We start from the raw sequence: 140719 nt of genomic DNA on the forward strand, positions 1-140719 counted from the left end.
CATCAGGTTGAGGTCAGTGGGTCAGTTTCTGTGTGTTTCTTCAGGTTGTGGTCAATGGGTTAGATTTGCCATGTTCGGTCAGGTTTTGTTCAGTTTGTCAGTTTCTGTGTGTTCGGCCAGGATGTGGTCAATGGGTCAGTTTCTGTGTGTTCGTTCGGGTTGTGTGCAATGGGTGAGTTTCTGTGCGTTCGTTCAGGTTGTTTTCATTTTGTCAGTTTCTGTGTGCTCGGTCAGGTTGTGATCAGTGGTTCAGTTTCTGTCTGTTCTGACAGGATTGTGTCAGTGGGTCAGTTTCTGTTTCATTCGTCATACTGTTGTCAGTGGGTCAGTTTCTATGTGTTCACTCAGGTTTTGTTCAGTGGTTCAGTTTCTGTGTGTTCGGTCAGGTTGTGGTCATTGGGTCAGTTTCTGTGTGTTCCTTCAGGTTGTTGTCAGTGGATCAGTTTCTGTGTGTTCTGTCAGATTATGGTCAGTGGGTCAGTTTGCATGTGTTCGGTCAGGTTGTGTTCAGTGTATCAGTTGCTGTGTGTTCAGCCAGTTTGTGGTCAGTGGGTCATTTTCTGTGTGTTTGGACAGGTGATGGTCTGAGGGTCATTTTTTGTGCGTTCATTCGGGTTGTGATCATTGTGTCAGTTTCTGTGTTTTTGGTCAGTTTTGAGTCAGTGGGTCATTTTCTGTGTGTTCATACATGTTATGGTTATTGTGTCAGTTTTGGTGTTTTTGTTCAGGTTGTGGTCAGTTGAACAGTTTCTGTGTAATCGGTCAGGATTTGATCAGTGTGTCAGATTCTGTGTGGTGAGTCAGGTTGTGGTCAATAGCTCAGTTTCTGTGTGTTCAGGCAGGTTGTGGTCAGTGGGTCAGTTTCTGTGAATTAGTTCCATTTGTTGTCATTGTGTCTGTTTCTGTGTGTTCGGTCAGGTTGTGGTCAATCGCTCAGTTTCTGTGAGTTCCTTCATTTTGTGGTCATTGTGGCGGTCGTTATGTGCACGGTCTGGTTGTGGTCAGTGTGTCAGTTTCTGTGTGTTCATTCAGGATATGTTCAGTGTGTCAGTTCCTGTTTGATCAGTAAGGTTTTGTTTAGTGGATCAGTTACTGTCGGTTCGATCAGTGTTTGGTCAGTGGGACGGAATCTGTGTGTTCGATCATGTTGTTGCCAGTGGTTCAGTTTCTGTGCGTTCGGTCAGGACTTGTTCAGTGTGTCACTTACTGTGTGTTTCATCAGAGTGTTGGCATTGGGTCAGTTTCTGTGTGTTCGTTCAGGATTTGGTCAGTGGGTCAGATTCTATGTGTCCTGTCAGGTTCTGGTCACTGGCTCAGTTTCTGTGTGCTCGGTCAGTTGGTGGTCAGTTGGTTAGTTTCTGTGTGTTCATTCAGGTTATGGTTATTGTGTCAGTTTCGGTGTGCTCGGTCAGATTGGTGTCAGTGTGTCAGTTTCAGTGTATGTTCTGTGAGGTTGTTGACAATGGGTCACTTTCTTTGTGCTCGGGCAGGTTGTGTTCTGTAGGTCCGTTTCTGTGTGTTTGGTCATGATTTGTTCCCTGGGTCAGTTTCTGTGTGCTCACAAGGTTTGTGGACAGTGAGTCAGTTTCTGTGTGCTCAGACAGTTGGTGGTCTGTGGGTCAGTTTCTGTGTGTTTGGTCAAGCTGTAGTCAGTGGGTCAGCTTATATGTGTTCGATCAGGATTTGGTCAGTGTGTCAGTTTCTGTGTTTTCGTACATGTTGTTGTCAGTGGGTCAGTTTCTGTGTGTTTGGTCAGGATGTGGTCAGTGGGTCAGTTTCTGTGTGCTAGGTCAGGTTGTTGTCACTGGGTCCCTTTCTGTGTGATTGCTAAGGTTGAGGACACTGTGTCAGTGTCTGTGTGTTTTGTCAGGATGTGGTCAGTGGGTCATTTTCTGTGTTTTCAGTCAGGACTAGGTCACTGTGTCAGTTTTTGTGTTCATTCAGGTTGAGTCAGTGTGACAGTTTCTGTGTGTTCGGTCAGGTTGTGGGCAGTGTGTCAGTTTCTGTGTGTTTGGTCAGTTTGTGGTCAGTAGGTCAGTTTCTGTATGTTTGGTCAGGTTGTGGTCAGTGGGTAAGTTTGTGTGTGTTTGATCAGGTTGTGTTCAGTGGGTCAGTTACTGTGTGCTCGGTCAGGTTTTGTTCATTGGATCAGATTCTGTGAGTTCATTCAGGATGTGTTCAGTGGGTCAGTTTATGTGTGTTCATTCAGGTTGTGTTCACTGGATCAATTTCTGTCGATTCCTTCAGTTTGTGGTCAGTGGGATTGTTTCTGTGTATTCAGTCATATTTTTGTCAGTGTTCCAGTTTCTGTGTGTTTGGTCAGGATTTCTTCAGTTGGTCACTTTCTGTGTTTTTGCCAGGTTGTGGTCAATGGTTCAGTTTCGGTGTTCTCGGTCAGATATTGGTTAGTGTGTCACTTTCAGTGTTTGTTCGGTCAGGTTGTGGCCAATGGATCAGTTTCTGTGTGCTCGGGTATTTTGTGTTCTGTGGGTTAGTTTCTGTGTGTTTGGTCAGGATTTAGTCCGTGGGTCAGTTTCTGTGTGCTCAGTAAGAATGTGGACCGTGGGTCATTTTCTGTGTGCTCGGACAGGTGGTTGTCATTGGGACAGTTTATGTGTGTTCGGGCAGGAGGTCATCATTGGGTTAGTTTCTGTCTGTTCAGTCAGGTTGAAGTCAGTGGATCAGTTTCTGTGGGTTCCGTCAGTGTGTGGTCAGTGTTTCAGTTTCTGTGTGTTCGGTCAAGTTATTGTCATTGGGTGAGTTTCTGTGTTTTTGGTCCATATTTGTTCAGTTGGCCACTTTCTCTGTGCGTTTGGCCAGGTTGTGGTCAATGGGTCAGTTTTGTTGTTCTCGGTCAGGTTGTGGCCAGGGGGCCAGTTTCTGTGTGTTCCATCAGGTTGTGGTCAGTGGGTCAGTTTCTGTGTGTTTCTTCAGGTTGGGGTCAATGGGTCAGTTTTGTTGTGTTCAGTCAGGTTTTGTTCACTGCGTCAGTTTCTGTGTGTTGAATAATTTTATGGTCACTTTGTCAGTTACTGTGTGTTCGGTCAGCATGTGGCCAATTGCTCAGTTTCTGTGTGTTCAGGCATTTTATGGTCAGTCGGTCAGTTTCTGTGTGTTCGGACAGGTTGTGGTCAATCGGTCAGTTTCTGTTTGTTTGGTCAGTTTGTGTTCAGTTTGTCAGTTTCTGTGTGCTTGGTCAGGTTGTGATCAGTGTGTCAGTTTCTGTCTGTTCTGACAGGTTCTGGTCAGTGGGTCAGTTTCTGTTTGTTTCGTCATACTGTTGTCAGTGGGTCAGTTTCTTTGTGTTTGGTAAGGTTATGATCAGTGGGTCAGTTTATGTGTGTTCGGTCAGGTTGAGGTCATTGAGTCATTTTTTTTGTGTTCGTTCAGGTTGTGATCAGTGGATCAGTTTTTGTCTGTTCGGAAAGGATCTGGTCAGTGGGTCAGTTTCTGTTTGTTTCGTCATACTGTTGTCAGTGGGTCAGTTTCTGTGTGTTTGGTCAGGATTTGGTCAGTGGTTCAGTATCTGTGTGCTCGGTCAGGTTTTGGTCAGTGGGTCAGTTTCTGTATGCTCGGTCAGGTTGTGTTCGGTGGGCCAGTTTCTGTGTGTTCCATGAGGTTGTTGTCACTGGGTCAGTTCCTGTGTGTTTGGTCAGTTTGTGGTCAGCGGGTCAGTGTGTGTGTATTCGGTCAGGTGTGTTTTCATTGTGTCAGTTTCCGTGTGCTCAATTCAATTCAATTCAATTCAATTTTATTTGTCATATATGCAGCAGACTTGTGTACTGCACAATGAAATGTTGATTTTTACGAGTTCTCTCAACATTGGAATAAATGTGGCATACAATGATAAAAATACTAATAGAAATACAAATAGAAAGACAGTAATAATAAATAAAACAACAGTAATAAATAATAATAAATTAATCGTTCATGTATCTTATGGCCTGTGGGTAGAAGCTGTTTCGAAACCTGTTGGTACGAGACCGTATGCTTCAGTATCTCTTACCAGACGGGAGCAGGATGAAGAGGTTGTGGCTGGGGTGACTCACGTTTTTAATGATTCTCAGGGCCTTCCCCCGGCACCTCTCAGGTCGATATCCTGCACAGCGGGTAGTTTAATTCCTATAGTGTGTTGTGCAGCTTTCACTACCATCTGTAGAGCCTCGCGGTCTGTGGCGGTGCAGTTGCCATATCAGGTAGTGATGCAAACCGGACAGGATACTCTCGATGGTGCACCGGCAGAAGTTGGTGAGAATCTGGGGGGCCATTCCAAATTTCTTCCGTCTCCTGAGGAAGAACAGGCGTTGGCATGCCTTCTTGGTTACAACGTCGATGTGATGGGACCACCTTAAGTCCTCCATAATGAATACACCCAGGAATTTGAAGCTGCTGACCCTCTCCACCTCAGCCCCTTCGATGTAGATTGGGGTGTGTCCCTCCCCCTGCTGCTTGTTACAATCCACGATAATCTCCTTTGTTTTGCTGATGTTGAGGGAGAGTTTGCTGTACATGCACCATTCCCCTAGGGCTCTTACCTCCTCCCTGTAGCCTGTCTCGTCTCCATCTGTGATCAGGTCTACAAAGGTGTGGAGATGCCGGAGTTGGACTGGGGGTTGGACAAATGTAAGAAGTCACACAACACCAGGTTATAGTCCAACAACTTTATTTGAAATCACAAGCTTTCGGAGCGCTGCTCCTTCTTCAGGTGAAGTGGAGAAATGCATAAAGACACAACTTATATAGTCAGAGAATTATGTCAGATGTTTACAGGTAACCTTTCCAACTGCCATTTATCGCACCTCGGCAGAGAGATAATCACAGCAGTCAAAGGTGTGAATGGTGTCCAAACAGGTCAGTCAGGGAAACATTACATCAAAGAACAATGAGGTGGGGTCACAAGGGGTCAAATATTGCAGATGCTGGGGTCTGTATGAAAAACAATAAAACAGACAAAAAACATTTTTTTTTTTTGGCTGGAAATCACAGCAGGTTCGGCCGCATCTGTGTCGAGAGAACAAGCCAATGTCGACTCGAGTCTGGATGACCCTGCATCAGGTGGGGTTACATGTAGCGTGACATGAACCCAAGATCTCGGTTGAGGCCGTCCTCATGAGTGCGGAACTTGGCTATCAGTTTCTGCTCGACGATTTTGCGTTGTTGTGTGTCTCGAAGGCTACCTTGGAGAATGCTTACCCGAAGATCGGAGGCTGAATGTCCTTGACTGCTGAAGTGTTCCCCGACTGGGAGGGAACACTCCTGCCTGGTGATTGTTGCGCGGTGTCCGTTCATCCGTTGTCGCAGTGTCTGCATCGTCTCGCCGATGTACCATGCTCCGGGGCATCCTTTCCTGCAACGTATGAGGTAGACAACGTTGGCCGAGTCACATGAGTATGTACCATGTACCTGGTGGGTGGTGTCCTCACGTGTGATGATGGTATCTGTGCTGATGATCTGGCACGTCTTGCAGAGGTTGCTGTGGCAGGGTTGTGTGTTGTCGTGGTCGCTGTTCTCCTGAAAGCTGGGTAATTTGCTGCGAACGATGATCTGTTTGAGGTTAGGTGGCTGTTTGAAAGCGAGTAGTGGAGGCGTGGGGATGGCCTTAGCGAGGTGTTCGTCGTCATCGATGACATGTTGAAGGCTGCGAAGAACATGGCGTAGTTTCTCCGCTCCGGGAAAGTACTGGACGACGAAGGGTACTCTGTTGGTTGTGTCCCGTGTTTGTCTTCTGAGGAGGTCTATGCGATTTTTCGCTGTGGCCCGTCGGAACTGTCGATCGACGAGTCGAGCATCATATCCCGTTCTTACAAGGGCGTCTTTCAGTGTCTGTAGGTGTCCATCGCGTTCCTCCTCGTCTGAGCAGATCCTGTGTATTCGCAGGGCTTGTCCACAGGGGATGGCTTCTTTAACGTGGTTAGGGTGGAAGCTGGAGAAGTGAAGCATCGTGAGGTTCTCCGTGGGCTTGCGGTAGGGTGAAGTGCTGAGGTGTCCGTCTTTGATGGAGATTCGTGTGTCCAGGAATGAGACTAATTCTGAGGAGTAGTCCATAGTGAGTTTGATGGTGGGATGGAACTTGTTGATGTTATCGTGTAGTCTTTTCAGTGATTCTTCGCCGTGGGTCCATAGGAAGAAATTGTCGTCGATGTATCTGGTGTATAGAGTTGGTTGGAGATCCTGTGCAGCGAAGAAGTCTTGCTCGAACTTGTGCATGAAGATGTTTGCGTATTGGGGTGCGAATTTGGTCCCCATGGCTGTTCCGTGTGTTTTGGTAAAGAACTGGTTGTCGAAGGTGAAGACATTGTGGTCAAGGATGAAGCGGATGAGTTGTAGGATGGCGTCTGGAGATTGGCTGTTGTTGGTGTTGAGTACTGAGGCTGTCGCAGCGATGCCGTCATCGTGGGGGATACTGGTGTAGAGTGCCGAGACGTCCATCGTGGCGAGGAGTGTTCCTGGTTCAACTGGACCACAATGTCTTCACCTTCGACAACCAGTTTTTACCCAAACACACGGAACAGCCATGGGGACCAAATTCGCACCCCAATACGCAAACATCTTCATGCACAAGTTCGAGCAAGACTTCTTCGCTGCACAGGATCTCCAACCAACGCTATACATCAGATACATCGACGACATTTTCTTCCTATGGACCCACGGCGAAGAATCACTGAAAAGACTACACGATAATATCAACAAGTTCCATCCCACCATCAAACTCACTCTGGACTACTCCTCAGAATTAGTCTCGTTCCTGGACACACGAATCTCCATCCAAGACGGACACCTGAGCACTTCACTCTACCGCAAGCCCACGGACAACCTCACGATGCTTCACTTCTCCAGCTTCCACCCTAACCACGTTAAAGAAGCCATCCCCTATGGACAAGCCCTGCGAATACACAGGATCTGCTCAGACGAGGAGGAACGCGATGGACACCTACAGACACTGAAAGACGCCCTTGTAAGAACGGGACATGACGCTCGACTCGTCGATCGACAGTTCCGACGGGCCACAGCGAAAAATCGCATAGACCTCCTCAGAAGACAAACACGGGACACAACCAACAGAGTACCCTTCGTCGTCCAGTACTTCCCCGGAGCGGAGAAACTACGCCATGTTCTTCGCAGCCTTCAACATGTCATCGATGACGACGAACACCTCGCTAAGGCCATCCCCACGCCTCCACTACTCGCTTTCAAACAGCCGCCTAACCTCAAACAGACCATCGTTCGCAGCAAATTACCCAGCTTTCAGGAGAACAGCGACCACGACACCACACAACCCTGCCACAGCAACCTCTGCAAGACATGCCAGATCATCAACACAGATACCATCATCACACGTGAGGACACCACCCACCAGGAATATGGTACATACTCATGTGACTCGGCCAATGTTGTCTACCTCATACGTTGCAGGAAAGGATGCCCCGGAGCATGGTACATCGGCGAGACCATGCAGACACTGCGACAACGGATGAACGGACACCGCGCAACAATCACCAGGCAGGAGTGTTCCCTCCCAGTCGGGGAACACTTCAGCAGTCAAGGACATTCAGCCTCCGATCTTCGGGTAAGCATTCTCCAAGGTGGCCTTCGAGACACACGACAACGCAAAATCGTCGAGCAGAAACTGATAGCCAAGTTCCGCACTCATGAGGACGGCCTCAACCGAGATCTTGGGTTCATGTCACGCTACATGTAACCCCACCTGATGCAGGGTCATCCAGACTCGAGTCGACATTGGCTTGTTCTCTCTACACAGATGCGGCCGGACCTGCTGTGATTTCCAGCCAAAAAAAAAATGTTTTTTGTCTGTTTTTTTTGTTTTTCATACAGACCCCAGCATCTGCAATATTTGACCCCTTGTGACCCCACCTCATTGTTCTTTGATGTAATGTTTCCCTGACTGACCTGTTTGGACACCATTCACACCTTTGACTGCTGTGATTATCTCTCTGCCGAGGTGCGATAAATGGCAGTTGGAAAGGTTACCTGTAAACATCTGACATGATTCTCTGACTATATAAGCTGTGTCTTTATGCATTTCTCCACTTCACCTGAAGAAGGAGCAGCGCTCTAAAAGCTTGTGATTTCAAATGAAGCTGTTGGACTATAACCTGGTGTTGTGTGACTTCTTACGCAGGTCTACAACGGTAGTGGCATCAGCAAACTTAATGATGGAGTTGAAGTTGTGTGTGGCCACGCCATCGTGAGTAAACAGGGAGTACAGAAGGGGACTGAGCACACAACCCTGGGGAGTTCCGTGTTCAGGATCATTGTGGGGGAGTTGTTTCTGCCAATTTTCACCACCTGGTGCCTTCCTGTCAGGAAGTCCAGGATCCAGTTGCATAGGGAGGTGTTAAGTTCTAGCTCACTGAGCTTATTGACAAGATTGGAGTGGATAAAGGTATTGAATGCTGAACTATAATCAATGAACAACATTCACACTTAGGTGTTCCTCTTATCCAGCGGTGATAAGGCAGTGTGCAGTACAGTGGCGATGGCATCATCGCTAGATCTGTTTGGGCGGTAGGCAAATTGGAGTGGGTCCAGTGTGTCAGGTAGTAACGAGTTGATGTGGGTTTTGACCAGCCTCTCAAAGCAGTTCATGATGACAGAAGTGAGTGCTATGGGGCGGTAGTCGTTTAAACAGGTTACTTTTGATTTTATGGGGACTGGAATAACCGATGTCATCTTGAAGTTGTGGGGACTACAGACTGGTACAGTGAATGGTTCAATACATCCTTAAACACGGCTGCCAGCTGGTCAGCGCCTGCTCTAAGGACACGCCCAGGGATTCCATCTGGACCGGGTGCTTTATGGGTGTTCACTCTCTCAAAGGTCTTGCTCACGTCAGCCACGGAGTTCGACAAGACCCGGTCGTCCTGAGCCGCGGGCGCCCTTGTAACAGGCCAGTTGTTGTTGGCCTGCAACCGGGCGTAAAAAGTGTTAAGCTCATCTGGGAGAGAGGCATTGCTGGGCATGACACAGTTGGGTTTCCCTTTGTAGTCTGTAATAGATTGTAGTCCACTCCACATCCTACGCGAATCTGTGCTGTGATAGTGGGACTCCACTTTGTCCGTGTATTGTCTTTTTGCATGGTTTTTCTGAGGTCGTACCTTGATTTCTTGTACTCGTCCATGTCCCCAGAGTTGAATGCAATGGACCGTGCTTTTAGCATAGCACGGATATTGCCATTTACCCATGGTTTCTGGTAGGGAAATGTTCGTACAACAATCCTCGGAACAACATCGTCTATGCACTTGTTTATGAAACTAATGACTGAATCTGTATATGTGTTGATGTCATTGTCCAAGGCATTCCGGAACATATCCCAGTCAGTGGAATCAAAGCAGTCTTGTAACATAGCGTCTGATTGATACGACCAGCGTTGTAGAGATCTCATCACAGGCTTTTCCTGTTTCAGTTTCTGCCTATAGGTGGGTAGCAGCAGGATGGAGTTGTGATTTGATTTGCCGAAGGGAGGGCGGGGGAGGGCCTTGTATCTATCTCGGATTGGAGTGTAAATGTGATCTAGTGTGTTCTTGGCTCGAGTTGGGCAGGTGATATGCTGATGGTATTTCGGCAGTACTTTCCTCAGCTTGGCTTTGTTGAAATCGCCAGCCACGATGAATGCAGACTCTGGATGGGAACTTTCAAGCCTGCTAATGATCCCATACAGCTCGTTTAGTACCCTATTTGCGTTGGCCTAGTGGTGGAATATACACCACTGTAATTATCACGGATGAGAACTCTCTCGGGAGGTAGAATGGTCGGCATTTGATCATCAGGCGTTCAAGATCGGGTGAACAAGAAGATGTAAGTAGTTCCACGTTGGAACACCAAGAATTGTTGATCATAAAGCATACTCCACCCCCTCTATTCCTCCCTGAGTCTTTTGTTTGGTCTAGCCGGTGAATGTTGAATCCCTCTGGTTGAATGGCCGAAGCTGGTGTCGATGGATCAAGCCAAGTCTCAGTAAAAATCAGGACATTGCAGTTCTTAATGTCTCGCTGTAAGGTGAGCCTCCCTCCTTCGTCCAGCTTATTGTCCAGTGACTGCACATCCGCCAGGAGAATAATCGGAGGGGGTTGGTGTTCACGTCACATCAGCTTCACTAATGCACCTGCTCGTCTGCCCCGCTTGCACCGTCGTCGCGTCCTGATCACAGGAATGAAGTCAGGTAAGCAGGTGGGAGGGTTGATGGTAGTAGCAGCAGAATCACAGTTCGAAAAATCGGGGGTAAGTCCTATATCTCCGGACGATCTTATATCCAGAAGTGATTGATTGTCGTAGCAGATAAGTGAAGAAACAATACTGACAGAATTGTTTAATAATAACAATAAAATTATTAATAAAGTGGAAAATTGTGGATGAGTTCGTAAAACAGCGGCTACCCTCATGAACCATACAGGTCGTTTAAACAGTAGAATATTTTTTTTTAAAACAACTAAACTATTAATAATAAAACTAGAATGCTAAATACTAAGCAGTAGAATACAAAAAACAGCCTGGTTGTGGTCAATGGGTCAGTTTCTGTGTGTTAGGACAGGTGTTGGTCTCTGTGTCAGTTTCTGTGTGTTCGGTCAGGTTTTCGCCAGAGGGTCAATTTTTGGTTGCTCTGTCAGGTGGTGATCAGTAAGTCAGATTCAGTGTTTTCAGTAAGTTTATGGTCAGTGTTCAAGTTTCTGTGGGTTCCATCAGTGTGTAGTCAGTGGGTCAGTTTTTGTTCGTTCGGTCAAGTTGCTTCAGTGGTTCAGTGTTTGTGTGTTCGGTCAGAATTTGTTCAGTTCGTCAGTTTATCTGTGTTTGGCCAGGTTGTGGTCAATGGGTCAGTTTCGGTGTGTTGGGTCAGGTTTTGGTATGAAGTCCCTTTTCTGTGAGCTCGGACAGGTTCTGGTCAGTGAGTCAGTTTCAGTTTTTTTCACTCAGGTTGTGGTCAGTGGGTCAGTTTCAGTGTTTGTTCAGTCAGGTTGTGGTCCAGGGTCAGTTTATTTGTGTTCGGTCAGATTGTGCTCAGTGGGATATTATCAGTGCTTTCGGTCAGGTTATGTCAGTGGGTCAGCTTCTGTGTGATCGGTCAGCTTGTGTTCAGTGGGTCCGATTCTGTTTGCTCGGACTGGTTGTGGTCAGTGGTTAAGTTTATGTGTGTTCGGTAAGGATTTGGTCAGTGGGTCAATTTCTGAGTCTTCGGTCAGGTTGTGGTCAGTGGGTCAGTTTCTGTGTGTTCGTTCAGGTTGTGGTCAGTGTGCCAATTTCTGTGTGATCGGTCAGTTGTGGTCAGTGGATCAGTTATTTTGTGGTTGGTCAGGATCTGTTCAGTGGGTCCGTTTCTGTGTGCTAGATCAGGTTGTGGTCAGTGGGTTTCTTTCTGTGTGTTTGTTCAGGTTGTGGTCATTGTGTCAGTGTCTGTGTGTTTTGCCAGGCTGTGGTCAGTCGTCATTTTCTATGTGTTCACTCAGGTCTCGGTCACTGAGTCAATTTTTGTGTGTTCAGTCAGGTTAAGATCAGTGTGACAGTTTCTGCATGTTCGGTCAGGTTGTTGGCAGTGTGTCATTTTCTGTGTGTTTCATCAGGTTGTGGTCAGTGGGTGAGTTTGTGTGTGTTTGGTCAGGTTGTGGTCAGTGGGTCAGTTACTGTGTGCTCAGTCAGGTTTTGGTCAGTGTGTCAGATTCTATGAGTTCGTTCAGGAGGTGTTCAGTGGGTCAGTTTCTGTGTGTTTAGTCAGGTTGTGGTCAGTGGATCAATTTCTGTCGATTCCTTCCGTTTGTGGTCAGTGGGACAGATTCTGTGTGTTCAGTCATGTAATTGTCATTGTTCCAGGTCATGTGTGTTCGGTCAGGATTTGTTCAGTTGATCACTTTCTGTGTGTTTGGCCAGGTTGTGGCCAATGGGTCAGTTTCAGTGTGCTCGGTGAGATAGTGGTCAGTGTGTGAGATTCAGTGTTTGTTCAGTCAGGTTGTGGTCAACGGGTCAGTGTCTGTGTGCTTGGGCATTTTGAGTTATGTGGGTCAGTTTCTGTGTGTTTGGTCAGGATTTGGTCCGTGGGTCAATTTCTGGTTCTCAGTAAGTATGTGGACCGTGGGTCAGTTTATGTGTGCTCGGAAAGGTGGTGATCAGTGGGTCAGTTTCTGTGTTTTCGGGCAGTAGGTGAACAGTGGGTCAGTTTCTGTCTGTTCAGTCATGATGTTGTCAGTGGATCAGTTTCTGTGGGTTCATGTCAGTGTGTGGTCAGTCGGACAGTTTCTGTATGCTCGTTCAAGTTATTGTCATTGGGTCAGTTTCTGTGTGTTCGGTCCGTATTTGTTCAGCTGGCCACTTTCTGAGTGTTTGGCCAGGTTGTGGTCAATGGTTCAGTTTTGTTGTGTACAGTCAGGTTGTGTTCAGTGGGTCAGTTCCTGTGTGTGCATTAATGTTAATTTCAGTGGGTTAGTTTCTGTGTGTTCGTTCATGTTGTGGTCAATGGGGAAGTTTCTGTGTGTTCGGTCAGGTTGTCGCCAGTGGGTCAATTTTTGTTTGCTCGGTCAGGTTGTGGTCAGTTAGTCAGTTTCAGTGTGTTCAGGCAGTTTATGGTCAGTGGATACGTTTCTGTGGGTTCCATCAGTGTGTGGTCAGTGGGTCAGTTTCTGTTTGTTTGGTAAAGTTGTTTCTGTGGTTCAGTTTCTGTGTGTTCGGTCAGGATGTGTTCAGTTGGTCAGTTTCTGTGTTTTCGGCCAGGTTGTCGTCAATGGGTAAGTTTCGTTGTGTTGGGTCAGGTTTTGGTAGGAAGGACCTTTTCTGTGAGCTCGGTCAGGTTGTGGTCAGTGGGTTATTTACAGTTTTTGTTCATTCAGTTTGTGGTCAGTGGGTCAGTTTCAGTGTTTGTTCAGTCACGTTGTGTTCCATGGGTCAGTTTCTGTGTGTTCGGTCAGTTTGTGCTCAGTGTGACATTATCAGTGCATTCGGTCAGTTTGTGGTCAGTGGGTCATTTCCTGCGTGATCGATCAGGTTGTGTTCAGTGCGTCAGCTTCTGTGTGTTCGGTCAGTTTGTGGTCTGTGGGTCCGGTTATGTATGCTCGGTCCGGTTGTGGTCAGTGGATCAGCTTCTGTGTGTTCGGTCAGGATTTGGTCAGTGGGTCTGTTTCTGTGTGTTTGGCCAAGATGTAGTCAGTGGGTCAGTTTATGTGTGTTCAGTCAGGATTTGTTCACTGCGTCAGTTTCTGTGTGTTCGTTAAGGTAGTGGTCAGCGTGGCAGTTTCTGTGTGATCGGTCAGTTGTGGTCAGTGGGTCAGTTTCTATGTGTTAGGTCAGGATGTGTTCAGTGGGTCAGTTTTGGCGTGCTTGATAAGATTGTCGTCAGTGGGTCCCTTTCTGTGTGTTTGTTCAGGTTGTGGTCATTGTGTCAGTTTATGTGTCTTTTGTCAGGATGTGGTCAGTGTGTCATTTTCTGTATGTTCAGTCAGGACTTGGTCACTGTGTCAGTTTTTGCGTGTTCAGTCAGGGTGAGGTCAGGTTGACAGTTTCTGTGTTTTCGGTCAGGTTGTGGGCAGTGTGTCAGTTTCTGTGTGTTCGGTCAGGTTGTGGTCAGTGGGTCCGTTTCTGTGTGTATCTTCAGAATGTTGTCAGTGGGTCAGTTTCTGTGTGTTCGGCCAGGATTTGTTCAGTGGGTCAGATTCTATGTGTTCTGCCAGGTTCTGGTCAGTGGGACAGTTTCTGTGTGCTCAGTCTGGCTGTGGTATGTGGGCCAGTTTCTCTGTGTTCCATCAGGTTGGGGTTAGTGGATCAGTTTCTGTGTGTTCGGTCAGTTTGTGGTCATTGGTCAGTTTGTGTGTGTTCGGCCAGGTTGTGTTCATGAGTCAGTTTCTGTGTCTTCAGCCAGGTTTTTGTCAGTGGGTCAGTTTCTGTGTGTATTGACAGGTGCTGGTCTACGGGTCACTTTTTGCATGTTTGGTCAGGTTGTCGTCAGTGGGTCAATTCCTGTGTGTTCATTCAAGTTGTGGTCAGTGTGTCAGTTTCTGTGTGTTCGGTCAGTTTGTGGTCAGTTGCTCAGTTTCTGTGTGGTCGATCAGGTTGTGGTCAGTGGGTCCGTTTCTGTGTGTTTGGTCAGGTTGTGGTCAGTGAGTCAGGATCTGTGTGTTCGGTAAGGTTGTGGTCAGTGGGTGAGTTTGTGTGTGTTTGGTCAGGTTGTGGTCACTGGGTCAGTTACTGTGTGCTCGGTCAGATTTTTGTCAGTTGGTCATATTCTGTGAGTTCGTTCAGAATGTGTTAAGTGGGTCAGTTTCTGTGTGTTCAGTCAGGTTGTGGTCAGTGGAACAATTTCTGTCGATTCCTTCAGTTTGTGGTCAGTGGGCCAGTTTCTGTGTGTTCAGTCAAGTTTTTGTTAGTGTCCCAGTTTCTGTGTGTTCGGTCAGGATTTGCTCAGTGTGTCAGTTCCTATGTAGTCGGTCAGGTTGTGTTCAATGAGTCAATTTCTGTCTGTTCGGAGAGGATCTGGTCAGTGGGTCAGTTTCTGTGTGTATCGTCAAAACGTTGTCAGTGGGTCAGTTTCTGTGTGTTCGGCCAGGATTTGTTCAGTGGGTCAGATTCTATGTGTTCTGTCAGGTTCTGGTCAGTGGGACAGTTTCTGTGTGCTCAGTCTGGCTGTGGTATGTGGGCCAGTTTATCTGTGTTCCTTCAGGTTGTGGTTAGTGGGTCAGTTTCTGTTTGTTCGGTCAGTTTGTGGTCATTGGTCAGTTTGTGTGTGTTCGGCCAGGTTGTGTTCATGAGTGAGTTTCTGTGTCTTCAGCCAGGTTGTTGTCAGTGGGTCAGTATCTGTGTGTTTTGACAGGTGCTGGTCTATGGGTCACTTTCTGCGTGTTCGGTCAGGTTGTCGCCAGTGTGTCAGTTTCTGTGTGCTCAGTCAGGAGTTGGTCATTGTATCAGTTTCTGTGTTTTCGGTCAGGTTGTGGTCAATGGGTCAGTTTCTGTTTGTTCACTCAGGTTGTGGTTATTTTGTCAGTTTTGGTGTGTTCAGTCAGGTTGTTGTCAGTGGGTTAGTTTCTCTGTGTTGGGACTAGCTGTGGTCAATGGGTCAGTTTCTGTATTGTGAGTCAGGATTTGGTCAGTGTTTCAGTTTCTGTCTGATCGGTCAGGATGTGTTCCATGCGTAAGTTTCTGCGTGTGTGGTCAAACTGTTATCAGTGGGTCACTTACTGTGTGCTTGGACAGGTGGTGGTCAGTGGGTCAGGTTCTGTGTGTTCGGAGAGGCGGTGATCAGTAAGTCAGTTTCTGTGTGTTCTGTCAGGTTGTGGTCAGTGAATCATTATCTGTGTGTTTGCTCAGGTTGTGGTCATTTGGTCACTTTCTGTGTGTTCGGTCAGGGTCTGGTCAGTGCGTCAGTTTCTCTGTGCACCGTCAGGTTGTTGTCAGTGGTTCAGTTTTGGCGTACTCGGTGAGGTTTTGGTCACTTGGTCACTTTGAGTGTATTGGGTCAGATTGTGGTCAATGGGCCAGTGTTTGTCTGTTCGGACAAGTTGTTTTTAGTGTGTCAATTTCCATGTGTTTGGTCCGAATATGGTCAGTTGGTCAGTTTCTGTGTGTTCAGTCAATTTGTGGTCAGCGGATCAGTTTCTGTGGGTTCCGTCATTGTGTGGTCAGTAGGTCAGTTTCTGTCTGTTCCATCAAGTTGCTGTCAGATGTTCAGTTTCTGTGTGTTCTGTCAGGATTTGTTCATTTGGTCAGTTGCTGTGTGTTTGGCCAGGTTGCGGACAATGGGTCGGTTTTTGTGTTCGGTCAGTTTGTGCTAGGAAGGTCAGTTTTTGTGTGCTTGGTCATGTTATGGTCAGTGGTTCAGTTTCAGTGTTTTTTCGGTCAGGTTGTGGTCAATGTGTCAGTTTCTGTTTGTTCGGTCAGGTTGTCGTCAGTTTGTCACATTCTGTGTGTTTGGTCAGGTTGTGGTCAGTGGGTCTGTTTCTGTGTTCTCGGTCAGGTTGTGCCCAGTGGGTTTGTTTATGTGTGTTCGGTCAGGTTGTGGTCAGTGGATATATTTCTGTCAGTTTCGTCAGTGTGTGGTCCGTGGATCAGTTTCTGTGTGTTCAGTCAAGTTGTCAGGATTTTATCAGTTGGTCAGTTACTGTGTGTTTGTAAAGGTTGTGGTCAATGGGTCGGTTACTCTGTGTTCGCTCAGGTTGTGGTTTGAAGGTCAGTTTTTGTGTGCTCTATCATGTTTTGATCAGTGGGTCAGTTTCAGTGTTTGTTCGGTCAGGTTGTGGTCAATGGGTCAGTTTCTGTGTGTTCGGTCATGTTCTGGTCAGTGAGTCAGTTTCTCTGTGCACCGTCAGGTTGTATCAGTGGTTCAGTTTTGGTGTACTCGGTCAGGTTATGGTCATTTGGTCACTGTGAGTGTATTGGGTCAGATTGTGGTCAATGGGTCAGTGTTTCTCTGTTCGGACAAATTGTGGTCAGTGTGTCAATTTCTGTGTGTTTGGTCCAAATATGGTCAGTTAGTCAGTTTCTGTGTGTTCAGTCAGTTTGTGGTCAGCGGATCAGTTTCTGCGGGATCCGTCATTGTGTGGTCAGTGGGTCAGTTTCTGTCTGTTCCGTCAAGTTGTTGTCCAATGTTCATTTTCTGTGTGTTCTGTCAGGATTTGTTCATTTGGTCAGTTGCTGTGTGTTTGGCCAGGTTTCGGTGAATGGGTCGGTTTCTGTGTGTTCGGTCAGCTTGTGGTAGGTAGGTCAGTTTCTGTGTGCTTGGTCATGTTATGGTCAGTGGGTCAGTTTCAGTGTTTTTTCGGTCAGGTTGTGGTCAATGTGTCAGTTTCTGTTTGTTCGGTCAGGTTGTCATCAGTTTGTCAGATTCTGTGTGTTTGGTCAGGTTGTGGTCAGTGGGTCAGTTTCTGTGTGCTCGGTCAGTTTGTGCCCAGTGGGTTTGTTTATGGGTGTTCGGTCAGGTTGTGGTCAGTGGATAATTTTCTGTCAGTTCTGTCAGTGTGTGGTCCATGGATCAATTTCTGTGTGTTCAGCCAAGTTGTCAGGATTTGTTCAGTTGGTCAGGTTGTGGTCAATGGGTCGGTTGCTTTGTGTTCACTCAGGTTGTGGTTGGAAGGTCAGTTTCTGTGTGCTTTCTCATGTTTTGGTCAGTGGGTCAGTTTCAGTGATTGTTCGGTCAGGTTGTGGTCAATGGGTCAGTTTCTGTCTGTTCGGTCAGGTTGTGGTCAGTGGATCATATCCTGTGTTTTCGGTCTGGATATGTCAGTGTGTGATACTCTGCATGTTCGGTCAGGTTGTGGTCAGTTGCTCAGTCTGGTTGAGTTCGGTCAGTATGTGGTCAGTGGGCCAGTTTCTGTTTGTTCGATCAGGTTGTGGTCAGTGGGTCAGTTTGTGTGTGATTGGTCAGCTTGTGGCCAGTTGCTCAGTTACTGCGTGCTCTCTCAGGTTGTGCTCAGTGGGTCAGTTTCACTGTGTTCGTTCAGTATTTGTTCAGTGTGTCAGTTTCTGTGTGCTCGTTCAGGTTGTGGTCATTGTGTCAGGTTCCGTGTTTTCTGTCAGGTTGTGGTCAGTGGGTCAGTTTCTGTGTGTTCAGCCAGGTTGTTTGACAGTGGGTCAGGTACTTTGTGTTTGGTCATGTTGTGGTCAGTCGGTCAGTTTCTGTGTCTTCGCTCAGGTCATGGCCAGAAGGTCAGTTTCTGCATGTTTTGTCAAGTTGTGGTCAGTGGCTCAGTCTGGTTCAGTTCGGTCAGGTTGTGGTCAATGGGCCAGTTTCTATTTGTTCTGTCATGTGTTGTCAGTGGGTCAGTTTCTGTGTGTTCAGTCAGGTTCTGCTCAGTGGGTCAGTTTCTGTGTGTTCAGTCAGATTGTGGTGAGTGGGTCAGTTTCTATGTGATTGGTCAGGATGTGGTCAGTTGCTCAATTTCTGTGTGCTCGTTCAATTTGTGGTCAGTGTGTCAGTTTCAGTGTCTTTGGTCAGGTTGTGGTCAGTGGGACAGTTTTTGTGTGTTCAGCCAGGTTGTGGTCAGTGGATCAGTTTCTTTGTGTTTGGTAAGGCTGTGGTCAGAGTGTCAGTTTCTGTGTTTTTGATCAGGTTCTGGTCCGTTGGTCAGTTTCTGTGTGTTCGGTCAGGTTGTGTTCAGTTGGCCAGTTTCTGCAAGTCCGGCCAGGTTATCATCAGAAGGTCAGTTTCTGAGTTTTGGGCAGGCTGTGATCAGTGGTTCAGTTTGGTTGACTTTGGTCAGTATGTGGTCAGTGGATCAGTTTCTGTTTGTTTGGAAAGGTGGTGGTTAATGGGTCAGTTTCCGTGTGATCGTACAGGTTGCCGTCAGTGTGTCAGTTGCTGTGTGGTCTGTCAGGTTGTGGTCAGTGGGTCAGTTTCTGTGTGTTCGGTCAATTTGTGGTCAGTGGGTCAGTTTATGTGTGATCGGACATGTTGTGGTCAGTGGTTTTGTTTCTGTGTGTTTGGTCATGTTGTGGTTAGTGGGCCAGTTTCTGTGTGTTTTGTCAGGTTGTGGTCAGTGGGTCAGTTTCTGTGTGTTCAGTCAGGACTTGGTCACTGTGTCAGTTTATGTTTGATCAGCCAGGTTGTGGTCAGTGGGTCAGTTTCTGTGCTTTCGGTCTGGTTGTGGTCAGTGGGTTCGTTTCTGTGTGTTCGGTCACTTTTTGGTCAGTATGTCAGTTTATGTGCGTTCAGTCACGTTGTGGTTAGTGTATCAGAATCAGTATGTTCGATCAGGTTGTGGACAGTGTGTCAGTTACTTTGTGTTCGGTCAGGTTGTGGTAAGTGAGCCAATTTATGTGTGTTACGTCTGGTTGTCTTCAGTGGTTCAGTTTCTTTGTGTTTGTTCAAGTTTTGGTCAGTGGGTCAGTTCTGTGTGCTCAGTAAGGTTGTTGTCATTTTGTCAGATTCTGTGAGTTCGGTCATGTTGTGTCCGGTGGGTCAGTTTCTGTGAGTTTGTTCAGGTTGAGCTCATTGTGCCAGTCTTTGTGTGCTCGGTCAGTTTGTGGTCAGTGGGTTTGTTTCTTTGTTTTCGGTCAGTTTGTGGTCAGTGGATCATTTTCTGTCAGTTCCATCAGTGTTTGATCAGTGGTACAGTTTCTCTGTGTTCGGTTAAGTTGTTGTCAGTGGGTCAGTTTCTGTTTCTTCAGTCATGATTTGTTCAGTTGGTCACTTTCTGTGTGTTTGTCCAGGTTGTGGTCAATGGGTCACTTTCGGTGTCTTAGGTCAGTTTGTGGTCAGTGTGAGAGTTTCAGTGTTTGTTCCATCAGGTTTTAGTCAATGGGTCAGTTTCTGTGTGTTCTTTCAGATTGTGATCATTTGGTCACTTTCTTTGTGATCGGTCAGCTTGTGGTCAGTGGGTCAGAAGCAAATAGATTTCAGGTGGATGCCTACCCGCACTTGATGCTGTGGGTTCCTGAACATGTCCTTTGTGATCCCGCCTAAAAAATGTCATCTTGTACGAAAAGATGCCTCGCGTGGAAGTGACCTGAATTTTAAAGAAGCATGGAGGAAAGACTGCATTGTTCTGCTTGCTGGCAGGACGCTTTTCGCAGTTTCCCTGGTGGTATAGTGGTTCGGATTCGGCGCTTTCAACACCGCGACCCGAATTCGATTACGCGGTCAGGAAAATAGTGCGTTTTCTGGCAGTTTAAAATGCCAGCAATCAAAGCCAAAACAATGCATCAACTTTTCAACTTTCCACACCGCTGCTGTTGCCTCAACAGTCAGCAGTGCATCATTCGGTATCGAGGTGCAACATTCACTTGCCTTGCCTTCTGCAAAATGCCTGCTGTTTCAAAGTCAGCAGGAAATGACATTGGGAACAAGGCACTTGAATTGCCCACATTTATGTGTACCTCACAGTGTCAGAACAGTCACGGTTATTATCCGCCTTCCATGTATTATTTTGCCGAATTCATCTCCCTAACAAACTTAGCTGATCACAGCACGGCTATCAGTCAACTCATTGCCAGTGTGAAAAATGCCACATTAGCAACGTGTGCAAGACTCGAATGACAGAGTACCTGGGCCGTGATAACTTATCCTGATATTCATGAGGCCTTAACATTCGCTGCATAAGACAATTCTACCTCTGGTTACCATCCCTTCTGCCATTGGAAAGCGTTTGTCTTTATTTCCTCTATCAAAACCCACTGTAATATTGCAAGCCTCTATTAAATTTCCTCTTAGCCTCCAGGGGAAAGCAATCCCAGCTTCTCCACACAATCAACATAACTGAAGTCGCTTGTCCATCGGGCCACACTCTAAGCCGTCAAACGGGTTCTGTATGTCTGATAGACATATATTTCAGCTACAGGGGAGTCAAGGGTTATGGGGAGTGGGCGGCAAAGTTGCGTTGTGTCGAAGATCTCATCAGCCACGAAATTATTAAATGGCGGGGCTCGAGGGGCCGAATGGCCCAATCCTGCTCCTATTTATTCTTTTGGGGAAGGTTAGTTTCTTAATTATGTAATTTTCAAAGCAAACACATCACTTGAGCATAAATAATATATTAGCTGTATCTGTGCAACTGGATTAAGGGTATGAATGTTTTGCTCCTGTTCCTGTGCAACAGCTTTCAGGGGCTGAATGGCATCCTGTTCCTGTGTAACAGGCACGATTCTTACTCTGACAGACATTACATTGCTCACTTCCTCGTTAGTATAGCTGTGAGTATCCCCACCTGTCACGTGGGAGACTGGGGTGAAATTCCTCGACGGGGCGGAAATTTAACATCCCCAATTTTAAACCTTTGGGCAGCAATTTAACGTGCTCCTTGGAAAAGATCAACAGCGATAAATTGAACCTAAAATAATTTTAAACGGTGAGGAACTGTATAAAAGCCTCCTGCATCAATTCCTCGTTAGCATAGTGTTCTCCTTCTGGTTGTCTTTTGTGCGGGGCACTGCGGAACGAGAGAGGACAGGGAAATGCAGATAACAGCGGGAGAAAGCAAGTCTGATCTTTCAAGGGGACAGCACTGGCACGGTTGGCCGAATGGCCTCACACTGAACTGCAAGCTTCCATGAATCATATGGATATCTGAGACATACCCACACAAAGTGAGCACACATCTGTGTTCGTGTATGTGTTTGAGCCTTTGTCTCAAGCAGTGCATTACTATTTCCTCTGTGTTGTCCTTGATATTTTGGTGCTGATTATTAAATATCCCGGCGGCTTTTCTCTGACTGTGTATCACTGAGAAAAGCACAGAAGCAAATAGATTTCAGGTGGACGCCTACCCGCAATTGATGCTGTGGTTTCTTGAACATGTCGTTTGTGATCTCGCCTAAAAAATGACATCTTGTACGAAAAGTTTGCCTGGCGCGAAAGTGACCTTAATTTCAAAGCAGCAAGGAGGAAAGACTGCATTGTTCTGCTTGCTGGCAGGATGTTTTCCATAGTTTCCTTGGTGGTCAAGTGGTTAGGATTCGGTGCTTTCAACGCCGCGGCCCGGGTTCGATTCCCGGTCAGTGAAATCAGTGCTTTTTCTGGCTGTTTGAAATGCCAGCAATCAAAGCACCCGCGCGAAACAATGCTTGCACCTCATCAACCTTTTCACTTTCCACGCTGCTGTTGCCTCAACAGTCAGCAGCGCAACATTCACTTCCTTGCCTTCTGTGAAATGCCTGCTGTTTCAAAGTCAGCAGGAAATGACATTGGGAACAAGACACCTTAAATGCACACATTTATGTGTACCTCACAGTGTCAGAACAGTCACGGTTATTATCCGCCTTCCATGTATTATTTTGCCGACTGCATCTCCCTAACAAACTTAGCTGATCACAGCACGGCTATCAGTCAACTCATTGCCAGTGTGAAGAATGCCACATTAGCTACGTGTGCAAGACTCGAATGACAGAGTACCTGGGCCGTGATAATTTATCCTGATATTCATGAGGCCTTAACAGTCGCTGCATAAGACAATTCTACCTCTGGTTACCATCCCTCCTGCCATTGGAAAGCGGTTGTCTTTATTTCCTCTATCAAAACCCATTGTAATTTTGCAAGCCTCTATTAAATTTCCTCTTAGCCTCCAGAGGAAAGCAATCCCAGCTTCTCCACACTATCCCTCGGGCCACACTGTAAGACGTCAAACGGGTTCTGTATCTCTGATAGACATATATTTCAGCTACAGGGGAGTCAAAGGTTATGGGGAACGGGCGGCAAAGTTGCGTTGTGTCGAAGATCTCATCAGCCACGAACTTTTTAAATGGCGGGCTCGAGGGGCCGAATGGCCCAATCCTGCTCCTATTTTTTCTTTTGGGGAAGGTTAGTTTCTTAATTATGTAATTTTTGAGCAGCTAAACAACGTTGGAAGGAAACTCCCACGGGACGTAGAAAAGTGCAAAATCTTAGCTCTACCGAGAGCTCATGCACCTGAGAGGTTAACCCTGTGTTTCTCTGTCCACAGATCTTCCAGGACCTTCGAAGTGTTTCCAGCATTTAATCAACAATTCCAGATGCAGTATCTGCTGCATATTGCTTTTTATGTTAACCCAGTGTCCCCGCTTGTATTAACAAAAGTCAAAAATAAATTGTAGCTACCAGAAAATAGAATCGATTAAGTCGGCGTGCATTGGTGGTTCAGGGGTAGAATTCTCGCCTGCCACGCGGGAGACCCGGGTTCGATTCCCGGCCAATGCAGGCTAAATTTTTTAACAATGCATTTCATAGCAAACACATCACATGAGCATAAATAATTTATTAGCTGTTCCTGTGCAAGCGGATCACGGGTATGAATGTTCTGCTCCTGTTCCTGTGCAACAGCTTTGAGGGGCTGAATGGCATCCTGTTCCTGTGTAACAGGCTCGATTCTTACTCTGACAGACATTGCATTGCTCACTTCCTCGTTAGTCTCGTTGTGAGTATCCCCGCCTGTCACGCGGGAGACCGGGGTGAAATTCCCCGACGGGAAGGAATTTTAACATCCCCAATTTTAAACGTTTTGGCAGCACCTTAAAGCGCTCCTTGGAAAAGATCAACAGCGAAAGATTGAACCTAAAACAATTTTAAACGGTGAGGAACTGCATAAAAACCTCCTGCATCAATTCCTCGTTAGCATAGTGTTCTCCTTCTGTTTGTCTTTTGTGCGGGGCACTGCGGAACGAGAGAGGACAGGGAAATGCAGATAACAGCGGGAGAAAGCACGTCTGATCTTTCAAGTGGACAGCACTGGCACGATTGGCCGAATGGCCTCACACTGTACTGCACGCCTCCATGAATCATATGGATATCTGAGACATACTCACACAAAGTGAGCACACATCTGTGTTCGTGCATATGTTTGAGTCTTCGTCTCAAGCAGTGCATTATTGTTTCCTCTGTATTGTCCTTGATATTTTGGTGCTGATTATTCAATATCCCGACGGCTTTTCTCTGACTGTGTATCTCTGAGAAAAGCACAGAAGCAAATAGATTTCAGGTGGACGCCTACACGCTCTTGATGCTGTGGTTTCCTGAACATGTCCTTTGTGATCTCGCCTAAAAAATGTCATCTTGTACGAAAAGTTTGCCTGGCGTGAAAGTGACCTGAATTTCAAAGCAGCAAGGAGGAAAGACTGCCTTGTTCTGCTTGCTGGCAGGCCGCTTCTCACAGCTTCCTTGGTGGTCCAGTGGATAGGATTCGGCACTTTCACCGCCGCGGCCCGGGTTCGATTCCCGGTTAGGGAACCAGTGCGTTTTCTGGCTGTTTGAAATGCCAGCAATCAAAGCACCCGCGCGAAACAATGCTTGCACCTCATCAACCTTTCAATTTTCCACACCGCTGCTGTTGCCTCAACAGTCAGCAGCGCATCATTCGGTACCGAGGTGCAGCATTCGCTTCCTTGCCTCAGAACAGTCACGGTTATTATCCGTCTTCCATGTATTATTTTGCCGACTGCATCTCCCTAACAAACTTAGCTGTTCACAGCACGGCTATCAGTCAACTCATTGCAAGTGTGAAAAATGCCACATTAGCAACGTGTGCAAGACTCGAATGACAGAGTTACTGGGCCTTGATAACTTATCCTGATATTCATGAGGCCTTAACATTCGCTGCATAAGACAATTCTACCTCTGGTTACCATCCCTCCTGCCATTGGAAAGCGGTTGTCTTTATTTCCTCTATCAAAACCCATTGTAATTTTGCAAGCCTCAATTAAATTTCCTCTTAGCCTCCAGAGGAAAGCAATCCCAGCTTCTCCACACTATCCCTCGGGCCACACTGTAAGACGTCAAACGGGTTCTGTATGTCTGATAGACATATATTTCAGCTACAGGGGAGTCAAAGGTTATGGGGAACGGGCGGCAAAGTTGCGTTGTGTCGAAGATCTCATCAGCCACGAACTTTTTAAATGGCGGCTTCGAGGGGCCGAATGGCCCAATCCTGCTCCTATTTTTTCTTTTGGGGAAGGTTAGTTTCTTAATTATGTAATTTTTGAGCAGCTAAACAACGTTGGAAGGAAACTCCCACGGGACGTAGAAAAGTGCAAAATCTTAGATCTACCGAGAGCTCATGCACCTGAGAGGTTAACCCTGTGTTTCTCTGTCCACAGATCTTCCAGGACCTTCGAAGTGTTTCCAGCACTTAATCAACAATTCCAGATGCAGTATCTGCTGCATATTGCTTTTTATGTTAACGCAGTGTCCCCGCTTGTATTAACAAAAGTCAAAAATAAATTGTAGCTACCAGAAAGTAGAATCGATTAAGTCGGCGTGCATTGGTGGTTCAGGGGTAGAATTTTCGCCTGCTACGCGGGAGACCCGGGTTCGATTCCCGACCAAAGCAGGCTAATTTTTTTAACAATTCATTTCATAGCAAACACATCACATGAGCATAAATAATTTATTAGCTGTACCTGTGCAAGCGGATCAAGGGTATGAATGTTCTGCTCCTGTTCCTGTGCAACAGCTTTGAGGGGCTGAATGGCATCCTGTTCCTGTGTAACAGGCTCGATTCTTACTCTGACAGACATTACATTGCTCACTTCCTCGTTAGTCTCGTTGTGAGTATCCGCGCCTGTCACGCGGGAGACCGGGGTGAAATTCCCCGACGGGAAGGAATTTTAACATCCCCAATTTTAAACGTTTTGGCAGCACCTTAAAGCGCTCCTTGGAAAAGATCAACAGCGAAAGATTGAACCTAAAACAATTTTAAACGGTGAGGAACTGCATAAAAACCTCCTGCATCAATTCCTCGTTAGCATAGTGTTCTCCTTCTGTTTGTCTTTTGTGCGGGGCACTGCAGAACGAGAGAGGACAGGGAAATGCAGATAACAGCGGGAGAAAGCACGTCTGATCTTTCAAGTGGACAGCACTGGCACGATTGGCCGAATGGCCTCACACTGTACTGCACGCCTCCATGAATCATATGGATATCTGAGACATACTCACACAAAGTGAGCACACATCTGTGTTATACATAGATACATAGAAGATAGGAGCAGGAGTAGGCCATTCGGCCCTTCGTGCCTGCTCCGCCATTCGATGAGATCATGGCTGATCCTTTAATTCAGTATCCCGTCCCCGCCTTCTCTCCGTAACCCTTAACCCCTTTTGCCCGTAGAAATATATCTAATTCCCTCTTAAATATATTTAATGAGCTGGCGTACACTGCCCTCTGTGGCAATGAGTTCCACAGGTTCACCACTCTCTGAGTGAAGAAATTCCCCCTCATCTCTGTCCTAAATGGTTTAGCCCTTATCCTTAAATTATGTCCTCTAGTTCTGTTCTCACCCGCCAAGGGAAACATTCCTTCTGCATCCAGTCTGTCTAGACCTGTCAGAATTTTATACACTTCTATGAGGTCCCCTCTCAATCTTCTAAACTCCAGTGTGTACATCCCTAAACTACATAGTCTCTCCTCATAGGTCATTCCCGCCATTCCTGGTATCAGCCTGGTGAATCGCCGCTGCACCCCCTCCATGGCAAGAACATCCTTCCTCAGATGAGGCGACCAAAACTGTACACAGTACTCGAGGTGTGGTCTCACCAGTGCCCTGTACAGCTGCAGCAAGGTATCCCTGTTCCTGTATTCTAACCCTTTTGCTATGAAGGCCAGCATACCGTTTGCCTTCTTGACCGCCTGTTGCACCTGCATGCTCGCCTTCAGTGACTGGTGTACAAGAACACCCAGGTCTCTCTGTACTTCCCCCTCTCCCAATCTATTGCCATTTAAATAATAATTTGCCCTCCCGTTCCTGCACCCAAGGTGGATAACTTCGCACTTGTCCACATTATAGTGCATCTGCCATTTATCCGCCCAATCGCCCAGTCTGTCCAAATCGCTCTGGAGCTTCCTGGTCTCTTCCTCTGAGCCCACCCCCCCTCCTAGTTTAGTGTCGTCTGCAAATTTGGAAATGCTGCATCCGACTCCCTGATCCAGGTCATTAATGTAAATTGTGAACAGCTGGGGGCCCTGGACAGATCCCTGTGGTACCCCACTTGTTACTGCCTGCCATTCAGAAAATGAGCCGTTTATTCCAACTCTCTGTTTTCTATCTGACAGCCAGTTCCCTATCCACGCCAAAACTTTCCCCTTTATCCCATGAGCCTCAATTTTCCATGCTAATCTTTTATGTGGGACCTTATCGAAGGCCTTTTGGAAGTCCAGGTACACCACATCTACTGGCTCTCCGCCATCTATTCTACCAGTTACTCCCTCAAAAAATTCCAATAGATTAGTCAAGCACGATTTACCCTTTGTAAATCCATGTTGACTCTGTCCTATCCTGTCCCCATTTGCTAAGTGCTCCGCTATTTCATCCTTAATGATGGACTCCAGCATTTTGCCCACAACTGATGTAAGGCTTACAGGTCTGTAATTACCTGCTTTTTCCCTACCCCCCTTTTTGAATAGTGGGGTAACGTTAGCTACCCTCCAATCCATCGGCACTGTTCCCGAGTCTAATGAATTCTGAAAAATCATCCTTAGTGCATCCGCTATCTCTAGGGCCACCTCCTTCAGTACCCTAGGATGCATGTTATCAGGCCCTGGGGATTTGTCCACCTTCAATCCCTTTAGCTTCCTTAACACCATATCCTTAGAGATATTGATTTGCGTCAGTTCCTCCTTTGCCAATGTCCCTATTTTTCCCGACATCCCAGGGAGGCTTTTTGTGTCCTCCTTCGTAAAGACCGACCCAAAGTATGCATTTAGTTGATCTGCCATTTCCTTATTTCCCATTATATATTCCCCCGTATCTGACTGCAATGGACCAACTTTGGTTTTCACCAGTCTTTTCCTTTTGATATATTTATAAAAGCTTTTGGAGTTAGTTTTTATATTTTCCGCCAGCTTGTTTTCGTAAGCTATTTTGCCCCTCTTGTTCGTGCATATGTTTGAGTCTTTGTCTCAAGCAGTGCATTACTGTTTCCTCTGTATTGTCCTTGATATTTTGGTGCTGATTATTCAATATCCCGACGGCTTTTCTCTGACTGTGTATCTCTGAGAAAAGCACAGAAGCAAATAGATTTCAGGTGGTCGCCTACACGCACTTGATGCTGTGGTTTCCTGAACATGTCCTTTGTGATCTCGCCTAAAAAATGTCATCTTGTACGAAAAGTTTGCCTGGCGTGAAAGTGACCTGAATTTCAAAGCAGCAAGGAGGAAAGACTGCCTTGTTCTGCTTGCTGGCAGGTCGCTTCTCACAGCTTCCCTGGTGGTCTAGTGGATAGGATTCGGCGCTTTCACCACCGCGGCCCGGGTTCGATTCCCGGTCAGGGAACCCGTGCGTTTTCTGGCTGTTTGAAATGCCAGCAATCAAAGCACTCGCGCGAAACAATGCTTAACCTCATCAACCTTTCAATTTTCCACACCGCTGCTGTTGCCTCAACAGTCAGCAGCGCATCATTCGGTACCGAGGTGCAGCATTCGCTTCCTTGCCTCACAGTGTCAGAACAGTCACGGTTATTATCCGTCTTCCATGTATTATTTTGCCGACTGCATCTCCCTCACAAACTTAGCTGATCACAGCACGGCTATCAGTCAACTCATTGCCAGTGTGAAAAATGCCACATTAGCAACGTGTGCAAGACTCGAATGACAGAGTAACTGGGCCGTGATAACTTATCCTGATATTCATGAGGCCTTAACATTCGCTGCATAAGACAATTCTACCTCTGGTTACCATCCCTCATGCCATTGGAAAGCGTTTGTCTTTATTTCCTCTATCAAAACCCATTGTAATTTTGCAAGCCTCTATTAAATTTCCTCTTAGCCTCCAGAGGAAAGCAATCCCAGCTTCTCCACACTATCCCTCGGGCCACACTGTAAGACGTCAAACGGGTTCTGTATGTCTGATAGACATATATTTCAGCTACAGGGGAGTCAAAGGTTATGGGGAACGGGCGGCAAAGTTGCGTTGTGTCGAAGATCTCATCAGCCACGAACTTTTTAAATGGCGGGCTCGAGGGGCCGAATGGCCCAATCCTGCTCCTATTTTTTCTTTTGGGGAAGGTTAGTTTCTTAATTATGTAATTTTTGAGCAGCGAAACAACGTTGGAAGTTAACTCCCACGGGACGTAGAAAAGTGCAAAATCTTAGCTCTACCGAGAGCTCATGCACCTGAGAGGTTAATCCTGTGTTTCTCTGTCCACAGATCTTCCAGGACCTTCGAAGTGTTTCCAGCATTTAATCAACAATTCCAGATGCAGTATCTGCTGCATATTGCTTTTTATGTAAACGCAGTGTCCCCGCTTGTATTAACAAAAGTCAAAAATATATTGTAGCTACCAGAAAATAGAATCGATTAAGTCGGCGTGCATTGGTGGTTCAGGGGTAGAATTCTCGCCTGCCACGCGGGAGACCCGGGTTCGATTCCCGGCCAATGCAGGCTAATTTTTTTAACAATTCATTTCATAGCAAACACATCACATGAGCATAAATAATTTATTAGCTGTACCTGTGCAAGTGGATCAAGGGTATGAATGTTCTGCTCCTGTTCCTGTGCAACAGCTTTGAGGGGCTGAATGGCATCCTGTTCCTGTGTAACAGGCTCGATTCTTACTCTGACAGACATTGCATTGCTCACTTCCTCGTTAGTCTCGTTGTGAGTATCCCCGCCTGTCACGCGGGAGACCGGGGTGAAATTCCCCGACGGGAAGGAATTTTAACATCCCCAATTTTAAACGTTTTGGCAGCACCTTAAAGCGCTCCTTGGAAAAGATCAACAGCGAAAGATTGAACCTAAAACAATTTTAAACGGTGAGGAACTGCATAAAAACCTCCTGCATCAATTCCTCGTTAGCATAGTGTTCTCCTTCTGTTTGTCTTTTGTGCGGGGCACTGCGGAACGAGAGAGGACAGGGAAATGCAGATAACAGCGGGAGAAAGCACGTCTGATCTTTCAAGTGGACAGCACTGGCACGATTGGCCGAATGGCCTCACACTGTACTGCACGCCTCCATGAATTGTATGGATATCTGAGACATACTCACACAAGGTGAGCACACATCTGTGTTCGTGCATATGTTTGAGTCTTTGTCTCAAGCAGTGCATTACTGTTTCCTCTGTATTGTCTTTGATATTTTGGTGCTGATTATTCAATATCCCGACGGCTTTTCTCTGACTGTGTATCTCTGAGAAAAGCACAGAAGCAAATAGATTTCAGGTGGACGCCTACACGCACTTGATGCTGTGGTTTCCTGAACATGTCCTTTGTGATCTCGCCTAAAAAATGTCATCTTGTACGAAAAGTTTGCCTGGCGTGAAAGTGACCTGAATTTCAAAGCAGCAAGGAGGAAAGACTGGCTTGTTCTGCTTGCTGGCAGGCCGCTTCTCACAGCTTCCCTGGTGGTCTAGTGGATAGGATTCGGCGCTTTCACCGCCGCGGCCCGGGTTCGATTCCCGGTCAGGGAACCAGTGCGTTTTCTGGCTGTTTGAAATGCCAGCAATCAAAGCACCCGCGCTAAACAATGCTTGCACCTCATCAACCTTTCAATTTTCCACACCGCTGCTGTTGCCTCAACAGTCAGCAGCGCATCATTCGGGACCGAGGTGCAGCATTCGCTTCCTTGCCTCACAGTGTCAGAACAGTCACGGTTATTATCCGTCTTCCATGTATTATTTTGCCGACTGCATCTCCCTAACAAACTTAGCTGATTACAGCACGGCTATCAGTCAACTCATTGCCAGTGTGAAAAATGCCACATTAGCAACGTGTGCAAGACTCGAATGACAGAGTAACTGGGCCGTGATAACTTATCCTGATATTCATGAGGCCTTAACATTCGCTGCATAAGACAATTCTACCTCTGGTTACCATCCCTCCTGCCATTGGAAAGCGTTTGTCTTTATTTCCTCTATCAAAACCCATTGTAATTTTGCAAGCCTCTATTAAATTTCCTCTTAGCCTCCAGAGGAAAGCAATCCCAGCTTCTCCACACTATCCCTCGGGCCACACTGTAAGACGTCAAACGGGTTCTGTATGTCTGATAGACATATATTTCAGCTACAGGGGAGTCAAAGGTTATGGGGAACGGGCGGCAAAGTTGCGTTGTGTCGAAGATCTCATCAGCCACGAACTTTTTAAATGGCGGGCTCGAGGGGCCGAATGGCCCAATCCGAACCTATTTTTTCTTTTGGGGAAGGTTAGTTTCTTAATTATGTAATTTTTGAGCAGCTAAACAACGTTGGAAGGAAACTCCCACGGGACGTAGAAAAGTGCAAAATCTTAGCTCTACCGAGAGCTCATGCACCTGAGAGGTTAACCCTGTGTTTCTCTGTCCACAGATCTTCCAGGACCTTCGAAGTGTTTCCAGCATTTAATCAACAATTCCAGATGAAGTATCTGCTGCATATTGCTTTTAATGTAAACGCAGTGTCCCCGCTTGTATTAACAAAAGTCAAAAATAAATTGTAGCTACCAGAAAATAGAATCGATTAAGTCGGCGTGCATTGGTGGTTCAGGGGTAGAATTCTCGCCTGCCACGCGGGAGACCCGGGTTCGATTCCCGGCCAATGCAGGCTAATTTTTTTAACAATTCATTTCATAGCAAACACATCACATGAGCATAAATAATTTATTAGCTGTACCTGTGCAAGTGGATCAAGGGTATGAATGTTCTGCTCCTGTGCCTGTGCAACAGCTTTGAGGGGCTGAATGGCATCCTGTTCCTGTGTAACAGGCTCGATTCTTACTCTGACAGACATTGCATTGCTCACTTCCTCGTTAGTCTCGTTGTGAGTATCCCCGCCTGTCACGCGGGAGACCGGGGTGAAATTCCCCGACGGGAAGGAATTTTAACATCCCCAATTTTAAACGTTTTGGCAGCACCTTAAAGCGCTCCTTGGAAAAGATCAACAGCGAAAGATTGAACCTAAAACAATTTTAAACGGTGAGGAACTGCATAAAAACCTCCTGCATCAATTCCTCGTTAGCATAGTGTTCTCCTTCTGTTTGTCTTTTGTGCGGGGCACTGCGGAACGAGAGAGGACAGGGAAATGCAGATAACAGCGGGAGAAAGCACGTCTGATCTTTCAAGTGGACAGCACTGGCACGATTGGCCGAATGGCCTCACACTGTACTGCACGCCTCCATGAATTGTATGGATATCTGAGACATACTCACACAAGGTGAGCACACATCTGTGTTCGTGCATATGTTTGAGTCTTTGTCTCAAGCAGTGCATTACTGTTTCCTCTGTATTGTCCTTGATATTTTGGTGCTGATTATTCAATATCCCGACGGCTTTTCTCTGACTGTGTATCTCTGAGAAAAGCACAGAAGCAAATAGATTTCAGGTGGACGCCTACACGCACTTGATGCTGTGGTTTCCTGAACATGTCCTTTGTGATCTCGCCTAAAAAATGTCATCTTGTACGAAAAGTTTGCCAGCCGTGAAAGTGACCTGAATTTCAAAGCAGCAAGGAGGAAAGACTGCCTTGTTCTGCTTGCTGGCAGGTCGCTTCTCACAGCTTCCCTGGTGGTCTAGTGGATAGGATTCGGCGCTTTCACCGCCGCGGCCCGGGTTCGATTCCCGGTCAGGGAACCCGTGCGTTTTCTGGCTGTTTGAAATGCCAGCAATCAAAGCACTCGCGCGAAACAATGCTTGCACCTCATCAACCTTTCAATTTTCCACACCGCTGCTGTTGCCTCAACAGTCAGCAGCGCAGCATTCGCTTCCTTGCCTCACAGTGTCAGAACAGTCACGGTTATTATCCGTCTTCCATGTATTATTTTGCCGACTGCATCTCCCTCACAAACTTAGCTGATCACAGCACGGCTATCAGTCAACTCATTGCCAGTGTGAAAAATGCCACATTAGCAACGTGTGCAAGACTCGAATGACAGAGTAACTGGGCCGTGATAACTTATCCTGATATTCATGAGGCCTTAACATTCGCTGCATAAGACAATTCTACCTCTGGTTACCATCCCTCCTGCCATTGGAAAGCGTTTGTCTTTATTTCCTCTATCAAAACCCATTGTAATTTTGCAAGCCTCTATTAAATTTCCTCTTAGCCTCCAGAGGAAAGCAATCCCAGCTTCTCCACACTATCCCTCGGGCCACACTGTAAGACGTCAAACGGGTTCTGTATGTCTGATAGACATATATTTCAGCTACAGGGGAGTCAAAGGTTATGGGGAACGGGCGGCAAAGTTGCGTTGTGTCGAAGATCTCATCAGCCACGAACTTTTTAAATGGCGGGCTCGAGGGGCCGAATGGCCCAATCCTGCTCCTATTTTTTCTTTTGGGGAAGGTTAGTTTCTTAATTATGTAATTTTTGAGCAGCTAAACAACGTTGGAAGGAAACTCCCACGGGACGTAGAAAAGTGCAAAATCTTAGCTCTACCGAGAGCTCATGCACCTGAGAGGTTAACCCTGTGTTTCTCTGTCCACAGATCTTCCAGGACCTTCGAAGTGTTTCCAGCATTTAATCAACAATTCCAGATGAAGTATCTGCTGCATATTGCTTTTAATGTAAACGCAGTGTCCCCGCTTGTATTAACAAAAGTCAAAAATAAATTGTAGCTACCAGAAAATAGAATCGATTAAGTCGGCGTGCATTGGTGGTTCAGGGGTAGAATTCTCGCCTGCCACGCGGGAGACCCGGGTTCGATTCCCGGCCAATGCAGGCTAATTTTTTTAACAATTCATTTCATAGCAAACACATCACATGAGCATAAATAATTTATTAGCTGTACCTGTGCAAGTGGATCAAGGGTATGAATGTTCTGCTCCTGTGCCTGTGCAACAGCTTTGAGGGGCTGAATGGCATCCTGTTCCTGTGTAACAGGCTCGATTCTTACTCTGACAGACATTGCATTGCTCACTTCCTCGTTAGTCTCGTTGTGAGTATCCCCGCCTGTCACGCGGGAGACCGGGGTGAAATTCCCCGACGGGAAGGAATTTTAACATCCCCAATTTTAAACGTTTTGGCAGCACCTTAAAGCGCTCCTTGGAAAAGATCAACAGCGAAAGATTGAACCTAAAACAATTTTAAACGGTGAGGAACTGCATAAAAACCTCCTGCATCAATTCCTCGTTAGCATAGTGTTCTCCTTCTGTTTGTCTTTTGTGCGGGGCACTGCGGAACGAGAGAGGACAGGGAAATGCAGATAACAGCGGGAGAAAGCACGTCTGATCTTTCAAGTGGACAGCACTGGCACGATTGGCCGAATGGCCTCACACTGTACTGCACGCCTCCATGAATTGTATGGATATCTGAGACATACTCACACAAGGTGAGCACACATCTGTGTTCGTGCATATGTTTGAGTCTTTGTCTCAAGCAGTGCATTACTGTTTCCTCTGTATTGTCCTTGATATTTTGGTGCTGATTATTCAATATCCCGACGGCTTTTCTCTGACTGTGTATCTCTGAGAAAAGCACAGAAGCAAATAGATTTCAGGTGGACGCCTACACGCACTTGATGCTGTGGTTTCCTGAACATGTCCTTTGTGATCTCGCCTAAAAAATGTCATCTTGTACGAAAAGTTTGCCTGGCGTGAAAGTGAGCTGAATTTCAAAGCAGCAAGGAGGAAAGACTGCCTTGTTCTGCTTGCTGGCAGGCCGCTTCTTACAGCTTCCCTGGTGGTCTAGTGGATAGGATTCGGCGCTTTCACCGCCGTGGCCCGGGTTCGATTCCCGGTCAGGGAAACAGTGCGTTTTCTGGCTGTTTGAAATGCCAGCAATCAAAGCGCCCGCGCGGAACAATGCTTGCACCTCATCAACCTTTCAATTTTCCACACCGCTGCTGTTGCCTCAACAGTCAGCAGCGCATCATTCGGTACCGAGGTGCAGCATTCGCTTCCTTGCCTCACAGTGTCAGAACAGTCACGGTTATTATCCGTCTTCCATGTATTATTTTGCCGACTGCATCTCCCTAACAAACTTAGCTGATCACAGCACGGCTATCAGTCAACTCATTGCCAGTGTGAAAAATGCCACATTAGCAACGTGTGCAAGACTCGAATGACAGAGTAACTGGGCCGTGATAACTTATCCTGATATTCATGAGGCCTTAACATTCGCTGCATAAGACAATTCTACCTCTGGTTACCATCCCTCCTGCCATTGGAAAGCGTTTGTCTTTATTTCCTCTATCAAAACCCATTGTAATTTTGCAAGCCTCTATTAAATTTCCTCTTAGCCTCCAGAGGAAAGCAATCCCAGCTTCTCCACACTATCCCTCGGGCCACACTGTAAGACGTCAAACGGGTTCTGTATGTCTGATAGACATATATTTCAGCTACAGGGGAGTCAAAGGTTATGGGGAACGGGCGGCAAAGTTGCGTTGTGTCGAAGATCTCATCAGCCACGAATTTTTTAAATGGCGGGCTCGAGGGGCCGAATGGCCCAATCCTGCTCCTATTTTTTCTTTTGGGGAAGGTTAGTTTCTTAATTATGTAATTTTTGAGCAGCTAAACAACGTTGGAAGGAAACTCCCACGGGACGTAGAAAAGTGCAAAATCTTAGCTCTACCGAGAGCTCATGCACCTGAGAGGTTAATCCTGTGTTTCTCTGTCCACAGATCTTCCAGGACCTTCGAAGTGTTTCCAGCATTTAATCAACAATTCCAGATGCAGTATCTGCTGCATATTGCTTTTTATGTAAACGCAGTGTCCCCGCTTGTATTAACAAAAGTCAAAAATAAATTGTAGCTACCAGAAAATAGAATCGATTAAGTGGGCGTGCATTGGTGGTTCAGGGGTAGAATTCTCGCCTGCCACGCGGGAGACCCGGGTTCGATTCCCGGCCGACCCGGGTTCGATTCCCGGCCAATGCAGGCTAATATTTTTAACAATTCATTTCATAGCAAACACATCACATGAGCATAAATAATTTATTAGCTGTACCTGTGCAAGTGGATCAAGGGTATGAATGTTCTGCTCCTGTTCCTGTGCAACAGCTTTGAGGGGCTGAATGGCATCCTGTTCCTGTGTAACAGGCTCGATTCTTACTCTGACAGACATTGCATTGCTCACTTCCTCGTTAGTCTCGTTGTGAGTATCCCCGCCTGTCACGCGTGAGACCGGGGTGAAATTCCCCGACGGGAAGGAATTTTAACATCTCCAATTTTAAACGTTTTGGCAGCACCTTAAAGCGCTCCTTGGAAAAGATCAACAGCGAAAGATTGAACCTAAAACAATTTTAAACGGTGAGGATCTGCATAAAAACCTCCTGCTTCAATTCCTCGTTAGCATAGTGTTCTCCTTCTGTTTGTCTTTTGTGCGGGGCACTGCGGAACGAGAGAGGACAGGGAAATGCAGATAACAGCGGGAGAAAGCACGTCTGATCTTTCAAGTGGACAGCACTGGCACGATTGGCCGAATGGCCTCACACTGTACTGCACGCCTCCATGAATTATATGGATATCTGAGACATACTCACACAAAGTGAGCACACATCTGTGTTCGTGCATATGTTTGAGTCTTTGTCTCAAGCAGTGCATTACTGTTTCCTCTGTATTGTCCTTGATATTTTGGTGCTGATTATTCAATATCCCGACGGCTTTTCTCTGACTGTGTATCTCTGAGAAAAGCACAGAAGCAAATAGATTTCAGGTGGACGCCTACACGCACTTGATGCTGTGGTTTCCTGAACATGTCCTTTGTGATCTCGCCTAAAAAATGTCATCTTGTACGAAAAGTTTGCCTGGCGTGAAAGTGACCTGAATTTCAAAGTAGCAAGGAGGAAAGACTGCCTTGTTCTGCTTGCTGGCAGGCCGCTTCTCACAGCTTCACCTGGTGGTCTAGTGGATAGGATTCGGCGCTTTCACCGCCGCGGCCCGGGTTCGATTCCCGGTCAGGAAACCATTGCGTTTTCTGGCTGTTTGAAATGCCAGCAATCAAAGCACCCGCGCGAAACAATGCTTGCACCTCATCAACCTTTCAATTTTCCACAGCGCTGCTGTTGCCTCAACAGTCAGCAGCGCATCATTCGGGACCGAGGTGCAGCATTCGCTTCCTTGCCTCACAGTGTCAGAACAGTCACGGATATTATCCGTCTTCCATGTATTATTTTGCCGACTGCATCTCCCTAACAAACTTAGATGATCACAGCACGGCTATCAGTCAACTCATTGCCAGTGTGAAAAATGCCACATTAGCAACGTGTGCAAGACTCGAATGACAGAGTAACTGGGCCGTGATAACTTATCCTGATATTCATGAGGCCTTAACATTCGCTGCATAAGACAATTCTACCTCTGGTTACCATCCCTCCTGCCATTGGAAAGCGTTTGTCTTTATTTCCTCTATCAAAACCCATTGTAATTTTGCAAGCCTCTATTAAATTTCCTCTTAGCCTCCAGAGGAAACAATCCCAGCTTCTCCACACTATCCCTCGGGCCACACTGTAAGACGTCAAACGGGTTCTGTATGTCTGATAGACATATATTTCAGCTACAGGGGAGTCAAAGGTTATGGGGAACGGGCGGCAAAGTTGCGTTGTGTCGAAGATCTCATCAGCCACGAACTTTTTAAATGGCGGGCTCGAGGGGCCGAATGGCCCAATCCTGCTCCTATTTTTACTTTTGGGGAAGGTTAGTTTCTTAATTATGTCATTTTTGAGCAGCTAAACAACGTTGGAAGGAAACTCCCACGGGACGTAGAAAAGTGCAAAATTTTAGCTCTACCGAGAGCTCATGCACCTGAGAGGTTAACCCTGTGTTTCTCTGTCCACAGATCTTCCAGGACCTTCGAAGTGTTTCCAGCATTTAATCAACAATTCCAGATGCAGTATCTGCTGCATATTGCTTTTAATGTAAACGCAGTGTCCCCGCTTGTATTAACAAAAGTCAAAAATAAATTGTAGCTACCAGAAAATAGAATCGATTAAGTCGGCGTGCATTGGTGGTTCAGGGGTAGAATTCTCGCCTGCCACGCGGGAGACCCGGGTTCGATTCCCGGCCAATGCAGGCTAATTTTTTTAACAATTCATTTCATAGCAAACACATCACATGAGCATAAATAATTTATTAGCTGTACCTGTGCAAGTGGATCAAGGGTATGAATGTTCTGCTCCTGTTCCTGTGCAACAGCTTTGAGGGGCTGAATGACATCCTGTTCCTGTGTAACAGGCTCGATTCTTACTCTGACAGACATTGCATTGCTCACTTCCTCGTTAGTCTCGTTGTGAGTATCTCCGCCTGTCACGCGGGAGACCGGGGTGAAATTCCCCGACGGGAAGGAATTTTAACATCCCCAATTTTAAACGTTTAGGCAGCACCTTAAAGCGCTCCTTGGAAAAGATCAACAGCGAAAGATTGAACCTAAAACAATTTTAAACGGTGAGGAACTGCATAAAAACCTCCTGCATCAATTCCTCGTTAGCATAGTGTTCTCCTTCTGTTTGTCTTTTGTGCGGGGCACTGCGGAACGAGAGATGACAGGGAAATGCAGATAACAGCGGGAGAAAGCACGTCTGATCTTTCAAGTGGACAGCACTGGCACGATTGGCCGAATGGCCTCACACTGTACTGCACGCCTCCATGAATTATATGGATATCTGAGACATACTCACACAAAGTGAGCACACATCTGTGTTCGTGCATATGTTTGAGTCTTTGTCTCAAGCAGTGCATTACTGTTTCCTCTGTATTGTCCTTGATATTTTGGTGCTGATTATTCAATATCCCGACGGCTTTTCTCTGACTGTGTATCTCTGAGAAAAGCACAGAAGCCAATAGATTTCAGGTGGACGCCTACACGCACTTGATGCTGTGGTTTCCTGAACATGTCCTTTGTGATCTCGCCTAAAAAATGTCATCTATACGAAAAGTTTGCCAGCCGTGAAAGTGACCTGAATTTCAAAGCAGCAAGGAGGAAAGACTGCCTTGTTCTGCTTGCTGGCAGGTCGCTTCTCACAGCTTCCCTGGTGGTCTAGTGGATAGGATTCGGCGCTTTCACCGCCGCGGCCCGGGTTCGATTCCCGGTCAGGGAACCCGTGCGTTTTCTGGCTGTTTGAAATGCCAGCAATCAAAGCACTCGCGCGAAACAATGCTTGCACCTCATCAACCTTTCAATTTTCCACACCGCTGCTGTTGCCTCAACAGTCAGCAGCGCAGCATTCGCTTCCTTGCCTCACAGTGTCAGAACAGTCACGGTTATTATCCGTCTTCCATGTATTATTTTGCCGACTGCATCTCCCTAACAAACTTAGCTGATCACAGCACGGCTATCAGTCAACTCATTGCCAGTGTGAAAAATGCCACATTAGCAACGTGTGCAAGACTCGAATGACAGAGTAACTGGGCCGTGATAACTTATCCTGATATTCATGAGGCCTTAACATTCGCTGCATAAGACAATTCTACCTCTGGTTACCATCCCTCCTGCCATTGGAAAGCGTTTGTCTTTATTTCCTCTATCAAAACCCATTGTAATTTTGCAAGCCTCTATTAAATTTCCTCTTAGCCTCCAGAGGAAAGCAATCCCAGCTTCTCCACACTATCCCTCGGGCCACACTGTAAGACGTCAAACGGGTTCTGTATGTCTGATAGACATATATTTCAGCTACAGGGGAGTCAAAGGTTATGGGGAACGGGCGGCAAAGTTGCGTTGTGTCGAAGATCTCATCAGCCACGATTTTTTTAAATGGCGGGCTCGAGGGGCCGAATGGCCCAATCCTGCTCCTATTTTTTCTTTTGTGGAAGGTTAGTTTCTTAATTATGTAATTTTTGAGCAGCTAAACAACGTTGGAAGGAAACTCCCACGGGACGGAGAAAAGTGCAAAATCTTAGCTCTACCGAGAGCTCATGCACCTGAGAGGTTAACCCTGTGTTTCTCTGTCCACAGATCTTCCAGGACCTTCGAAGTGTTTCCAGCATTTAATCAACAATTCCAGATGCAGTATCTGCTGCATATTGCTTTTAATGTAAACGCAGTGTCCCCGCTTGTATTAACAAAAGTCAAAAATAAATTGTAGCTACCAGAAAATAGAATCGATTAAGTCGGCGTGCATTGGTGGTTCAGGGGTAGAATTCTCGCCTGCCACGCGGGAGACCCGGGTTCGATTCCCGGCCAATGCAGGCTAATTTTTTTAACAATTCATTTCATAGCAAACACATCACATGAGCATAAATAATTTATTAGCTGTACCTGTGCAAGTGGATCAAGGGTATGAATGTTCTGCTCCTGTTCCTGTGCAACAGCTTTCAGGGGCTGAATGGCATCCTGTTCCTGTGTAACAGGCTCGATTCTTACTCTGACAGACATTGCATTGCTCACTTCCTCGTTAGTCTCGTTGTGAGTATCCCCGCCTGTCACGCGGGAGACCGGGGTGAAATTCCCCGACGGGAAGGAATTTTAAAATCCCCAATTTTAAACGTTTTGGCAGCACCTTAAAGCGCTCCTTGGAAAAGATCAACAGCGAAAGATTGAACCTAAAACAATTTTAAACGGTGAGGAACTGCATAAAAACCTCCTGCATCAATTCCTCGTTAGCATAGTGTTCTCCTTCTGTTTGTCTTTTGTGCGGGGCACTGCGGAACGAGAGAGGACAGGGAAATGCAGATAACAGCGGGAGAAAGCACGTCTGATCTTTCAAGTGGACAGCACTGGCACGATTGGCCGAATGGCCTCACACTGTACTGTACGCCTCCATGAATTATATGGATATCTGAGACATACTCACACAAAGTGAGCACACATCTGTGTTCGTGCATATGTTTGAGTCTTTGTCTCAAGCAGTGCATTACTGTTTCCTCTGTATTGTCCTTGATATTTTGGTGCTGATTATTCAATATCCCGACGGCTTTTGTCTGACTGTGTATCTCTGAGAAAAGCACAGAAGCAAATAGATTTCAGGTGGACGCCTACACGCACTTGATGCTGTGGTTTCCTGAACATGTCCTTTGTGATCTCGCCTAAAAAATGTCATCTTGTACGAAAAGTTTGCCTGGCGTGAAAGTGACCTGAATTTCAAAGTAGCAAGGAGGAAAGACTGCCTTGTTCTGCTTGCTGGCAGGCCGCTTCTCACAGCTTCCCTGGTGGTCTAGTGGATAGGATTCGGCGCTTTCACCGCCGCGGACCGGGTTCGATTCCCGGTCAGGAAACCATTGCGTTTTCTGGCTGTTTGAAATGCCAGCAATCAAAGCACCCGCGCGAAACAATGCTTGCACCTCATCAACCTTTCAATTTTCCACAGCGCTGCTGTTGCCTCAACAGTCAGCAGCGCATCATTCGGGACCGAGGTGCAGCATTCGCTTCCTTGCCTCACAGTGTCAGAACAGTCACGGTTATTATCCGTCTTCCATGTATTATTTTGCCGACTGCATCTCCCTAACAAACTTAGCTGATCACAGCACGGCTATCAGTCAACTCATTGCCAGTGTGAAAAATGCCACATTAGCAACGTGTGCAAGACTCGAATGACAGAGTAACTGGGCCGTGATAACTTATCCTGATATTCATGAGGCCTTAACATTCGCTGCATAAGACAATTCTACCTCTGGTTACCATCCCTCCTGCCATTGGAAAGCGTTTGTCTTTATTTCCTCTATCAAAACCCATTCTAATTTTGCAAGCCTCTATTAAATTTCCTCTTAGCCTCCAGAGGAAACAATCCCAGCTTCTCCACACTATCCCTCGGGCCACACTGTAAGACGTCAAACGGGTTCTGTATGTCTGATAGACATATATTTCAGCTACAGGGGAGTCAAAGGTTATGGGGAACGGGCGGCAAAGTTGCGTTGTGTCGAAGATCTCATCAGCCACGAACTTTTTAAATGGCGGGCTCGAGGGGCCGAATGGCCCAATCCTGCTCCTATTTTTTCTTTTGGGGAAGGTTAGTTTCTTAATTATGTAATTTTTGAGCAGCTAAACAACGTTGGAAGGAAACTCCCACGGGACGTAGAAAAGTGCAAAATCTTAGCTCTCCCGAGAGCTCATGCACCTGAGAGGTTAACCCTGTGTTTCTCTGTCCACAGATCTTCCAGGACCTTCGAAGTGTTTCCAGCATTTAATCAACAATTCCAGATGCAGTATCTGCTGCATATTGCTTTTAATGTAAACGCAGTGTCCCCGCTTGTATTAACAAAAGTCAAAAATAAATTGTAGCTACCAGAAAATAGAATCGATTAAGTCGGCGTGCATTGGTGGTTCAGGGGTAGAATTCTCGCCTGCCACGCGGGAGACCCGGGTTCGATTCCCGGCCAATGCAGGCTAATTTTTTTAACAATTCATTTCATAGCAAACACATCACATGAGCATAAATAATTTATTAGCTGTACCTGTGCAAGTGGATCAAGGGTATGGATGTTCTGCTCCTGTTCCTGTGCAACAGCTTTGAGAGGCTGAATGGCATCCTGTTCCTGTGTAACAGGCTCGATTCTTACTCTGACAGACATTGCATTGCTCACTTCCTCGTTAGTCTCGTTGTGAGTATCCCCGCCTGTCACGCGGGAGTCCGGGGTGAAATTCCCCGACGGGAAGGAATTTTAACATCCCCAATTTTAAACGTTTTGGCAGCACCTTAAAGCGCTCCTTGGAAAAGATCAACAGCGAAAGATTGAACCTAAAACAATTTTAAACGGTGAGGAACTGCATAAAAACCTCCTGCATCAATTCCTCGTTAGCATAGTGTTCTCCTTCTGTTTGTCTTTTGTGCGGGGCACTGCGGAACGAGAGAGGACAGGGAAATGCAGATAACAGCGGGAGAAAGCACGTCTGATCTTTCAAGTGGCCAGCACTGGCACGATTGGCCGAATGGCCTCACACTCTACTGCACGCCTCCATGAATCGTATGGATATCTGAGACATACTCACACAAAGTGAGCACACATCTGTGTTCGTGCATATGTTTGAGTCTTTGTCTCAAGCAGTGCATTACTGTTTCCTCTGTATTGTCCTTGATATTTTGGTGCTGATTATTCAATATCCCGACGGCTTTTCTCTGACTGTGTATCTCTGAGAAAAGCACAGAAGCAAATAGATTTCAGGTGGACGCCTACACGCACTTGATGCTGTGGTTTCCTGAACATGTCCTTTGTGATCTCGCCTAAAAAATGTCATCTTGTACGAAAAGTTTGCCTGGCGTGAAAGTGACCTGAATTTCAAAGCAGCAAGGAGGAAAGACTGCCTTGTTCTGCTTGCTGGCAGGCCGCTTCTCACAGCTTCCCTGGTGGTCTAGTGGATAGGATTCGGCGCTTTCACCGCCGCGGCCCGGGTTCGATTCCCGGTCAGGAAACCATTGCGTTTTCTGGCTGTTTGAAATGCCAGCAATCAAAGCACCCGCGCGAAACAATGCTTGCACCTCATCAACCTTTCAATTTTCCACAGCGCTGCTGTTGCCTCAACAGTCAGCAGCGCATCATTCGGGACCGAGGTGCAGCATTCGCTTCCTTGCCTCACAGTGTCAGAACAGTCACGGTTATTATCCGTCTTCCATGTATTATTTTGCCGACTGCATCTCCCTAACAAACTTAGCTGATCACAGCACGGCTATCAGTCAACTCATTGCCAGTGTGAAAAATGTCACATTAGCAACGTGTGCAAGACTCGAATGACAGAGTAACTGGGCCGTGATAACTTATCCTGATATTCATGAGGCCTAAACATTCGCTGCATAAGACAATTCTACCTCTGGTTACCATCCCTCCTGCCATTGGAAAGCGTTTGTCTTTATTTCCTCTATCAAAACCCATTGTAATTTTGCAAGCCTCTATTAAATTTCCTCTTAGCCTCCAGAGGAAAGCAATCCCAGCTTCTCCACACTATCCCTCGGGCCACACTGTAAGACGTCAAACGGGTTCTGTATGTCTGATAGACATATATTTCAGCTACAGGGGAGTCAAAGGTTATGGGGAACGGGCGGCAAAGTTGCGTTGTGTCGAAGATCTCATCAGCCACGATTTTTTTAAATGGCGGGCTCGAGGGGCCGAATGGCCCAATCCTGCTCCTATTTTTTCTTTTGTGGAAGGTTAGTTTCTTAATTATGTAATTTTTGAGCAGCTAAACAACGTTGGAAGGAAACTCCCACGGGACGGAGAAAAGTGCAAAATCTTAGCTCTACCGAGAGCTCATGCACCTGAGAGGTTAACCCTGTGTTTCTCTGTCCACAGATCTTCCAGGACCTTCGAAGTGTTTCCAGCATTTAATCAACAATTCCAGATGAAGTATCTGCTGCATATTGCTTTTAATGTAAACGCAGTGTCCCCGCTTGTATTAACAAAAGTCAAAAATAAATTGTAGCTACCAGAAAATAGAATCGATTAAGTCGGCGTGCATTGGTGGTTCAGGGGTAGAATTCTCGCCTGCCACGCGGGAGACCCGGGTTCGATTCCCGGCCAATGCAGGCTAATTTTTTTAACAATTCATTTCATAGCAAACACATCACATGAGCATAAATAATTTATTAGCTGTACCTGTGCAAGTGGATCAAGGGTATGAATGTTCTGCTCCTGTGCCTGTGCAACAGCTTTGAGGGGCTGAATGGCATCCTGTTCCTGTGTAACAGGCTCGATTCTTACTCTGACAGACATTGCATTGCTCACTTCCTCGTTAGTCTCGTTGTGAGTATCCCCGCCTGTCACGCGGGAGACCGGGGTGAAATTCCCCGACGGGAAGGAATTTTAACATCCCCAATTTTAAACGTTTTGGCAGCACCTTAAAGCGCTCCTTGGAAAAGATCAACAGCGAAAGATTGAACCTAAAACAATTTTAAACGGTGAGGAACTGCATAAAAACCTCCTGCATCAATTCCTCGTTAGCATAGTGTTCTCCTTCTGTTTGTCTTTTGTGCGGGGCACTGCGGAACGAGAGAGGACAGGGAAATGCAGATAACAGCGGGAGAAAGCACGTCTGATCTTTCAAGTGGACAGCACTGGCACGATTGGCCGAATGGCCTCACACTGTACTGCACGCCTCCATGAATTGTATGGATATCTGAGACATACTCACACAAGGTGAGCACACATCTGTGTTCGTGCATATGTTTGAGTCTTTGTCTCAAGCAGTGCATTACTGTTTCCTCTGTATTGTCCTTGATATTTTGGTGCTGATTATTCAATATCCCGACGGCTTTTCTCTGACTGTGTATCTCTGAGAAAAGCACAGAAGCAAATAGATTTCAGGTGGACGCCTACACGCACTTGATGCTGTGGTTTCCTGAACATGTCCTTTGTGATCTCGCCTAAAAAATGTCATCTTGTACGAAAAGTTTGCCAGCCGTGAAAGTGACCTGAATTTCAAAGCAGCAAGGAGGAAAGACTGCCTTGTTCTGCTTGCTGGCAGGTCGCTTCTCACAGCTTCCCTGGTGGTCTAGTGGATAGGATTCGGCGCTTTCACCGCCGCGGCCCGGGTTCGATTCCCGGTCAGGGAACCCGTGCGTTTTCTGGCTGTTTGAAATGCCAGCAATCAAAGCACTCGCGCGAAACAATGCTTGCACCTCATCAACCTTTCAATTTTCCACACCGCTGCTGTTGCCTCAACAGTCAGCAGCGCAGCATTCGCTTCCTTGCCTCACAGTGTCAGAACAGTCACGGTTATTATCCGTCTTCCATGTATTATTTTGCCGACTGCATCTCCCTCACAAACTTAGCTGATCACAGCACGGCTATCAGTCAACTCATTGCCAGTGTGAAAAATGCCACATTAGCAACGTGTGCAAGACTCGAATGACAGAGTAACTGGGCCGTGATAACTTATCCTGATATTCATGAGGCCTTAACATTCGCTGCATAAGACAATTCTACCTCTGGTTACCATCCCTCCTGCCATTGGAAAGCGTTTGTCTTTATTTCCTCTATCAAAACCCATTGTAATTTTGCAAGCCTCTATTAAATTTCCTCTTAGCCTCCAGAGGAAAGCAATCCCAGCTTCTCCACACTATCCCTCGGGCCACACTGTAAGACGTCAAACGGGTTCTGTATGTCTGATAGACATATATTTCAGCTACAGGGGAGTCAAAGGTTATGGGGAACGGGCGGCAAAGTTGCGTTGTGTCGAAGATCTCATCAGCCACGAACTTTTTAAATGGCCCAATCCTGCTCCTATTTTTTCTTTTGGGGAAGGTTAGTTCCTTAATTATGTAATTTTTGAGCAGCGAAACAACGTTGGAAGTTAACTCCCACGGGACGTAGAAAAGTGCAAAATCTTAGCTCTACCGAGAGCTCATGCACCTGAGAGGTTAATCCTGTGTTTCTCTGTCCACAGATCTTCCAGGACCTTCGAAGTGTTTCCAGCATTTAATCAACAATTCCAGATGCAGTATCTGCTGCATATTGCTTTTTATGTAAACGCAGTGTCCCCGCTTGTATTAACAAAAGTCAAAAATAAATTGTAGCTACCAGAAAATAGAATCGATTAAGTCGGCGTGCATTGGTGGTTCAGGGGTAGAATTCTCGCCTGCCACGCGGGAGACCCGGGTTCGATTCCCGGCCAATGCAAGCTAATTTTTTTAACAATTCATTTCATAGCAAACACATCACATGAGCATAAATAATTTATTAGCTGTACCTGTGCAAGTGGATCAAGGGTATGAATGTTCTGCTCCTGTTCCTGTGCAACAGCTTTGAGGGGCTGAATGGCATCCTGTTCCTGTGTAACAGGCTCGATTCTTACGCTGACAGACATTGCATTGCTCACTTCCTCGTTAGTCTCGTTGTGAGTATCCCCGCCTGTCACGCGGGAGACCGGGGTGAAATTCCCCGACGGGAAGGAATTTTAACATCCCCAATTTTAAACGTTTTGGCAGCACCTTAAAGCGCTCCTTGGAAAAGATCAACAGCGAAAGATTGAACCTAAAACAATTTTAAACGGTGAGGAACTGCATAAAAACCTCCTGCATCAATTCCTCGTTAGCATAGTGTTCTCCTTCTGTTTGTCTTTTGTGCGGGGCACTGCGGAACGAGAGAGGACAGGGAAATGCAGATAACAGCGGGAGAAAGCACGTCTGATCTTTCAAGTGGACAGCACTGGCACGATTGGCCGAATGGCCTCACACTGTACTGTACGCCTCCATGAATTATATGGATATCTGAGACATACTCACACAAAGTGAGCACACATCTGTGTTCGTGCATATGTTTGAGTCTTTGTCTCAAGCAGTGCATTACTGTTTCCTCTGTATTGTCCTTGATATTTTGGTGCTGATTATTCAATATCCCGACGGCTTTTGTCTGACTGTGTATCTCTGAGAAAAGCACAGAAGCAAATAGATTTCAGGTGGACGCCTACACGCACTTGATGCTGTGGTTTCCTGAACATGTCCTTTGTGATCTCGCCTAAAAAATGTCATCTTGTACGAAAAGTTTGCCTGGCGTGAAAGTGACCTGAATTTCAAAGTAGCAAGGAGGAAAGACTGCCTTGTTCTGCTTGCTGGCAGGCCGCTTCTCACAGCTTCCCTGGTGGTCTAGTGGATAGGATTCGGCGCTTTCACCGCCGCGGACCGGGTTCGATTCCCGGTCAGGAAACCATTGCGTTTTCTGGCTGTTTGAAATGCCAGCAATCAAAGCACCCGCGCGAAACAATGCTTGCACCTCATCAACCTTTCAATTTTCCACAGCGCTGCTGTTGCCTCAACAGTCAGCAGCGCATCATTCGGGACCGAGGTGCAGCATTCGCTTCCTTGCCTCACAGTGTCAGAACAGTCACGGTTATTATCCGTCTTCCATGTATTATTTTGCCGACTGCATCTCCCTAACAAACTTAGCTGATCACAGCACGGCTATCAGTCAACTCATTGCCAGTGTGAAAAATGCCACATTAGCAACGTGTGCAAGACTCGAATGACAGAGTAACTGGGCCGTGATAACTTATCCTGATATTCATGAGGCCTTAACATTCGCTGCATAAGACAATTCTACCTCTGGTTACCATCCCTCCTGCCATTGGAAAGCGTTTGTCTTTATTTCCTCTATCAAAACCCATTCTAATTTTGCAAGCCTCTATTAAATTTCCTCTTAGCCTCCAGAGGAAACAATCCCAGCTTCTCCACACTATCCCTCGGGCCACACTGTAAGACGTCAAACGGGTTCTGTATGTCTGATAGACATATATTTCAGCTACAGGGGAGTCAAAGGTTATGGGGAACGGGCGGCAAAGTTGCGTTGTGTCGAAGATCTCATCAGCCACGAACTTTTTAAATGGCGGGCTCGAGGGGCCGAATGGCCCAATCCTGCTCCTATTTTTTCTTTTGGGGAAGGTTAGTTTCTTAATTATGTAATTTTTGAGCAGCTAAACAACGTTGGAAGGAAACTCCCACGGGACGTAGAAAAGTGCAAAATCTTAGCTCTCCCGAGAGCTCATGCACCTGAGAGGTTAACCCTGTGTTTCTCTGTCCACAGATCTTCCAGGACCTTCGAAGTGTTTCCAGCATTTAATCAACAATTCCAGATGCAGTATCTGCTGCATATTGCTTTTAATGTAAACGCAGTGTCCCCGCTTGTATTAACAAAAGTCAAAAATAAATTGTAGCTACCAGAAAATAGAATCGATTAAGTCGGCGTGCATTGGTGGTTCAGGGGTAGAATTCTCGCCTGCCACGCGGGAGACCCGGGTTCGATTCCCGGCCAATGCAGGCTAATTTTTTTAACAATTCATTTCATAGCAAACACATCACATGAGCATAAATAATTTATTAGCTGTACCTGTGCAAGTGGATCAAGGGTATGGATGTTCTGCTCCTGTTCCTGTGCAACAGCTTTGAGAGGCTGAATGGCATCCTGTTCCTGTGTAACAGGCTCGATTCTTACTCTGACAGACATTGCATTGCTCACTTCCTCGTTAGTCTCGTTGTGAGTATCCCCGCCTGTCACGCGGGAGACCGGGGTGAAATTCCCCGACGGGAAGGAATTTTAACATCCCCAATTTTAAACGTTTTGGCAGCACCTTAAAGCGCTCCTTGGAAAAGATCAACAGCGAAAGATTGAACCTAAAACAATTTTAAACGGTGAGGAACTGCATAAAAACCTCCTGCATCAATTCCTCGTTAGCATAGTGTTCTCCTTCTGTTTGTCTTTTGTGCGGGGCACTGCGGAACGAGAGAGGACAGGGAAATGCAGATAACAGCGGGAGAAAGCACGTCTGATCTATCAAGTGGACAGCACTGGCACGATTGGCCGAATGGCCTCACACTCTACTGCACGCCTCCATGAATCGTATGGATATCTGAGACATACTCACACAAAGTGAGCACGCATCTGTGTTCGTGCATATGTTTGAGTCTTTGTCTCAAGCAGTGCATTACTGTTTCCTCTGTATTGTCCTTGATATTTTGGTGCTGATTATTCAATATCCCGACGGCTTTTCTCTGACTGTGTATCTCTGAGAAAAGCACAGAAGCAAATAGATTTCAGGTGGACGCCTACACGCACTTGATGCTGTGGTTTCCTGAACATGTCCTTTGTGATCTCGCCTAAAAAATGTCATCTTGTACGAAAAGTTTGCCTGGCGTGAAAGTGACCTGAATTTCAAAGCAGCAAGGAGGAAAGACTGCCTTGTTCTGCTTGCTGGCAGGCCGCTTCTCACAGCTTCCCTGGTGGTCTAGTGGATAGGATTCGGCGCTTTCACCGCCGTGGCCCGGGTTCGATTCCCGGTCAGGGAAACAGTGCGTTTTCTGTCTGTTTGAAATGCCAGCAATCAAAGCGCCCGCGCGGAACAATGCTTGCACCTCATCAACCTTTCAATTTTCCACACCGCTGCTGTTGCCTCAACAGTCAGCAGCGCATCATTCGGTACCGAGGTGCAGCATTCGCTTCCTTGCCTCACAGTGTCAGAACAGTCACGGTTATTATCCGTCTTCCATGTATTATTTTGCCGACTGCATCTCCCTAACAAACTTAGCTGATCACAGCACGGCTATCAGTCAACTCATTGCCAGTGTGAAAAATGCCACATTAGCAACGTGTGCAAGACTCGAATGACAGAGTAACTGGGCCGTGATAACTTATCCTGATATTCATGAGGCCTTAACATTCGCTGCATAAGACAATTCTACCTCTGGTTACCATCCCTCCTGCCATTGGAAAGCGTTTGTCTTTATTTCCTCTATCAAAACCCATTGTAATTTTGCAAGCCTCTATTAAATTTCCTCTTAGCCTCCAGAGGAAAGCAATCCCAGCTTCTCCACACTATCCCTCGGGCCACACTGTAAGACGTCAAACGGGTTCTGTATGTCTGATAGACATATATTTCAGCTACAGGAGAGTCAAAGGTTATGGGGAACGGGCGGCAAAGTTGCGTTGTGTCGAAGATCTCATCAGCCACGAATTTTTTAAATGGCGGGCTCGAGGGGCCGAATGGCCCAATCCTGCTCCTATTTTTTCTTTTGGGGAAGGTTAGTTTCTTAATTATGTAATTTTTGAGCAGCTAAACAACGTTGGAAGGAAACTCCCACGGGACGTAGAAAAGTGCAAAATCTTAGCTCTACCGAGAGCTCATGCACCTGAGAGGTTAATCCTGTGTTTCTCTGTCCACAGATCTTCCAGGACCTTCGAAGTGTTTCCAGCATTTAATCAACAATTCCAGATGCAGTATCTGCTGCATATTGCTTTTTATGTAAACGCAGTGTCCCCGCTTGTATTAACAAAAGTCAAAAATAAATTGTAGCTACCAGAAAATAGAATCGATTAAGTGGGCGTGCATTGGTGGTTCAGGGGTAGAATTCTCGCCTGCCACGCGGGAGACCCGGGTTCGATTCCCGGCCGACCCGGGTTCGATACCCGGCCAATGCAGGCTAATATTTTTAACAATTCATTTCATAGCAAACACATCACATGAGCATAAATAATTTATTAGCTGTACCTGTGCAAGTGGATCAAGGGTATGAATGTTCTGCTCCTGTTCCTGTGCAACAGCTTTGAGGGGCTGAATGGCATCCTGTTCCTGTGTAACAGGCTCGATTCTTACTCTGACAGACATTGCATTGCTCACTTCCTCGTTAGTCTCGTTGTGAGTATCCCCGCCTGTCACGCGTGAGACCGGGGTGAAATTCCCCGACGGGAAGGAATTTTAACATCCCCAATTTTAAACGTTTTGGCAGCACCTTAAAGCGCTCCTTGGAAAAGATCAACAGCGAAAGATTGAACCTAAAACAATTTTAAACGGTGAGGATCTGCATAAAAACCTCCTGCTTCAATTCCTCGTTAGCATAGTGTTCTCCTTCTGTTTGTCTTTTGTGCGGGGCACTGCGGAACGAGAGAGGACAGGGAAATGCAGATAACAGCGGGAGAAAGCACGTCTGATCTTTCAAGTGGACAGCACTGGCACGATTGGCCGAATGGCCTCACACTGTACTGCACGCCTCCATGAATTATATGGATATCTGAGACATACTCACACAAAGTGAGCACACATCTGTGTTCGTGCATATGTTTGAGTCTTTGTCTCAAGCAGTGCATTACTGTTTCCTCTGTATTGTCCTTGATATTTTGGTGCTGATTATTCAATATCCCGACGGCTTTTCTCTGACTGTGTATCTCTGAGAAAAGCACAGAAGCAAATAGATTTCAGGTGGACGCCTACACGCACTTGATGCTGTGGTTTCCTGAACATGTCCTTTGTGATCTCGCCTAAAAAATGTCATCTTGTACGAAAAGTTTGCCTGGCGTGAAAGTGACCTGAATTTCAAAGTAGCAAGGAGGAAAGACTGCCTTGTTCTGCTTGCTGGCAGGCCGCTTCTCACAGCTTCCCTGGTGGTCTAGTGGATAGGATTCGGCGCTTTCACCGCCGCGGCCCGGGTTCGATTCCCGGTCAGGAAACCATTGCGTTTTCTGGCTGTTTGAAATGCCAGCAATCAAAGCACCCGCGCGAAACAATGCTTGCACCTCATCAACCTTTCAATTTTCCACAGCGCTGCTGTTGCCTCAACAGTCAGCAGCGCATCATTCGGGACCGAGGTGCAGCATTCGCTTCCTTGCCTCACAGTGTCAGAACAGTCACGGATATTATCCGTCTTCCATGTATTATTTTGCCGACTGCATCTCCCTAACAAACTTAGATGATCACAGCACGGCTATCAGTCAACTCATTGCCAGTGTGAAAAATGCCACATTAGCAACGTGTGCAAGACTCGAATGACAGAGTAACTGGGCCGTGATAACTTATCCTGATATTCATGAGGCCTTAACATTCGCTGCATAAGACAATTCTACCTCTGGTTACCATCCCTCCTGCCATTGGAAAGCGTTTGTCTTTATTTCCTCTATCAAAACCCATTGTAATTTTGCAAGCCTCTATTAAATTTCCTCTTAGCCTCCAGAGGAAACAATCCCAGCTTCTCCACACTATCCCTCGGGCCACACTGTAAGACGTCAAACGGGTTCTGTATGTCTGATAGACATATATTTCAGCTACAGGGGAGTCAAAGGTTATGGGGAACGGGCGGCAAAGTTGCGTTGTGTCGAAGATCTCATCAGCCACGAACTTTTTAAATGGCGGGCTCGAGGGGCCGAATGGCCCAATCCTGCTCCTATTTTTACTTTTGGGGAAGGTTAGTTTCTTAATTATGTAATTTTTGAGCAGCTAAACAACGTTGGAAGGAAACTCCCACGGGACGTAGAAAAGTGCAAAATTTTAGCTCTACCGAGAGCTCATGCACCTGAGAGGTTAACCCTGTGTTTCTCTGTCCACAGATCTTCCAGGACCTTCGAAGTGTTTCCAGCATTTAATCAACAATTCCAGATGCAGTATCTGCTGCATATTGCTTTTAATGTAAACGCAGTGTCCCCGCTTGTATTAACAAAAGTCAAAAATAAATTGTAGCTACCAGAAAATAGAATCGATTAAGTCGGCGTGCATTGGTGGTTCAGGGGTAGAATTCTCGCCTGCCACGCGGGAGACCCGGGTTCGATTCCCGGCCAATGCAGGCTAATTTTTTTAACAATTCATTTCATAGCAAACACATCACATGAGCATAAATAATTTATTAGCTGTACCTGTGCAAGTGGATCAAGGGTATGAATGTTCTGCTCCTGTTCCTGTGCAACAGCTTTGAGGGGCTGAATGACATCCTGTTCCTGTGTAACAGGCTCGATTCTTACTCTGACAGACATTGCATTGCTCACTTCCTCGTTAGTCTCGTTGTGAGTATCTCCGCCTGTCACGCGGGAGACCGGGGTGAAATTCCCCGACGGGAAGGAATTTTAACATCCCCAATTTTAAACGTTTAGGCAGCACCTTAAAGCGCTCCTTGGAAAAGATCAACAGCGAAAGATTGAACCTAAAACAATTTTAAACGGTGAGGAACTGCATAAAAACCTCCTGCATCAATTCCTCGTTAGCATAGTGTTCTCCTTCTGTTTGTCTTTTGTGCGGGGCACTGCGGAACGAGAGATGACAGGGAAATGCAGATAACAGCGGGAGAAAGCACGTCTGATCTTTCAAGTGGACAGCACTGGCACGATTGGCCGAATGGCCTCACACTGTACTGCACGCCTCCATGAATTATATGGATATCTGAGACATACTCACACAAAGTGAGCACACATCTGTGTTCGTGCATATGTTTGAGTCTTTGTCTCAAGCAGTGCATTACTGTTTCCTCTGTATTGTCCTTGATATTTTGGTGCTGATTATTCAATATCCCGACGGCTTTTCTCTGACTGTGTATCTCTGAGAAAAGCACAGAAGCCAATAGATTTCAGGTGGACGCCTACACGCACTTGATGCTGTGGTTTCCTGAACATGTCCTTTGTGATCTCGCCTAAAAAATGTCATCTTGTACGAAAAGTTTGCCTGGCGTGAAAGTGACCTGAATTTCAAAGTAGCAAGGAGGAAAGACTGCCTTGTTCTGCTTGCTGGCAGGCCCCTTCTCACAGCTTCCCTGGTGGTCTAGTGGATAGGATTCGGCGCTTCCTGGTTCGATTCCCGGTCAGGAAACCATTGCGTTTTCTGGCTGTTTGAAATGCCAGCAATCAAAGCACCCGCGCGAAACAATGCTTGCACCTCATCAACCTTTCAATTTTCCACAGCGCTGCTGTTGCCTCAACAGTCAGCAGCGCATCATTCGGGACCGAGGTGCAGCATTCGCTTCCTTGCCTCACAGTGTCAGAACAGTCACGGTTATTATCCGTCTTCCATGTATTATTTTGCCGACTGCATCTCCCTAACAAACTTAGCTGATCACAGCACGGCTATCAGTCAACTCATTGCCAGTGTGAAAAATGCCACATTAGCAACGTGTGCAAGACTCGAATGACAGAGTAACTGGGCCGTGATAACTTATCCTGATATTCATGAGGCCTTAACATTCGCTGCATAAGACAATTCTACCTCTGGTTACCATCCCTCCTGCCATTGGAAAGCGTTTGTCTTTATTTCCTCTATCAAAACCCATTGTAATTTTGCAAGCCTCTATTAAATTTCCTCTTAGCCTCCAGAGGAAAGCAATCCCAGCTTCTCCACACTATCCCTCGGGCCACACTGTAAGACGTCAAACGGGTTCTGTATGTCTGATAGACATATATTTCAGCTACAGGGGAGTCAAAGGTTATGGGGAACGGGCGGCAAAGTTGCGTTGTGTCGAAGATCTCATCAGCCACGAACTTTTTAAATGGCGGGCTCGAGGGGCCGAATGGCCCAATCCTGCTCCTATTTTTTCTTTTGGGGAAGGTTAGTTTCTTAATTATGTAATTTTTGAGCAGCTAAACAACGTTGGAAGGAAACTCCCACGGGACGTAGAAAAGTGCAAAATCTTAGCTCTACCGAGAGCTCATGCACCTGAGAGGTTAACCCTGTGTTTCTCTGTCCACAGATCTTCCAGGACCTTCGAAGTGTTTCCAGCATTTAATCAACAATTCCAGATGAAGTATCTGCTGCATATTGCTTTTAATGTAAACGCAGTGTCCCCGCTTGTATTAACAAAAGTCAAAAATAAATTGTAGCTACCAGAAAATAGAATCGATTAAGTCGGCGTGCATTGGTGGTTCAGGGGTAGAATTCTCGCCTGCCACGCGGGAGACCCGGGTTCGATTCCCGGCCAATGCAGGCTAATTTTTTTAACAATTCATTTCATAGCAAACACATCACATGAGCATAAATAATTTATTAGCTGTACCTGTGCAAGTGGATCAAGGGTATGAATGTTCTGCTCCTGTGCCTGTGCAACAGCTTTGAGGGGCTGAATGGCATCCTGTTCCTGTGTAACAGGCTCGATTCTTACTCTGACAGACATTGCATTGCTCACTTCCTCGTTAGTCTCGTTGTGAGTATCCCCGCCTGTCACGCGGGAGACCGGGGTGAAATTCCCCGACGGGAAGGAATTTTAACATCCCCAATTTTAAACGTTTTGGCAGCACCTTAAAGCGCTCCTTGGAAAAGATCAACAGCGAAAGATTGAACCTAAAACAATTTTAAACGGTGAGGAACTGCATAAAAACCTCCTGCATCAATTCCTCGTTAGCATAGTGTTCTCCTTCTGTTTGTCTTTTGTGCGGGGCACTGCGGAACGAGAGAGGACAGGGAAATGCAGATAACAGCGGGAGAAAGCACGTCTGATCTTTCAAGTGGACAGCACTGGCACGATTGGCCGAATGGCCTCACACTGTACTGCACGCCTCCATGAATTGTATGGATATCTGAGACATACTCACACAAGGTGAGCACACATCTGTGTTCGTGCATATGTTTGAGTCTTTGTCTCAAGCAGTGCATTACTGTTTCCTCTGTATTGTCCTTGATATTTTGGTGCTGATTATTCAATATCCCGACGGCTTTTCTCTGACTGTGTATCTCTGAGAAAAGCACAGAAGCAAATAGATTTCAGGTGGACGCCTACACGCACTTGATGCTGTGGTTTCCTGAACATGTCCTTTGTGATCTCGCCTAAAAAATGTCATCTTGTACGAAAAGTTTGCCTGGCGTGAAAGTGAGCTGAATTTCAAAGCAGCAAGGAGGAAAGACTGCCTTGTTCTGCTTGCTGGCAGGCCGCTTCTTACAGCTTCCCTGGTGGTCTAGTGGATAGGATTCGGCGCTTTCACCGCCGTGGCCCGGGTTCGATTCCCGGTCAGGGAAACAGTGCGTTTTCTGGCTGTTTGAAATGCCAGCAATCAAAGCGCCCGCGCGGAACAATGCTTGCACCTCATCAACCTTTCAATTTTCCACACCGCTGCTGTTGCCTCAACAGTCAGCAGCGCATCATTCGGTACCGAGGTGCAGCATTCGCTTCCTTGCCTCACAGTGTCAGAACAGTCACGGTTATTATCCGTCTTCCATGTATTATTTTGCCGACTGCATCTCCCTAACAAACTTAGCTGATCACAGCACGGCTATCAGTCAACTCATTGCCAGTGTGAAAAATGCCACATTAGCAACGTGTGCAAGACTCGAATGACAGAGTAACTGGGCCGTGATAACTTATCCTGATATTCATGAGGCCTTAACATTCGCTGCATAAGACAATTCTACCTCTGGTTACCATCCCTCCTGCCATTGGAAAGCGTTTGTCTTTATTTCCTCTATCAAAACCCATTGTAATTTTGCAAGCCTCTATTAAATTTCCTCTTAGCCTCCAGAGGAAAGCAATCCCAGCTTCTCCACACTATCCCTCGGGCCACACTGTAAGACGTCAAACGGGTTCTGTATGTCTGATAGACATATATTTCAGCTACAGGGGAGTCAAAGGTTATGGGGAACGGGCGGCAAAGTTGCGTTGTGTCGAAGATCTCATCAGCCACGAATTTTTTAAATGGCGGGCTCGAGGGGCCGAATGGCCCAATCCTGCTCCTATTTTTTCTTTTGGGGAAGGTTAGTTTCTTAATTATGTAATTTTTGAGCAGCTAAACAACGTTGGAAGGAAACTCCCACGGGACGTAGAAAAGTGCAAAATCTTAGCTCTACCGAGAGCTCATGCACCTGAGAGGTTAATCCTGTGTTTCTCTGTCCACAGATCTTCCAGGACCTTCGAAGTGTTTCCAGCATTTAATCAACAATTCCAGATGCAGTATCTGCTGCATATTGCTTTTTATGTAAACGCAGTGTCCCCGCTTGTATTAACAAAAGTCAAAAATAAATTGTAGCTACCAGAAAATAGAATCGATTAAGTGGGCGTGCATTGGTGGTTCAGGGGTAGAATTCTCGCCTGCCACGCGGGAGACCCGGGTTCGATTCCCGGCCGACCCGGGTTCGATTCCCGGCCAATGCAGGCTAATATTTTTAACAATTCATTTCATAGCAAACACATCACATGAGCATAAATAATTTATTAGCTGTACCTGTGCAAGTGGATCAAGGGTATGAATGTTCTGCTCCTGTTCCTGTGCAACAGCTTTGAGGGGCTGAATGGCATCCTGTTCCTGTGTAACAGGCTCGATTCTTACTCTGACAGACATTGCATTGCTCACTTCCTCGTTAGTCTCGTTGTGAGTATCCCCGCCTGTCACGCGTGAGACCGGGGTGAAATTCCCCGACGGGAAGGAATTTTAACATCCCCAATTTTAAACGTTTTGGCAGCACCTTAAAGCGCTCCTTGGAAAAGATCAACAGCGAAAGATTGAACCTAAAACAATTTTAAACGGTGAGGATCTGCATAAAAACCTCCTGCTTCAATTCCTCGTTAGCATAGTGTTCTCCTTCTGTTTGTCTTTTGTGCGGGGCACTGCGGAACGAGAGAGGACAGGGAAATGCAGATAACAGCGGGAGAAAGCACGTCTGATCTTTCAAGTGGACAGCACTGGCACGATTGGCCGAATGGCCTCACACTGTACTGCACGCCTCCATGAATTATATGGATATCTGAGACATACTCACACAAAGTGAGCACACATCTGTGTTCGTGCATATGTTTGAGTCTTTGTCTCAAGCAGTGCATTACTGTTTCCTCTGTATTGTCCTTGATATTTTGGTGCTGATTATTCAATATCCCGACGGCTTTTCTCTGACTGTGTATCTCTGAGAAAAGCACAGAAGCAAATAGATTTCAGGTGGACGCCTACACGCACTTGATGCTGTGGTTTCCTGAACATGTCCTTTGTGATCTCGCCTAAAAAATGTCATCTTGTACGAAAAGTTTGCCTGGCGTGAAAGTGACCTGAATTTCAAAGTAGCAAGGAGGAAAGACTGCCTTGTTCTGCTTGCTGGCAGGCCGCTTCTCACAGCTTCCCTGGTGGTCTAGTGGATAGGATTCGGCGCTTTCACCGCCGCGGCCCGGGTTCGATTCCCGGTCAGGAAACCATTGCGTTTTCTGGCTGTTTGAAATGCCAGCAATCAAAGCACCCGCGCGAAACAATGCTTGCACCTCATCAACCTTTCAATTTTCCACAGCGCTGCTGTTGCCTCAACAGTCAGCAGCGCATCATTCGGGACCGAGGTGCAGCATTCGCTTCCTTGCCTCACAGTGTCAGAACAGTCACGGATATTATCCGTCTTCCATGTATTATTTTGCCGACTGCATCTCCCTAACAAACTTAGATGATCACAGCACGGCTATCAGTCAACTCATTGCCAGTGTGAAAAATGCCACATTAGCAACGTGTGCAAGACTCGAATGACAGAGTAACTGGGCCGTGATAACTTATCCTGATATTCATGAGGCCTTAACATTCGCTGCATAAGACAATTCTACCTCTGGTTACCATCCCTCCTGCCATTGGAAAGCGTTTGTCTTTATTTCCTCTATCAAAACCCATTGTAATTTTGCAAGCCTCTATTAAATTTCCTCTTAGCCTCCAGAGGAAACAATCCCAGCTTCTCCACACTATCCCTCGGGCCACACTGTAAGACGTCAAACGGGTTCTGTATGTCTGATAGACATATATTTCAGCTACAGGGGAGTCAAAGGTTATGGGGAACGGGCGGCAAAGTTGCGTTGTGTCGAAGATCTCATCAGCCACGAACTTTTTAAATGGCGGGCTCGAGGGGCCGAATGGCCCAATCCTGCTCCTATTTTTACTTTTGGGGAAGGTTAGTTTCTTAATTATGTCATTTTTGAGCAGCTAAACAACGTTGGAAGGAAACTCCCACGGGACGTAGAAAAGTGCAAAATTTTAGCTCTACCGAGAGCTCATGCACCTGAGAGGTTAACCCTGTGTTTCTCTGTCCACAGATCTTCCAGGACCTTCGAAGTGTTTCCAGCATTTAATCAACAATTCCAGATGCAGTATCTGCTGCATATTGCTTTTAATGTAAACGCAGTGTCCCCGCTTGTATTAACAAAAGTCAAAAATAAATTGTAGCTACCAGAAAATAGAATCGATTAAGTCGGCGTGCATTGGTGGTTCAGGGGTAGAATTCTCGCCTGCCACGCGGGAGACCCGGGTTCGATTCCCGGCCAATGCAGGCTAATTTTTTTAACAATTCATTTCATAGCAAACACATCACATGAGCATAAATAATTTATTAGCTGTACCTGTGCAAGTGGATCAAGGGTATGAATGTTCTGCTCCTGTTCCTGTGCAACAGCTTTGAGGGGCTGAATGACATCCTGTTCCTGTGTAACAGGCTCGATTCTTACTCTGACAGACATTGCATTGCTCACTTCCTCGTTAGTCTCGTTGTGAGTATCTCCGCCTGTCACGCGGGAGACCGGGGTGAAATTCCCCGACGGGAAGGAATTTTAACATCCCCAATTTTAAACGTTTAGGCAGCACCTTAAAGCGCTCCTTGGAAAAGATCAACAGCGAAAGATTGAACCTAAAACAATTTTAAACGGTGAGGAACTGCATAAAAACCTCCTGCATCAATTCCTCGTTAGCATAGTGTTCTCCTTCTGTTTGTCTTTTGTGCGGGGCACTGCGGAACGAGAGATGACAGGGAAATGCAGATAACAGCGGGAGAAAGCACGTCTGATCTTTCAAGTGGACAGCACTGGCACGATTGGCCGAATGGCCTCACACTGTACTGCACGCCTCCATGAATTATATGGATATCTGAGACATACTCACACAAAGTGAGCACACATCTGTGTTCGTGCATATGTTTGAGTCTTTGTCTCAAGCAGTGCATTACTGTTTCCTCTGTATTGTCCTTGATATTTTGGTGCTGATTATTCAATATCCCGACGGCTTTTCTCTGACTGTGTATCTCTGAGAAAAGCACAGAAGCCAATAGATTTCAGGTGGACGCCTACACGCACTTGATGCTGTGGTTTCCTGAACATGTCCTTTGTGATCTCGCCTAAAAAATGTCATCTTGTACGAAAAGTTTGCCAGCCGTGAAAGTGACCTGAATTTCAAAGCAGCAAGGAGGAAAGACTGCCTTGTTCTGCTTGCTGGCAGGTCGCTTCTCACAGCTTCCCTGGTGGTCTAGTGGATAGGATTCGGCGCTTTCACCGCCGCGGCCCGGGTTCGATTCCCGGTGAGGGAACCCGTGCGTTTTCTGGCTGTTTGAAATGCCAGCAATCAAAGCACTCGCGCGAAACAATGCTTGCACCTCATCAACCTTTCAATTTTCCACACCGCTGCTGTTGCCTCAACAGTCAGCAGCGCAGCATTCGCTTCCTTGCCTCACAGTGTCAGAACAGTCACGGTTATTATCCGTCTTCCATGTATTATTTTGCCGACTGCATCTCCCTAACAAACTTAGCTGATCACAGCACGGCTATCAGTCAACTCATTGCCAGTGTGAAAAATGCCACATTAGCAACGTGTGCAAGACTCGAATGACAGAGTAACTGGGCCGTGATAACTTATCCTGATATTCATGAGGCCTTAACATTCGCTGCATAAGACAATTCTACCTCTGGTTACCATCCCTCCTGCCATTGGAAAGCGTTTGTCTTTATTTCCTCTATCAAAACCCATTGTAATTTTGCAAGCCTCTATTAAATTTCCTCTTAGCCTCCAGAGGAAAGCAATCCCAGCTTCTCCACACTATCCCTCGGGCCACACTGTAAGACGTCAAACGGGTTCTGTATGTCTGATAGACATATATTTCAGCTACAGGGGAGTCAAAGGTTATGGGGAACGGGCGGCAAAGTTGCGTTGTGTCGAAGATCTCATCAGCCACGAATTTTTTAAATGGCGGGCTCGAGGGGCCGAATGGCCCAATCCTGCTCCTATTTTTTCTTTTGGGGAAGGTTAGTTTCTTAATTATGTAATTTTTGAGCAGCTAAACAACGTTGGAAGGAAACTCCCACGGGACGTAGAAAAGTGCAAAATCTTAGCTCTACCGAGAGCTCATGCACCTGAGAGGTTAATCCTGTGTTTCTCTGTCCACAGATCTTCCAGGACCTTCGAAGTGTTTCCAGCATTTAATCAACAATTCCAGATGCAGTATCTGCTGCATATTGCTTTTTATGTAAACGCAGTGTCCCCGCTTGTATTAACAAAAGTCAAAAATAAATTGTAGCTACCAGAAAATAGAATCGATTAAGTGGGCGTGCATTGGTGGTTCAGGGGTAGAATTCTCGCCTGCCACGCGGGAGACCCGGGTTCGATTCCCGGCCGACCCGGGTTCGATTCCCGGCCAATGCAGGCTAATATTTTTAACAATTCATTTCATAGCAAACACATCACATGAGCATAAATAATTTATTAGCTGTACCTGTGCAAGTGGATCAAGGGTATGAATGTTCTGCTCCTGTTCCTGTGCAACAGCTTTGAGGGGCTGAATGGCATCCTGTTCCTGTGTAACAGGCTCGATTCTTACTCTGACAGACATTGCATTGCTCACTTCCTCGTTAGTCTCGTTGTGAGTATCCCCGCCTGTCACGCGTGAGACCGGGGTGAAATTCCCCGACGGGAAGGAATTTTAACATCCCCAATTTTAAACGTTTTGGCAGCACCTTAAAGCGCTCCTTGGAAAAGATCAACAGCGAAAGATTGAACCTAAAACAATTTTAAACGGTGAGGATCTGCATAAAAACCTCCTGCTTCAATTCCTCGTTAGCATAGTGTTCTCCTTCTGTTTGTCTTTTGTGCGGGGCACTGCGGAACGAGAGAGGACAGGGAAATGCAGATAACAGCGGGAGAAAGCACGTCTGATCTTTCAAGTGGACAGCACTGGCACGATTGGCCGAATGGCCTCACACTGTACTGCACGCCTCCATGAATTATATGGATATCTGAGACATACTCACACAAAGTGAGCACACATCTGTGTTCGTGCATATGTTTGAGTCTTTGTCTCAAGCAGTGCATTACTGTTTCCTCTGTATTGTCCTTGATATTTTGGTGCTGATTATTCAATATCCCGACGGCTTTTCTCTGACTGTGTATCTCTGAGAAAAGCACAGAAGCAAATAGATTTCAGGTGGACGCCTACACGCACTTGATGCTGTGGTTTCCTGAACATGTCCTTTGTGATCTCGCCTAAAAAATGTCATCTTGTACGAAAAGTTTGCCTGGCGTGAAAGTGACCTGAATTTCAAAGTAGCAAGGAGGAAAGACTGCCTTGTTCTGCTTGCTGGCAGGCCGCTTCTCACAGCTTCCCTGGTGGTCTAGTGGATAGGATTCGGCGCTTTCACCGCCGCGGCCCGGGTTCGATTCCCGGTCAGGAAACCATTGCGTTTTCTGGCTGTTTGAAATGCCAGCAATCAAAGCACCCGCGCGAAACAATGCTTGCACCTCATCAACCTTTCAATTTTCCACAGCGCTGCTGTTGCCTCAACAGTCAGCAGCGCATCATTCGGGACCGAGGTGCAGCATTCGCTTCCTTGCCTCACAGTGTCAGAACAGTCACGGATATTATCCGTCTTCCATGTATTATTTTGCCGACTGCATCTCCCTAACAAACTTAGATGATCACAGCACGGCTATCAGTCAACTCATTGCCAGTGTGAAAAATGCCACATTAGCAACGTGTGCAAGACTCGAATGACAGAGTAACTGGGCCGTGATAACTTATCCTGATATTCATGAGGCCTTAACATTCGCTGCATAAGACAATTCTACCTCTGGTTACCATCCCTCCTGCCATTGGAAAGCGTTTGTCTTTATTTCCTCTATCAAAACCCATTGTAATTTTGCAAGCCTCTATTAAATTTCCTCTTAGCCTCCAGAGGAAACAATCCCAGCTTCTCCACACTATCCCTCGGGCCACACTGTAAGACGTCAAACGGGTTCTGTATGTCTGATAGACATATATTTCAGCTACAGGGGAGTCAAAGGTTATGGGGAACGGGCGGCAAAGTTGCGTTGTGTCGAAGATCTCATCAGCCACGAACTTTTTAAATGGCGGGCTCGAGGGGCCGAATGGCCCAATCCTGCTCCTATTTTTACTTTTGGGGAAGGTTAGTTTCTTAATTATGTCATTTTTGAGCAGCTAAACAACGTTGGAAGGAAACTCCCACGGGACGTAGAAAAGTGCAAAATTTTAGCTCTACCGAGAGCTCATGCACCTGAGAGGTTAACCCTGTGTTTCTCTGTCCACAGATCTTCCAGGACCTTCGAAGTGTTTCCAGCATTTAATCAACAATTCCAGATGCAGTATCTGCTGCATATTGCTTTTAATGTAAACGCAGTGTCCCCGCTTGTATTAACAAAAGTCAAAAATAAATTGTAGCTACCAGAAAATAGAATCGATTAAGTCGGCGTGCATTGGTGGTTCAGGGGTAGAATTCTCGCCTGCCACGCGGGAGACCCGGGTTCGATTCCCGGCCAATGCAGGCTAATTTTTTTAACAATTCATTTCATAGCAAACACATCACATGAGCATAAATAATTTATTAGCTGTACCTGTGCAAGTGGATCAAGGGTATGAATGTTCTGCTCCTGTTCCTGTGCAACAGCTTTGAGGGGCTGAATGACATCCTGTTCCTGTGTAACAGGCTCGATTCTTACTCTGACAGACATTGCATTGCTCACTTCCTCGTTAGTCTCGTTGTGAGTATCTCCGCCTGTCACGCGGGAGACCGGGGTGAAATTCCCCGACGGGAAGGAATTTTAACATCCCCAATTTTAAACGTTTAGGCAGCACCTTAAAGCGCTCCTTGGAAAAGATCAACAGCGAAAGATTGAACCTAAAACAATTTTAAACGGTGAGGAACTGCATAAAAACCTCCTGCATCAATTCCTCGTTAGCATAGTGTTCTCCTTCTGTTTGTCTTTTGTGCGGGGCACTGCGGAACGAGAGATGACAGGGAAATGCAGATAACAGCGGGAGAAAGCACGTCTGATCTTTCAAGTGGACAGCACTGGCACGATTGGCCGAATGGCCTCACACTGTACTGCACGCCTCCATGAATTATATGGATATCTGAGACATACTCACACAAAGTGAGCACACATCTGTGTTCGTGCATATGTTTGAGTCTTTGTCTCAAGCAGTGCATTACTGTTTCCTCTGTATTGTCCTTGATATTTTGGTGCTGATTATTCAATATCCCGACGGCTTTTCTCTGACTGTGTATCTCTGAGAAAAGCACAGAAGCCAATAGATTTCAGGTGGACGCCTACACGCACTTGATGCTGTGGTTTCCTGAACATGTCCTTTGTGATCTCGCCTAAAAAATGTCATCTTGTACGAAAAGTTTGCCAGCCGTGAAAGTGACCTGAATTTCAAAGCAGCAAGGAGGAAAGACTGCCTTGTTCTGCTTGCTGGCAGGTCGCTTCTCACAGCTTCCCTGGTGGTCTAGTGGATAGGATTCGGCGCTTTCACCGCCGCGGCCCGGGTTCGATTCCCGGTCAGGGAACCCGTGCGTTTTCTGGCTGTTTGAAATGCCAGCAATCAAAGCACTCGCGCGAAACAATGCTTGCACCTCATCAACCTTTCAATTTTCCACACCGCTGCTGTTGCCTCAACAGTCAGCAGCGCAGCATTCGCTTCCTTGCCTCACAGTGTCAGAACAGTCACGGTTATTATCCGTCTTCCATGTATTATTTTGCCGACTGCATCTCCCTAACAAACTTAGCTGATCACAGCACGGCTATCAGTCAACTCATTGCCAGTGTGAAAAATGCCACATTAGCAACGTGTGCAAGACTCGAATGACAGAGTAACTGGGCCGTGATAACTTATCCTGATATTCATGAGGCCTTAACATTCGCTGCATAAGACAATTCTACCTCTGGTTACCATCCCTCCTGCCATTGGAAAGCGTTTGTCTTTATTTCCTCTATCAAAACCCATTGTAATTTTGCAAGCCTCTATTAAATTTCCTCTTAGCCTCCAGAGGAAAGCAATCCCAGCTTCTCCACACTATCCCTCGGGCCACACTGTAAGACGTCAAACGGGTTCTGTATGTCTGATAGACATATATTTCAGCTACAGGGGAGTCAAAGGTTATGGGGAACGGGCGGCAAAGTTGCGTTGTGTCGAAGATCTCATCAGCCACGATTTTTTTAAATGGCGGGCTCGAGGGGCCGAATGGCCCAATCCTGCTCCTATTTTTTCTTTTGTGGAAGGTTAGTTTCTTAATTATGTAATTTTTGAGCAGCTAAACAACGTTGGAAGGAAACTCCCACGGGACGGAGAAAAGTGCAAAATCTTAGCTCTACCGAGAGCTCATGCACCTGAGAGGTTAACCCTGTGTTTCTCTGTCCACAGATCTTCCAGGACCTTCGAAGTGTTTCCAGCATTTAATCAACAATTCCAGATGCAGTATCTGCTGCATATTGCTTTTAATGTAAACGCAGTGTCCCCGCTTGTATTAACAAAAGTCAAAAATAAATTGTAGCTACCAGAAAATAGAACCGATTAAGTCGGCGTACATTGGTGGTTCAGGGGTAGAATTCTCGCCTGCCACGCGGGAGACCCGGGTTCGATTCCCGGCCAATGCAGGCTAATTTTTTTAACAATTCATTTCATAGCAAACACATCACATGAGCATAAATAATTTATTAGCTGTACCTGTGCAAGTGGATCAAGGGTATGAATGTTCTGCTCCTGTTCCTGTGCAACAGCTTTCAGGGGCTGAATGGCATCCTGTTCCTGTGTAACAGGCTCGATTCTTACTCTGACAGACATTGCATTGCTCACTTCCTCGTTAGTCTCGTTGTGAGTATCCCCGCCTGTCACGCGGGAGACCGGGGTGAAATTCCCCGACGGGAAGGAATTTTAAAATCCCCAATTTTAAACGTTTTGGCAGCACCTTAAAGCGCTCCTTGGAAAAGATCAACAGCGAAAGATTGAACCTAAAACAATTTTAAACGGTGAGGAACTGCATAAAAACCTCCTGCATCAATTCCTCGTTAGCATAGTGTTCTCCTTCTGTTTGTCTTTTGTGCGGGGCACTGCGGAACGAGAGAGGACAGGGAAATGCAGATAACAGCGGGAGAAAGCACGTCTGATCTTTCAAGTGGACAGCACTGGCACGATTGGCCGAATGGCCTCACACTGTACTGTACGCCTCCATGAATTATATGGATATCTGAGACATACTCACACAAAGTGAGCACACATCTGTGTTCGTGCATATGTTTGAGTCTTTGTCTCAAGCAGTGCATTACTGTTTCCTCTGTATTGTCCTTGATATTTTGGTGCTGATTATTCAATATCCCGACGGCTTTTCTCTGACTGTGTATCTCTGAGAAAAGCACAGAAGCCAATAGATTTCAGGTGGACGCCTACACGCACTTGATGCTGTGGTTTCCTGAACATGTCCTTTGTGATCTCGCCTAAAAAATGTCATCTTGTACGAAAAGTTTGCCAGCCGTGAAAGTGACCTGAATTTCAAAGCAGCAAGGAGGAAAGACTGCCTTGTTCTGCTTGCTGGCAGGTCGCTTCTCACAGCTTCTCTGGTGGTCTAGTGGATAGGATTCGGCGCTTTCACCGCCGCGGCCCGGGTTCGATTCCCGGTCAGGGAACCCGTGCGTTTTCTGGCTGTTTGAAATGCCAGCAATCAAAGCACTCGCGCGAAACAATGCTTGCACCTCATCAACCTTTCAATTTTCCACACCGCTGCTGTTGCCTCAACAGTCAGCAGCGCAGCATTCGCTTCCTTGCCTCACAGTGTCAGAACAGTCACGGTTATTATCCGTCTTCCATGTATTATTTTGCCGACTGCATCTCCCTAACAAACTTAGCTGATCACAGCACGGCTATCAGTCAACTCATTGCCAGTGTGAAAAATGCCACATTAGCAACGTGTGCAAGACTCGAATGACAGAGTAACTGGGCCGTGATAACTTATCCTGATATTCATGAGGCCTTAACATTCGCTGCATAAGACAATTCTACCTCTGGTTACCATCCCTCCTGCCATTGGAAAGCGTTTGTCTTTATTTCCTCTATCAAAACCCATTGTAATTTTGCAAGCCTCTATTAAATTTCCTCTTAGCCTCCAGAGGAAAGCAATCCCAGCTTCTCCACACTATCCCTCGGGCCACACTGTAAGACGTCAAACGGGTTCTGTATGTCTGATAGACATATATTTCAGCTACAGGGGAGTCAAAGGTTATGGGGAACGGGCGGCAAAGTTGCGTTGTGTCGAAGATCTCATCAGCCACGATTTTTTTAAATGGCGGGCTCGAGGGGCCGAATGGCCCAATCCTGCTCCTATTTTTTCTTTTGTGGAAGGTTAGTTTCTTAATTATGTAATTTTTGAGCAGCTAAACAACGTTGGAAGGAAACTCCCACGGGACGGAGAAAAGTGCAAAATCTTAGCTCTACCGAGAGCTCATGCACCTGAGAGGTTAACCCTGTGTTTCTCTGTCCACAGATCTTCCAGGACCTTCGAAGTGTTTCCAGCATTTAATCAACAATTCCAGATGCAGTATCTGCTGCATATTGCTTTTAATGTAAACGCAGTGTCCCCGCTTGTATTAACAAAAGTCAAAAATAAATTGTAGCTACCAGAAAATAGAACCGATTAAGTCGGCGTGCATTGGTGGTTCAGGGGTAGAATTCTCGCCTGCCACGCGGGAGACCCGGGTTCGATTCCCGGCCAATGCAGGCTAATTTTTTTAACAATTCATTTCATAGCAAACACATCACATGAGCATAAATAATTTATTAGCTGTACCTGTGCAAGTGGATCAAGGGTATGAATGTTCTGCTCCTGTTCCTGTGCAACAGCTTTCAGGGGCTGAATGGCATCCTGTTCCTGTGTAACAGGCTCGATTCTTACTCTGACAGACATTGCATTGCTCACTTCCTCGTTAGTCTCGTTGTGAGTATCCCCGCCTGTCACGCGGGAGACCGGGGTGAAATTCCCCGACGGGAAGGAATTTTAAAATCCCCAATTTTAAACGTTTTGGCAGCACCTTAAAGCGCTCCTTGGAAAAGATCAACAGCGAAAGATTGAACCTAAAACAATTTTAAACGGTGAGGAACTGCATAAAAACCTCCTGCATCAATTCCTCGTTAGCATAGTGTTCTCCTTCTGTTTGTCTTTTGTGCGGGGCACTGCGGAACGAGAGAGGACAGGGAAATGCAGATAACAGCGGGAGAAAGCACGTCTGATCTTTCAAGTGGACAGCACTGGCACGATTGGCCGAATGGCCTCACACTGTACTGTACGCCTCCATGAATTATATGGATATCTGAGACATACTCACACAAAGTGAGCACACATCTGTGTTCGTGCATATGTTTGAGTCTTTGTCTCAAGCAGTGCATTACTGTTTCCTCTGTATTGTCCTTGATATTTTGGTGCTGATTATTCAATATCCCGACGGCTTTTGTCTGACTGTGTATCTCTGAGAAAAGCACAGAAGCAAATAGATTTCAGGTGGACGCCTACACGCACTTGATGCTGTGGTTTCCTGAACATGTCCTTTGTGATCTCGCCTAAAAAATGTCATCTTGTACGAAAAGTTTGCCTGGCGTGAAAGTGACCTGAATTTCAAAGTAGCAAGGAGGAAAGACTGCCTTGTTCTGCTTGCTGGCAGGCCGCTTCTCACAGCTTCCCTGGTGGTCTAGTGGATAGGATTCGGCGCTTTCACCGCCGCGGACCGGGTTCGATTCCCGGTCAGGAAACCATTGCGTTTTCTGGCTGTTTGAAATGCCAGCAATCAAAGCACCCGCGCGAAACAATGCTTGCACCTCATCAACCTTTCAATTTTCCACAGCGCTGCTGTTGCCTCAACAGTCAGCAGCGCATCATTCGGGACCGAGGTGCAGCATTCGCTTCCTTGCCTCACAGTGTCAGAACAGTCACGGTTATTATCCGTCTTCCATGTATTATTTTGCCGACTGCATCTCCCTAACAAACTTAGCTGATCACAGCACGGCTATCAGTCAACTCATTGCCAGTGTGAAAAATGCCACATTAGCAACGTGTGCAAGACTCGAATGACAGAGTAACTGGGCCGTGATAACTTATCCTGATATTCATGAGGCCTTAACATTCGCTGCATAAGACAATTCTACCTCTGGTTACCATCCCTCCTGCCATTGGAAAGCGTTTGTCTTTATTTCCTCTATCAAAACCCATTCTAATTTTGCAAGCCTCTATTAAATTTCCTCTTAGCCTCCAGAGGAAACAATCCCAGCTTCTCCACACTATCCCTCGGGCCACACTGTAAGACGTCAAACGGGTTCTGTATGTCTGATAGACATATATTTCAGCTACAGGGGAGTCAAAGGTTATGGGGAACGGGCGGCAAAGTTGCGTTGTGTCGAAGATCTCATCAGCCACGAACTTTTTAAATGGCGGGCTCGAGGGGCCGAATGGCCCAATCCTGCTCCTATTTTTTCTTTTGGGGAAGGTTAGTTTCTTAATTATGTAATTTTTGAGCAGCTAAACAACGTTGGAAGGAAACTCCCACGGGACGTAGAAAAGTGCAAAATCTTAGCTCTCCCGAGAGCTCATGCACCTGAGAGGTTAACCCTGTGTTTCTCTGTCCACAGATCTTCCAGGACCTTCGAAGTGTTTCCAGCATTTAATCAACAATTCCAGATGCAGTATCTGCTGCATATTGCTTTTAATGTAAACGCAGTGTCCCCGCTTGTATTAACAAAAGTCAAAAATAAATTGTAGCTACCAGAAAATAGAATCGATTAAGTCGGCGTGCATTGGTGGTTCAGGGGTAGAATTCTCGCCTGCCACGCGGGAGACCCGGGTTCGATTCCCGGCCAATGCAGGCTAATTTTTTTAACAATTCATTTCATAGCAAACACATCACATGAGCATAAATAATTTATTAGCTGTACCTGTGCAAGTGGATCAAGGGTATGGATGTTCTGCTCCTGTTCCTGTGCAACAGCTTTGAGAGGCTGAATGGCATCCTGTTCCTGTGTAACAGGCTCGATTCTTACTCTGACAGACATTGCATTGCTCACTTCCTCGTTAGTCTCGTTGTGAGTATCCCCGCCTGTCACGCGGGAGACCGGGGTGAAATTCCCCGACGGGAAGGAATTTTAACATCCCCAATTTTAAACGTTTTGGCAGCACCTTAAAGCGCTCCTTGGAAAAGATCAACAGCGAAAGATTGAACCTAAAACAATTTTAAACGGTGAGGAACTGCATAAAAACCTCCTGCATCAATTCCTCGTTAGCATAGTGTTCTCCTTCTGTTTGTCTTTTGTGCGGGGCACTGCGGAACGAGAGAGGACAGGGAAATGCAGATAACAGCGGGAGAAAGCACGTCTGATCTATCAAGTGGACATCACTGGCACGATTGGCCGAATGGCCTCACACTCTACTGCACGCCTCCATGAATCGTATGGATATCTGAGACATACTCACACAAAGTGAGCACACATCTGTGTTCGTGCATATGTTTGAGTCTTTGTCTCAAGCAGTGCATTACTGTTTCCTCTGTATTGTCCTTGATATTTTGGTGCTGATTATTCAATATCCCGACGGCTTTTCTCTGACTGTGTATCTCTGAGAAAAGCACAGAAGCAAATAGATTTCAGGTGGACGCCTACACGCACTTGATGCTGTGGTTTCCTGAACATGTCCTTTGTGATCTCGCCTAAAAAATGTCATCTTGTACGAAAAGTTTGCCTGGCGTGAAAGTGACCTGAATTTCAAAGCAGCAAGGAGGAAAGACTGCCTTGTTCTGCTTGCTGGCAGGCCGCTTCTCACAGCTTCCCTGGTGGTCTAGTGGATAGGATTCGGCGCTTTCACCGCCGCGGCCCGGGTTCGATTCCCGGTCAGGAAACCATTGCGTTTTCTGGCTGTTTGAAATGCCAGCAATCAAAGCACCCGCGCGAAACAATGCTTGCACCTCATCAACCTTTCAATTTTCCACAGCGCTGCTGTTGCCTCAACAGTCAGCAGCGCATCATTCGGGACCGAGGTGCAGCATTCGCTTCCTTGCCTCACAGTGTCAGAACAGTCACGGTTATTATCCGTCTTCCATGTATTATTTTGCCGACTGCATCTCCCTAACAAACTTAGCTGATCACAGCACGGCTATCAGTCAACTCATTGCCAGTGTGAAAAATGTCACATTAGCAACGTGTGCAAGACTCGAATGACAGAGTAACTGGGCCGTGATAACTTATCCTGATATTCATGAGGCCTAAACATTCGCTGCATAAGACAATTCTACCTCTGGTTACCATCCCTCCTGCCATTGGAAAGCGTTTGTCTTTATTTCCTCTATCAAAACCCATTGTAATTTTGCAAGCCTCTATTAAATTTCCTCTTAGCCTCCAGAGGAAAGCAATCCCAGCTTCTCCACACTATCCCTCGGGCCACACTGTAAGACGTCAAACGGGTTCTGTATGTCTGATAGACATATATTTCAGCTACAGGGGAGTCAAAGGTTATGGGGAACGGGCGGCAAAGTTGCGTTGTGTCGAAGATCTCATCAGCCACGATTTTTTTAAATGGCGGGCTCGAGGGGCCGAATGGCCCAATCCTGCTCCTATTTTTTCTTTTCTGGAAGGTTAGTTTCTTAATTATGTAATTTTTGAGCAGCTAAACAACGTTGGAAGGAAACTCCCACGGGACGGAGAAAAGTGCAAAATCTTAGCTCTACCGAGAGCTCATGCACCTGAGAGGTTAACCCTGTGTTTCTCTGTCCACAGATCTTCCAGGACCTTCGAAGTGTTTCCAGCATTTAATCAACAATTCCAGATGCAGTATCTGCTGCATATTGCTTTTAATGTAAACGCAGTGTCCCCGCTTGTATTAACAAAAGTCAAAAATAAATTGTAGCTACCAGAAAATAAAATCGATTAAGTCGGCGTGCATTGGTGGTTCAGGGGTAGAATTCTCGCCTGCCACGCGGGAGACCCGGGTTCGATTCCCGGCCAATGCAGGCTAATTTTTTTAACAATTCATTTCATAGCAAACACATCACATGAGCATAAATAATTTATTAGCTGTACCTGTGCAAGTGGATCAAGGGTATGAATGTTCTGCTCCTGTTCCTGTGCAACAGCTTTCAGGGGCTGAATGGCATCCTGTTCCTGTGTAACAGGCTCGATTCTTACTCTGACAGACATTGCATTGCTCACTTCCTCGTTAGTCTCGTTGTGAGTATCCCCGCCTGTCACGCGGGAGACCGGGGTGAAATTCCCCGACGGGAAGGAATTTTAAAATCCCCAATTTTAAACGTTTTGGCAGCACCTTAAAGCGCTCCTTGGAAAAGATCAACAGCGAAAGATTGAACCTAAAACAATTTTAAACGGTGAGGAACTGCATAAAAACCTCCTGCATCAATTCCTCGTTAGCATAGTGTTCTCCTTCTGTTTGTCTTTTGTGCGGGGCACTGCGGAACGAGAGAGGACAGGGAAATGCAGATAACAGCGGGAGAAAGCACGTCTGATCTTTCAAGTGGACAGCACTGGCACGATTGGCCGAATGGCCTCACACTGTACTGTACGCCTCCATGAATTATATGGATATCTGAGACATACTCACACAAAGTGAGCACACATCTGTGTTCGTGCATATGTTTGAGTCTTTGTCTCAAGCAGTGCATTACTGTTTCCTCTGTATTGTCCTTGATATTTTGGTGCTGATTATTCAATATCCCGACGGCTTTTGTCTGACTGTGTATCTCTGAGAAAAGCACAGAAGCAAATAGATTTCAGGTGGACGCCTACACGCACTTGATGCTGTGGTTTCCTGAACATGTCCTTTGTGATCTCGCCTAAAAAATGTCATCTTGTACGAAAAGTTTGCCTGGCGTGAAAGTGACCTGAATTTCAAAGTAGCAAGGAGGAAAGACTGCCTTGTTCTGCTTGCTGGCAGGCCGCTTCTCACAGCTTCCCTGGTGGTCTAGTGGATAGGATTCGGCGCTTTCACCGCCGCGGACCGGGTTCGATTCCCGGTCAGGAAACCATTGCGTTTTCTGGCTGTTTGAAATGCCAGCAATCAAAGCACCCGCGCGAAACAATGCTTGCACCTCATCAACCTTTCAATTTTCCACAGCGCTGCTGTTGCCTCAACAGTCAGCAGCGCATCATTCGGGACCGAGGTGCAGCATTCGCTTCCTTGCCTCACAGTGTCAGAACAGTCACGGTTATTATCCGTCTTCCATGTATTATTTTGCCGACTGCATCTCCCTAACAAACTTAGCTGATCACAGCACGGCTATCAGTCAACTCATTGCCAGTGTGAAAAATGCCACATTAGCAACGTGTGCAAGACTCGAATGACAGAGTAACTGGGCCGTGATAACTTATCCTGATATTCATGAGGCCTTAACATTCGCTGCATAAGACAATTCTACCTCTGGTTACCATCCCTCCTGCCATTGGAAAGCGTTTGTCTTTATTTCCTCTATCAAAACCCATTCTAATTTTGCAAGCCTCTATTAAATTTCCTCTTAGCCTCCAGAGGAAACAATCCCAGCTTCTCCACACTATCCCTCGGGCCACACTGTAAGACGTCAAACGGGTTCTGTATGTCTGATAGACATATATTTCAGCTACAGGGGAGTCAAAGGTTATGGGGAACGGGCGGCAAAGTTGCGTTGTGTCGAAGATCTCATCAGCCACGAACTTTTTAAATGGCGGGCTCGAGGGGCCGAATGGCCCAATCCTGCTCCTATTTTTTCTTTTGGGGAAGGTTAGTTTCTTAATTATGTAATTTTTGAGCAGCTAAACAACGTTGGAAGGAAACTCCCACGGGACGTAGAAAAGTGCAAAATCTTAGCTCTCCCGAGAGCTCATGCACCTGAGAGGTTAACCCTGTGTTTCTCTGTCCACAGATCTTCCAGGACCTTCGAAGTGTTTCCAGCATTTAATCAACAATTCCAGATGCAGTATCTGCTGCATATTGCTTTTAATGTAAACGCAGTGTCCCCGCTTGTATTAACAAAAGTCAAAAATAAATTGTAGCTACCAGAAAATAGAATCGATTAAGTCGGCGTGCATTGGTGGTTCAGGGGTAGAATTCTCGCCTGCCACGCGGGAGACCCGGGTTCGATTCCCGGCCAATGCAGGCTAATTTTTTTAACAATTCATTTCATAGCAAACACATCACATGAGCATAAATAATTTATTAGCTGTACCTGTGCAAGTGGATCAAGGGTATGGATGTTCTGCTCCTGTTCCTGTGCAACAGCTTTGAGAGGCTGAATGGCATCCTGTTCCTGTGTAACAGGCTCGATTCTTACTCTGACAGACATTGCATTGCTCACTTCCTCGTTAGTCTCGTTGTGAGTATCCCCGCCTGTCACGCGGGAGTCCGGGGTGAAATTCCCCGACGGGAAGGAATTTTAACATCCCCAATTTTAAACGTTTTGGCAGCACCTTAAAGCGCTCCTTGGAAAAGATCAACAGCGAAAGATTGAACCTAAAACAATTTTAAACGGTGAGGAACTGCATAAAAACCTCCTGCATCAATTCCTCGTTAGCATAGTGTTCTCCTTCTGTTTGTCTTTTGTGCGGGGCACTGCGGAACGAGAGAGGACAGGGAAATGCAGATAACAGCGGGAGAAAGCACGTCTGATCTATCAAGTGGACAGCACTGGCACGATTGGCCGAATGGCCTCACACTCTACTGCACGCCTCCATGAATCGTATGGATATCTGAGACATACTCACACAAAGTGAGCACACATCTGTGTTCGTGCATATGTTTGAGTCTTTGTCTCAAGCAGTGCATTACTGTTTCCTCTGTATTGTCCTTGATATTTTGGTGCTGATTATTCAATATCCCGACGGCTTTTCTCTGACTGTGTATCTCTGAGAAAAGCACAGAAGCAAATAGATTTCAGGTGGACGCCTACACGCACTTGATGCTGTGGTTTCCTGAACATGTCCTTTGTGATCTCGCCTAAAAAATGTCATCTTGTACGAAAAGTTTGCCTGGCGTGAAAGTGACCTGAATTTCAAAGCAGCAAGGAGGAAAGACTGCCTTGTTCTGCTTGCTGGCAGGCCGCTTCTCACAGCTTCCCTGGTGGTCTAGTGGATAGGATTCGGCGCTTTCACCGCCGCGGCCCGGGTTCGATTCCCGGTCAGGAAACCATTGCGTTTTCTGGCTGTTTGAAATGCCAGCAATCAAAGCACCCGCGCGAAACAATGCTTGCACCTCATCAACCTTTCAATTTTCCACAGCGCTGCTGTTGCCTCAACAGTCAGCAGCGCATCATTCGGGACCGAGGTGCAGCATTCGCTTCCTTGCCTCACAGTGTCAGAACAGTCACGGTTATTATCCGTCTTCCATGTATTATTTTGCCGACTGCATCTCCCTAACAAACTTAGCTGATCACAGCACGGCTATCAGTCAACTCATTGCCAGTGTGAAAAATGTCACATTAGCAACGTGTGCAAGACTCGAATGACAGAGTAACTGGGCCGTGATAACTTATCCTGATATTCATGAGGCCTAAACATTCGCTGCATAAGACAATTCTACCTCTGGTTACCATCCCTCCTGCCATTGGAAAGCGTTTGTCTTTATTTCCTCTATCAAAACCCATTGTAATTTTGCAAGCCTCTATTAAATTTCCTCTTAGCCTCCAGAGGAAAGCAATCCCAGCTTCTCCACACTATCCCTCGGGCCACTCTGAAAGACGTCAAACGGGTTCTGTATGTCTGATAGACATATATTTCAGCTACAGGGGAGTCAAAGGTTATGGGGAACGGGCGGCAAAGTTGCGTTGTGTCGAAGATCTCATCAGCCACGAACTTTTTAAATGGCGGGCTCGAGGGGCCGAATGGCCCAATCCTGCTCCTATTTTTTCTTTTGGGGAAGGTTAGTTTCTTAATTATGTAATTTTTGAGCAGCTAAACAACGTTGGAAGGAAACTCCCACGGGACGTAGAAAAGTGCAAAATCTTAGCTCTACCGAGAGCTCATGCACCTGAGAGGTTAACCCTGTGTTTCTCTGTCCACAGATCTTCCAGGACCTTCGAAGTGTTTCCAGCATTTAATCAACAATTGCAGATGCAGTATCTGCTGCATATTGCTTTTTGTGTTAACGCAGTGTCCCCGCTTGTATTAACAAAAGTCAAAAATAAATTGTAGCTACCAGAAAATAGAATCGATTAAGTCGGCGTGCATTGGTGGTTCAGGGGTAGAATTCTCGCCTGCCACGCGGGAGACCCGGGTTCGATTCCCGGCCAATGCAGGCTAGTTTTTTTAACAATTCATTTCATAGCAAACACATCACATGAGCATAAATAATTTATTAGCTGCACCTGTGCAAGTGGATCAAGGGTATGAATGTTCTGCTCCTGTTCCTGTGCAACAGCTTTGAGGGGCTGAATGGTATCCTGTTCCTGTGTAACAGGCTCGATTCTTACTCTGACAGACATTGCATTGCTCACTGTCTCGTTGTGAGTATCCCCGCCTGTCACGCGGGAGACCGGGGTGAAATTCCCCGACGGGAAGGAATTTTAACATCCCCAATTTTAAACGTTTTGGCAGCACCTTAAAGCGCTCCTTGGAAAAGATCAACAGCGAAAGATTGAACTTAAAACAATTTTAAACGGTGAGGAACTGCATAAAAACCTCCTGCATCAATTCCTCGTTAGCATAGTGTTCTCCTTCTGTTTGTCTTTTGTGCGGGGCACTGCGGAACGAGAGAGGACAGGGAAATGCAGATAACAGCGGGAGAAAGCACGTCTGATCTTTCAAGTGGACAGCACTGGCACGATTGGCCGAATGGCCTCACACTGTACTGCACGCCTCCATGAATCATATGGATATCTGAGACATACTCACACAAAGTGAGCACACATCTGTGTTCGTGCATATGTTTGAGTCTTTGTCTCAAGCAGTGCATTACTGTTTCCTCTGTATTGTCCTTGATAATTTGGTGCTGATTATTCAATATCCCGACGGCTTTTCTCTGACTGTGTATCTCTGAGAAAAGCACAGAAGCAAATAGATTTCAGGTGGACGCCTACACGCACTTGATGCTGTGGTTTCCTGAACATGTCCTTTGTGATTCTCGCCTAAAAAATGTCATCTTGCACGAAAAGTTTGCCTGGCGTGAAAGTGACCTGAATTTCAAAGCAGCAAGGAGGAAAGACTGCCTTGTTCTGCTTGCTGGCAGGCCGCTTCTCACAGCTTCCTTGGTGGTCCAGTGGATAGGATTCGGCACTTTCACCGCCGCGGCCCGGGTTCGATTCCCGGTCAGGGAACCAGTGCGTATTCTGGCTGTTTGACATGCCAGCAATCAAAGCACCCGCGCGAAACAATGCTTGCATCTCATCAACCTTTCAATTTTCCACACCGCTGCTGTTGCCTCAACAGTCAGCAGCGCATCATTCGGTACCGAGGTGCAGCATTCGCTTCCTTGCCTCGCAGTGTCAGAACAGTCACGGTTATTATCCGTCTTCCATGTATTATTTTGCCGACTGCATCTCCCTAACAAACTTAGCTGATCACAGCACGGCTATCAGTCAACTCATTGCCAGTGTGAAAAATGCCACATTAGCAACGTGTGCAAGACTCGAATGACAGAGTAACTGGGCCGTGATAACTTATCCTGATATTCATGAGGCCTTAACATTCGCTGCATAAGACAATTCTACCTCTGGTTACCATCCCTCCTGCCATTGGAAAGCGTTTGTCTTTATTTCCTCTATCAAAACCCATTGTAAATTTGCAAGCCTCTATTAAATTTCCTCTTAGCCTCCAGAGGAAAGCAATCCCAGCTTCTCCACACTATCCCTCGGGCCACACTGTAAGACGTCAAACGGGTTCTGTATGTCTGATAGACATATATTTCAGCTACAGGGGATTCAAAGGTTATGGGGAACGGGCGGCAAAGTTGCGTTGTGTCGAAGATCTCATCAGCCACGAACTTTTTAAATGGCGGGCTCGAGGGGCCGAATGGCCCAATCCTGCTCCTATTTTTTCTTTTGGGGAAGGTTAGTTTCTTAATTATGTAATTTTTGAGCAGCTAAACAACGTTGGAAGGAAACTCCCACGGGACGTAGAAAAGTGCAAAATCTTAGCTCTACCGAGAGCTCATGCACCTGAGAGGTTAACCCTGTGTTTCTCTGTCCACAGATCTTCCAGGACCTTCGAGGTGTTTCCAGCATTTAATCAACAATTCCAGATGCAGTATCTGCTGCATATTGCTTTTTATGTTAACGCAGTGTCCCCGCTTGTATTAACAAAAGTCAAAAATAAATTTTAGCTACCAGAAAATAGAATTGATTAAGTCGGCGTGCATTGGTGGTTCAGGGGTAGAATTCTCGCCTGCCACGCGGGAGACCCGGGTTCGATTCCCGGCCAATGGAGGCTAATTTTTTTAACAATTCATTTCATAGCAAACACATCACATGAGCATAAATAATTTATTAGCTGTACCTGTGCAAGTGGATCAAGGGTATGAATGTTCTGCTCCTGTTGCTGTGCAACAGCTTTGAGGGGCTGAATGGCATCCTGTTCCTGTGTAACAGGCTCGATTCTTACTCTGACAGACATTGCATTGCTCACTTCCTCGTTAGTCTCGTTGTGAGTATCCCCGCCTGTCACGCGGGAGACCGGGGTGAAATTCCCCGACGGGAAGGAATTTTAACATCCCCAATTTTAAACGTTTTGGCAGCACCTTAAAGCGGTCCTTGGAAAAGATCAACAGCGAAAGATTGAACCTAAAACAATTTTAAACGGTGAGGAACTGCATAAAAACCTCCTGCATCAATTCCTCGTTAGCATAGTGTTCTCCTTCTGTTTGTCTTTTGTGCGGGGCACTGCGGAACGAGAGAGGACAGGGAAATGCAGATAACAGCGGGAGAAAGCACGTCTGATCTTTCAAGTGGACAGCACTGGCACGATTGGCCGAATGGCCTCACACTGTCCTGCACGCCTCCATGAATCATGTGGATATCTGAGACATACTCACACAAAGTGAGCACACATCTGTGTTCGTGCATATGTTTGAGTCTTTGTCTCAAGCAGTGCATTACTGTTTCCTCTGTATTGTCCTTGATATTTTGGTGCTGATTATTCAATATCCCGACGGCTTTTCTCTGACTGTGTATCTCTGAGAGAAGCACAGAAGCAAATAGATTTCAGGTGGACGCCTACACGCACTTGATGCTGTGGTTTCCTGAACATGTCCTTTGTGATCTCGCCTAAAAAATGTCATCTTGTACGAAAAGTTTGCCTGGCGTGAAAGTGACCTGAATTTCAAAGCAGCAAGGAGGAAAGACTGCCTTGTTCTGCTTGCTGGCAGGCCGCTTCTCACAGCTTCCCTGGTGGTCTAGTGGATAGGATTCGGCACTTTCACCGCCGTCGGCCCGGGTTCGATTCCCGGTCAGAGAACCATGTGCGTTTTCTGGCTGTTTGACATGCCAGCAATCAAAGCACCCGCGTGAAACAATGCTTGCACCTCATCAACCTTTCAATTTTCCACACCGCTGCTGTTGCCTCAACAGTCAGCAGCGCATCATTCGGTACCGAGGTGCAGCATTCGCTTCCTTGCCTCGCAGTGTCAGAACAGTCACGGTTATTATCCGTCTTCCATGTATTATTTTGCCGACTGCATCTCCCTAACAAACTTAGCTGATCACAGCACGGCTATCAGTCAACTCATTGCCAGTGTGAAAAATGCCACATTAGCAACGTGTGCAAGACTCGAATGACAGAGTAACTGGGCCGTGATAACTTATCCTGATATTCATGAGGCCTTAACATTCGCTGCATAAGACAATTCTACCTCTGGTTACCATCCCTCCTGCCATTGGAAAGCGTTTGTCTTTATTTCCTCTATCAAAACCCATTGTAATTTTGCAAGCCTCTATTAAATTTCCTCTTAGCCTCCAGAGGAAAGCTATCCCAGCTTCTCCACACTATCCCTCGGGACACACTGTAAGACGTCAAACGGGTTCTGTATGTCTGATAGACATATATTTCAGCTACAGGGGAGTCAAAGGTTATGGGGAACGGGCGGCAAAGTTGCGTTGTGTCGAAGGTCTCATCAGCCACGAACTTTTTAAATGGCGGGCTCGAGGGGCCGAATGGCCCAATCCTGCTCCTATTTTTTCTTTTGGGGAAGGTTAGTTTCTTAATTATGTAATATTTGAGCAGCTAAACAACGTTGGAAGGAAACTCCCACGGGACGTAGAAAAGTGCAAAATCTTAGCTCTACCGAGAGCTCATGCACCTGAGAGGTTAACCCTGTGTTTCTCTGTCCACAGATCTTCCAGGACCTTCGAAGTGTTTCCAGCATTTAATCAACAATTCCAGATGCAGTATCTGCTGCATATTGCTTTTTATGTTAACGCAGTGTCCCCGCTTGTATTAACAAAAGTCAAAAATAAATTGTAGCTACCAGAAAATAGAATCGATTAAGTCGGCGTGCATTGGTGGTTCAGGGGTAGAATTCTCGCCTGCCACGCGGGAGACCCGGGTTCGATTCCCGGCCAATGCAGGCTAATTTTTTTAACAATTCATTTCATAGCAAACACATCACATGAGCATAAATAATTTATTAGCTGTACCTGTGCAAGTGGATCAAGGGTATGAATGTTCTGCTCCTGTTGCTGTGCAACAGCTTTGAGGGGCTGAATGGCATCCTGTTCCTGTGTAACAGGCTCGATTCTTACTCTGACAGACATTGCATTGCTCACTTCCTCGTTAGTCTCGTTGTGAGTATCCCCGCCTGTCACGCGGGAGACCGGGGTGAAATTCCCCGACGGGAAGGAATTTTAACATCCCCAATTTTAAACGTTTTGGCAGCACCTTAAAGCGGTCCTTGGAAAAGATCAACAGTGAAAGATTGAACCTAAAACAATTTTAAACGGTGAGGAACTGCATAAAAATCTCCTGCATCAATTCCTCGTTAGCATAGTGTTCTCCTTCTGTTTGTCTTTTGTGCGGGGCACTGCGGAACGAGAGAGGACAGGGAAATGCAGATAACAGCGGGAGAAAGCACGTCTGATCTTTCAAGTGGACAGCACTGGCACGATTGGCCGAATGGCCTCACACTGTACTGCACGCCTCCATGAATCATATGGATATCTGAGACATACTCACACAAAGTGAGCACACATCTGTGTTCGTGCATATGTTTGAGTCTTTGTCTCAAGCAGTGCATTACTGTTTCCTCTGTATTGTCCTTGATATTTTGGTGCTGATTATTCAATATCCCGACGGCTTTTCTCTGACTGTGTATCTCTGAGAGAAGCACAGAAGCAAATAGATTTCAGGTGGACGCCTACACGCACTTGATGCTGTGGTTTCCTGAACATGTCCTTTGTGATCTCGCCTAAAAAATGTCATCTTGTACGAAAAGTTTGCCTGGCGTGAAAGTGACCTGAATTTCAAAGCAGCAAGGAGGAAAGACTGCCTTGTTCTGCTTGCTGGCAGACCGCTTCTCACAGCTTCCCTGGTGGTCTAGTGGATAGGATTCGGCGCTTTCACCGCCGCGGCCCGGGTTCGATTCCCGGTCAGGCAACCAGTGCGTTTTCTGGCTGTTTGAAATGCCAGCAATCAAAGCACCCGCGCGAAACAATGCTTGCACCTCATCAACCTTTCAATTTTCCACACCGCTGCTGTTGCCTCAACAGTCAGCAGCGCATCATTCGGTACCGAGGTGCAGCATTCGCTTCCTTGCCTCGCAGTGTCAGAACAGTCACGGTTATTATCCGTCTTCCATGTATTATTTTGCCGACTGCATCTCCCTAACAAACTTAGCTGATCACAGCACGGCTATCAGTCAACTCATTGCCAGTGTGAAAAATGCCACATTAGCAACGTGTGCAAGACTCGAATGACAGAGTAACTGGGCCGTGATAACTTATCCTGATATTCATGAGGCCTTAACATTCGCTGCATAAGACAATTCTACCTCTGGTTACCATCCCTCCTGCCAGTCCCTGGGCACTCCCTGTTACTGGGGTACAGTCCCTGGGCACTCCCTGTTACTGGGGTACGCTCCCTGGGCGCTCCCTGTTACTGGGGTACAGTCCCTGGGCACTCCCTGTTACTGGGGTACAGTCCCCGGGCACTCCCTGTTACTGGGGTACAGTCCCCGGGCACTCCCTGTTACTGGGGTACGGTCCCCGGGCACTCCCTGTTACTGGGGTACAGTCCCTGGGCACTCCCTGTTACTGGGGTACGGTCCCTGGGCACTCCCTGTTACTGGGGTACAGTCCCTGGGCGCTCCCTGTTACTGGGGTACGGTCCCTGGCACTCCCCGTTACTGTGGTACAGTCCCCGGGCACACCCTGTTGCTGGGGTACGGTGCCTGGGCACTCCCTGTTACTGGGGTACAGTCCCATGGCACTCCCTGTGACTGGGGTACTGTCCCTGGGCACTCCCTGTCACTGGGGTACGGTCCCTGGGCACTACCTGTTACTGGGGTACAGACCCTGGGCACTCCCTGTTACAGGGGTACGGTCCTTGGGCACTCCCTGTTACTGGGGTACGGCCCCTGGGCACTCCCTGTTACTGGGGTACAGTCCCTGGGCATTCCCTGTTACTGGGGTACAGTCCCTGGGCACTCCCTGTTACTGGGGTACAGTCCCTGGGCACTCCCTGTTACTGAGGTACATTCCCCGGGCACTGCCTGTTACTGGGGTACAGTCCCTGGGCACTCCCTGTTGCTGGGGTACAGTCCTTGGGCACTCCCTGTTACTGGGGTACGGTCCCTGGGCACTCCCTGTTACTGGGGTACAGTCCCCGGGCACTGCCTGTTACTGGGGTACAGTCCATGGACACTCCCTGTTACTGGGGTACAGTCCCCGGGCACTCCCTGTTACTGGGGTACAGTCCCTGGGCACTGCCTGTTACTGGGGTACAGTCCCCGGGCACTGCCTGTTACTGGAGCGCTCCCTGTTACTGGGGTACAGCCCCCGAGCACTCCCTGTTACTGGGGTACTGTCCCTCTCCACCAGTTGCCTGTACCATGCCCAAATCACCATATTCTGTGTTGAACCCAGACAAGGTTGGCTGGATATTTTATTGTGGGGACCACCCCCACTAACTAAGACGCATGAGTGTGCTGTGGTCGGGTGTGGAACATATCGGTGGGTGTGAGTGCATTGATCAAAACCAATTTTCCTCTATTTTTAAGGATTTGTTTTTAATCAGGGCATCTTTGGTCTGATGAGTGAAGATTTAAAGAGCATGTGTATGATAGTGAACTGGCAGTATGGGATTTGCCAGGAGAGGCCATTCCTTATAAACTTCCCGCTGCTCTTTCAGCGGGTGATTAACCTGGAGGGGAAGGGCAATCCAACAAAGGCCATTTAGGATCATAGAATGATTACAGCATGGAAGAAGGCCATTCTGCCCGTCGAGCTTGTGCCAGCTCTCTACAAGAGCACTTCAGCTAGTCCCACTCCCCCGCCTTTTCCCCATAGCCCTGCACATTTCTTTCCTTCAGATACTTATCCAGCTCCCTTTTGAAAGCCATGATTGAGTCTGCCTCCACCACACTGTCAGGCGGTGCATTCCAGATCTTAAACACTTGGGGGGCAAAATTCAGCATCGCCCCGTTTGGGGCGCCATTAGCGGCCGTGCGCAAAGTTTAGCGCCTGGCGCTAATTAGCGCCTCTGATGGCAAACTTGGCTTTTATCGCCCCAGGGGGTGATTGGAGCGCGAAATCATGTGCTTCACACCTGTCTTAAGGCGCATAGACCGAGGAGTGAGGCGCTACCTCAGCGCTGGCGAAGCTATTGTGATGTCAGTCAGCAATGGAACACAGACACACTGGCGCCGGCCAGTTCTGACGAATGGTCATCGACCTGAAACATTAACTCTGTTTCTCTCTTCGCAGATGCTGCTTGACCTGCTGAGTTTCTCCAGCATTTTTCTGTTTTTATCTTAAAGGGGAGGGTCGATCTTGCTCTCCATCCACATCCTGCTCATTGCAGCCTTGAATCTCGGCCTGGAGAGACCTGTACATCAAATCTGCTGGAAAGAACAATGGAGAGGCCCAGGGAAACAGCTCAGAGTGCAGCCCCCACAGTCTCTTCTAAATCGATACAAGGAAGGGCAAATCAAAATGAACCAGCAAAGTGCTGCTCAGTATGCAAAACTCCTTCACACAGCGTTGAATCTCCAGAAGTCTCTCTCTCTCTCTCTCAGAATGCGTGGTGCAAAAATGTCACCAACAAAAAAAGGCAGAAGCGGTCGCCTTTAAATAGCGCTCCCCCAGTCCCTTCCCGACTGCAAAACGCTCCCCTCAACCTGTCGTTGCTAGCAGCAGGTGGTAAGGCAGGGGGTGCCACTCAATGTCTGGTCCGGGGCGCTACCGGGGAGTTGCGCACTCGACTGACATCACGATCTACCGGCGCAGGAGATCGTGGCGGTAGTGTTTAGCGCCGCCACAAAATGACTAGTTAATTACGCGAGCGACGCAAACATCGCCGCGCCCGGGCGCTAGTTGCTCTGCGGCCCATTAGCGCCCTCTTAAGGCGCTAACGGGAGGCGCAGACAACTGAATTTTTCCTCCTTGCTGTGTAAAAAAGTTTTTTCTTATGTCGCCTTTGGTTCTTTTGCAAATCAACTTAAATCTGTGTCCTCTGATTCTCTACCCTTCTGCCAATGGGAACAGTTTGTCACTCTCTACTCTGTCCAGACCCCTCATGATTTTGAGCACCTCCATCAAATCTCCCCTCAATCTTTTCTGCTCCAAGGAGAACAACCCCAGCTTCTCCAGTCTGTCAAAGTAACTGAAGTCCCTCAATCCTGGAATCATTCTCGTAAATCTTTGCTGCACCCTCTCAAAGGCCTTCACATCTTTCCTAAAGTGCGGTGCCCAGAATTGGACATATTTGGACTTTCAACCTCCTTTTGTAGGAAAGCTTGGCACTACAGGATCTGTTGGAGATTGATGCCGAGAGAGATATGAATAAGATAACCGGGTTATGTACCGAGCAGTCAGCGAGTTTCGTCGGGCCAAGGGTCAGGCATCCTCCCTGCCGTAACCAGGGCAGTCACAGTGCAGAATGGTCCTGGGTGACTTGCTGCCCTGTTTACACTGCTGATCTTAGGTCTGGATACCAGGGGCTGGAACTCCTGCCTGTTTGAGGCCACTTGGAATAAGCAAATCCACCTCTCAGAAAATGGTCAAAGTTTCTTTTTAACTCTTATTTTAGGGGGGCCAAGAGGAGCAGGAGGTTTTGCCGCTGCTCCAGCCGTAGCTCAGTGGGCAGCACTCTCTCGCCTGAGCTAGAAGGTTGTGGGTTCGAGCCCCACTCCAGAGACTTGAGCACAAAAATCCAGGCAGACACTCCAGTGCAGTACTGAGGGAGCGGCGCACTGTCAGAGGGGCGGTACTGAGGCAGCGCCGCACGGTCGGAGGGGCAGTACTGAGGGAGCACTGCACTGTTGGAGCGGCAGGACTGAGGGAGTGCCGCACTATCGGAGGGGCGGTACTGGGGGAGCGCCGCACTGTCGGAGGGGCAGTACTCAGGGAGCGCTGCACTGTCGGAGGGGCAGTACTGAGGGAGCGCCGCACTGTCGGAGGGGCAGTACTGAGGGAGCACCACACTGTCGGAGGGGCAGTACTGAGGGAGTGCCGCACTGTCAGAGGGGCAGTACTGAGGGAGCACCACACTGTCGGAGGGGCAGTACTGAGGGAGCGCTGCACTGTTGGAGGGGCAGTGCTGAGGGAGCGCTGCACTGTCGGAGGGGCAGTATTGAGGGAGCGCTGCACTGTCGGAGGGGCAGGACTGAGGGAGTGCTGCACTGTCGGAGGGGCAGTACTGAGGGAGCGCTGCACTGTCGGAGGGGCAGGACTGAGGGAGCGCCGCACTGTCGGAGGGGCAGGACTGAGGGAGTGCCGCACTATCGGAGGGACGGTACTGAGGCAGCACTGCACTGTCGGAGGGGCAGTACTGATGGAGCGCCGCACTGTCGGAGGGGCAATACTGAGGGAGCGCCGCACTTTCGGAGGGTCAGTACTGAGGGAACGCTGCACTGTTGGAGGGGCAGTACTGAGGGAGCGCTGCACTGTCGGAGGGGCAATACAGAGGGAGCGCCGCACTTTCGGAGGGTCAGTACTGAGGGAGCGCTGCACTGTTGGGGGGGCAGTACTGAGGGAGCGCTGCACTGTTGGAGGGGCAGTACCGAGGGAGCGCTGCACTGTCGGAGGGTCAGTACTGAGGGAGCGCTGCACTGTCGGAGGGGCAGTACTGAGGGAGCGCTGCACTGTCGGAGTGGCAGTACTGAGGGAGCGCTGCACTATCAGAGAGGTAGTACTGAGGGAGCGCCGCACTGTCGGGAGGGAGGGAGCGCCGCACTTTAGGAGGTGCGTCTTTTGGATGAGACATTATACTGCTCTCTCAGGTGGATGTAAATGATCCCACGGCCACTATTCGAAGGTGAGCATGGTCATTCTCCCTGGTGTCCTGGGCCAATATTTATCCCTTAATCAACAGGACTGAAAAAACAGATTATCTTGCCATATCACATTGCTGTTTGTGGGAGCTTGCTGTGCGCAAATTGGCTGCCGTGTTTCCTGCATTAGAACAGTGACTGCACTTCAAAAAGTACTTCATTGGCTGTGAAGTGCTTTGGGACGTCCTGAGGTGCTGAACGCTGGTATAGAAATGCAAGTCTTTTTAAATGTTTTTGTAACACAGTGATGGGTGTGTGGAGATCAGTGTCATATTCCCCATTGTCAGTCAATGCTGCCACTCGCTGGCATCAGATAGACAGTGCAGTGCTATAAATGTACAGGGGCTGAGGGCACTGGTTCTGTCCTGCCTCTGTCAGCAGTGACAGTTACCGCTTAATCATTGCCTTGGGCTGATTTCGCTGCTGCAGTCTCGGCAGCCTCTCCTCCATTCTTCGGACCCCACAGATGTGGATGCGGGACTGGTGAGCTGCCGCCCAAATGCTCGGTCCTCGATGGGCTGCAGCCTCATAATCTGTGGCTGACTCGCTGTGCACCAGGCAGGAGGGCCATATTCCAGGGGTGGGTGGGGACAGCACACAACCGTCTGAGGAAAGCCCTGGGGCTGTCAGCGGGCCTCATTCCACAGAGAGCCGGGGGTATCGGGCCTTACCTGTAATCAACGTCCCACCAGAGGTATCTGGGCATTACCTGTAATCACCGTCCCACCAGGGGTATCTGGGCATTACCTGCAATCACTGTCCCACCAGGGGTATCTGGGCATTACCTGCAATCACTGTCCCACAAGGGGTATCTGGGCATTACCTGCAATCACTGTCCCAGCAGGGGTATCCAGACATTACCGGTAATCACCATCCCACCAGCGGTATCCGGGCATTATCTGTAATCACCGTCCCACCAGGGGTATCCGGGCATTACCAGTAATCACCTTCACACCAGGGGTATCCGGGCATTACCTGTAATCACCGTCCCACTAGGGGTATCTGGGCATTACCTGTAATCACTGTCCCACCAGGGGTATCTGGGCATTACCTGCAATCACTGTCCCACCAGGGTATCTGGGCATTACCTGCAATCACTGTCCCAGCAGGGGTATCCAGACATTACCGGTAATCACCATCCCACCAGCGGTATCTGGGCATTACCTGTAATCACCGTCCCACCAGGGGTATCTGGGCATTACCTGTAATCACCGTCCCTCCAGGGGTATCTGGGCATTACCTGTAGTCATTGTCCCACCAGGGGTATCCAGGCATTGCCTGTAATCACCTTCACACCAGGGGTATCCAGGCATTACCAGTAATCACTGTCCCACCAGGGGTATCTGGGCATTACCTGTAATCACCTTCACACCAGGGGTATCCGGGCATTACCAGTAATCACTATCCCACCAGGGGTATCTGGGCATTATCTGTAATCACTGTCCCTCCAGGGTTATCTGGGCATTACTTGTAATCACCGTCCCACCAGGATTATCTGGGCATTACCTGTAATCACCGTCCCACCAGGGGTATCTGGGCATTACCTGTAATCATTGTCCCACCAGGGGTATCCAGGCATTGCCTGTAATCACCTTCACACCAGGGGTATCCAGGCATTACCTGTAATCACTGTCCCACCAGGGGTATCTGGGCATTACCTGTAATCACTGTCCCTCCAGGGTTATCTGGGCATTACCTGTAATCACTGTCCCTCCAGGGTTATCTGGGCATTACCTGTAATCACCGTCCCACCAGGGGTATCTGGGCATTACCTGTAATCACTGTCCCACCAGGGTATCTGGGCATTTCCTGTAATCACCGTCCCACCGGGGGTATCTGGACATTACCCGTAATCACCGTCCCTCCAGGGGTATCTGGGCATTACCTTTAATCACTGTCCCTCCAGGGGTATCTGGGCATTTCCTGTAATCACTGTCCCACCAGGGGTATCTGGGCATTGCCTGTAATCGCCGTCCCTCCGGGGTATATGGGCATTACCTGTAATCACTGTCCCACCAGGGGTATCCAGGCATTGCCTGTAATCACCTTCACATGAGGGGTATCCGGGCATTACCAGTAATCACTATCCCACCAGGGGTATCTGGGCATTACCTGTAATCACCGTCCCACCAGGGGTATCTGGGCATTACCTGTAATCACCATCCCACCAGGGGTATCTGGGCATTACCTGCAATCACCGTCCCACCAGGGGTATCTGGGCATTACCTGTATTCACTGTCCCACCAGGTGTATCCGGACATTACCTGTAATCTCCGTCCCACCAGGGGTATCTGGGCATTACCTGTAATCACTGTCCCAACAGGGGTATCTGGGCATTTCCTGTAATCACTGCCCCACCAGGGGTATCTTGGCATTACCTGTAATCACTGTCCCACCAGGGGTATCTGGGCATTACCTGTATTCACTGTCCCACCAGGGGTATCCGGGCATTACCTGTATTCACTGTCCCACCAGGCGTATCTGGGCATTACCTGTAATCACCTTCACATGAGGGATATTCAGGCATTACCTGTAATCACTGTCCCACCAGGGGTATCTGGGCATTACCTCAAATCACTGTCCCACCAGGGGTATCTGGGCATTTCCTGTAATCACTGTCCCACCAGGGGTATCTTGGCATTACCTGTAATCACTGTCCCACCAGGGGTATCTGGGCATTACCTGTAATCACTGTCCCAACAGGGGTATCTGGGCATATCCTGTAATCGCTGTCCCACCAAGGGTATCTGGGCATTACATGTAATCACTGTCCCTGCAGGTATATCCTGGAATTACCTGCAATGGGTAGCACCAGGGCTATCCTGTCGTGGGAGCCAGTATTGTATCAAAATTAGCGGATAATATGAAAGGTTTGTTAGCTGGATTTCTCACACCAGCCAATCCTCAGGCCACTGGGAGTTTGACTGAGATCTCCTGTTGGGCTCCAGTGTGGACAGTCTTGTGCTGTGGATTGATGTCCACCAGTGTCAGATTACCACGGACCGAGGAGTCGTTCACTCCATCAGTCTGGCCCAGATTAAAGCAGATGTTGGATGGAAAGACGACAGTGAGCTGACATGCGGGGGCCAGATGGTTAAGGCTTTATTCTGTGCTTACATTGTGTGTCTGTACCTTTGCCTTATCCTGGGTCAATAGCAGCAATGACAGGATTAACAATAAGGAGGCACTTCGATATCCCTTCCCTTCCATACAGGCATAACTGCGACAAGCCGACAAATACCAACGGAAAACAGCTCCTACAGCTCTGTCGAGGCCTGTGTCTGTACATTGTCAATGGTAGGTTCATGGGAGACCTCCTCGGAAGATCGACCTATTGCTCACCTCTTGGCTGCAGCACAGTAGACTATATGATTACAGATTTGGACCCATCCTCTTTCAGAGCATTCACAGTCAAACCGCAAACAACACTGTCAGACCACAATCAAATTACTATGTATCTTAAAAAGACAGAAACAACCAACACAGAAACACAACCCAGTAAGCTGTACAACACCAAAAAATCATACAGATGGGCCAAAAATAGCACGGAAAAATACCAGAAAGCAATTAGCAATGAATCAACTCAAGCTCTCTTGGACACCTTTCTGGATAACATATACACTCACAATAAAGAAGGCGTAAACCGGGCAGTGAATAACCTAAACAATATTTTTGATAATTTGGCAACAAGGTCAAACTTGAAAGCTCGCAAGAACAAACCCAAAACAAAAAACTATGAAAAATGGCTTGACCCAGATTGCCATAACATGAGGAAAAAACTTAGAAAAATATCAAACCAAAAACACAGACAGCCAGAAAACGAGGAATTACGCCTTACTTATTGTCAGACATAAACACAATACAGAAACACACTCAGAACCAAAAAAGAGCAATATATTAAGAATACACTCAGCTCCATTGAGGAATCCATTGATTCCAATTGTTTCTGGGGCAACTGGAATACATTACACAAAAAACAACACGACGAATTGGCCATTCAAAATGGAGACACATGGGAAAACCACTTTGAAAAATTATACCAGAAAAACACACTAAGACCAGAGCAACACCAAATATGCAAAAAACTGGAAAAGCTCGAAATGGCCATAAAAGATAACCAAAACCCGCTAGACTCCATACTAACAGAAAAAGAACTATTTGAAAAATTCAAGGACCTGCGACCAGGAAAAGCTTGCGGTGCAGACGGCATACTAAGCGAGATGATCAAACACACAGACGATAAAATGAAACTGGCTATCCTAAAGCTCTTCAACTTGGTTCTGAGTGTCAGTTACTGCCCTGATATCTGGAACAAAGGACTCATAATGCCCATATACAAAAGTGGGGACAAAGTCGACCCAAATAACTATCGAGGCATCTGTGTAAACAGTAACCTGGGGAAGGTATTCTGTAGTATCATAAACAAAAGACATAAACTTCCTTGAGGAGCACAATGTCTTGAGTAAAAGCCAAATTGGATTCCTGCCAAACTATAGAACATCAGATCATATCTTCACCCTACAGACCCTAATTGACAAACACGTTCATCAAAACAAAAGCAAAATCTACGCATGCTTTATAGATTTCCAGAAGGCCTTCGATTCCATCTGGCATGACGGTTTATTCCTGAAACTTATCGAAAGCAGGGTAGGGGGAAAAACATATGATGTAATTAAATCAATGTATACAAACAACAAATGTGCAGTTAAAATTGGAGACAAACAAACAAAATACTTTCCACAGGGGCGGGGGGTGACGCAGGGCTCGCCCATCTCCCCGACACTCTTTAATATTTATATAAATGAATTGGCAAAACTACTTGAACAATCTACAGCACCCGGCCTCACCCTATATGAATCCAAGGTTAAATTCCTCCTCTATGCAGATGACCTGGTTCTGCTGTCACCAACTAAGGAGGGTCTACAGCAGAACCTGGATCTGCTGGAGTCGTACTGCCAGACCTGGGCCCTGACAATAAATCCCCAAAAAACCAAAGTCCTTGTGTTCCAGCAAAGATCCAGACATCAGGGACCCAAAATAAATTTCACACTAGGAACAACCAAAATTGAACAAACCACTAACTACACATACTAGGGCTTAAAAATCAGTTCTATGGGAAATTTCCATCTGGCTGTGAATGAACTGAAAGAGAAAGCAAGAAGGGCTTTCTATGCCATTAAAAAATCAATCCAAATAGAAATCCCAATTAGCATTCGGCTCAAAATTTTCACATCAGTAATTGAACCAATTGCACTCTATGGCAGTGAGGTGTGGGGACCGCTAACACAACAAGAATTTGCAAAATGGGACAAATACCCAACTGAGATCCTACATGCAGAATTCTGTAAAAGTATCCTCCGGACTCAAATGAAAACCGTAAACAATGCATGCAGGGCAGAACTAGGTCAATATCCATTAATAATCACTATCCAAAAAAGAGCCACCAAATTTTGGAAACACCTAGAAATGAGCAACCCCCAATGCTATCATTACGAAGCCCTGAAATGCCAAGAGAGGACCATAAAGAAGAATACCCTCAGTCAACTAGTCCTGGGACTCAGTGAAGTAACTACTAACACTACTAACAATAACCAGCCTCAGGACAGTGACAGCGTAACACAAAGAAATTGACCCAACACAATCGTCGCTAAGCAAAAGGAAAAATATCTGTCATATTGGGCAGAAACAACAAAAACCCAAAGCAAACTCAATTGCTACTTGGCCCTAAACAGACAATACAACATGGCTGATTACCTGACCATGGTAAAGGATAGCAAACTGAGAAAAACCTTGACAATGTACAGACTTAGTGAACATAGCCTGGCGGTCGAAAAAGGTAGACACAGACAGACCTGGCTACCAAGAGAGGACAGGATATGCTCTCACTGCAGTTAGGGAGTGGTGGAGACAGAGATGCACTTCCTCACAGCCTGTAGAAAATATCAGGGCATAAGGGAGAATTTCTACCCAAAATTCACAAAAATATGCCCGGAATTCAGAAATTTGAATGACGACCAAAAACTCCCATACCTACTAGGGGAAGAGAGAAATTGTGTAACATTAGCGGCACACTATGTTACAGCTTGCCATAAACAGAGGGACAACCACTAAATAAAAGAAAAGAGTATATACAAATTATATGAATGTATATTTAGACACTCAGGGATGTATCTATTTATACACTGTATAGATAGATCTGTATTTTTGTGTACAACCATGAATGTTTTTCGATGCTTTGGCAACATAAGATGTACCTTGTCATGCCAATAAAGCGATTTGAATTGAATTGACTGTGTCACAGGTAGATGGAAGTTCGTGGCAGCGGGTTCTGAGATGAGTGGGTGCCCTGCCACTAGAACCAAAGGGGCCTTGAGGAACACGGGCCAAGAAATCGGATATGGCCTGAAAACGGACGGAGTCGTGTCCCAGCGTTACTTAGCTGCGTCTGGACACAGTGGCCTAAGTAGCACGCAAAATTCATGCTGAGTGCTCTTTTACATGATTATAGTGCTGATCTGAGCACTAAACCCGCTGCTCATTGCTTTACCGCTCAACAGATGGGCCAATATCGGGTGCAGTCTGACTGCAAGTCATGTTAGGCCTCGGCTTTCTCCACTACTTAAAGGGAAGGTTCTTTGGTGCAGCAGCGCCTCATTGTCATTCCATTTGGAGCGCCACTTGTAAGATCACGCTGTATCAGAGTGCTCTCCTGCAGCCTCAGTTTGCTGCCACCCAAGCTCAGACTGCTGCCACCATGGCTGGGTTTACCAGTGTCGAACGGGGCTTGCAGGGTGTCACAGCCGCCCCACCATCTGGCCACCAACAGATTGCTAGGAATGTTGAGTCACCACCTGGGGAGAGTGGCAGTGGATCTGGGGAGCAGGAACCTGCTGCCCTCTCTCAGGATGACAGCATTCCTACTCCCACCTCTGCCACTCTACCATTGCCCTTGCCGCTGCCTGTCAGCCAGCCTAGGCTGCTGCCGCCCATGCCGAGGTGGTGCAGTCTACAGCCAGGCCTTCTAGGGCCAGAGCTGTTCGAGGTCGTCCTGCAAGGCCATTTGCAGTCTCCCCCACTGAAAGTCAGCAGCCTTCCACTGGCCATTCTGCAGCCACTGGGGGAGTTGTTCGCAATTAACACAGGGTGGTAAGTTGAGCGGCGCACTCCAAAACACATGGGAAGTGCGGCAGCCACCATGTTTCCCCGAATCGGGCCTTAAGGGCCTGCGGTAAGACTGCGGATTTCTAGCCCTTGAAGCTTAACTTTCAGCAGCGGGATTCCCCTCCTTGTCCCAGTTGGAGCCTTTAATCGCTTCTCTCACTTTGACCCAAAACAATTTTTGAGCTTCAATGTCTGATGGCCACTGGATGTAGGTCTTCTTTTTCATGACCTTTCTCATCTTGTGGTAGGTTGAGAGTTCAGCATCTGGAATCTTCTCCAAGAAGATCAGGATGATGATATCTTTCAGCTCATGGAAGAGCCAGTAGCTCGCTAGCTGCAGTTCCATGGAGCACCACTCGCTGTACAGGTAGTTGCGGCTCATCACACAGATGGTCTTCCTGCTCTGGTAGATGCTGTCCACGATGTTGTCGATGATATATTTGCCCAGCTCAAAATCTCTGTGGTGGAGGCAGAGTTTGAAGCTTTGAGGTCCTCTCGTTTCCAGGTTTGGCACCAACTCTTGCAGAACCCAGTCTTCGTCCTGAGAATTATAGGAGATAAATGCATCATACCTGTAGGACTGCTGACTCTCTCCTCTCCCTCTGTGGTCATTCAACCACGATCGGAAAATATAAAACCCATACTTGATGTGCCAGTACCCTTTACTGTAGAATATAGGGATGAACATGAACAAGATCAAGACCGGCACAGTTATATGGAACATGATCTGCCCAATGTCCAAGTAACAAACGCGAGCATCAAACTTATACAAATATTCAGTTGGCCGATCTGCACATGTTTGGTTGTAAAAATAGATAACCTGCACCCTGGGGTTGGACAGGGACCAGTTTTGGAACCAACTGATGTCACAGGTGCAGGGGAACGGGTTCTTCCGTAGATCCAGGTAGGTCAGGGAGGGCAGGTGTTCCACAACCGTGCTATTGATGATCTGAATGGCGTTTTTCCCCAAGAACAATGTCCTGAGGTTGGAAAGGTTTCCAAAGACGTCAAGAGACATGGATTGGAGGCCGACATTTTCAAGGTTGAGTCTCTCTAGACTCTGGAGATTCTTGAAGATCCCTGGATTCAGACCGTGGATCCCATTGCAAGCATCGGGCATGGAGAGGATTCTCAAATTGATCAGATCTTCAAATCCATCTTTGGACAGTGACATTTTATTCTCTCCTATATACAGGTCTCTTAAAGAGATGAGGCCATTGAAAAACTTTGGAGGAATAATGTTGATGCCGTAGGGTTGCTGGGCTTGTAGTTTGAGAATGTAGAGCTTTATGAGGTTAACAAAGGGAGATGCTGCAATCAGGCCAGTGTTGTATCTGATCCGGTTACTGTCCAAGTCCAACACTCCTAATGATGGGAGGATGTCGAAGATCTCCCTGCTGATACGGGTTATACAGTTCCTATCGAGATGAAGCTTGGTCAGGTTGTGTAATCCACAGAAAGACTGGCTGGTGAGGCTTCGAATTTTGTTCCCTCCCAGGTCCAATGTGTTCAGGTTATTGAGATTTGCAAACACCTTGCTGAAAACAATTGAGATCCTGTTGTTTCTGAGATTGAGATTCCTGAGACTCCCAAGGTTGCTGAAGATGTGTTCATAGATGTCAGTTATGAGGTTGTTGTCGAGTCGGAGCTCCTGCAAGTTGGTGAGGTTAGAAAAGGCAGCCTTGTTGATGACAGCAATGTTGTTAATGTTCAGCTTTAGGGTCCGGAGATGGGGAGCATAAGAGAAGGCGTGACTATAAATGGTGAAAATCCTGTTGTAGCGAAAGGTTAGGAGCGACAGCTTGGGAAACACCGCGACTGCCTTCCCATCCTTGTAACAGGAAGGTAACTTGATGATTCTGTTGTGCTCGATAATGAAAGAAACAACTTGCTTTCTTTTCGATGCAAATTCAAAGCACTCCACAGATGTGAGGAGATTGTGTGATAAATCCCAGCTGGTGATGGGTGGGCACTGGGATAGGGAATGGGCAGGGAGGAATAAGATCTGATTGTTCTGCAGGACCAGGCTCTTCATAGTCCTGAGACCCAGATAGTGGCACAGGTTGGACAGCTGACTCTGGTTGTGCAGCCTTAACCCAGAGTATTGAACATTCTGTAGATCCAGGTTTGCAGATTTGAGAAACTCGGTGACATTTAAGGGGTTGTTCTTGATGATCAAACACGAGATGTTCCTCAGGTCAACTTTAGAAAATTCCAAAGCATCGGAGAGTTTGTTATTGGACAGATCCAACCTGAGAATGTTGCTGAGGAAGTTCCGTTGGCAGTCAAATGTTGTGAGAGAGTTGTTAGAGAGGGAGAGGTTTCGGAGGGAGGGTGGGAGGGCGGTGCGATGTTGCAGGGAGGCGAGTTGATTGTTGCCCAGATCCAGGAGCATCAGATTACTGAGCCCAGAGACAGCGCTCACCAGATGGGAGAAATTCTGGAGTTTATTGGAGCTTAAGACAAGTGTTTGATGATTGTCCAATGCAGCGAAGGCTTTGGGTTCAACTGTGACTAAGCGGTTGTGATGGAGCAGGAGTTGATCTAACTTTTCAAGTTCTTGGAAGCCCGAAGAGTTCAGACGAGAGATACTGTTGTAGGACAGGTTAAGGGTCAGTAGGCTGGTGAGATTACTGAACGCACCGCAGCAAACACTCTCAATCCGATTGTAATCCAGCCGCAGGGTGAGCAGCTTGGACAGGCTGCGGAAGCTGTCCGCTTGCAGTTGGGTGAGCCAGTTGTGGGAGATGTTCAAGTGCACGGTGCTGGCTGGGAGGTCGGACACGGCACTAGAGACCTGTGTCAGGAAGCGGTGGACGCACTGAAATGTACCATTGTGGTTCGCAACCTGCATGCAGTTATTGAAAGTGTACCCGGGGACTGTGGGCACCAAAACATTGCAGGAGAGGGCACAGAGAAGCAGCAGCCAGTCAACGCTCAGTCTCAACATCACAGCCTCCTTCTTCCGTCCGAGGGTTCAGATGTTTTGCAGGACCTCACTCAAGAAAAATTCCGTGGGTGTGAGATGTTTTTTCTCTGTCGCTGCCAGAACAGCCTGTAAAGTCAGAGATGGTTTACATTGTCAGTTTAGTAGAAATTAAGCAAATCAGTTAACCTGCTGCCATGGATACTGTGTTCTCCACTACTCTGAAAAGCCATTCCCATGTTTAATATCTGTGATATGCGGAAGGCTCCTTACTGTCCAGATATTACCAGCTCCCTGAAGACCCCTTACTCCTCTGAACACCTCACGCTCTTGCATACCTCGCCCATTCCATCATCACCTGCGGCTCTCCCAGGCCACGGCTACTTTCTCATTAAGATCTGCTTCCTCTTTGTATTGAAGTGCCAAAGGCCCCAGACCCTGATGACTGTGTTCACGGATACTGAGGGAAGACAGAGAGGAGATAACAGAGGCTTTGAGGACAATGCTCCAAACATCCTGTGCACTGGTCCCCATATTACAAAACGGATATAGAGGCACTGGAGAAGCTGCACAAAAGGTTTGTACCAGAACTGAGAGGTTTCAACTATCAGGAAAGATTAAACAGGCTGGGGCTCTTTAGAAAAGAGACTGAGAGATGACCTGATAGAGGTCTTTAAAATTATGAAGGGGTTCGATAGGGTAGACAGAGAGAAGATATTTCTAGTTGTGGGGGGAGACCAAAACTGTGGGCCATATATATGAGTTAGTCACTAATTCATCCAGTAGGGAATTCAGGAGCAATTTCTTTACCCAGAGAGTGGTGAAAATGTGGAAGATGCTACCACAAGGAGTGATTGAGGCGAATGTCATTTGAGGGGAAGCTAGATAAGGACCTGAGGGAGAAAGGAATGGAAGGATATGGTAATTGTGCGAGATGAAGTAGAGTGGGAGGAGGCTCGTGTGGAGCATAAACGCTGGCGTGGACCGGTCGAGCCGAATGGCCTGTGTCTGTGCTGTAAAATTCTATGTAAGCCTTGGATATGGAAGTTGAACCACATGCCTGCTGTTGCCAATATAACAACTCTCTTCAATCAGAGTGAAAGGGATAAATCAGATAACTACAGACCAGTCGGCCTAACATTGGTGGTGAGTTTGCTCCCAGAGAAAGAAAAAAGAAAGTCTTGCATTTCTGCAGCGCCTTTCATGATCTCAGGACGTCCCAACGCTTTAGCGCCAATGAAGTGTAGTCACTGTTGTAATGTAGGAAATGTGGTAGCCAATTTGCGCACAGCAAGCTCCCACAAACAGCAGTGTGATAATGACCAGATAATCTGTTTTAGTTGTGTTGATTAAGGGATAAGTATTGGCCCAGGACTCAGGGGAGAACTCTCCTGCTCTTCTTCGAAATAGTGCCATAGGATCTTTAACACCCACCTGAGAGGACAGACACGGCCTCGGTTTAACATCTCATCTGAAAGACGGCGCCTCCGACAGTGCATCACACTCTGTGTACTGCATTGGAGTGTCAGCCTGGATTTTTGTGCTCAAGTCACTGGAGTGGGGAGAGCGAGAGTTACTCAGGGCAAGGGTGCTTCCCACTGAGCCATGGCTGACGGGAGCAGGGACTGCAGGGAGGATGAGCAACCTGGCCACAGCACCGTGGAACGGGGGGCCATTCAAGAGGGGGGAGTAAATAGAAATGTTGTAGTGGTAGGGGATAGTATTAGTAGGGGGATAGATAGAGTTCTCTGCAGCCGAGAGCGAGAGTCCCGAAGGCTGTGTTGCCTACCCGGTGCCAGGGTTAAGGACATCTCCTCTGGGCTGGAAAGAAACTTGCAGTGGGAGGGGGTGGATCCAGTTGTCGTGGTCCATGTTGGGACAAACGACGAAGATAGGACTAGGAAGCCGGTTCTGTTAAAGGAGTATGAGCAGCTAGGGGTCAAATTAAAAAACAGAACCTCAAGGGTAATAATCTCTGGATTATTACCTGAGCCACGAGCGAATTTGGCTAGGACAAATAAAATTAGAGAGTTAAATGCGTGGCTCAAAGACTGGTGTGGGAGAAATGGGTTTTGCTTCCTGGGACACTGGCACCAGTACTGGGGCAGGAGGGAGCTGTTCCGTTGGAACGGGCTTCACTTGGCCAGTGCTGGGACTAGAGTCCTGGCGGATCATATAACGAGAGCTGTAGAGAGAGTTTTAAACTAACTAGTGGGGGGGAGGTTCCTAGAGTGCAAATAATAAAAATGACAACAGAGAAGGTCATAGACTTAGGTAGCAGTGGGGAAATTAAAACCAGAGCGTGTCAGGAAGGGGCAGAAGGTATGGAGTAAAAGGTAAAGTAATAAAAAGGGCAAAAGCAGGAACTAAGTGTCACAAAACATATTTGAAAGTTCTCTATCTGAATGCACGTAGCATTCGTAACAAAATAGATGAGTTAATGGCACAAATAACTACATATGGGTATGATCTTGTGGCCATTACAGAAACATGGCTGCAGGGTGACAATGCCTGGGAATTAAACATACCAGGTTATTTAACGATCAGGAAGGACAGGCAGGAAGGAAGGGGAGGTGGGGTGGCTATGTTAATAAAGGAAGGAACCACTGTAATACAGAGAAATGATATTGGGTCAAAAGATCAGGATAATGAAACAGTTTGGGTGGAGGTAAGGAATAATAAGGGGAAAAAAACACTAGTGGGCGTAGTCTATAGGCCTCCGAACAGTTGCAACTTTGTTGGACGGAGTATCAATCAGGAAATAGTTGAGGCTTGTAATAAGGGAACATCTATAATTATGGGGGATTTTAACTATCATATTAATTGGACAAATCAAATTGGGCAGGGCTGCCTTGAGGATGAGTTCATTGAGTGTATTAGGGATGGGTTTCTTGAGCAGTATGTAACTGAACCGACCAGGGGGCAAGCAACCTTAGATCTGGTCCTGTGTAACGAGACAGGATTAATTAAAAATGTCCTAGTAAAGGATCCCCTTGGAATGAGTGACCATAACATGGTTGAATTCCATATTCAATTAGAGGGTGAGAAGGTTGGATCTCAAACAAGCGTGCTAAGCTTGAATAAAGGAGACTATGAAGGTATGAGAGCGGAATTGAGTAGAGTGGATTGGGAAAATAGATTAAAGGGTAAGACGATACATGATCAGTGGTGTACATTTAAGGAGTTATTTTACAACTTCCAAAAAAAATATATTCCACTGAGAAGAAAAGGGTGTAAAAGAAAAGACAGCCATCCGTGGCTAAGTAAAGAAATTAACGGTAGTATTCGACTAAAAACAAGGGCATATAAGGTAGCCAAATCTAGTGGGAGGATAGAGGATTGGGAAAACTTTAAAAGACAGCAAAAAATAACAAAAAGATTGATTAAGAAAGGGAAGATAGATTATGAAAGTAAATTAGCAAAAAATATAAAAACAGATAGTAAGAGTTTTTATAGTTATATAAAAAGAAAAAGGGTGGCTAAAGTAAATGTTGGTCCCTTAGAGGATGAGACCGGGAAATTAATGGTGGGAAATATGGAGATGGCAAAAACACTGAATGAATATTTTGTATCAGTCTTTACAGTAGAGGACACTAAGAATATCCCAACACTGGACAAACAGGGGGCTATAGGTGGGGAGGAGCTAAACACGATCAAAATCACTAAGGAAGTGGTACTCGGTAAAATAATGGGACTCAAGCCGGATAAATCACCTGGAACTGATGGCTTACATCCTAGGGTCTTGAGGGAAGTGGCGGTAGGGATTGTGGATGCATTGGTAATAATTTTCCAAAACTCCCTGGACTCAGCAAAGGTCCCGGCAGACTGGAAAACTGCTAATGTAACACCCTTATTTAAAAAGAGCAGTAGACAGAAGGCTGGAAACTATAGACCGGTTAGCCTAAAGTTTGTGGTAGGTAAAATTTTGGAGTCCATTATTAAGGAGACAGTAACAGGACATTTGGATAATCATAATTTAATAGGACAAAGTCAGCATGGTTTTATGAAGGGGAAGTCATGTTTGACAAATTTGCTGGAGTTCTTTGAGGAAGTAACATATAGGGTGGATAAAGGGGAACCAGTGGACGTAGTGTATTTAGACTTCCAAAAGGCATTTGACAAGGTGCCACACAAAAGATTATTGCTTAAGATAAAAAATCACGGAATTGGGGGTAATATTCTGGCATGGATAGAGGATTGGCTATCTAACAGAAGGCAGAGAGTTGGGATAAATGGTTCATTCTCAGACTGGCAATCAGTAACTAGTGGTGTTCCGCAGGGGTCAGTGCTGGGTCCCCAACTCTTTACAATCTATATTAACGATTTGGAGGAGGGGACCGAGTGTAACATATCAAAGTTTGCAGATGATACTAAGATGGGAGGGAAAGTAGTGAGTGAGGAGGACATAAAAAACCTGCAAAGGGACATAGACAGGCTAAGTAAGTGGGCAGAGATTTGGCAGATGGAATACAATACTGGAAAGTGTGAGGTTATGCACTTTGGCAGGAAAAATCGTAGAGCAAGTTATTATCTTAATGGCAAGAAACTGGAAAGTACTGAAGTACAAAGGGATCTGGGGGTCCTGGTGCATGAAACTCAAAAGGTTAGTATGCAGGTGCAGCAAGTGATTAAGAAGGCCAATGGAATGTTGGCTTTCATTGCTAGGGGGATAGAATATAAAAATAGGGAGGTATTGCTTCAGTTGTACAAGGTATTGGTGAGACCGCACCTGGAATACTGCATACAGTTTTGGTGTCCATACTTAAGAAAAGACATACTTGCTCTCGAGTCAGTACAAAGAAGGTTCACTCTGTTAATCCCGGGGATGAGGGGATGGATATATGAGGAGAGGATGAGTAGATTGGGACTCTACTCATTGGAGTTCAGAAGAATGAGAGGCGATCTTACTGAAACATATAAGATTGTGAATGGGTTTGCTCGGGTGGATGCGGGGAGGATGTTCCCGATGATGGGTGAAACTAGAACTAGGGGGCATAGTCTTAGAATAAGGGGCTGCTCTTTCAAAACTGAGATGAGGAGGAACTACTTCATTCAGAGGGTGGTAGGTCCATGGAATATGCTGCCCCAAAAAGCTGTAGAAGCTACATCATTACATAAATTTAAAACAGAAATAGACAGTTTCCTAGAAGTAAAGGGAATTAAGGGTTACGGGGAGCGGGCAGGAATTTGGACATGAGTCTAGGTTCGGATCGGACATGGCCCTGTGGGTAGCGGAGCGGGCCCAGGGGCTGTGTAGCCTGATCCTGCTCCGATTTCGTGTGTCTAATTCTGTTAGATTCAGGAGATGGTTCTGTGATAGTAGATTGGCGGCTAGGATCAGATCAGCCATGATCTTATTGAATGGCGGAGCAGGCTCGAGGGGCCAATTGGCCTACTCCTGCTCCTATTTCTTATGTTCTTATGGTCTTATAGGGTCTGATGAAAGGGAGGAACTGAAAGAAATCAGTATTTGTAGGGAAATGGTGTTAGGGAAATTGACGGGATTGAAGGCCGATAAATCCCCAGGGGCTGATAATCTACATCCTAGGGTACTTAAGGAAGTGGCCCTAGAAATTGTAGATGCATTGCTGATCATCTTCCAACATTCAATGGAATCTGGAACAGTACCCATAGATTGGAGGGTAGCTAATGTTACCCCACTATTCAAAACAGGTGGTAGAGAGAAAAATGGGAATTACAGACCGGTAAACCTGACATCGGTAGTGGGGAAATGCTAGAGTCCATTGTAAAAGATGTAATAGCAGAGCACTTGGAAAACTGTGACAGGATCGGACAAAGTCAACATGGATTTACAAAAGGTAAATCGTGCTTGACTAATCTACTGGAATTTTTTGAGGATGTAACTGGTAAAATAGATAATGGAGAACCAGTGGATGTGGTGTATTTGGACTTTCAAAAGGCTTTCGATAAGGTCCCACATAAGAGATTAGCGTGTAAAGTTAAGGCACATGGGATTGGGGGCAAGGTATTGACTTGGATAGAGAACTGGTTGGCAGACAGTTGACAAAGAGTTGGAATAAATGGGTCTTTTTCCGAGCGGCAGGCAGTGACTAGTGGGGCACCGCATGGATCTGTCCTTGGACCCCAGCTATTCACAATATATAATAATGATCTAGACAAGGGAACTAGATGTAATATCTCCAAGTTTGCAGATGACACAAAGCTGGGTGGGCGTGTGTGCTGTGAGGAGGATGCCGAGAAACTCCAGTATGATTTGGACAGGTTGGGTGATTGGGCAAAAGCATGGCAGATGCAATATAACGTGGATAAATGCGAGGTTATCCACTTTGGTGTCAAAAACAGAAAGGCAGATTATTATCTGAATAGCAATAGATTGGGAGAAGGGGAAGTGCAATGAGACCTGGGTGTCCTTGTACAGCAGTCGCTGAAGGTAAGCATGCAGGTGCAGCAGGCAGTTAAGAAGACAAATGGTATGTTGGCCTTCGTAGCGAGAGGGTTTGAGTACAGGAACAAGGATGTCTTGCTGCAGTTGTACAGGGCCTTGGTGAGACCACATCGTGAGTATTGTGTGCAGTTTTGGTCGCCTTATCTGAGGAAGGATGTTCTTGCCATGGAAGGAGTTCAGCGAAGATTCACCAGGCTGATACCTGGGATGGCAGGAATGACGTATGAGGAGAGATTGGGTCGATTGGGCTTACACTCGCTGGAGTTTAGAAGAATGAGAGGGGATCTCATTGAAACTTATAACATTCTGACAGGACTGGACAGACCAGATGCAGGAAGGATGTTCTCGATGGCCGGGGAGTCCAGAACCAGGGGTCACAGTCTAAGGATAAGGGGTAAGCCATTTAGGACTGAGATGAGGAGGAATTTCTTCACCCAGAGAGTGGTGAACCTGTGGAATTCTCTACCACAGAAGGCAGTAGAGGCCAGTTCATTAAATATATTCAAGAAGGAGTTGGATATATTTCTTAAGGCTAAAGGGATCAAGGGGTATGGGGAGAAAACAGGGACTGGGTACTGAATTTGGATGATCAGCCATGATCGCATTGAATGGCGGAGCAGGCTCGAGGGGCCGAATGGCCTACTCCTGCTCCTATCTTCTATGTTTCTATGTTTCTATGTCCTTATATGGGATAAAATTAATACTCAACTAGAAACCGTTCCAGAAACCAGGAAGCTGGTTAAAAGGCAGAAGCAGAGTGCGGTAGTTATTGGGTGTTTTTTTGACTGGACGATGTAAAGAGTTGGCCCCCCTGCATCACTGCTGCGACCGTTGCCCTTCTTGCCATTTCAACAATCTGGACTTGGGTACAGGAGGCAGACGTATCGACATTTGCTGCTAACACGAAAAACAGGGAGCCTGGGTAGCTGTGAAGGGACCGTCAGTGAACATTTAGAGAAGAATATGGAGAGGAAATGTACACCAAATGGTGTGTTAAAAGCTGCCGAGGAGTCTCCAACAATAGATATTTACAGAGCAGAGGAGACCATTCGGCCCACTGTGTTAATTCTGGGTCTTTGTCACAGCAATACTAAACTAAACCCACTGACCCACTATCTCCCCATAGACCTGTATCAATCGCAAACTAATCCCACTGCCCCACTCTCTCCCCAAAGCCCTGTAACAATCCCAAACTAATCCCACTGTCCCGCTCTCTCCCCATAGCCCTGTATCAATCCCCAAACTAATCCCACTGCCCCACACACACCCCATAGACCTGTATCAATCACAAACTAATCCCACTGCCCCGCTCTCACCCCATAGCCCTGAATCAATCCCAAACTAATCCCACTGCCCCGCTCGCACCCCATAGACCTGTATCAATCACAAACTAATCCCACTGCCCCGCTCTCACCCCATAGCCCTGAATCAATCCCAAACTAATCCCACTGCCCCGCTCACACCCCATAGACCTGTATCAATCACAAACTAATCCCACTGCCCCACTCTCACCCCATAGCCGTGAATCAATCCCAAACTAATCACACTGACCCACTCACAACCCATAGACCTGTATCAATCCCAAATAAATCCCAGTGCCCCACTCTCTCCCCATAGCCCTGCGCCAGCACTTTGAAAGAGCTCTGCAATTAATTTCATTCACCTGCCCTTTCCCCATAGCCCTGTAATATTTTTCCTTCAAGTATTTATTCAACTGCCTTTTGAAAGTCACTATTGAATCTGCTTCCACCGCCCTTTCAGGCAGCGCATTCCAGATCACAACAACTTGCTGCTTAAAAAAAATGTTTCCTCATTTCACCTCTGGTTCTTTTGCCAATCACCATAAATCTGCGTCCTCTGGTTACCGAAACTTCTGCCAGTGGAAACACTTTCTTCTTATTTATGCTATCAAAACTATTCATAATTTTGAACATCTCTATCAAATCTCCTCTTAACCCTCTCTGCTCTAAGGAGAACAATCCCAGCTTCTCCAGTCTCTACACATAATTGAATTCCCTCATCCCTGGTACCATTCTGGTAAATCTCCTCTGCACCCTCTCTAAGACCTTGACATCCTGTGTTGACTTTAACAACATAGCACTGATTTGACACGTTCCAGTGAAATATCATTGATCATTAAGAGATTGTAAATCTCACCTGCTTGCTGCTGGGGTTTGCCGATGTTGAGCTGAGACTGTAAGTGCAATGGTTTTGAAATGACAATCAGAGGGGATGTGGTTTAGACATCACATGAATGAAATGACAGTTTCATCTTAAAAAGGAGAAGTGTAAGTGAAGGCAGTCCACGAGGAGGCTGGATTGGCTCGTGTGTGTCATGGGCTGTGGTAACCCACTGTCCAAACTGCCTACTGTGGGCAGCAGCAGCTGTAACAGCTGGGAGCCCCTTTCTTTATCTTTACAACTTCCCTTCTCCACCTCTCCCCTCCTGCTGAAACCCATCACAACTGGTCCTCTGCTCAACCATTGCCCACAGCCAGCAGGGCGAGTGGACAAGAAGCCAGGCTCATTCACCCTCTCCCTAACACAGGGCCACAGGCACCAATTGTAACCGCTGCCCAGGCTCAGGTCAGCTCCCTCAGCACAGGCCGGGGATGAAGCCTGGGCCTTTCCAAATGCAAGGAAGCAAGAAACAAATACTGGCCAGGAAAGTCTCAGCGAGTTCGAGTAATCTGTGCATTTGTTTGATTGAAACCAAAACAGCTTCGAACACGAGGATGCTTCACACAGGTGCAGAAATTCAGTTCACTTTTTCGACACAATTCAAAGCAGCAGAAGCAATGAACATCCTGAAACCGGCAAATATGAACACATATATCACTAAGCAACAATAGAATAAGGAGCATATGGCACAGAAAAGGAAGAAATGAAATAAAGATTCAAAGAAAGAAAGAAAGTACAAGGACTTTGGGTTTTATACACGGGCACTGTGTTTCTTTCTGCGCCGGGACAGCAGAGGGCACAATCGGAACATCAGCCACATTAGTGCCTGAAACATGGTTCAATAGGAACAGGAGGAGGCCATTCAGCCCCTTGAGCCTGTCGAACAGGAACAGGAGGAGGCCATTCAGCCCCTCGAGCCTGTCAATACGGAACAGGAGGAGGCCATTCAGCCCCTTGAGCCTGTCGAACAGGAACAGGAGGAGGCCATTCAGCCCCTCGAGCCTGTCAAACCGGAACAGGAGGAGGCCATTCAGTCCCTCTAGCCTGTCAAACCGGAACAGGAGGAGTCCATTCAGCCCCTCGAGCCTGTCAAACCGGAACAGGAGGAGGCCAGTCAGCCCCTCGAGCCTGTCAAACCGGGACAGGAGGAGACCATTCAGCCCCTTGAGCCTGTCGAACAGGAACAGGGGGAGGCCATTCAGCCCCTCGAGCCTGTCAAACCGGAACAGGAGGAGGCCATTCAGCCCCTCGAGCCTGTCGAACAGGAACAGGACATTCAGCCCATCGAGCCTGTCAAACAGGAACAGGCCATTCAGCCCCTTGAGCCTGTCAAACAGGAACAGGAGGAGGCCATTCAGTCCCTCGAGCCCGTTACACTGGAACAGGAGGCCATTCAGCCCCTCGAGCCTGTTACAGAGGAGGAGGCCATTCAGCCCCTCGAGCATGTTACACAGGAACAGGAGGAGGCCATTCAGCCCCTCGAGCATGTTGCACAGGAACAGGAGGAGGCCATTCAGCCCCTCAAGCCTGTTACACTGGAACAGGAGGCCATTCAGCCCCTCGAGCCTGTTACAATGGAACAGGAGGACATTCAGCCCCTCAAGCCTGTTACACAGGAACAGGTGGAGGCCATTCATTCCCTTGATCCAGTTACACAGGAACAGCTAATTTATTATTAATGTTTCATGTGATGTGTTTGCTCTGAAATAAATTGTTAAAAATTTTAACCTGCATTGGCCGGGAATCGAACCCGGGTCTCCCGCGTGGCAGGCGAGAATTCTACCCCTGAACCACCAATGCTGACAGTGACAATAAAACCCATTTTCCAGTAGCTACAATTTATTTTTGACTTTTGTTAATAGAAGCGAGGACACTGCGGTAAAATAAAAAGCGAAATGCAGCAGATGCTGGATCTGAAATTGTTCATTAAATGTTGGAAACACTCCACAGGTCAGGGAACATCTGTGGACAGAAAAACACAGGGTTAACCTTTCAGGTCCATGAGCTCTCGGTAGAACTAAGATTTTGCAGCTTTGTAGGTCCCGTGTGAGTTTCCTTCCAAACTTTTTAAACTTTTAAACTGCTCAAAAATTACAAAATTAAGAAACTAACCTTCCCTCGAAAAATAAATGGCCCGTACGGGTATCGAACCCGCGACCTTGGCGTTATTAGCACCACGCTCTAACCAACTGAGCTAACCGGCCCATCTGTAAGGCTCACCTATAGAACCGTCCCTGTTTCTGGTTTTTGCCAGCTAAGTCGCTTTGTCTTTGAAGGCTGTAAAAGAAAGACTTGCATTTCTACAGGGCTTTCACGACCTCAGGATATCCTAAAGTGCTTTACAGCCAATGAATACTTTTTGAACTGTTTTGCATCTGTGACAGGTAGATTGGTCAGGAGGAGGTCAAGTAGGTTTTCCCCTCGTGTTGGTTCCTTCACCACCTGCCGCAGGCCCAGACTGGCAGCCATATCCTTCAGGACTCGAACAACTCGGTCAGTAGTGCTGCTACCGAGCCACTCTTGGTGATGGGCATTGAGGCCCCCCACCCAGAGTACATTCTGTGCCCTTGCTGCCTTCAGTGCATCTTCCAAGTGGTGTTCAACATGGAGGAGTACTGATTCATCAGCTGAGGGAGGGTGGTAGGTGGTAATCAGCAGGAGGTTTCCTTGCCCATGATGTTCCTGTGTAACAGGCTTGAGGGGCTGAATGGCTTCCTCCTTTTCCTGCCTAACAGGCTTAACAGGCTGAATAGCCTCCTCCTGTTCCTGCATAACAGGCTCGAGGGGCTGAATGGCCTCCTCCTGTTCCTGCATAACAGGCTCGAGGGGCTGAATGGCCTCCTCCTGTTCCAGTGATACAGACTCGAGGGGCTGATTGGCCTCCTCCAGTTCCTGTATAACAGGCTTGTGGGGCTGAATGGCCTCTTCCTATTTATGTGTAACAGACTCGAGGGGCTGAATGGCCTCCTCCTGTTCCTGTGTAACAGGCTTGAGGGGCTGAATGGCTTCCTCCTTTTCCAGCATAACAGGCTTAACAGGCTGAATAGCCTCCTCCTGTTCCTGCATAACAGGCTCGAGGGGCTGAATGGCCTCCTCCTGTTCCTGTATGATAGGCTCGATGGGCTGAATGGCCTCTTCCTATTTATGTGTAACAGACTCAAGGGGCTGAATGGCCTCCTCCTGTTCCTGTGTAACAGGCTTGAGGGGCTGAATGGCTTCCTCCTTTTCCTGCATAACAGGCTTAACAGGCTGAATAGCCTCCTCCTGTTCCTGCATAACAGGCTCGAGGGGCTGAATGGCCTCCTCCTGTTCCTGTATGATAGGCTCGATGGGCTGAATGGCCTCTTCCTGTTTATGTGTAACATACCCGAGGAGCTGATTGGCCTCCTCCTGTTCCTTTATAACAGACTCGAAGGGCTGAATGGCCTCCTCCTGTTCCTGTATAACAGACTCAAGGGGCTGAATGGCCTCCTCCTGTTCCTGTGTAACAGGCTCAAGGGGCTGAATGGCATCCTCCTGTGCATGTATAACAGGCTCGAGGGGCTGAATGGCCTCCTCCTGTTCATGTATAACGGGCTTGAGGGGCTGAATGGCCTCCTCCTATTCCTGTGTAACCGGCTCGAGGGGCTGAATGGCCTCCTCCTGTTCCTGTCTAACAGGCTTGAGGGGCTGAATGGCTTCCTCCTTTTCCTGTATAACACGCTCGACAGGCTGAATAGCCTCCTCCTGTTCCTGTATAACAGGCTCGTGTGTCTGAATTGTCTCCTCTTGTTCCTGTGTAACAGGCTTGAGGGGCTGAATGGCCTCCTCCTGTTACTGTGTAACAGGCTCGAGGGGCTGAATGGCATCCTCCTGTGCATGTATAACAGGCTCGAGGGGCTGAATGGCCTCCTCCTGTTCATGTATAACAGGCTTGAGGGGCTGAATGTCCTCCTCCTGTTCATGTGTGGCAGGTTTGAGGGGCTGAATGGCCTCCTGCTGTTCCTGTGAAACAGACTCGTGGGTCTGAATTGCCTCCTCCTGTTCCTTTATAACAGACTCGTTGGTCTGAATTGCCTTCTCCTGTTCCTTTATAACTGGATCATGGGTCTGATTTGCCTCCTCTTCATCCTATGTAACAGGTTCGAGGGGCTGAATGGAGTTCTACTGTTCTTGTACAGATCTTGTATCGCTGAACGGCTTCCTCCTGTCCAATGCAACAGGCTCGAGGCGTTAAAGGCCTCCTCTTGTCCCTGTGTAACAGGCTCGAGGGGCTGAATGGCCTCCTCCTGTTCCTGTATAACAGGCTAAAGGGGCTGAATGGCCTCCTCCTGTTCCTGTGTAAAAGGGTCATGGGACTGAATGGTCTCCTCCTGTTCCTATGTAAAACGGCCATGGGACTGAATGGCCTCCTCCTGCTCCTGTGTAACTGACTCAGGGGTTGAGAGTACTCAGAGGGAAAGTGTCGGGGCGGTAGTTTCCCTTCTCTGAATTATCGATTTACTGCAAAATGTACCGTCAGTGGAGGAACCACCGAACCCTGACCCAAAATCCGACTCTGGTGGGACTCGAACCCACAACCTTTGAATGCCTTAATCTGCTATACCAACTAGAAGTCCAATGCGCTATCCATTGCGCCACAGAGCCAATTACGTAAAATTCTATTACAAAAGCAAAATAGTGCTGATGCTGGAAATCTGAAATATAAACAGATGAAATGCTGGAAACACTCTGCAGGTCAGGCAGCATTCCATGACTGTTTAAAAGGGGTCTACTTTCAGTCCCGGATCATTCTGTGTCTGTTTAATAGGGACATGCTGTCAGTCCCGGATCATTCTGTGTCTGTTTAAAAGGGACATGCTGTCAGTCCCGGTTTATTCTGTGTCTGTTTAAAAGGGACATGCTGTCAGTCCCGGTTTATTCTGTGTCTGTTTAAAAGGGACATGCTGTCAGTCCCGGATTATTCTGTGTCTGTTTAAAAGGGATGTGCTGTCAGTCCCGGGTCATTCTGTGTCTGTTTAAAAGGGACATGCTTTCAGTCCCGGATTATCCTGTGTCTGTTTAAAAGGGATGTGCTGTCAGTCCCGGATTATTCTGTGTCTGTTTAAAAGGGATGTGCTGTCAGTCCCGGGTCATTCTGTGTCTGTTTAAAAGGGACATGCTTTCAGTCCCGGATTATCCTGTGACTGTTTAAAAGGGATGTGCTGTCAGTCCAGGATCACTCTGTGTCTGTTTAAAAGGGATGTGCTGTCAGTCCCGGGTCATTCTGAGTCTGTTTAAAAGGGATGTGCTGTCAGTCCCGGAGTATTCTGTGTCTGTTTAAAATGGATGTACTGTCAGTCCAGGATCACTCTGTGTCTGTTTAAAAGGGATGTGCTGTCAGTCCCGGGTCATTCTGAGTCTGATTAAAACGGGTGTTACATAATATTATAGAGTCTGCCCCACAGAAACAGTCCATTTGCACGAACTGGTCTCCACACGAGGCTCCTCCTTCTCTATTTCTCCTCACCCCCCAAATAAAACTAGAATCAGTAATGGTAACCATGAAACTATCGGATTGTCGTAAAAACCCATCTGGTTCACTAATGTCTTTCAGGGAAAGAAATCTGCCGTCCTTACCCGGTCTGGCCTTTGTGTGACTCCAGTCCCATAGCCATGTGGTTGATTCTTAACTGCCCTCTGACATGGCCTAGCAAGCCACTCAGTTGTAACAAACCGCTATGAAACAAAATAATAAAAATGAAGCTGGACGGACCACCTGGCCTGATCCATATCAGCCTCCTCCTGAGGTCCCCACCATCACAGAAGCCAGTCTTCAGCCAATTCGATTCACTCCACGTGATATCAAGAAAAGGCTGAGCACACTGGATACAGCAATGGCTCTGGGCCCTGACAACACCCCGGCTATCATTCTGAAGACTTGTGCTCCAGCCAAGCTGTTCTAGTACAGCTACAACACTGGCATCTATCCAACAATGTGGAAGACTGCCCAGGTATGTCCTGTCCACAAAAAGCAGGACAAATCCAATCCAGCCAATTACCGCCCCATCAGTCTACTCTCTACTCTCAATCATCAGCAAAGTGATGGAAGGTTTCATCCACAGTGCTGTAAAGTGGCACTTACTGACCAATAACCTGCTCATTGATGCCCGGCTTGGGTTCTGCCAAGAGCACTCGGCTCCCGACTTCATTAAAACCTTGGTCCAACATGAACAAAGGAGCTGACCACCAACATCCTGGGGGTTACCATTGAACATAAATACTGTGACAACAAGGGAAGGTCAGAGGCTAGGCATTCTGCGTCGGGTGTCTCACCTCTTGACTCCCCAAAGCCTTTCTACCATCTACAAGGCACAAGTAAGGAGTGTGATGGAATACTCTCCACTTGCCTGGATGAGTGCAGCTCCAACAACACTCAAGAAGTTCGACACCATCCAGGACAATGCAGCCCGCTTGATTGGCACCCCATCCACCACCTTAAACATTCACTCCCTCCACCACCAGCGCACCGTGGCTGCAGTGTGTACCAACTACAAGATGCACTGCAGCAACTCACCAAGGCTTCTTCAGCAGCACCTGCCAAACACGCAACCTCTTCCACCTAGAAGGACAAGCGCAGCAGGCGCATGGGAACACCCCCACCTCCAAGTTCCCCTCCAAGTCACACACCATTCTGACTTAGAAGTATATTGCCGATCCTTCATCGTCGCTGGGTCAAAATCCTGGAACTCCCTCCCTAACAGCACTGTGGGAGCACCTTCACCACACGGACTGCAGCGGTTCAAGAAGGCGGCTCACCACCACCTTCTCAAGGGGCAATTAGGGATGGGCATTTAATGCTGGCCTTGCCAGAGCACCCACATCCAATAAACGAATTTAAAAAATCCTATCAGCATATCCTTCTATTCCTTTCTCCCTTCCTTTTAAATGCATCTGTAGTATTCGCCTCAACTACTGCATTCTCAGCGCTCTTTGGCCAAAGATGTTAATCCTGAATTCCCTGCTGGATTTATCGGTGAGTATTTATGACCTGTCTTCTCTGAGCTAGTTCCTGACTCACTCACAGTAGGAAGCATTTTCTCACTGTTAACGTGCAGCTGCGATGGCCGAGTGGTTAAGGCGTTGGACTCGAAATCCAATGGGGTTTCCCCGCGCAGGTTCGAACCCTGCTCGCAGCGACTTTGATGCAATTTTTTTATTTCATCGGCTCCCTGTGGCGATCACTGGCCCCGAAATTGATCAGAATTCCCTCCACTGCCCTTTATTACACTGATTAACCCAAAGTTCCAATTGAAACACTAATAATTTATCGGCATCAATTAGATATTGTGGATTTGTTGGGAACTAGTGAGCAATACACACACAAAGCAGCATCAAAAATACTAATTAATAAAGAGCCCTGCAGTGTTTGGTAGGGAATCACCTTCAGCTAGTAAGTGGGAACACGGTTTGGTTTTATAAAACTGAACACGAATTAAAAAGTGTGTAAAAAACCGTGGCAGGACTCGAATCTGCAATATTCTGATAACCTCAAAATTAATACCGAAGTCTGACGCCTTATCCATCAGCGCCATCTGTGGACAGATAGACACAAGGTCAACCTTCCAGTTCCTTGAGTTCTCGGCAGAACTAAGGTTTTGTAGCTTTGCTTCAAAGTATGACAGCTCCAATCTTTTCAGCAAATAGCAAAATTAAGAAACTACCCACAGCATCAAAAAGTAAATGGCCCATACGGGGATCGAACCCGCGACCTTGGCGTTATTAGCACCACGCTCTAACCTACTGAGCTAACCGGTCTGCCTTAACTCCTTTTGCTGTTAAATTCAATTTATGTTGATTTTTGTTTTTTGTCAGTTGTCAGTGCTCCGGTTTCCTCCCACAGTCCAAAGATGTGCGGGTTAGGTTGATTGGCTATGATAAATTAACCCTTAGTGTTAGGTGGATTAAATACGTGGGGTTACGGGGATAGGGTGGGATATGTGTTGGTGCAGGGGTTACGGGGATCGGGTGGGATATGTGTCGGTGCAGGCTCGATGGGCCGAAATGGCCTCTATCTGCACTGTGGGGTTTCTGTGATTCTGTGACTTCGAAGGCTGTAAAAGAAAGACTCTGATTTCTACAGCGCCTTTCACCTGAGGACGTCTCAAAGCTCTTTACAGGCAATGTAGTTGTAGTTGTAGTTGTAGTCACTGTTGTAATGTAGGAAAAACAGCAGCAGCCAATTTGTGCACAGCAAGCTCCCACAATGTGATAATCGAGGATCACCTGTTTTAGTGATGTTGATTTGAGGATAAATATTGGCTACAGGACACCGGGGTAAACCTCATCATCCCCTGCTCTTCTTCCCATAGTGCCATGGGATCGTTTATGTCCACCCGAGAGGGCAGAGGGGGCCTCAGTTTTGGAATTGTATTCCACCACAATCTGTAACCTTATGGACCGGCATATCCCTCACCCTACCATTAGCATCAAGACAGGGGACCAACCCTAGTTCAATGAGGAGTGTAGAAGAGCATTTCAGGAGCAGCACCAGGCGTACTGAAAATGAGCTGCCAACCTCATGAAGTTACAACTCAGGACTACACACATGCTAAGCTATGGAAACAGCATGTGTAGACAGAGCGAAGCGATCCAACAACCAACGGATCAGATCAAAGCTCTGCAATCCTTCCACATCCAGTCGTGACGATTTTAATTTAATGTAATTTGTTCCTAGGACTTGGGCATCGCTGGCAAGGCCAGCATTAATTGCCCATCACTAATTGCCCTTGAGAAGGTGGTAGTGAGAAGCCCTCTTGGCCCGCTGCAGTCAATGAGGTGAAGGTCCTCCAATAGTACTGTTAGGGAGGGATTTCCAGGATTTTGACCTAGCGACGATGAAGTTATGGTGATATATTTTCACGTCGGGATGGTGTGTAACTTGGAGGGGAACTTGGAGGTGATGGTGTTCCCATGCACCGGCTGCCCTTATAAGAACATAAGAAATAGGAGCAGGAGTTGGCCATTTGGCCCCTCGAGCCTGCTCCACCATTCAATAAGCTCATGGCTGATCTGATCTTGGCCTTAACTCCACTTTTCTGCCTGTTCCCCCTTAACCCTTGACTCTCCGATAGTTCAACAATCTGTCTATCTCAGCCTTGAATATAATCAATGATTCAGGCTCCACAGCTCTCTGGGGTAGATAATTCCAAAGATTCACAACCCTCTGAGAGAAGAAATTCCTCCTCATCTGCATCTTAAATGGACAAATCCTTATTCTGAAACTATGCCACCTGATTCTAGATTCCCCCATGAGGGAAAACAGCCTCTCAGCATCTACCCTGTCAAGCCCCCTCAGAATCTGATATGTTTCAGTAAGATCACCTTTCATTCTTCTAACCTCCAATGAGTATAGGCCTAACCTGCTCAACCTTTCCTCATAAGACAATCCCTTCATCCCGGGAATCAACCTAGAGAACCTTCTCTGAACTGTCTCCAATGCAAGTATATCCCTCCTTAAATAAGGAGAACAAAAATGTATGCAGTGCTCTAGGAGTGGCCTCACCTGTACAGTTGTAGCAAGACTTCCCGACTTTTATACTCCATGCCCCTTGCAATAAAGGCCAACATTCCATTTGCCTAATTAATTACTGCATGCTAACTTTTTGTGTTTCATGTACGAGGACACCCAGATCCCTCTTAACCGCAGCATTCTGTAGTCTCTCTCCATTTTAATAATATTTTGCTTTTCTGTTCCCTCCATGGCCTCGCCCCTCCCTATCTCTGTAATCTCCTTCAGCCCCACAACCCCCTGAGATATCTGCGCTCCTCTAATCCTGCACTCCTGAGCATCCCTGATTATAATCGCTCAACCTTCCTGTTGCCCTAAGCTTTGGAATTCCCTGCCTAAACCTGTCCACCTCTCTTTCCTCCTTTAAGATGCTCCTTATAACCTATCTCTTTGACCAAGCTTTTGGTCACCTGCCCGAATTTCTCCTTATGTGGATTGGTGTCAAATGTTTTGTCTGAAAATACTCCTGTGCAGCGCCTTGGGACGTTTTACTACGTTAATGGTGCTATATAAATGCAAGTTGTTGTTGATGATGGTGGTAGCTGATTCGGTGATGGTCTTGCTGTTGAATGTGAAGGGGCGGTGGTTAGACTTTCACTTGTTGGAGCTGGCCATTGCCTGGCACTTGTGTTGGCTGTTGTCATGTGTGGCACACAGTGCCATATGTACAGTATTTGCCGATAGGATAGTGTATGATTGACAACTGCAGGTGTATGCTGAAAGATTAATGCAGGAAATCGTCAGCTAGAGTCTCGAAAATATAAGCTTATACACATAAACCAAACCCAATGGCCGGTTAGCTCAGTTGGTCAGAGCGTGGTGCTAATAACGCCAAGGTCGCGGGTTCGATCCCCGTATGTGCCATTTGATTTTTGGTAGAGAGGGTAGTTTCTTGATTTTGTTATTTGTTGAAAAGTTTGGATGGAAACTCACACGGGACCTGCAATACTTTGAAGCAAAGCTGGAAATCCTGAGTTATGACCTGCGGAGCGTTTCCAACATTAAATGAACAATTCCAGATCCATCGGGACTTCTCGTATTTCAATCAGTGAACGGTTCACAGCTGCTGATTGGTTTGGAGTGCAAAGAATTGAACTGAAATAAATACAATCCCGGGGTTTAATCGCTCATTATTAACATACCGCCAGAAACAGACCGTTCGGTCCAACCAGTCCATGCCGCCGTTTATGTTCCACTCGAGCCTCCTCCAGTCTTTCCTCATCTAAATCTATCAGCATAACCCTCTATTCACTTCTCCCACATTTGCTTACCTAGCCTCCTCTAAAATGCATCTAAACTATTCGCTTCAACCACTCCCTGTGGTAGCGAGTTCCACATTCTCACCACTCTCTGGGTGAAGATGTTTCTGCTGAATTCCCGATTGGATTTCTTGCTGACTATCTTATATTGATGGCCTCTAGTTATGCTCTTCCCCACAAGTGGAATCATTCTCTCTGTATCCACTCTATCAAAACCTTTCATAATTTTAAAGATCTTTTAAACTGACCTCCCTATTCTTCCTAGCATAATGAAATACGTCACACTTATTTGTGTTCAAATTCATTTGCCAATGCTATGCCCATTCTGCAAGTTTATTAATGTCCTCCTGTAACTTGTTGCAGTCCTCCTCAGTATTGACTATCCCCCCCAATTTGGTGTCATCTGCAAATTTATAAATTGTGTTTCTGATTACTAAGTCTAAATCGTTAATATAAATTGCGAACAGCAGTGGCTCCAGCTCTGATACTTGTGGAACACCACTACCCACCTTCTACCACTGTGAATAAACTACCCGGTAGTCGGACTATCTGCCTTCTCTCCTTAAACCAGCCAGCAATCCATTCCACTACTTCTCACCTGACTCCGGATTCTATGACCTTGTTCATCAGTCTATTATGGGGTACATTATCGAAGGCCTTCTGAAAATCCAGATAAATTACATCTACTGCATTACCATTGTCTACTCTCTCTGTTGGTTTGGAGTGCAAAGAATGAGACTGAAATAACATCGGCGATCTCCAGTTCCCTGCTCCCCTCACCCACTCCAACCTAACTCCCTCTGAACTTGCAGCACTCCGTTCTCTCCGATCCAACCCTAACATTGTCATTAAACCTGCTGACAAAGGTGGTGCTGTTGTTGTTTGGAGAACCGTCCTCTACCATCCGGAGGCTCAACGGCAACTCACTGCCAGCTCCTCCTACCTCCCCCTGGACCATGACCCCACTAGTGAACATCAAGCAATTGTTTCCAAGACTGTCACTGACCTCATCTCCTCTGGAAATCTTCCCCCCAAGGCCGCCAATCTCTCAGTTCTTCAACACCGCACTGCCCACTTCTACATACTTCCCAAGATCCACAAACAGGACTGCCCTGGTTGACCAAATGTTGCAGCCTGTTCTTGCTCCACAGAACTGATTTCTTCCTATCTTCACTCTATTTTTTCTCGACTTGTCCAGTCCCTTCCCACCTACATGCGCGACTCTTCCAACACCCTCCGTATTTTAACAGTTTCCAGTTTCCTGGCCCCAAACGTCTCCTTTCCACTCTGGATGTCCATTCCCTCTGCACCTCCATCCACCACCAGGACGGCCTTAAGCGGCTCCACTTCTTCCTTGAACAGAGGCCCCACCAGTCCCCATCCACCACCGCCTTTGTCCGCCTGGCTGAACTTGTTCTCACATTGTACAACTTCTCCTTTGATTCCATTCACTTCCTCCAAATTAAAGGTGTTGCTTTAGGTACCTGCATGGGCCCTAGCTATGCCTGCCTTTTTGTGGGATATGTGGAACATTCTTTGTTCAAGTCCTACTCAGGTCCCCTTCCTCACCTCTTTTTCCGGTACATCGATGATTGTATTGGTGCCGTTTCCTGCTCTCGCCCTGAACTAGATAATTTCTTTCACTTTGCCTCCAATTTCCACCCTTCCCTCACCTTCACATGGTCCATCTCCGACTCTTCCCTTCCCTTCCTCGACTTCTCTGTCTCCATTTCTGGGGATAGGCTATCGACCAACATCCACTATAAGCCCACTGACTCCCACAGCTACCTGGACCACACTTCCTCCCACCACGCTTGCTGTAAGGACTCATTGAAACATAGAAACATAGAGACATAGAAGATAGGAGCAGGAGTAGGCCATTCGGCCCCTCGAGCCTGCTCCACCATTCAATGAGGTCATGGCTGATCATCCAAATTCAGTACCCTGTCCCTGCCTTCTCCCCATATCCCTTGATCCCTTTAGCCTTAAGAAATATATCTAACTCCTTCTTGAATATATTTAATGAATTTGCCTCCACTGACTTCTGTGGTAGAGAATTCCACAGGTTCACCACTCTCTGGATGAAGTAATTCCTCCTCATCTCTGTCCTAAATGGCTTACCCCTTATCCTTAGGCTGTGACCCCTGGTTCTGGAATCCCCGGCCATCGGGAACATCCTTACTGCATCTAGTCTGTCTAGTCCTGTTAGTATTTTATAAGTATCAATGAGATCACCTCTCATTCTTCTAAACTCCAGCGAGTATAAGACCAATCAACCCAATCTCTCCTCATATGTCATTCCTGCCATCCCAGGTATCAGTCTGGTGAATCTTCACTGCTCTCACTCCATGGCAAGAACATCCTTCCTCAGATAAGGCGACCAAAACTGCACACAATGCTCAAGATGTGGTCTCACCAAGGCCCTGTACAACTGCAGCAAGACATCCTTGCTCCTGTACTCGAACCCTCTCGCTACGAAGGCCAACACACCATTTGCCTTCTTAACCGCCTGCTGCACCTGCATGCTTACCTTCAGCGACTAGTGCACAAGGACACCCAGGTCTAGTTGCACTTCCCCTTCTCCCAATCTATTGACGTTCAGATAATAATCTGCCTTCCTGTTTTTGCCACCAAAGTGGACAACCTCGCATTTATCCACATTATACTGCATCGGACATGCTTCTTCCCAATCACCCAACCTGTCCAAATCATACTGGAGTTTCTCGGCATCCTCCTCACAGCACACATGCCCACCCAACTTTGTGTCACCTGTAAACTTGGAGATATTACATCTAGTTCCCTCATCTAGATCATTAATATATATTGTGAATAACTGGGGTCCTAGCACCAATCCCTGCGGTACCCCACTAGTCACTGCCTGCCACTCGGAAAAAGACACGTTTATTCCACCTCTTTGCTTCCTGTCTGCCAACCAGTTATCTATCCAAGTCAGTACCTTGCCCCCAATCCCATGTGCCTTAACTTTACATGCTAATCTCTTGTGCGGGACGTTCTCAAAAGCCTTCTGAATGTCCAAATACACCACATCCACATAGCATTTCCCCCACTACCGATGTCAGGCTTACCGGTCTATAATTCCCCATTTTCCCTCTACCACCTTTTTTGAATAGTGGGGTAACATTAGCTGCCCTCCAATCCATGGGAACTGTTCCAGAATCTATCGAATTTTGGAAGATGACCAGCAATGCATCTACTATTTCTAGGGCCACTTCCTTAAGTACACTAGGATGTAGATTATCAGTCCCTGGGGATTTATCCATTCCATTCTATTCCATTCTCCCAGTTTCTCTGTCTCTGTTGCATCTGTTCTGATGAGGCCACCTTCCATACCAGTGCTTCCGGTATGTCTTCCATTTTCCTCAAATGAGGATCCCCCTCTACCATGGTTGACATGACACTCGACCGAGTCTGTTCCATTTCCCGCACGGCAGCTCTCACCCCTTCCGCTCACTCCCAGAAACATAATAGGGTTCCCCCCTTGTCCTCACCTTTCACCCCTCCCGCCTCCACATTCAACGAATCATCCTGCGCCATTTCCACCACCTCCAGCATGATCCCACCACCAATCACATCTTCCCCTCCTCCCTTTCAGCATTTCGAAGGGACCGCTCCCTCCATGACAGCCTGGTCCACTCCTCTATCACCCCAACACCCCTTCTCCTTCGCCCGGCACCATCCCATGCAAGTGCAGGAGATGCAACACCTGCCCTTTTAACTCCTTCCTTCCCATCGCCCAGGGCACCAAACACTCCTTCCAGGTGAATCAGCGATTACCTGTACTTCTTACAATTTAGTTACTGTATTCGCTGAATCTACATTGTGACACCAAATGGAGATTGGGTGACCGCTTTGCAGAACAGTCGGCAAGTGTGACCCCGAGCTTCCGGTCACCTGTCACTATAATTATCTGCTCCACTCCCTCTCTGATCTCTCCTTCCTTGGCCTGTTGCACTGTTCCAATGAAGCTCTACGTAATCTCGAGGAACAGCACCTCATCTTTCTATTAGGCACTTTACAGCCTTCTGGACTTTACACCGAGTTCAACAAATTCAGGCTATAAATTGGCCCCTGTATTTCTTTAATTTTTTTAATTTGTTCTCATTTTTCCTCACATGACAGTTGTTAATGTTTCTGCCATAATCATTCACACCTCATCTTGAGCCATCTTTTGTTCGTTAACTTGTCCTATTACCTCTCCTTTTGCCTTGCACCATCATCCCTTTTGTCAGTCAATCTCTCCTGCCGTCCATTCTATCACAGACATTTCCTTTGTTCTTACCTCGCCTCCACCCACCCCTGCTTAAAAATCCCTCTTCCCTAACCTTTTCCAGTTCTGACGAAGTGTTCGACCTGAAAGGTTAACTCTGTTTCTCCCTCACTCGATGCTGCCTGACCTGCTGAGTGTTTCCAGTATTCTCTGTTGTTAATGAAATGAACACAGTAACGGAGTTTAATCACTCATTATTAGGATTTGTTGAGTCTACTTTTGTGTGGCCGCGTGGCCTAATGGATAAGGCGTCTGACTTCGGTGTAAATTCTGATGCTATCAGAAGATTGCAGGTTCGAGTCCTGTCGCGGTCGTTTTACACACTTTTTAATTCGGGTTCAACTTTAGAAAACCAAACCGCGTTTCCACTCTTTTCCTTCCAAACATTGCAGGGTTATTTATTAAATGGAATTTTTACGTGCTGTCTTATGTGTAAATTTCTCACTGATCTTTGCAAATAGTTTCAAACAAATCCACAATTTCTAATTGATGACAAATTAGTGTTTCCAATTGGAACAACAGCTTTGGGTTAATCAGTGTCATAACGTGCAGTGGAGGGAATTCTAATCAGTTTCGGGGCCAGTGATCTCCACAGGGAACCGATGAAATAAAATAAAGAATTTGCAGTAGAATCGCTGCGAGCAGGGTTCGAACCTGCGCAAGGAAACACCTATTGGATTTCAAGTCCAACGCCTTAACCACTCGGCCATCGCAGCTGTGCAAATGTAACTTTTCAACAGTGAAATGACCTATGCAAACTATTAGACAACTTCCCTGCACAATATAAATGGAAGGAAGTTGTGTGACAGCTGCACAGAGGCCTGGTTAGGTCACTGTGTACAGTTCTGCGCACTGCACTTTAGAAAGGATATATTGACCTTGGAGGATGTGCGGTGCAGATTCACGAGTGTGTTACCAGGGCTCCAAGGGTTAGGCTATGAGCAGAGATCAGATAATCTAGGCTTGTATTCCCTGGAATATTGAAGATTAAGGGCAGTGATCATAGAAATACAGAAATTTACACCAGAGAAGGAGGCCATTCGGCCCATCGTGTCTTTGCCAGACGAAAAAGAGATATTTTGCCTAATCCCACTTTCCAGCTCTGGGTCCGTAGCCCTGTAGCTTACAGCACTTCAAGTACATGTCCATAGTGCTTTCTATTAATGTGATCGGCAGTGACTTCCAGATCCGCTCCACTCTCTGTGTGAAAATGGTTCTTGTCAACTCCTCTTTAATCATTTTACCAGTTACTTTAAATCTACGCCCCTGATCATTGACATTTCTGCTAAGGGAAATAGGTCCTTCCTATCCACTGTATCTTGGCCCCTCAGAATTTTATGCACCTCAATTATGTCTCCACTCCACCTCCTCTGCTCCAAAGATAACAACCCAACCCTATCCAATCTTTACTTACAGCTAAAATTTTCCATTCCTGGCAACATCCTAGTAAATCTCCTCGGTACCCTCTCTAGTGCAATAACATCTTTCCTGTACTGTGGTGACCAAAGCTGTCTGCAGTACTCTAGCTGTGGCCTAACAAGTGTTTTATACTGTTCAAACATAACCAGACTGTTCTTGAATTCTATGCCTTGGCTAATACAAACATAGAAACATAGAAGATAGGAGCAGGAGTAGGCCGTTCGGCCCCTTCAGCCTGCTCCACCATTCAATGAGATCATGGCTGATCATCCAAATACAGTACCCGGTCCCTGCTTTCTCCCCATAACCGTTGATCCCTTTAGCCTTAAGAAATATATCCAACTCCTTCTTGAATATATTTAATGTATTGGCCTCTGCTGCCTTCTGTGGTAGAGAATTCCACAGGTTCAGCACTCGCTGGATGAAGAAATTCCTCCTCATCTCTGTCCTAAATGGCTTATCCCTTATCCTTAGTCTGTGACACCTGGTTCTGGATTCACCGACCATCGGGAACATCGTTCCTGCATCTAGTCAGTCCAGTCCTGTCAGAATTTTATACGTTTCAATTAGATCCCCTCTCATTCTTCTAAACCCCAGTGAGTATAAGCCCGATCGACACAATCTCCCCTCATACATCATTCCTGCCATCCCAGCTATCTGCCTGGTGAATCTTTGCAGAACTCCTTCCATGGCAAGAATGTCCTTCCTCAGATAAGGCGACCAAAACTGCACACAATACTCAAGATGTGGTCTCACCAAGGCCCTGTACAACTGCAGCAAGACATCCCTGTTCCTGTGCTCAAACCCTCTCGCTATGAAGGCCAAGATACCATTTGCCTTCTTAACCACCTGCCGCCGAATAAAGGAAAATATTCCCTAGGACTTTTTAACCAATAATAAAAACAGAAACTGCTGGAAATATTTGTTAGAACGGATTCTTTTACCCTCAGTCTGGTTCAGTAAACACTGAGTCGAACAACTGGAGAATTCAAACGATTTATTATCCGCGGAGTCTTACTCTGATATATCGACACTGACTCCTGCAAGAGTCTGCGAATCCAACAGAGCAAGCAGTTTGTCCTACAGTGTGTTACATTATTATACTTGCATTTGAGAAGACATTAACACATCGTACAGTCTGCACCAATCCCGAGCTGTGCACGTATACAGTTAATTTGATTTCCTGGCCTGGCAGTTTGAAATAAAGAAGTCACATTTTACTGAATGGGTTACAGTTAAGTAAATATCCTGGTAATGGGTTCCCGATCACCTAAACATTATGGTAATGCGTTTGCAATCACGGTAATGTGTTTTCTGATCGCCTATTGTCTGTATAACTTCTGCACTCTGCTTTACAGTGTTTCTAACAGCAAGGTGTAACATTGTGGGCGCCAGCCATATTAGCAGCCAAAGATCAGTTTAGCCTTTTTATTTTACTTCTTGCTGCCTTCACAGTTTCTTGTTTCTATTTCTTTGACCTTGGTATTCTCAATCCCTCCTTTTATCATTCTATGATAACCAACCGTTATTCGGTTACGTCTATCTTATTTAGTCGATCAAATTCTTCATTGTCATCATACTTTACTTCCTTCATTTCACATTCATTGGTCAGTCTTACCATTAACATCTTCGGGCTACCTATTTTTTCCAAAGCTAGCTGCATTCTTCCTAGCACACATTTCATGATTGCTAGTCCAATAAAAATACAGGCGATTGCAACTACTAGGTACATAGCCATATTTATCAACCAGTCATACCATCCTCCAAATCCCCAATCTCCCCAGTTACTTGCTTCCTTCATATTATCCATTTGTTCCCTTATCTTAGTGATAAAGCGGGTGATGTTCTTTGTCTGGTCTCGGACTCCCATAAGGCATTTACCTTTTACTATTGCACAGACACCACCTTCTCGGGCCAGCAGGTAGTCTAGGGCATATCTGTTTTGCATAGTGAATAACCTGAGTTCCGACAATTCTTTAGTGACTGCGTCGAGGGCCCCCATGGTAGCATACCCAGGATGGTGAGGCCACAGATAAGGTAGTTCCGGTTATTGGCGGCCAGATAGGCTCCAATATAGCCTATAGAGAACAGGCCAGCAAATCCATATCCTATAGAGGTTCTGTGTCCTCCTAGGGATTCAGGATTTTTCCACTTGGAGCAAAACTCTTTCGAGGCTGCCCTGACTACTATTTTTCGGTGGGATGTCCATTGGGAGGGGCAGGGTACTGTGGTAGGGGTTAAGGTAGCGATGGCTACCGTCTGGGGGCGGTATCTACTACCATGAAATTAGTGGCTTTTCCTTGGCTCAAGAAAAAGTAGCCTGGTTTGGTATATATCACGGATACGTGTTTCTGTCTTGTGCTTAAATGGCTCGGGGGAAGGAAATAGTCAAAACCTTGGATCTCACGAGTATCAGTAGGCTGGGTATTAGCTATTTTTACTAGCATAAAGGTTTCCCCCCCTACCTTCAGAGTTGTCCCATCCCCTTCTCCACATAATACTTGTACTCCTTCGGTTATTGACACACATACGAATTGCTCACATGTGCAGCTACCGGTGTCTGGTCCTATCGTACACTGATGGTGGAGGCAGCGTGTCACTAAGCAGGTGTAGTTCTGCTTAACCCATACTGACCTACAGCCATAGCCCGTCCCATTCCAACAATTCTCATAGCCACCAGGGTTCCTGCTTGGTTTCAGGCAATTGGCAGGCGGGGTTAAGGTATAGGGTATTGTTATATTGTTTGTGGGAGGGAGAAGGTGAGCATCTAAAAGAAAGTCCGGGGGAACAATAACCGGGGTTGGGGTAAACACCCCCTCAACAGATATCAGGGGTGGATAACAAACAATTGACTCTGGTGAGTATAGGGCTGCGTGAGTCTGGAGGAATAGGTTGCCCGTCGGGGTTTCTTCAGGGAAAGTGTGTTGGAGATCTCGTTTATGTCTCTTTGTGAGGGTACCTTCTACCCTCGAATAGTCGAAGCTGCTCATAGGGGGCAGTCCATTTCTTTTCTTTTCCTGGTTGGACTTTGGATAACAGCTTTGTCCTTTGGTATCGGTAGTTCTGTTGCATGGTCCTGCAGTAACAGACTTGGTCACCTGGCGTCAACAGACGTAATCAAATTTACACTTGGTCCAATGGCATGGCAATGTTCCTCTGTGTATGTATCTCAGCATTAGCGAGCGGTGGGGCTGTCTAATAAGCCCAATGTAGGTGTCCCAGTTGATCACGTTCCATTTCCCGAACCCGCCTGGGTTATCATCATTGCACCGAAGCACGTCTCCGTGGCATAGGTGGTGTACCCGCTTGGGTTGGTTCCGCCGGCATGTCCACCTTCTGGGCCGTTGAGTTATTCCAAGGGTGATCAGGGCACTGATAGAGAGGATCCACAGCGACGTCTGCATGGCTGGTCGGCGCGGCACGTCTGTTTAGGGAGTGATTTCTTGGAAGCAAGAGAGGTTAGCATTCTTTAAGTTTTAGGCATAGCATTACTGACAATTTTACAGTGGTGGAGACGGACCCAAGCACTCTTTCCCTCTACTTTGGCAGCAGTTGGGGTGGCACCAGCCGGGATAGTACGTATTTGGAACAAGGCCACGGGGAGTAATTTGAGCCATGTAGTTCCTGTCTCGGCCTGTAATTTGGCAAGTTTATTTTTCAAGGTCTGATTAGCCCGCTCGACCAGTCCGGCGGCCTGTGGCCTGTAGGCACAATGTAGCTGCTGTTGGATGCCCATTTGAGTGCAGAACTCCTTGTTTACCAGACCCACAAAGTGAGGGCCGTTGTCTGAACTTAATCGGTTTGGAATTCCGTACCTTGGAATAATTTCTCTCATTAAAACTTTTACAACAGTGGAAGCTTTGTTATCCGTAGTCGGGTAGGCCTCAATCCACTTACTAAATACATCAACAATAACCAGTACATATTTATAACACTGACACCTTTCTAACTCAATATAGTCCATCTGGAGGGTCTCAATGGGACCCGTGGGTAACGGCGTCTTACCCATTTCACAAGGTACTGGCACACTTGTCCTTGGAATCCGGACAGGCTTTGTGTCTCCCCGGATTTAGGGAGATTGAGCTCTGATCGGACAGATGACATAGCAGCTCCGGTGTCTACCAGAAACGTATGTCGGCTCCCTTCAATCAGCAGGGATAGAAAGGGGCTCCTTGTCTGACTGGAACCCGTTCGCCACGAGGTTGGCTAGTCAGTACTGGGGAAACGGATTATTCTGGGAGAAGTCTGTATATCTTCCTCGTCCCCGATTTCCCTGTCAACCTCCCCGTTGTCCTTGCATGTGGCCCCCTCTTCCTTGTCTTCGGGAGGGACATTCCCTGCTCCAATGGCCTTGCTGGCCACAATTAAAACAGGTACCTGACCCTGCTTGCCTCCCTCCTCTTCCTCTATCGCCGAAATTTTGTCTTGGGGGAGCGTAGGGTGGGCCATAATTAGGGACGGTTGGTCCGTTGGGATGGCTGGTATCTCTGTACCCTTGTCTATCAACCCACCCTGGGATGCAGTACTGGAGCTCCGTCTGATATCCTATCACATCTTGGGTGGGCTTTGGCTCTTCCTTTTTTATCACGTACTCAGTCTTGACCTTGACCTGGGGCTGACTCTCCTGACTCTTACTCTCTTTCCAATAATATTTCACTGCCCTGGCCATCTGGCTGGGACTATTCTCTGACCAGTCCATATTGTTAGTCTTAATTGCTTCAGACACCGAGGTTGGTAGACAATTTATCAGGATAGCACAGTATTGCGGCGAGTTTGCTCCGTTCCGGTAATTAGCATCTCCTGACTGACTCCGATATACCTCAGAGAATCTCTCTAGGAATTCCTCTGCTCCCTCGCCCTTTCGTGGTTTAGTATCCAACACCTTGGATATATCAATGGGTTTCTGCAGGGTGGTGGTTAAAGCAGTGAGTATGGCGCGTTCACGAGCGGCACTCTGTGCGTGTTGAGCCTCTAATGTGGCATGATCCTCAAAGCCTAGGTTAACCTTGCATGTTCGGCGGGATTCAAGATCTGCTGTACTAACGCCCATAAGTCTCTTGATTCAGCATTATAGACGAGTATAGTAGTCCGGAGGAATTCTACAAACAAGGTGGGGGATTTCTTCCTATCTGGCATCCCGGCTAAGATAGCCATTATCTCGTTAGGTTTCCAGGGGTAGAAGATACCTATGGTTCGGGGGTTATCGGCGGCCACTGGAATATTTGCGTTAAAGGCAGGGTTAGGCATTTGTCTCACCGGCAACTGCCGGGGTGTCGGTTTATGTCTGGCGGGTCTCTCGGTATCGGATCGTGATTCCAGGGATGACAAGTCGTCTCCTGAATCTCCACTGTCAATGTCACTATGGTCCCGGCACTCTAAAAAGGACCTTAAAGCCTTGAGGGTACTCTGGCTCTGACTCTCTAGTCTCTGACTTTGAATGATCTGCCTTTGATTTCTCCATTTTCGTGACCTTGATGGACTGGGTTGGGGTGGGGAGGGTGTCGTCGGGGGCCGATTACTCTTAGTCCTGAGTCGGGTGTTAAAGGCAACAGGGTCGGTATACTGGGGACCCGGTTGTTGGTCTCCCATCTGGACCGGCGGGGGATTATTTACTTGAACCGTGACTGACGGCGGCGGGGAAACGGCACTGGCAGATACTTGAGGTGTCGGCGCGGTGGTTTGTACAGCTGGTGCGGGTGCCACCGGGGGATAAATGTTAACGTACGGGGGGGAGCGTGGGGAACAACCTGAGCCCTGTGATTCCATTCGTCCAAATCATCATCACCATCTCCCTCTGTCAAGGCAAGGCCAACCATTGGATTACGTAATCCACTCTTATCAGCCTTTCCAGGCTCGCTCGTGGTCTTTTCAGACTCCTGTTTTGAGCGTTTCTCATGAGCGCATTCCTTTTTCAATACCTCTACTGATTTGACTCCCCCTCCCCCTGTAAGTGCTATTCCTAATTTTAAGGCATTATCCTGCCAGCTTGCTAACAAGGAAGTTTCTTTCAGTTCCTGACAGTACTGTCTCCATAGGGCAATTAGTTCTTTGGCTGTGGTACCCCTGTTACTTTTCCAAATTAGTTCTTGAGCCTTTTTAGCGGCATCTAGATTCTTAGTTCCTCCTAGTGGCCATTGATCACTTCCTAATTTCTTATTCAATCCTCCCGACAACTGTCTGAGTTGCTTCGCTTTGTCAGGATGTTGTTCACAAAGGGTCTGTAAGGCGCTACCCGATTCTGTCGTGGTATCTAAACAGTTGCCCATCTTACTCCCCTTGTGAACTTTAAACAGTCGCGTTTTAAACTTGTTCAGAGCCTAGGCAGGCCAAGTGAGATACAAGGTCGACACTCTTTACCTGACACAAGTGTTATTTCTAAGTTTACACAGTTCCTAGTTATTCCCTCAGTATGTATACTGACCCTCAGTGATGTCCGATCACTGACCCTCAGCGATATCCGATCACTGACCCTCAGCGATACCCAATCACTGACCCTCAGTGATATCCGATCACTGACCCTCAGCGATATCCGATCACTGACCCTCAGCGATATCCGATCACTGACCCTCAGCGATACCCAATCACTGACCCTCAGTGATATCCGATCACTGACCCTCAGTGATATCCGATCACTGACCCTCAGTGATATCCGATCACTGACCTAATCACCTATCCCTTCCAGTATTCGCCAGACTGACCTGGATCTCGGCGGGACACCACACGGGAGTTAGCGATTGGCCGACTCATCGCCGGACTGGCGGAATCAGAGGAAAACCGAGGCAGTACAAAAGTTACTCACATCGGGGGCCCATTTCCTCCCTCCACGTCTGAGACGATTCAGCTCCTAGTTCGCAAACTCTCAGTGACTGTCCGTTGAGATCCCACTTCTGACACCAAATGTTAGAACGGATTCTTTTACCCTCAGTCTGGTTCAGTAAACACTGAGTCGAACAACTGGAGAATTCAAACGATTTATTATCCGCGGAGTCTTACTCTGATATATCGACACCGACTCCTGCAAGTGTCTGCGAATCCAACAGAGCAAGCAGTTTGTCCTACAGTGTGTTACATTATTATACTTGCATTTGAGAAGACATTAACACATCGTACAGTCTGCACCAATCCCGAGCTGTGCACGTATACAGTTAATTTGATTTCCTGGCCTGGCAGTTTGAAATAAAGAAGTCACATTTTACTGAATGTGTTACAGTTAAGTAAATATCCTGGTAATGGGTTCCTGATCACCTAAACATTATGGTAATGCGTTTGCAATCATGGTAATGTGTTTTCTGATCGCCTATTGTCTGTATAACTTCTGCACTCTGCCTTACATTGTTTCTAACAGCAAGGTGTAACATTGTGGGCGCCAGCCATATTAGCAGCCAAAGATCAGTTTAGCCTTTTTATTTTACTTCTTGCTGCCTTCACAGTTTCTTGTTTCTATTTCCTTGACCTTGGTATTCTCATATTAAGCAGCTCATCTGAAATAAAAACAGAAAATGCTGGAAATATTCAGCAGCTCATCTGAAATAAAAACAGAAAATGCTGGAAATATTCAGCAGGCAATCTGAAATAATGACCTGCTGAATATTGCCAGCTCTTTTTGTTTTTATTTCAGATTCCAGCATCCGCAGTCTTTTGCAATTGCCTTCTTAGCCACCTTATCTACCTGTTCTGCTACCTTCATGGACCTGTGGATATGCACTCCAATGTCCCTCTGTTCTTTTACACTTCTCAATATCCTACCATTTATTGTGTATTCCTTTGTCCTGTTAGCCCTCTCCTAATGCATTACCTCTCACTTCCACGAATTGAATTCCATTTGCCACTTTTCTGCCCACCTGACCAAATCATTGATAACGTCCTGCAGTCTGGAGCTTTCTTCCTCACTAACAACCACATGGACAATGTTTATATAACATCGGCAAACTTTTTAATCCTACATTGAAGTCTAAATCAGTGAGATATAACACAAAAAGCACGGGACCTAGTACTGAGCCCTCCTAAACCCCACTGAACAGCCTTCCAGTCACAAACTCCCATCGACCACGACCCTTTGCTTCCAACTTGTCACTTTCCTTGGATCCTTTGGCCGTTTACCTGTCTTACCAGTCTGCCATGTGGGCAGATTCTGATTTTTAGGATATTGAAGGTAATTGATAGAGTAGACAGAGGGAAACGTTTTCCACTGGGGCGTGGGATGGGGGGTGGCGGGGGGGGAGGTGTGGGGTGCGGGGGGGTGCGGTAGAGTCTAGGTCAAGGGGACCAAACCTTAAAATAGGAACCAGGCCGTTCAAGAGAGAAATTAGGAACCATTTCTTCATACAAAGAAAGGTCGAACTATGGAACTCCCTTCCACAAAAGGCAGTTGTTGCTAGATCATTTAATGATTGTATATCTGAGTTCGATAGTCTTTTGCTAGACCAGGGTATTAGGGGAAAATAATAGACTTGTTTAACAAAAATTGCTATTAATATCAGTATACTTTAAAAATGATGGCGAATGTGCCCCACCTGGTGGGTTAACAGGCACGGTGCATGTAAGCAGGTCTGCAGTGTAAGTAAAGGCGAGTGTGCGCCCCGGTGGGTGAATGTGCACGGTGCATGTTAGATAGTCTGTTTCTTTACAGACAACTGAAGGCTGCCTGTGGTTCATCAATTCAGGAAGTTCCTAACCATCAGCTTTTTTGGACTGAATGATACAAACGACTTACTTGTCCCAGTACGAAAGTGATTCATTCTGTGTCTGTTTAAAGGGATCAACTGTCAATCCCGGATCATTCTGTGTCTGTTTAAAAGGGATGTTCTGTCAGTTCCGGATCACTCTATGTCTGTTTAAAAGGGATGTGCTGTCAGTCACGTGTTATTCTGTGTCTGTTTAAAAGGGATGTGCTGTCAGTCCCGGATCATTCTGTGTCTGTTTAAAAGGGTTGTACTGTCAGTCCCGGATCATTCCGTGTCTGTTTAAAAGGGATGTACTGTCAGTTCCGGATCACTCTATGTCTGTTTAAAAGGGATGTGCTGTCAGTCACGTGTTATTCTGTGTCTGTTTAAAAGGGATGTGCTGTCAGTCCCGGATCATTCCGTGTCTGTTTAAAAGGGATGTGCTGTCAGTCCCGGGTCATTCTGTGTCTGTTTAAAAGGGATGTACTGCCAGTCCCGGATCATTCTGTGTCTGTTTAAAAGGGATGTGGTGTCTGTCCCGGGTCATTCTGTGTCTGTTTAAAAGGGATGTACTGTCAGTTCCGGATCATTCTGTGTCTGTTTAAAAGGGATGTACTGTCAGTCCCGGATCATTCCGTGTCTGTTTAAACGGGATGTGCTGTTTGTACAGATCATGTCAGTCCCGGGCCATTTCAAAATCATGAGCGGCCTAGTCAGAGCAGATAATGGCTCGAAGGTTCAAATGGCCTAGTTCTGCTCCTATTTCTTATATTCTTATGTCAGAAGGGTCGAGAGCCGGAGGGCACAGATTTAATGTGATTTGCAGAAGAACCAAAGGCGACACGTGGAAAAACTTTTTTACGCAGTGATTGGTTAGTAACTGGAAATGGTGGCGGAGGCAGATTCAATCACGGCCTTCAAAAGGGACTTGGATAAGTACCTGAATGAGCAAAAATTGCAGAGCTACGGGGCACGGGCAGGTGTGCGGGTGGGGCTAGCTGAAGTGCTCGTACAGAGAGCCAGCACGGGCTTGATGGACCGAATGGCCTCCTTCTGTGCTGTAACCATTCTATGATTCTATGATCATTCTGCATCTGGGCCTGTTTCAAAGAGGAGTATTTTCAGCTGCGATATCTGATTGGTTGCGGCGTTGGTCTTGAAGTTCAATATGATTTAGGCGTGATGGTTTGGACCCTGTTCGAAGCGGATCTGTTCATTAATTTGAAATATCAAACCTCTTCATAATTTAAATAATTTTAAAGGTCACCTCTCAGCCTCCTGCTTCCCAATGCGCCAAGGCACCCTGGATCCCATGGGCTATTACCTTCTTGACCAGTCTCCTATGCGGGGCTTTGTCAAAAGCTTTACTGAAGTCCATGTAAACCACATCCACAGCATTTCCCTCATCCACACAACGAGTCAACCCCTCGAAAAATTCAATCAGATTTGTCAGACATGATTTACCCTTGACAAAGCCATGCTGACTATCCCCGATTAATCCTTGCCTCTCCAAGTGGAGACTAATTTTGTCCCTCAGAATTTTTTCCAATAATTTCCCTACCACAGATGTTAGGCTCACTGGCCTGTAATTCCCTGGTTTATCCCTGCTACCCTTCTTGAATAATGGTACTACGTTAGCTGTTCTCCAGTCCTCTGGTACATCCCCTGTGGCCAGAGAGGTTCTGACAATTTGTGTCAGAGCCCCTGCAATCTCCTCCCTTGCCTCACACAACAGCCTGGGATACATCTCGTCCGGGTCTGGGGATTTATCCACTTTTTGGCCTGCTAAACCGCTAGTACCTCCTCCCTCCCGATGCTAATATGTTCAAGTATGTCACAGTCCCCTTGCCCGATTTCTATGTCTACATCATCTTTCTCCATAGTGAACACAGATGCAAAAAATTCATTTAAAACCCCGCCTACATCATCTGGCTCTACACACAGATTGCCACTTTGGTCCCCAATGGGCCCCACCCTTTCCCTGGTTATCCTCTTGCCCTTAATATACTTATAAAACATCTTAGGATTTTCCTTTATTTTGCTCGCCAGTGTTATTTCATGGCCCCTCCTCGCCCTCCTAATTTCTTTTTTAAGTATGCCCCTGCACTTTTTATACTCCTCTAGGGCTTCCTCCGTCTTTAGTCTTTTGTAACTGCCAAAAGCCCCCCTTTTTTTCCTAATGCATTTTTGTATATCCCTTGTCATCCAAGGTTCCCTTTGCTTGTTGGTCCCACCCTTGACCTTTACAGGAACATGTTGGCGTTGTACTCTCTCTATTTCCCTTCTGAAAGCCTCCCACTGCTTTGATGTGGATTTTCCTATAAGTAGCTGCTCCCAGTCCACTTTGGCCAGATCCTGCCTTATCATATTAAAATCGGCCATCCCCCAATTTAGAACCCTTATTTCCGGGCCGTCATTGTCTTTTTCCATGACCACCTTAAATCTTACCGAATTATGGTCACTGTCGCCAAAATGCTCTCCTACTGACACTTCCACCACTTGCCCGGCTACATTCCCTAGAATTAGTTCCAGTACCGCCCCCTCTCTTGTAGGACTTTCTACATGTTGTCTGAAAAAGCTCTCCTGGATGCACTTTAAGAATTCTGCACCCTCTAAGCCTTTCACACTCTGACTATCCCAATTAATATTGGGGAAGTTGAAATCCCCCACTATTATTACCCTATTATTTTCGCACTTCTCTGAGATTTGCCTTCATATCTGTTCCTCTATCTCCCCCTGACTGTTTGATGGGCCTATAGTACACTCCCAGCAAGGTGCTTGCCCCATTTTTGTTTTTAATTTCTACACATATGGCCTCATTAGAGGAACCCGCTAATATATCATCCCTCCTTACAGCAGTAATCGACTCCTTAATTAATATTGCAACATCCCCTCCCCTTTTACACCCCCCTCTGTCTCTCCTGAAGATTCTATACGCCAGAATATTGAGCTGCCAGTCCTGACCCTCCCTCAACCATGTCTCCGTGATAGCAACAATATCGTACTCCCATGTGTTCAACAACAACTTCAGTTCATCCACCTTATTTGCAAGACTCCTTGCATTAAAATAAATGCCTTCCAGCCTTGCCATATTCCCTTTTGCCCTCACATATTTTCTCTGCCTTCCCAGCTGACTTGTTCTTTCCTCTGTATTTGGCTGTAAATCACATAGATACATAGATACATAGAAGATAGGAGCAGGAGTAGGCCATTCGGCCCTTCGTGCCTGCTCCGCCATTCGATGAGATCATGGCTGATCCTTTAATTCAGTATCCCGTCCCCGCCTTCTCTCCGTAACCCTTAACCCCTTTTGCCCGTAGAAATATATCTAATTCCCTCTTAAATATATTTAATGAGCTGGCGTACACTGCCCTCTGTGGCAATGAGTTCCACAGGTTCACCACTCTCTGAGTGAAGAAATTCCCCCTCATCTCTGTCCTAAATGGTTTAGCCCTTATCCTTAAATTATGTCCTCTAGTTCTGTTCTCACCCGCCAAGGGAAACATTCCTTCTGCATCCAGTCTGTCTAGACCTGTCAGAATTTTATACACTTCTATGAGGTCCCCTCTCAATCTTCTAAACTCCAGTGTGTACATCCCTAAACTACATAGTCTCTCCTCATAGGTCATTCCCGCCATTCCTGGTATCAGCCTGGTGAATCGCCGCTGCACCCCCTCCATGGCAAGAACATCCTTCCTCAGATGAGGCGACCAAAACTGTACACAGTACTCGAGGTGTGGTCTCACCAGTGCCCTGTACAGCTGCAGCAAGGTATCCCTGTTCCTGTATTCTAACCCTTTTGCTATGAAGGCCAGCATACCGTTTGCCTTCTTGACCGCCTGTTGCACCTGCATGCTCGCCTTCAGTGACTGGTGTACAAGAACACCCAGGTCTCTCTGTACTTCCCCCTCTCCCAATCTATTGCCATTTAAATAATAATTTGCCCTCCCGTTCCTGCACCCAAGGTGGATAACTTCGCACTTGTCCACATTATAGTGCATCTGCCATTTATCCGCCCAATCGCCCAGTCTGTCCAAATCGCTCTGGAGCTTCCTGGTCTCTTCCTCTGAGCCCACCCCCCCTCCTAGTTTACTGTCGTCTGCAAATTTGGAAATGCTGCATCCGACTCCCTGATCCAGGTCATTAATGTAAATTGTGAACAGCTGGGGGCCCAGGACAGATCCCTGTGGTACCCCACTTGTTACTGCCTGCCATTCAGAAAATGAGCCGTTTATTCCAACTCTCTGTTTTCTATCTGACAGCCAGTTCCCTATCCACGCCAAAACTTTCCCCTTTATCCCATGAGCCTCAATTTTCCATGCTAATCTTTTATGTGGGACCTTATCGAAGGCCTTTTGGAAGTCCAGGTACACCACATCTACTGGCTCTCCCCCATCTATTCTACCAGTTACTCCCTCAAAAAATTCCAATAGATTAGTCAAGCACGATTTACCCTTTGTAAATCCATGTTGACTCTGTCCTATCCTGTCCCCATTTGCTAAGTGCTCCGCTATTTCATCCTTAATGATGGACTCCAGCATTTTGCCCACAACTGATGTAAGGCTTACAGGTCTGTAATTACCTGCTTTTTCCCTACCCCCCTTTTTGAATAGTGGGGTAACGTTAGCTACCCTCCAATCCATCGGTACTGTTCCCGAGTCTAATGAATTCTGAAAAATCATCCTTAGTGCATCCGCTATCTCTAGGGCCACCTCCTTCAGTACCCTAGGATGCATGTTATCAGGCCCTGGGGATTTGTCCACCTTCAATCCCTTTAGCTTCCTTAACACCATATCCTTAGAGATATTGATTTGCGTCAGTTCCTCCTTTGCCAATGTCCCTATTTTTCCCGATATCCCAGGGAGGTTTTTTGTGTCTTCCTTCGTAAAGACTGACCCAAAGTATGCATTTAGTTGATCTGCCATTTCCTTATTTCCCATTATATATTCCCCCGTATCTGACTGCAATGGACCAACTTTGGTTTTCACCAGTCTTTTCCTTTTGATATACTTATAAAAGCTTTTGGAGTTAGTTTTTATATTTTCCGCCAGCTTGTTTTCGTAAGCTATTTTGCCCCTCTTGATTATGCCCTTTGCCCTCCTTTGCTCTATCTTAAACTGTTCCCAATCTTCCGCTCTGGCGCTTTTTTTGGCTATTTTATACGCCCTATCTTTGGATTTTATGCTGTCTCTAATTTCCCCTGTTATCCACGGTTGAGTCACCTTTTTAGATTTCCTTTTATGCCAGATTGGTATAAACAATTTTTGCAATTTTGTCATTCTATCTTTAAATGTTTGCCATTGTTTATCTACCTCCAGCCCTCCCAGGAACGTTGTCCACTCAGACCTACTCAGTTCCCGTCTCATGGCATCATAATTCCCCTTGTTTAAATTCAGGACCTTAGTCTCTGAGTCAATTTCTTCGCTCTCCATTTCGAGTGAGAAATCGATCATGTTATGATCGCTCTGACCCAAGGGTCCCCGTACAACAAGATTACTGATTAGTCCCTTCTCATTGCACAGTACCCAGTCCAATATAGCCTGTTCCCGAGTTGGTTCCTCGACATATTGATCCAGATAACCATCCCTCAAACACTCAAGGAATTCCTCCTCCTCATTATTTTTACTGATTAGGCTAGTCCAATCTATATGTAAGTTAAAGTCACCTATGATGACAGCTGTGCTCTTATTGCACGCTTCTCTAATTTCCCTCGTGATGCCCTCCCTAACCTCTATTTTACTATTTGGAGGCCTATATACCACTCCTATTAATGTTTTTCGCCCCTCGCTATTTCTTAGCTCCACCCATATAGATTCTGTATTAACTGAGTTAATATCCTTCCTTTCAATTGCATTTATCCCCTCTTTTACTAGCAATGCTACCCCTCCTCCCTGTCTTTTTTGTCGATCCTTCCTAAATACTGAATACCCCTGTATGTTAAGCTCCCAGCCCTGCTCACCCTGCAACCATGTTTCCGTAATCCCAATTAGATCATAATTATTAACCTCTATTTCCACAGCTAATTCATCTACCTTGTTCCTGATGCTTCTCGCATTAAGGTATAAAACCCTCAGGCTTTTTTTATGCTCACATTTTTTATGAATTAGTTTGGCCCTTTGTTTTTTGTTCCTCACCCTTTTATCATTTATTTCTGTCTGCCTTTCACTTTCCTCTATTTCACTACATAGGTTTCTAGCCCCCTGCCATACTAGTTTAAATGCTCCCGAACTGCTTTATCAAAAATTACCGCGAGAACATCAGTTCCATCTCTGCACAGGTGTAGACCGTCCCTTTTGTATAGGTCACACCTACCACAAAACTGGTTCCAATGCCTCAAAAATTTAAAACCCTCCCTCTTACACCACTGCTCAAGCCACGTATTTAGCCTAACTATCCTGTTCTCTGTACTCTTACTAGCACGTGGCACTGGTAGTAATCCAGAGATTACTACCTTCGAGGTCCTACTTTTTAGTTTGGCTCCTAACACCCTAAATTCTACTTGTAGGACCTCTTCCCTTTTTTTAGCTACGTCGTTGGTACCAACATGTATCACGACAACTGGCTGTTCCCCCTCCCCCTCCAGAATGTTCTGCACCCGCGCCGAGACATCCTTGACCCTTGCACCAGGGAGGCAACATACCATCCTGGAGTCTCGGTCGCGACCACAGAAACCCCTATCTATTCCCCTTACAATCGAATCCCCTATTACTATAGCCCTGCCACTCTTTTTCCCTCCCTTCTTTGCAAAAGAGCCAGTCATGGTGCCATGAGCCTGGCTGCTGGTGCCTTCCCCCGATGTGTCACCCCCCCCGACAACAGTACCTAAGGCGGTGAACCTGTTGCTAAGGGAGACAACCCCAGGGGATTTCTGCACTACCTTCCTGCCCTTGCTCTGCCTTTTGGTCACCCATGTACTGTCTACGCTGGCCTTAACCTGCGGTGTGACCAACTCACTAAATGTGCTATCCACACCCCTCTCAGAATCGTGGATGCTCCAAAGTGAGTCCACCTGCAGCTCAAGGGCCGTCATGCGGTCCCACATGAGCTGCAGCTGGACACACTTCCTGCACACATAGTCGTCAGGGACACAGGAAGCGTCCCTGATTTCCCACATGTTACAGGAGGAGCATGACATAGGTCCGAGCTCTACTGCCATGACTTAACCCTTATATTACTTTTAATTTTCTAGTTTTAGTTTATTTATCGACTTTTGTTTTCCCGAAGCTTACTTAGACCAATGTATACTGTACTCCTCTTATTCCTTTTTAAACTAACCAAATCCCACTAGTTTTGGTTTTACTTTCTAGGAAGGTTTGAGGAAAGTACTTACCAGTTAGTCTTACCTCCCTGGTCTTTCGCTGACTTCCCGGTCTTGTGTCCCCTTGGTCCTACGCCGACTTCCCGCTCCTCCCGGTTCCTGCCCTGCTGAAAAGAAACTGAGACCAAAAAATTTGTGACCTCTGTTTTTACCCCCTACTATAGCTCCACTCTGTATCCCATCCCCCTGCCAAGTTAGTTTAAAACCCCCCCAGCAGTGCTAGCAAACCTCCCCGCAAGGATATTGGTCCCCCTCTGGTTCAGGTGTAGACCGTCCGACTTGTACAAGTCCCACCTTCCCCAGAAGCAGGCCCAGTGATCCAGGAAACTAAAGCCCTCCCCACTGCACCATCCCTTTAACACGCATTCATCTGTTCTATCTTCCTATTCCTATACTCACTAGCACGTGGCACCGGGAGTAATCCAGAGATTACAACCTTTGAGGTCCTGCTCTTTAATCTTCCACCGAGCTCCCTAAATTCTTGCTGCAGGACCTCATCCCTCTTTTTACCTATGTCGTTGGTACCAATGTGGACCACGACCTCTGCCTGTTCACCTTCCCCCTCCAGAATGCCCTGCAGCCGCTCAGTGACATCCTTGACCCAGGGAGGCAACAAACCATCCTGGATTCACGTCTACGGCCACAGAAACGCCTATCTGTTCCCCTTACTATAGAATCCCCTACTACTATTGCTCTCCCACTCTTTTTCCTCCCTTCCTGGGCAGCAGGAGCACCCCCAGTGCCAGGAAGTTGGCTGCTGCTGCCTTCCCCTGGTGAGTCATCCCCCTCAACAGTATCCAAATCGGTATACCTGTTTGAGAGGGGAATGGTCACAGGGGTCTCCTGCACTTCCTGCCTGCTTCTATTGCTCCACCTGTTGGTCACCCATTTCCTTTCTTCCTGTGCAACCCTTCCCTGCGGTGTGACCAACTCACTAAATGCGCTATCCACGACCCTCTCAGCATTGTGAATGCTCAACAACCCATCCACCCGCAGCTCCAGCGCCTCAATGCGGTCTGCTAGTAGCTGCAGATGGATGCATTTCCTGCACACGTGGTCATCAGGGGCAGTGTCCCTGAATTCCCCCATAGAGCAAGAGGAGCACATCACGGGGCTGGGCTCTCCTGGCATGACTTACCCTTTAATTAATTTAAGTTAAATTCACTATCACCAATTAAAGATACCTCTAAGGCGCTTGTATAGTCTAGCTACAGTCCCTGCTACACCAGAAAAGACCCTAGTCACTATAAATTACAGAGTTAAAGTTTAAAAAAGAGAAATACTCACCAACCAATCAGTTACCTGCTCCCTGGTGACGTCACACACTGATGACTTTTTACCTCTCTCCTCTGCTGCTCCGAGTGGTCGGGCCTCGCAACTGCCGCCGGTTTTTAAGCCGGGCTCCTCCTCGCTGCTCCCTGCTGCTCCGAGTGGTCGGGCCTCGCAACTGCCGCCGGTTTTTAAGCCGGGCTCCTCCTCACTGCTCCCTGCTGCTCCGAGTGGTCGGGCCTCGCAACTGCCGCCAGTTTTTAAGCCGGGCTCCTCCTCGCTGCTCCCTGCTGCTCCGTGTGGTCGGGCCTCGCAACTGCCGCCGGTTTTTAAGCAGGGCTCCTCCTCGCTGCTCCCTGCTGCTCCGAGTGGTCGGGCCTCGCAACTGCCGCCGGTTTTTAAGCCGGGCTCCTCCTCGCTGCTCCCTGCTGCTCCGAGTGGTCGGGCCTCGCAACTGCCGCCGGTTTTTAAGCCGGGCTCCTCCTCGCTGCTCCCTGCTGCTCCGAGTGGTCGGGCCTCGCAACTGCCGCCGGTTTTTAAGCCGGGCTCCTCCTCGCTGCTCCCTGCTGCTCCGAGTGGTCGGGCCTCGCAACTGCCGCCGGTTTTTAAGCCGGGCTCCTCCTCGCTGCTCCCTGCTGCTCCGAGTGGTCGGGCCTCGCAACTGCCGCCGGTTATTAAGCCGGGCTCCTCCTCGCTGCTCCCTGCTACTCCTAGTGGTCGGGCCTCGCAACTGCCGCCGGTTTTTAAGCCGTGCTCCTCCTCGCTGCTCCCTGCTGCTCCAAGTGGTCGGGCCTCGCAACTGCCGCCGGTTTTTAAGCCGGGCTCCTCCTCGCTGCTCCCTGCTGCTCCGAGTGGATGACCCGGGATTTAGAGTTAACCCATTTTAAGAAGACAGAGAATGATCGAGTATGACAGTAAACCCGTGTCAAGCAGCTTCAGAATGTTCCGTGACTGACAGCAAACCCCTTTAAAGCAGACACGGAATGATCAAAGAATGATTCACTTAATGTGACCTGAGACAAAGAAGTCGTTTGCAGCTGTCAATCAAAAAACATTTGGAAGGAACATTCTACATTTACTGAACCAGAAACAGCCTTCAGCTGTCAATCAACCCTGACCCGCCCACACCACCTGCACCATTCAGAGAGACAGAGACTGTCAGAGAACTTCCAGCATTCAGTGCTGACCCTGTTAAACTCACCAGCTCCTCACACAGAACCCCGGTGTCATAAACACTGAGCATTTTTACTGAACCCCTTAAAATACAGTCTTTAAATTGAGAAAAACCTCAAATTTCATCACAATTCGGCTGAATGGCAGAAAAGTTAATAATGTTTTCAACATCACTCGGTAACCCCCTTAGACATTCCTTCCACCCATAGAATAAATTATCTGCTGTAAGAATTGCTCATTTTTTCCCTCTGAGTTGAATTATTTCAGTGTCAGGAACTTAATGTCTTCATAAACACTTTATTAAAAAAAAACTATCAAACACAAGCACGTTAATGGTTGAAGGCATCACACTGTCCGCATTAAACCACCAGAGGGCGCTCTTGCATTCGCACTTATACTGCAGACCGGCTAACTTGCACTGTGCACCTTAGACCAGCAGGGGGCGCACATTCGCGGTTACTTTTTCTGCGGACCCGCTAACGTGCTCCGTGAGCATTAGACCAGCAGGGGGCGAACACTCTCCATTACCTATACTGCAGACCTGCTAACATGCACCGGGCACCTTAGACCAGCAGCAGGCGCACACTCGCCGTTACTTACACTGCAGACCGGCTACCGTGCACTGTTCGCATTAGACCAGCAGCGGGCGCACACTCGTCATTACTTGTACTGCAGACCGGCTAACGTGCACTGTGCGCATTAGACCAGAAGGGGGCGCGCACTCTCCATTACCTATACTGCAGGCCTGCTAACATGCACCGGGTCCCTTAGATCAGCAGGAGGCGCACTCTTGCCGTTACCTATACTGCAGACCTGCTAACATGCACCGGGCACCTTAGACCAGCAGCGGGCGCACACTCGTCATTACTTGTGCTGCAGACCGGCTAACGTGCACTGTGCGCATTAGACCAGCAGGGGGCGCACCCTCGCTGTTACTTATAATGCAGTCCTGTTAACATGCACCGCGCACCTTAGATAAGCAGGAGGCGCTCTCTTGCTGTTACTTTTACTGCAGACCTGCAAACATGCACCATGCACGTTCGATCAGCAGGAGGGGCACGCTGCCATTACTTATACTGCAGACCGGCTAATGTATACCATGCGCAAAAGACCAGCACGGGTCGAACACTTGCTGTTACACATAATGCAGTCCTGTTAACAAGCACCGCGCAACTTTGACCTGCAGGGGGTGTGCACACATGCCGTTACTTGTATTAAACATAGAAACATAGAAACATAAAAGATAGCAGCAGGTGTAGGCCATTCGGCCCCTCGAGTCTGCTCCGCCATTCAATGAGATCATGGCTGATCATCCA

At 47.0% G+C, this 140719-nt stretch overlaps 1 protein-coding gene and 33 non-coding genes across 34 annotated transcripts; 29 read left to right on the forward strand and 5 right to left on the reverse strand.

The window, feature by feature from the left end:
• Nucleotides 1-22520: 22520 nt before the first annotated feature.
• On the forward strand, nucleotides 22521-22591 carry trnag-gcc (transfer RNA glycine (anticodon GCC)). The gene has a single exon. It is a non-coding gene; the product is annotated as a tRNA-Gly (tRNA).
• A 6098-nt stretch (nucleotides 22592-28689) lies between these two features.
• On the forward strand, nucleotides 28690-28760 carry trnag-gcc (transfer RNA glycine (anticodon GCC)). Its single transcript has one exon. It is a non-coding gene; the product is annotated as a tRNA-Gly (tRNA).
• Nucleotides 28761-29714: 954 nt separating this feature from the next.
• On the forward strand, nucleotides 29715-29786 carry trnae-uuc (transfer RNA glutamic acid (anticodon UUC)). The gene has a single exon. It is a non-coding gene; the product is annotated as a tRNA-Glu (tRNA).
• A 1035-nt stretch (nucleotides 29787-30821) lies between these two features.
• trnag-gcc (transfer RNA glycine (anticodon GCC)) lies at nucleotides 30822-30892 on the forward strand. The gene has a single exon. It is a non-coding gene; the product is annotated as a tRNA-Gly (tRNA).
• A 954-nt stretch (nucleotides 30893-31846) lies between these two features.
• trnae-uuc (transfer RNA glutamic acid (anticodon UUC)) lies at nucleotides 31847-31918 on the forward strand. The gene has a single exon. It is a non-coding gene; the product is annotated as a tRNA-Glu (tRNA).
• A 1016-nt stretch (nucleotides 31919-32934) lies between these two features.
• trnag-gcc (transfer RNA glycine (anticodon GCC)) lies at nucleotides 32935-33005 on the forward strand. Its single transcript has one exon. It is a non-coding gene; the product is annotated as a tRNA-Gly (tRNA).
• Nucleotides 33006-33959: 954 nt separating this feature from the next.
• trnae-uuc (transfer RNA glutamic acid (anticodon UUC)) lies at nucleotides 33960-34031 on the forward strand. The gene has a single exon. It is a non-coding gene; the product is annotated as a tRNA-Glu (tRNA).
• Nucleotides 34032-37222: 3191 nt separating this feature from the next.
• trnag-gcc (transfer RNA glycine (anticodon GCC)) lies at nucleotides 37223-37293 on the forward strand. Its single transcript has one exon. It is a non-coding gene; the product is annotated as a tRNA-Gly (tRNA).
• Nucleotides 37294-38246: 953 nt separating this feature from the next.
• trnae-uuc (transfer RNA glutamic acid (anticodon UUC)) lies at nucleotides 38247-38318 on the forward strand. Its single transcript has one exon. It is a non-coding gene; the product is annotated as a tRNA-Glu (tRNA).
• Nucleotides 38319-39334: 1016 nt separating this feature from the next.
• Nucleotides 39335-39405, forward strand: trnag-gcc (transfer RNA glycine (anticodon GCC)). Its single transcript has one exon. It is a non-coding gene; the product is annotated as a tRNA-Gly (tRNA).
• Nucleotides 39406-41466: 2061 nt separating this feature from the next.
• On the forward strand, nucleotides 41467-41537 carry trnag-gcc (transfer RNA glycine (anticodon GCC)). Its single transcript has one exon. It is a non-coding gene; the product is annotated as a tRNA-Gly (tRNA).
• Nucleotides 41538-43599: 2062 nt separating this feature from the next.
• Nucleotides 43600-43670, forward strand: trnag-gcc (transfer RNA glycine (anticodon GCC)). Its single transcript has one exon. It is a non-coding gene; the product is annotated as a tRNA-Gly (tRNA).
• Nucleotides 43671-44624: 954 nt separating this feature from the next.
• Nucleotides 44625-44696, forward strand: trnae-uuc (transfer RNA glutamic acid (anticodon UUC)). The gene has a single exon. It is a non-coding gene; the product is annotated as a tRNA-Glu (tRNA).
• Nucleotides 44697-45691: 995 nt separating this feature from the next.
• Nucleotides 45692-45762, forward strand: trnag-gcc (transfer RNA glycine (anticodon GCC)). The gene has a single exon. It is a non-coding gene; the product is annotated as a tRNA-Gly (tRNA).
• Nucleotides 45763-47823: 2061 nt separating this feature from the next.
• Nucleotides 47824-47894, forward strand: trnag-gcc (transfer RNA glycine (anticodon GCC)). Its single transcript has one exon. It is a non-coding gene; the product is annotated as a tRNA-Gly (tRNA).
• Nucleotides 47895-48848: 954 nt separating this feature from the next.
• Nucleotides 48849-48920, forward strand: trnae-uuc (transfer RNA glutamic acid (anticodon UUC)). Its single transcript has one exon. It is a non-coding gene; the product is annotated as a tRNA-Glu (tRNA).
• A 3190-nt stretch (nucleotides 48921-52110) lies between these two features.
• Nucleotides 52111-52181, forward strand: trnag-gcc (transfer RNA glycine (anticodon GCC)). The gene has a single exon. It is a non-coding gene; the product is annotated as a tRNA-Gly (tRNA).
• A 2049-nt stretch (nucleotides 52182-54230) lies between these two features.
• trnag-gcc (transfer RNA glycine (anticodon GCC)) lies at nucleotides 54231-54301 on the forward strand. The gene has a single exon. It is a non-coding gene; the product is annotated as a tRNA-Gly (tRNA).
• A 954-nt stretch (nucleotides 54302-55255) lies between these two features.
• On the forward strand, nucleotides 55256-55327 carry trnae-uuc (transfer RNA glutamic acid (anticodon UUC)). The gene has a single exon. It is a non-coding gene; the product is annotated as a tRNA-Glu (tRNA).
• Nucleotides 55328-58517: 3190 nt separating this feature from the next.
• Nucleotides 58518-58588, forward strand: trnag-gcc (transfer RNA glycine (anticodon GCC)). Its single transcript has one exon. It is a non-coding gene; the product is annotated as a tRNA-Gly (tRNA).
• A 4196-nt stretch (nucleotides 58589-62784) lies between these two features.
• On the forward strand, nucleotides 62785-62855 carry trnag-gcc (transfer RNA glycine (anticodon GCC)). Its single transcript has one exon. It is a non-coding gene; the product is annotated as a tRNA-Gly (tRNA).
• A 954-nt stretch (nucleotides 62856-63809) lies between these two features.
• On the forward strand, nucleotides 63810-63881 carry trnae-uuc (transfer RNA glutamic acid (anticodon UUC)). The gene has a single exon. It is a non-coding gene; the product is annotated as a tRNA-Glu (tRNA).
• A 3129-nt stretch (nucleotides 63882-67010) lies between these two features.
• Nucleotides 67011-67081, forward strand: trnag-gcc (transfer RNA glycine (anticodon GCC)). Its single transcript has one exon. It is a non-coding gene; the product is annotated as a tRNA-Gly (tRNA).
• A 2061-nt stretch (nucleotides 67082-69142) lies between these two features.
• On the forward strand, nucleotides 69143-69213 carry trnag-gcc (transfer RNA glycine (anticodon GCC)). Its single transcript has one exon. It is a non-coding gene; the product is annotated as a tRNA-Gly (tRNA).
• A 2062-nt stretch (nucleotides 69214-71275) lies between these two features.
• On the forward strand, nucleotides 71276-71346 carry trnag-gcc (transfer RNA glycine (anticodon GCC)). The gene has a single exon. It is a non-coding gene; the product is annotated as a tRNA-Gly (tRNA).
• A 2061-nt stretch (nucleotides 71347-73407) lies between these two features.
• Nucleotides 73408-73478, forward strand: trnag-gcc (transfer RNA glycine (anticodon GCC)). The gene has a single exon. It is a non-coding gene; the product is annotated as a tRNA-Gly (tRNA).
• A 2062-nt stretch (nucleotides 73479-75540) lies between these two features.
• Nucleotides 75541-75611, forward strand: trnag-gcc (transfer RNA glycine (anticodon GCC)). Its single transcript has one exon. It is a non-coding gene; the product is annotated as a tRNA-Gly (tRNA).
• Nucleotides 75612-79800: 4189 nt separating this feature from the next.
• On the forward strand, nucleotides 79801-79871 carry trnag-gcc (transfer RNA glycine (anticodon GCC)). The gene has a single exon. It is a non-coding gene; the product is annotated as a tRNA-Gly (tRNA).
• Nucleotides 79872-93048: 13177 nt separating this feature from the next.
• LOC147085954 (uncharacterized) lies at nucleotides 93049-95901 on the reverse strand. Its single transcript, XM_085979120.1, has one exon. It carries the CDS (start codon nucleotides 95899-95901, stop codon nucleotides 93049-93051), a length of 2853 nt encoding a protein of 950 aa, XP_085835246.1.
• Nucleotides 95902-106214: 10313 nt separating this feature from the next.
• On the reverse strand, nucleotides 106215-106285 carry trnag-gcc (transfer RNA glycine (anticodon GCC)). The gene has a single exon. It is a non-coding gene; the product is annotated as a tRNA-Gly (tRNA).
• Nucleotides 106286-106615: 330 nt separating this feature from the next.
• On the reverse strand, nucleotides 106616-106689 carry trnai-aau (transfer RNA isoleucine (anticodon AAU)). The gene has a single exon. It is a non-coding gene; the product is annotated as a tRNA-Ile (tRNA).
• Nucleotides 106690-109017: 2328 nt separating this feature from the next.
• On the reverse strand, nucleotides 109018-109111 carry trnar-ucu (transfer RNA arginine (anticodon UCU)). The gene is made up of 2 exons: nucleotides 109075-109111; nucleotides 109018-109053 (listed from the first exon to the last, which is right to left on the reverse strand). It is a non-coding gene; the product is annotated as a tRNA-Arg (tRNA).
• A 2449-nt stretch (nucleotides 109112-111560) lies between these two features.
• On the forward strand, nucleotides 111561-111642 carry trnas-cga (transfer RNA serine (anticodon CGA)). The gene has a single exon. It is a non-coding gene; the product is annotated as a tRNA-Ser (tRNA).
• An 8552-nt stretch (nucleotides 111643-120194) lies between these two features.
• trnas-uga (transfer RNA serine (anticodon UGA)) lies at nucleotides 120195-120277 on the reverse strand. The gene has a single exon. It is a non-coding gene; the product is annotated as a tRNA-Ser (tRNA).
• Between the last annotated feature and the right edge of the window lie 20442 nt (nucleotides 120278-140719).

This window comes from Somniosus microcephalus, unplaced genomic scaffold (assembly GCF_052327205.1).
Source record: "Somniosus microcephalus isolate GS21.2 unplaced genomic scaffold, FLI_Smic_1.0 unresolved_chr8, whole genome shotgun sequence".
In the NCBI taxonomy this organism is placed as follows: domain Eukaryota; kingdom Metazoa; phylum Chordata; class Chondrichthyes; order Squaliformes; family Somniosidae; genus Somniosus; species Somniosus microcephalus.

What these genes read in the sequence shown, in the direction of transcription:
- LOC147085954 (XM_085979120.1), bottom strand. Translation starts at nt 95,901, where the DNA reads ATGTTGAGACTGAGCGTTGACTGGCTGCTGCTTCTCTGTGCCCTCTCC.